Raw genomic sequence first — 144,179 nt, 5'->3', positions numbered from 1 at the left:
GGGGTGCTAACATGAAATCACTGAATTGCAGTTCATCAAGAGGTTTGGTACGATCACTTGTGGGCTTAATTGGCACAATGGATTTTTATTAAGCTACTTTTTCTTAATGGTCACACAGATGCTGGGACGTCAGTGCTGTCAACATAACTCTGCTTTGTGAAAGGCCACTCTTAGTAGCCTAATGCAACTATCATTATCTGAATTTCTTTTTCTTCTGACCTCACTGTTTGCAACTCCCCCGCCCCAAACTCTCTCTCTCTCTCTCTCTCTCTCTCTCTGTATGTGTGTGTGTGTGTAGAGAGAGCGTTTTTAAAATATTAAGTGGTTTTGAATAAAGCAACTACCTGCAACTCAGGATGACACACTGTGTGGCTGATGAAATAGACTGTAGTCCTCAAATGTTTATGGTATAATACATTTGTTACTCTTGAAGGCAGTGGCATACCATGGAGGGGGGCACACAGGGGCAGTTGCCCTGGGCACAAAATGGTTAGGGGTCCAAAATTTCAACACTTGGTTGGTGCTGCCTCAATACAGCTTCACGTTTCTGTCACTGGGCTCCACTGAAAACTGCTTCTTGGTGCAAACCTGGAATTGACCTTGCCAGACTTTGACTCTTCTTATCTCTGTGACTGTGATCTCCTAGGTGACACAGACACTGTTAGGCAGTTGAATTCACATGCTTACTTTGTCTGTTTCCCTCCCCCTCCTCCGTGCAGCCCCGGCCCCGGCCCCTGGCAACCCATGCTACACCACTGCTTTAAGGTGTTAAGACTCTTGCTGTGTTTGCTGCAAGAAACTAACATGGCACCCTGACCGGAAGTTGCTGGTTCTTCTGGATTTCTCAGCAGCTTTTGATACATCAACCATGGGCTCTTTCTGGACTGCTTGCATAAGGGCCAGACTATCTGTTAATATTATTAACACTTCTTAAAAATGATAGGTTAGCTGTCCACTTTTATTTTAGAGGAAAGGGAGATGTGCAAGACCCCACTCTGGAATGTGCTAACTGAATGAGCTCTTCATCCAGATCAGGAGTTGGGGAAATGGTTCCTCTTTTTTTTTTTGGCTGCAAATAGTACCCAGAGGAAGGTAGTTTGTGCCTGGAAAGTCCAGTATAAATTGGGAGTACATTCTGAATCAAGGTTGTGAACAGCTGCTTTTCCTTCAAAATAAAAGTGTTCAGTTAAGATACACATTTTAAAAATGTGTGAATTATGTAAGATGTCATTTTACTCCACCCAACCCCAGTCGCCACCAAGACAGGGATCGAAAACACTGCGGTTTGCTGCTTTTATTCCTGCATCAATGGTCAGGTCCAAATGGTGAGTGTTGCACTGCCCCAGAGCAGTTAAGCAGTGAGATTCAGCAGGGCTCCATTTTCTCTCTCCATCCAGTTCAGCATCCACATAAAACTACTGACGTGCATTGCAATAATGCAATATGCGGTTCGTATCAGATGTTCTATTGGAAAGCACTCCCCCCCCCCTGTTTCCGGTGTTAATGATCTGCAGGGTTTCAGTTCTCAGGTTGTGACATTTAAAAAGAGTCAGAAATGTAACTGTTTACCCGCTGACCCAGTCTTTGTAATCTTCTAGCTTTTATTGTGTTTCCTTCCTCAAATGCCTTTACCTGACAGAAGGTCCGCAGTTATTCGCCTGAGAGCTTTCGAAACAAGTGAAACCAAAGCATCGCTTTTATGACCTCTTCATTTTGATTGTGGCACATCAAAGCACAGGACATTTGCCAGTGTTCTTCTCAGAGAGCTACGGTACTTTTATTAATTGAGTCAGCACCAGGATCCGGAGGATCAAGCATTGGCTGAGTCCTGCATCTGTGAGCAAGTGACTAGCTTTCTGCCTGAGCTCCCCATCTGTAAAATGAGATCGCTAATAACTCGAGATGCTAACTTTTTTCTTTTCAACTGCCATCCTGCAGGCAGGGCCTGGTGACTAATGGTTGCCACCCAGCACCTAGTATCTTTATGCCCTTTAAATGCTAAAGTATTTAGATGTATTTAGATGCTAAAGTAGAGGTAGCCAATGACGGATCTTCCACATGTTGCTGAACTCCAATTTCCAGGAGCCCCAGCTAACATGACCACAAGGACCAGAGATGCTGGGAGTTGTAACCTGGCAACCTCTGGAGGGCATCACCTTATTTATTTTGTTCATTTATTTCTTAATAATTTATTGTATTTTATTTATTTCTTAAGGTTTAAATTGTAAAATTGTAAACAACAACAACAACAGCCTCAAAGCAGTTTACAAAGAGAATAAAACAATAAAGCCATCAGTAAAAACAATTCTTTTAAATGTTCAAAAGATGAGATCAGCAATAAACTAAAAACAGATTGAAACATACACCAACTTCCTACACAACTTCCTGCTCCACATTCCTCAACATCCAGCTGCCGAGCGTGCGTACAAGTGTGAGGAGCGAGGAGTGAGCCGTGTCAGAGACCCTTAAAAGTTCTCCTGGATTTGAAAGCGAGCTATCGTGCAGCGCAGTAGAAAAACACCAAGAGCTGGGCAGGCCGCAGACCTCAGGCCTGGTTAGCTGGGTCGTCCTCTTATATACCTGCTGGGATTGACAAGTCATCTGACCCTCACCTGAATCTCATAGCTCTCCGGTAGCTGCCTCTGATCAGTTATCATTTAACTCTTGGGGGGAATAATTAGCATCACACATCATGTGTGTGGAAGTTGCCAAACCAATTAATCAGCCAGAAGGATTACTGTCAATAGCACCAGTTTTCCTATAACTTGATATTGCTGGATAGTTTTGATCAACTGCAAAAGCATTTTTAGTTTGCTTTCTGTTGCCACACTGGAACGTTTCTTTATTAGTGCCACTTTGTTTTGTATGATTCCTTGCAAATGAAGGAAAACAACTATATGTCTATATGGCCTTTCCAAAGGCCAGGTTGTGCAGTCAGCTGGGGCCTGTAAAAAGCCAGGCCGGGAGCCAACTTAAGTTGAGGCTGCATAGGCCTTGTGGTGCATGTGATTCAGATTCTATTCAGTTGAACCTCTGGTTACAAAGTTGACATTTTTTTTAGCAATGTCACCCTAGTGAGCCTTCTTTTGTTCACTTCTTTTTATTTCAAGGCAGTGCACACCTATGTTTGTGGAACTGCAAACCTTTCCAATCATGTGTTACTCCAGTCAAATCCCACATATGAATGTGGGGAAAGATGATGGTGTGTAGCCTGGTGTAAATTAATTTGTAGCCTGGGGGGGGGGGGTTTACCACGACGTGGACTGTCCCTGAGAACCGTAGACTGTCCCCAGGACAGGTGAGGGTGCTGATCCCTTATTTTCAAATCCGAAACTTGACAGCTATGGGCTGGAATGGGGCACAAATATGGAGGCAAGCTACCAACTCTATCATGTGTTCAGATGAGCAGAGGGGTCCTTCTTGGTAGAGCCACTTCCCTCAGGAGATCTGGAGGAGGATGACCCAGGAGAGGGCCTTCTCTGTGGTAGCCCCCAGATGCAGAGGGGCATCTGGCACCTTCACTATCTAGTTTTTGGTGAATGCTGCACCACTTTACCCTGGTCTCCAACACCTTGGATCTGTGTTCTCTTTGGACAAGAAACCTATGAGAGCAGACTTCACAGAGCCCTGTTCGTGACATAAACGCATGTAGCATATATTCAGACCTCTGGATGAGCACATGGAGGCTGGAGGTAGACCCTGTGGCTGCAATCTCACTCTCCTCTCCTGCATATGTTCACATACCCTCCAAGTATTCTGATTTTCCAGGGACAGTCCTGGAATTACAGAATTTCTGATTTGATCCTGGACTGTCGCACTTTCACTTTGGATGTGCCGATTTTCGTTAAAGAAATGTTGGATGGGACGAAACAGGACGTTCCTGTTTTCACTGGAGAAATGTTGGAGGGGATGTGTTCCTATCAATGGTTATGACACACAAATAGAGCTTTTCACAGCCTACAATGCATATATAATTGTCTTATGGCAATTTTTTCTTCTTCTAGTACTACTAGCAGTATTTGATGGTGATGATGATAAAAATAACGCAATTAATGTGTGCAACATATTACAGAGTGCAACAGGACAGGCCCCCTGCTCTGAGGAGTTTACAATCTAAACATTGACACAGGGATGGCAACAGAGGAAGGGGGAGGAAGTGGAGAGAGGGTTAAGCAAAGGAACACATTGCCCACCATATGGGAAATAATGCAACCTGGGAGATTTAGACTGGAGGTTAGGAAACACAGTAAGAGTAGAGAAGAAGTGGGGCACGTTGCCAAGGGGTGTGGTGGAATATGAATTAAGGGCAAGCAGCTAGACAAGTGTTCAAGTGGATTTATTAAGGTAAATAATCTTCAGAATGGAAGATGATTGGAGGGCCTCTTTAAAGTCACTTTCCAAGGGTGTGTCAATAAAGGTGCACCATTCTTTGACAGAGAAAGTGCTAGGTAACACTTCTTTCTTCCAGTATAGAGTTAAAATGATGAGCCTTTTGATTTTATAAATATTATCCCGTTCTACCATTCCAACCCTATTAATATATTCCAGTTTGTGTCCTTTTAACTGGAAGGGCAAGCCACTGAACCTGGCAATTTCTGCATGTAACTTTGCTGCTGGGGTTTATGGTCCCTTCAAAAAAAGGGGGGTTGAATTTCGCCAGAAAGAGAGAGAAAGCGCTTTTAAAAACTTGCAAAATCATAAAGGTTCCGAGTTTGGTTTTGGACTGGTGCTGCTTTGGAGCTAGCTGAACTAATGTGTTTGCTACCTGCTCAACTTGCATATTGACAAACAAACAGGTATACAAAACACCGTAAATGTCTTGTGGGTTGTACTCCAAAGCAGGCCAGCCCTGTAACACAGTTTCTAGGTTTCCCTGTCCTCAGCGAAACAGGGAGCCCAAAAACAAACCTGGCCAATCCTGTGTTGAAAAACTGCATTCAGCACGTAGTAGGAGCCCTGTCAGACGAGGAGGTGAGGCCTCTTTACTCAACTGCTTAAGTATCCAGGCAGCACCAAATGATCTAGGCTGGTAGCTTTCGCCCACTGGCGACTTCTGGGCTGACTCATTTCCTTCTCCTGTTGTTCTCCTCGTGTCTCATGAAGCTGGTTTGGTGAGCTGTAATTTAGCCATATTTACTTTTCGCTCTTGGCCTCTAATTTCAACCTGAGTCTAGTTGGTGGTCAACGTGTGTCCCATGGGCGCCTGAACTCCCTTCTGGCAACAATAGCAAAGTCCTGTCAGTTCTAGCGACATGTTTTAAGGCACCCTTCTTCACGGCCTCACCAAGTTCAGTAACGTGAGATTAGCAGTTTCCTGCTGTTTTTATCTTTTAGTCACTGGGCAGACACAGACGTGTGGCCAGGAGTCAACATATGTGAAAGAATGTAGGGGTTAGGACTAGGACCTGGGAAGCCAGGGTTCAGCTCTCCACTTGGCCATGAAGCTCACTGGGTGACTTTGGGCCAGTCCCTGCCTCTCAGCCTAACCTACCTCAAAGGGATGCTGTTAGGATGAAACGGGGAGAACTTGGCACACCGCCTTCAGCTCCTTGGAGGTAAGGCAGGATATAAATGTAAATAGCAGCAACAGCAACGACATGGTTATTCATCACCCATACTGGGACACGTGCAATCTCTTGTAATCAGGCGTGGGGAATATTTTCCAGTCCAAGACCCACATTCCTTTCTGAGCAAACTTCTGAGTAGGTGGAGATGGAGGCAAAAAAGAGGGTGGAGCAAGGGATAGAATCGTAGAATGGTTGCAAAGAAGGAATGCAACTGTTCCTTTGGTAGAGTAGGCTATGCCCCAACTCTGCCCAAAGCAGAGGTTTCTACACATGCAGCTCCCCATACAGGCAAGCAAGAGGCATTATTATAGCTCAAGAACACATTCATCTAGGCAAAAGCACTTGAAGAGGGCATGGAGCAGGCAGGACTGGTGCTAGGGTTTCTTGCGCCCTAGGCAGACCACCTTCTGGCGCCCCCCGCCGCCTGCTCCCCGCCAAAGCCTGCTTTAGCGGGAGGTGGGGTGTGGTGGGGAGGCAAGCAGCAGTTTCTCCGCTACAGCAGAGAAGGTGCTGCTAGCCCGTCCTGCCCCCCGCCCAAGCCTGGCCAGCGCCCCCTCCATTTTGGCACCCTAGGCAATTGCCTAGTTCGCCTTAATGGACGCGCCGGTCCTGGGGGCAGGGATATTGACGAGTGAGACTTGGGGAGAATCCCAAGGTTCGTATAGAGAGGCTTGGAGGGTCACATTTGGCCCTTGGGTGTGAGATTCCACCCCCCCCCCCCGGCTCTTCTATCCAACACCCAGTGCATTTCTTGTGCTTACTTTTTAATAGCCATAATAATATGGTTCATAGTCATGTGTGATCTGGAACTTAAGGGTGGGGCGAATGCCCTTCCCTCCCTAAAGCGTGGCATAAGCTTTTGTGCACACATTGTCAGATGCATAGAATCATAGAGTTGGAATGGACCCTAAGGGTCATCTGGGCCAAGCTCCTGCAATGCAGGAATCTCAGCTAAAGCATCCATGACAGATGGCGATCCAACCTGTTTGAAAGCCTCCAGTAAAGGAGAATCCACGACCTTCCAAGGGAGTCTGCACGAAACGTTATTATCAAGTTTACATACACAGATGCACCCACCACCCACCCTGGTCTAGGCTCCGTACACACCCTAAGATTTATATACAATTCCGACAGCATTTCATGGGACAGTATACAGAATCGAATGTATTCAAGCAGGGGCGTAGGAAGGGGGTGTGGTGAGGATGGTCCGCCCTGGGTGTCACCACCGAGGGGGGTGACAAAATGCCAGGCGGCACTCACCGCAGGGCCTGCAGCACGCCTGAGCCATGCATCTCTCCTGGGAGAGACGCAGTGGCTTGGGTGCCTGCAGGCTCCGCGCTACCCCAAACAGTTCGCCTGCCGCCGCGTCCCCCTCAGCTGCAGGGCGGCTGGGTGGGAGGAGGCAGGCAGACTCCTTAGAGCCCCAGGCACCTGATCGACTTGCTCTGCCACTGTATTCAAGGAAGACGAAACGTCATCAACCAGCTTCTTTCCAATCCAGTGTTGTTCCATAGCCCATGTTGGTTCTGCTACTCATCTGATTACATGGTACAGTGGTACCTCAGGTTACAGATGCTTCAGGTTACAGACTCCGCTAACCCAGAAATAGTACCTTGGGTTAAGAACTTGGCTTCAGGGTGAGAACAGAAATCGCGCGGCGGCAGTGGGAGGCCCCATTAGTTAAAGTGGTACCTCAGGTTAAGAACGGTACGTTTCAGGTTAAGAACGGACCTCCGGAACAAATTAAGTTCTTAACCCGAGGTACCACTGTACTCTTCTTAAGAAATACAGGCTTCGAGGAATATGGGAACTGGGCAATCTGCCTTTGCGTTTTCTGCTTAAAAACTGATCCTGATTTCCTCTTTCTTATACCATTGTAAATGATAATTCAGTGGTGCAGTCACGATAGCTATAGGTCCTGCCTTTTTACTCTGTAGGTCTGTTTTGGGGATGCCTTGGTGTTTGTTTTATTCAGCACAGGGGAAGCCACCCTGATTAAATAACATATTATCTTCCCTTTGGGATGGGGAAGTGAGCTGGCAGGCAATGATGTCGATTCTAAGGACCCTTTCACATGTGACCAAAAGAATGCATTTCTCCTTCTCATTAATTTATGGAACTCGTGGAATAGGTTTAATGAGGCGCGCTGCTTAGAAATGGGATTTTTCAATTCAAAGCATAGTTCCCTAGAAAAGTAGCTATAGCTATTTAATTGGGATGGTCTGACGGTTGCTCATTTTCAGAGGGTGATCTTTACTGCGAGAGTCATTACAGAGGCCTTCAAACAGAGGATGAACAAAGGCCAGGATCTTTATCCTTGCTGGCATCTGTATTGAAACTAGTTTTTAAGCCACTCTTTTATATGGAATTGCTTTTAAATGTTTGTATTGCTTTCATATATGGAACGCTTTGGTTGTTTTCACACTTTTCTAGTTCCATGGTTGTAAATATTTCGCTTGCTCTATAATTGTATATTTTATCATCGTAACTTGCCCTGGGACCTTGTGTTGAAAGGCGGGTAAGAAATCTGAGAAATAAATAAACAGACAGCCATCTGTTAGAGATGCTCCAGTTCTGAATTTCCTGTCTCAAGCGGGGGCCTCTGAGGCTCCCTCCAGCTGTAAGATCTGCCTCATCCACCAAAGGGATATATCCATATGCAGAGCTGATGTGATTCAACATCACGATGCTCAACTACTTCCATTTCAACACGAGAACCATGTCGGATGGGAATGTACATTAAAAGAACTCTGCTGGCTGCCATTTGACCTGTGGGTCTTATCTGTGAAACCCTAAATAACCTCGGACTGGTGCCAACTTGAATAAAATATTGGGGGGGGCATGTAAACCCCACATAATTGCACATGCACAGCATTTGAATAGCAATGCCAATCAACTTGGGGGCGCCACCTCAAATATTTTTTGGGGGGGGGCAAAGGGACCTTGGCCCCTAGGAGTTGGCACCTATGCCACCACCCATATCCGTTAAGAAAGCATAGGAACATAAGAAGTACCTGCTGGATCAGGCCAGAGACCCCTCTAGCTTTCCCCACCTGCAGTTCTCAGCAATTCATACAGTACAAGTTAGAGCATAATTATCATGGCTAGTAGCTCTTGAGAGCGTCATCCCAATGGCTTGCAGCGTTGACTGTTCTGAGCTCTCTAGAACTGAACTCTGCCTTTTCCCAAACACTCCCCCAAACTGCCCTCATTTATTAAAATCACCAAATTGTGTCCATTTCCCTTCCCACTGCTTTTCTCAGCATCTGCTACACACACACACACACAGAGTTTGTCGGTGGCAAGTTGGGCCCATAAGGCTGATTTTTTAAATATATAGAATCACTTCTCTTTATTGTTGCCCCCAAATACTTCTCCTAACTACGACTGCGTACACATTACTGGCTTAAAACACAACTAGGTTGTTCTTTTGCTCAGTTGAGACTGAGGGAATTGGTTGGAAGGGGAATGCATCGAAATGCAGTATTTCATAAGAAACAACAGCATAGATATGGATTGTGGCTAATGTCGTATGTGCACCACTTCCAACACCAGAATTGGGAGTGTACTGGACACAGAGCAAATGGGAGTGTGAATATAGTCTTGATTTAAGTCTTCTAGCCACATCTTTTTAAAAAGTAAACTAATTTTCATGTGATGCAATGGCATTACTTTTCATTTATTTGTGTTGTCCTTATTAACCATAGCGGGTGCCATATTGTGGTGTGCATTCTGGTTTCAGTGTCAATAGATCCCAAAAGGGGTGTCAGGAGGTTCACATGTGGAAGTTGCAGGCTTCATAACTAGTCACTTCTCTGAGGAAAGAGGAAGGAAGCAGGGTCTGAGCCATTTCTCTCAGGTCAAAGTGCAGAGTCCCCCAGGAGCGCTTGAATTCTTTTGGCATCTGAGGTAGAAAATCCCACAAGCAAAAAATACAATAATATATTAAATATCTAACAGTTTGCTGCCCTTTCGCGGCACACCCACACCACACATTTGAAGCCCTCTTACACCACTTTAACAGCCATGGCTTCCCCCAAAGAATCCTGGGAACTGCAAAGGATGCTGGGAATGATGGCTCTGCAAAGAGTCTCCTAACAGATCTCAGCACCCTTACCAAGCTACAGTTCCCAAGATTCCTTGGGGGGAAGCCATGGCAGGCTTTAAATATACAATATGGATGTGACCCCAAGGTAAGTAAGCTGCCTGAGGCAGCTGCTTAACTCCACCTAATGGCTGGAACGGGTCAGAGTTATGTGTATCCTATGAGAGTCACCCTGGTATGTGGTGCTCTTCAGCGGATTGGAGACGTCTGTCCATCTTGACGCATTGCTGCTGTTTTTGGGTAGGATTCAGTCACATACCAGGCTGCACAATTGAAGTTGATTTGGAGTTCTTGTGTAGCAAATCCACTTTCCCTCAAAGGTCAGACTTTTTCAGACAAGGAAACTGATTGGGTAGGGAGAAGCACTGGAAAATGAGGAATAACACTTATTTTGATGCACTGTCGCCTAGCCTCCCCACAAAACAAATCAAAGTGAATGCTCATTAAAGAACCAGATGCAGCCTAATCCCTCTGCAAACAAAACAGGCTGAATTCTCATTAATCAGGTTGCCTGGAAGCGACCTTGCTCTCTGATGATTTTAAGGCGCATGGAAAAATGTACCGAATAACATTCTTTTTTATTTATTTTTTCATTTCATTCCATTCGTGGAGGGCTTGCTATCTCAAATTGATTTATTGATTTAAAAAAAAACCCTCAGCAATGATGTGTGTGTGTGTGTGTGAAACAATCCCATATATAAAAACAATTTCAGAAACAAACGGAGATAAAGATCTCTGCTTGAAAGCCTTGTTGAAAAAGAAAGGTCTTTTTCAACAGCAACCAATACAGCAATAGAGATGGGACCTGTCTCACGTATAACATGAGAGAGTTTCAAAGGCTGGGTGTTGATTTCTACATTGTGAAGAGTGGACCTCCTGATGAGTTGCCTATATGAAGGGTTAGTTGATCATACAGGGCTTTGTAGCAGCACCAACAACTTGAATTGAGCACGTCTGTTTCGAGAGACAATGGAGTGCGCCTCTGGGGGTGAAGTCAAACCACTGTGTAGGCAGCACCAAGGTGTCGTCCCCAGGGCAGAAGAAGAAGAAGAAGAAGAGTTTGGATTTGATATCCCGCTTTTCACTACCCGAAGGAGTCTCAAAGCGGCTAACATTCTCCTTTCCCTTCCTCCCCCACAACAAACACTCTGTGAGGTGAGTGGGGCTGAGAGACTTCAAAGAAGTGTGACTAGCCCAAGGTCACCCAGCAGCTGCATGTGGAGGAGTGGAGACACGAACCCGGTTCCCCAGATAACGAGTCTACCGCTCTTAACCACTACACCACACTGGCTCTCAGAAGCCTGGGCAGTGTGTATGGAGGTCCTGGGCTGCCCAAATGACAAGACCCACCCCGCTCAGCCTCACCAGTGTGGTCCAAAGGAAAGCAGAGCCATGCATTTGGCACCAACTTGGCTTCAGGAGTTTCCCAAAGGAGATGTACAAGGCACCGTCTTTGGGGCGCACTCCAGATTTGTGTAGGGTTTGCTCCTTAGCCTTTTCTTCTCCCAAAAAAGGCAGTGGAGATTTAGAACCAGAGTTTTCCTTCTCCTACATGGGCTACCTTCCCAGGCGTACACACTTAGAGTAGACACACTGAAATTAATGTAGGCCTACTGAAGGACAATCTCCAACTTAATGATTGTGCCTGCTCAGGGATTACTGCAAATGCAATGGGACTTACCCACCCTCTCCTTCCCCTCCACATACCCTCCACAGTCCCCAAATCTAGAGGGGTGGGGGTGGGGAGGGAAGAATAACATATTTAGGGGCACACAGTGGGGAAGGGGGGGAGAACTTCCCACTGTGCAAGGAGAAATCACCGTAGCACTTTATTGAATGCAACCCTAAATTCATTAATTTCAATGGGTTTACACTGAGTAGGATTAGCATTGGAACAACCTTCTGGGTATCACAACTGCTACAGCAGTTCTTCTTCTTTCACAGCTTATTTATGCTAGTGTTTATTTCATCGTTGCATTTGGTATTTTTGTCTGGAACATAGGGAGCTGCCTTATACCAAGCCAGTCCTTCTAGCTCCAGATTGTCCACTCTGACTGGCAGCTGCTCCCCTGGGTTGTCTCTCCGAGCCCTACCTGGAGATGCCAAGGATTGAACCTGCACACAAGGCAGATTCTCTATCACTGAGCCATGGCCCTTCCATATTTTTAAATGTTATATTTTTAAAAGCATTTAATCTCTCTCTCTCTCTCTCTCTCTCTCTCTCTCTCTCTCTCTCTCTCTCTCTCTCTCTCTCTCTCCATGTTTTAGAGGATTGCCAAGATGCAGGTTAAAGTACACAAATCAAATGCATTCCTATTCAGCTCCACTAGTCACACACAAAATGGAACATGACAAAGCTGGATTTGGGGCCATTGGAGTGTTGTTATTTCTTCCCAGTGAGCCCCCCCCCCCAAAATGAGTTACATTTGGGCATATGTTTTGTTCATGGTATACATTACAAATAATAAAAAAGAACTAGAGCCTTTTGTACAAGTGTTTTGAAGTTAGATACTTTGATTTCTACTTATCTTTCCTAAATTGATGAGCAACTGACATGGAAATAATAATAAAAAAAAACAAAAACAAAAACCTAGCTTCAGAAAGGACATAATGACAGCCTGAAGTAGAGACATTGACAACATAAAGAGAGACACTTCCTGGAATTTATATGCCTGTTTTAGTCCAGTAAAATCCATCAAGGCACTTATGGATCATCTGAATCAACAATTTTTGCTTGAGAAGTAGAAGCTCTCCTACCATAAAACATATGCATACATAAACACACGGAGGGTCATAAGAAGTTTCCAGAACATAAGAAGCTTCCAGACTTGGTCTACTAAGACCAGTATTGTCAGACTCAGCAGCAGTGCCTGGCAGTGGTCCTCCAGAGCCATAGGCAGGGGATTTTCCCAGTTGTACCTGGAGAAACCAGGGATTGAATCTGGGGTCATTTGTGTTGAGAGCCAATGTGGTACCGAGGTTATGTCATGGACTGGCTGGATGCAGAGGAATGGTAGGAGGAACCAGCTGGGGAACCATCAAGGGAACAAGGCTCAGAGCCTGGGGATTGGTGGTGGGACAACAATGAGTGGTCAGAGGGAGAAGAGGGAGAAGAATGGGAAGAGGAGGTGTCAGGAGCTGAAGGGGTAATGGGGTTAGTGAGCTGGTAGAGTCCAGGGCAGAGAGAAGTCCAGAATCAGAGGTAGAAGCCAAAGCTGGTGAGTGGGAAGAGGGGGGCCAAAGGGCAGAGATGAGTCCGGCTGGTGAAGAGTCACGGGTGTCTCCCCTTCCAGCTGCGACAAGCTACCTTCCCCACTGTCTCCTGGAACCAGAAGAGGGCTGAAATGGGCGGAGCAGTGACAGGCTGCATGCAGGCAAAGCCTCTAATTGCCTGGGGAAAGCCCTGGAGAGGAGGGGACCTAGAAGACTGTGGAGAGGCGATGACTTTCAGTATCAGCAACTGATTTCATGGAGCAAGACCCACAGGGAACGAGCTGTTGTGCTCATTAGGCCTGACACTCAGCCAAGTCTTTGGAGACTGTGTTTATGCTAATAAAATGTTAACGACTATTTTGAATGGTGTGATTTACTGTCGGCTCACTGTTTGGCAGGTTAAAGTGTTGAACTAGGAGAGACCAAGGTTCAAATCCCCACTCAGCCATGTAGCTCACAGGGTGACCTTGGGCCAGTCATGGTCTCTCAGGCTAACCTACTTCAGAGTTGCTGTGAGGGGAAAATGGGAAAGGGGGAAACTGTGTGTGTACCACCTTGAGCTCGTTGGAGGAAAGGCGGGATATAAATTAAATAATAAACAAAAGGAAATAAAATGCATGGAGCTAAAACATTCTCCAGGCACAACCAGACAGTCCAGATGGATGAACATTCCTCAGGACAACGTACCTATTGAGGCAAACCGAGAGAAATTAGATGAGCTTGCCCCAGTACCTCCATTTTCCTGCTCCTGTTAGATTGCAGCCGAGGGAAATTTGCTTTTCTCTGAATGCTGCAATGCAATGAGGAACATGTACAAAAATGCTTACATCAGGATAAAGCTATATGTGAAAATAGCATTCAGGATGCATTACATTCAGGAGAAATGTCATACAAAAATGTCTATACCTGGAGAAATTTGCATGAAATTGCAGATGGATTTGCAAACTGATGTAGAAATGCAGAGTCCTGAACTAGGGAGTGGAAAAATGTAAAACCAAAAGCAACCAGAACTGTCAAGATTCTTCTATCCCTGCAGTGCTGGATTACCAAATAGACAAGAGTAGGCACCACTCTATGGGCCCCATGCCTCTTAGTGACTGGGGCGGGTGCACATGCCATGCCATGGGGACATGGCACACCATGGGAGCGGGGGCCACTGCCGCAACTACTGCATCCCTCCTGGGGGCACCCTGCAAATGGAGGCCTCCAATTCAGTGTTTTTCCAATCTCCTCCTCGTTGCCTTTTGCGAGGACCTCGGTCTGTTTCAGAAATTAATCATCCAATTAACTCGTTCAGCATATTGCTTGAAACCAACAATGGCTTTGATCTAATTCGTGCATAAAACAGACAACATAATAAGGCAGGTGTGACAGGCTCAACTTCTTGTAACCGACAACAGTATATAAAACATTTCTTCTTCTGTCATAGTAGGTTGGTAGATATAGGGGGACTCAAGAAGGTTTCCCCACTGCTGGCTGGCCATTCCTTCCACATGAGGTTCAGCTGGCATTTACCAGAAACCGAGATTTCCATGTGGCAGACCCTGCCCTGTCAAACTCCTAGCATCCCTGCTCATTTCTAAGACGTCTTCTAACAACTGTATAATTTGGTCAGCCTTATAGCGTTCTGTCAGGGAGCCAACAAGGAGAGCAGGTCATTCGCAGATGAGAGGAAAAAGAGCGATACACCTGGCTAACTTGCAGTTAGTTTCTTTATTAAGGAAAGCAGGACAAAGAACACACGAAGACTTCTAAAGGTTGTTCCTGTCTTGGTGAAGCTGTTGACCAGATTGGGTTGTAGCTCCCCCTTCGCTCCCTATCCCTCTGTGTCTACTGAGAGCTCCAAGGGACCCTTTCTGTGTCTGCCTGGCTCTCTGCTTGCAACATGCAATTACTGCCTCTCATTCTTGGAGTGGAGGGGGCCTGCAAGCTTTAAGCAGAGAAGCTGTCAGAGTGGCTCTGTGGAAGAACTGCCAAGCCTAACTCCTTTCCATGCTCTTTGCTGGGGCACCTGTCTGATTCTGTCTCTTCACTATCCCTCAAGCTCCCGGCCTCCAGTATTTCCCCTACTCTGGGATGTGGTCGGTTTCCCACCACCAGGATCCAGGATCCAAATTCCCAGCAAACCTTAACAAGCTTACAGGGCCCATTTTTTGTGACGTGTTTGACATTTTTATTGCAAAGTGGTGTTTTTTTAGTCTTCATACTGCCTTGTGATATTTTATACGAAAGTGCGGTTTATGAATATTTAAATACAATATAACACGTTTTTAAGAGTCAGGAAAAAGAAGGAGGAAATGAACGAGAAGGAGCGAACTCTGATGGGATGGAGGAATGGTGGGTTCAGGAGGAGGCGGAAACCACATGGAGGGCTCCTGAGTCACAGGTTGCATAAGAACATTTCAGTAGCTTTCCCTCTTCCTCTGTTAAGTAGTTTCCATTATCAACAGCATTTTCAAAACAACAACAACAACCCCACACACTTTAAAAAGCTTGAAATTCAGAAAATCTAATCCATTGTCACTTTAGGTGGTACAAAAAGCATCTGCAAGAAAAGAAACCCCTTGTAATGAAATGTTGTTCTTGGCTACTTGAGACCTGAGAATTTGCAGCTTCGTCCAGGTAGGTTCAAAAGCCAGAAGGAAAGGAGGCCGTTGGGAGGAAGAAATAAGAGAGGGAGTCTTGTGTCGGGTCTTCCTGACTGCCTGGGGAATCAGATCCCACAGCTTTGCTAATACCAGTGAACAAGATGTTAGGATGGTGTGTGACCACAATGCTCCAATGTCTGACATCTTGCTGGACAATTTCTTTGTGCAGTATGATAGAGAAAAGCTAGCATTTTAAAAACTCCTTCTTGACAGGTCAAGCCATTTAGTCTCCATTGGTGCAGCGCATTGTTTTGCGTGTTTGTGCATTGTTCTGCGTGTTTGTTTGGAAGTAAGATCTAGGAAGCTCCACCAAGTTAAATGAGCATAGGAATGAAGTCCTACTGTGCTACCATGGTCTGAAAACCCTTGCTTGCCTAATCAACTTCAAATAAGGGCCTCAGTTTCTCAAGTTTCAAATACTGGAAGTTATCAGATTTGTTCAGATGAAATTTGGCTCATCCATTAGTAATCGCTCTGAGACTTCTGGAAGGGAACTTTGTTCACATTGCTAAAAACATTTTTTGTTTAAGCAAGCCTATGCAGATACTGAGAATGTTGGCATGAGTTTTAATCCGGTTTTCAGATTATTGTTGACTGTAATCATTTTTCTGAATGTTGTCAATGGTTGTTTTTAACTGGTTTTGGCTGATACCGGTAATTTCATTGTTTTATTCTTTTTGTAAATACTTTGAGGCAGGTGTGTGTGTGTGTGTGTGTGTGTGTGTGTGTGTGTGTGTGTGTTTTACAGTCAAGCGGTATATCCGTGGAAGTTTCGGATTAGAGTTTTCCTTCCTAGATGGGCTACCTTCCCAGGTTGACGAGCCTCACCTGTCCCTCAATATCCATCTAACAGTATTGTCTACACTGACTGGCAGCAGCTCTCTTGGATTTCAGAAAGGAGAGTTTCCCACGCTTACCTGGCAATGCCAAGATTTGAACCTGGGGCCTTCGGAATGCAAGGCATGTGTTCTGCCGCACTGAGCTATGCATAGCTTTTCCCTTCCCTCTCTTCCCTTACGGATATGATACAAGCTGTTATTGCACGCAATCTGCTTTCCTTGGAGTGCTTTGTTCAGAACGATGCCTTGTTGAACTTCTCACAGATTCACACTCAGCATGTGACAGAGATTGGAAAAGGTCATCCCCTGCGGGTTTCAGTCCAGGGATCTGGAATCAGCACATGGCTTTGGCTGTTTGGCACTCCCATTACAATTGCTTGAAAACTGGCAATTGCAACGGAAAGCCCCACATCCCAGCCCATGCTGATTTCAACACGTGGTCTTAGGCCTCATGTGACTGGCTTGTCCTGATTTAAATTTAGGTTTGGGGGGCGAAAGGAGAGTCAACGCAAAGCAGCTTTTGTTCCTGTGTAAAAACGTGTAAAATCACTGAGCTTCTTAAACAACTTTTTGCATACAGAGGCTATTTCTCTGCACAACTTGTCACTTAATGGCTTATAACGTTTACCCAACATGGGGAAGTTGCAGCATATTCTACAGAAAAGCGATTGTTGCTGACATGTCAGAAGTGGAACGAAGTTTGTGGGAGAAAGATTGTTACCGGTGCCTCTTAAAGAGGCAGTGAGCACTTCATTCTGCCAAACTTCTTCAGCATACAGCCTATCAGAGCTGACACCCCTTGCCTGCCCTGCTGTTAACTACTTCTGCTTGGTCCCCCAGTGGCTTAAGCTCCTGTGAGTGGCAGACAGGAGTAAGCCAGCAGTAAATCACACTGAGCAAGCTGGAGTTAACTCTTTATTTGCAAAACCGGATCTGCACAAGATTGCCAGGCCTAATGAGCACTGAGGTCTTGACCCCATGAGGCAGTTGCCGAGGCTAATGGTCCCCACTTCCTCACAGCCTTCTATGTCTCCCCCTCTCCAGGGTCCCCCTCCACCCCAAAAAAACAGAGACTGTGCCTGCATGCCTGCCTTTTCTCTTCCCATTTTATGCCTCTCCTAGTTCTGGGAGTCAGTGAGGAGGGGAGCTTATTGTAGCAGGAGGGGGAGACATCCTGGCTTCTTCACCAACCTGACTCATCTCTGCTTATTGGCCTCCCACCTCTCCTGCTTCAGTTTCCACCCTGGACTTTTCTGTGCCACAATTGCTGCTGAAGACCAGTAGCTGGAAACTGCTGGAAAGAACTGCTTGTGGGCTTCCCTCAGGCATCTGGCTGTCCACTGTGAGAACAGGGTGCTGGACCAGATGGGCCATTGGCCTGATCCAGCAGGCTCTTTTTAGGTTCTTAGGAAAGCCTGTGCACAGCCAAACCTTCCCACATAGGCTTTCATGTGACACACGGTCGGAAATGTATTTGGAATGACATCCCTGTGCGCATCATGCGGGGATGGCTTGCAGCGCTGTAGAGCATAACCAGTCAAGCCGTTCTGCTTCTAGATATCAGCATTTGATTCCTTCCCCTTCCGCCCACTGCTTTGACATAAGAGCTTCTGTGCTCATTTCAAGGGAGAGGAGAATATAAACAGCGGAGTGTGTATTTAATTAAACTTTCCGCACATAGAAGAGAAATAACCGGAGGCTTACAGCTCCCAGAATTGCAATAAGGATTTTACTTATCATTAGGCTATATTTAAAAGTGAACCATGCCTATTTCTGTAAAAAGAAAAGGGGGGGGGAGACGACTTTGAAAACAAGCCCTTGGCTTCCCCTACTCTGTGTTGTTTTCGCCAGCAGATGGCATCAGCACAAGCACATCTTAAAACACAGAAGCAGATGGAAAAAGCACAGGAAGGATTTTGTGTGTGTTTTGTCTCCCGTCTTCTGTGGCTTGGGACCGCTTATCACACCCCTTCTTAAATGCTCAGGTGAATTCTGAATTTCATTAACAGATGATGATGATGATGATGATGATGACGACAACAACAACAACAACAACAACAACAACAACAACAACAACCAATTTGTAAAAATGTTATATGGAAAAATATGAGAGAGACATTGCATTACCTTTGTAAATCAAGAGAATCTTTAATAAAAATATAATAATAATAATAATAATAATAATAATAATAATAATAATAGATGTTGACATTAATATACATACATGTTTGTGTGTGTGGATCCAAAGTCACATCTGCACAGTACATTTAAAGCACTCTTATACCACTTTCAGTGCCATGGTTTTCCCCAAAGAATCCTGGGATCTGTAGTGTGTTGAGGGGGCTGAGATTTATTAGGATACTTGTATTCCCCTCAGCTACAATTCCCAGAGTTCCCTGGGAAGAAGGATCGATTGTTAAAGCACTCTGGGAATTGTAACTCTGTGAGGGGAATAGGGGTCTCTCAGCTCCCTTAACAAAGTACAGCTCCCAGAATTGTTTGGGCGAAGCCATGGCTGTTTAAACTGGTGTATCACTGTGTTTCAAATTTATGGCGTGAACATGGCCTAATTCTAGGTTTTGGACCCTTCCTTATGTGGAGTTCTGCAAGGGCAACACTGAGGCTAAGGAGGAGGAAACTGACAGCCACCTTTGGGGACAGCCATGATAATGAAAGTGGTGCGATACTGCTTTAAATATTTGCCTGGTGCGGATGTGATCAACACAGAGTCTTCTGGAACCTTAAGAAAACAACACATTTATTGCCACATGAGCTTTCGTAGATTACTCTTCATCAGTAAAAAAAGAAGTGTAGCTCAAATCAGCAACCCAGTCAGATGGGCAGAGTATAAAACAACCACGATTGAATACGACATTCCTATTTTCATCAGAGAAATGTTGGAGGGTATGATACTCTGTGTTGAACAGGGAAGGCAGAGACTCATCAACGCAACACTAAGCACTTTGTGTTAGGTTCCTGAAACATTGCAAACAAATTATATGAGTCTTTCTACAGCAATTGTTGTGATACGTCCCTTGACAATTTATTCAGATGTAAATACTTCTGCTTTTTTGCAAACCCCCCCCCCCGCCATATTTTGGCATTGTGAGCATTTAATGCTCTTTCTAGTTGCTGATCAAAAGAAAGAAAGAAACATACATATACACAATGATTGATTGCAATTGTGCCTTGTATATGTTTAAGGGGCAACTCCGTTTACTTTTGAGCACCGCGTTCATGATTTATATTGGTCTAGGAACAGGTTTCTCTTCATTCAGAAAAATGAAGGAAGGAACATTCCTAAAGCAAATTAGAAGAGAGGTCCTTTACATATTTCCAGTATCAGCTCGGCTGCCCAACCAAGGCAGCAGCACAGACGGGATCGAGGCAGTTTTTGCTGGCTAACCTGGAAAACCCTCAGGGGAAAGACACAAATCACTACCAACACCATTCCAGTCCCATGGAACAACAAGCTCCAAGAGCCAAACTAGATGCAAAATCACATGCATTCAACAGATGAACAGAAGAAGAGCTCTGCTGGATCAGGCGAATGGCCCATCTAGTCCAGCATCCTGTTTTCACGGTGGCCACAAGAGTGCATTATGGCTGTGTGCATATTAGCAGCTTAAAACACAATGGGATTGTCCCGTGTGTCCCCCACCCCCCGCCATGGCATTTAAAAGTTGCATTTCCCTGTTGCTGAGCGCACCATAGATGGGGCAGGGATGCCTCCACCCAGTGCACATTACCTGTCTGGATTCCCTGCATTCTTATCCACGAAGTTGTTGTCTGCGCATGCGCAACGCATGTCTCAAATGTACACACCTCCGCTTAACTGCATAGGGAATGTGGCTCATGTTTTCAGATCAGCTGGAAAACACATCAAACAGCAGTTTCTTTTTTTCTCTCAAGGAACTACAGGATATATATAGACAGTGGCTAACACCAGTGTTGGCCGCACACTGGGTCCAGAATAAATGGCAATGTGCGCACAGTTTTATAAGCAAGCAGTGAGACAAGATCCATTTTCAAAATGCTTCTTTAAATCAAAGTTGCACAGTGCAGCCCCTCTTTCTTTTTTTTAATTAAATGGACAAGGATAATTAAAAAAACAAACAAACAAACAGATAACCAGGAGCTATACTCATGTTTCCAAAGAACAGGAAGCGTATTAGCTAGCCAGCATTAGAATCAGGCTGTGGGAGGTGGAAGGCTTTGCTGTACTTAATTTATGTTTGCTTTTAGACTGATACTACCATGCAGTGAAGCAGACAATGTCTAGTGTTCATTAATCAGGAACCCTTTTGTCTATTTAAGAGGCTTACACAGATGAGCTATATATGTAATTTCCAGAGATACAGTTGGCACACATTTTATCCGTCAAAAGCTTATTTTCTTCCCACAACAGCTGGGGGGAGGTGATCTAAAAGGGTTGCAAAATTGGAACATTTCCCCCCTTGATTCCTTGGGTAAAATACGTGATGCAGCTCACATCATTTGTTGTGTGTTTCAGGCTATCGGAAGAAGACTGTTCAGGAGGTAAAAGCCAGGTGCACGTTTCTAGCATTTGCAGAACTTGTGAGATGAGTCAAAACATACAAGTGCTCTACTTCTCATTTTTAAAAAGTGAGAAATTATCCTGCTGCCTCCTTTCAGTGTTTTACTTTTTCCTTCTCGAAACATCCAGAAAAATCCCTGTGGATGCTCATGACCAGGTGTGTGCTAGAGGTCTACCAGATGCTTGGCAGCAACCACAAGAAGCATAGCTCCTTTGAAATGCCATAGCCGCTGTAATCCTGGGTGCAGACAGACAAGTTTGCATAAAGTCGATGTTGACCGCCAGCATCATGTCACGTGACAAACTGAGTAAAGAGGGTGATGTGGTCTCCTTCTGTCCCCTTCCGGTGCATGAGACACCCACGCCTGAGAAGGTCTCTTGTTTACTAGCTGCAATACTGCAACCTATCTCTCACACACTGTAGAGTAAGAGCCAAGGGCATTTGCTCCCAATTAAACTGAAAATCTGCAATCCTGTGTGCACTAATCTGGGATGAAAACACGGTTAGTTATGCATGCAAGTGAGCATGCGCAGGATCTGGCAGCGCCCCCCCCCACCGAGCGCACTAACCTATGAATAAGCCCTCACTGAACACCCTGGGAAATACTTCTAGATAAATGTGCTTAAAATGGGCTGTTTTTCCTTTGAAAGATGCAAATGGCTAGATAGATGATAGATAGATGATAGATAGATAGATAGATAGATAGATAGATAGATAGATAGATATCTGAAAGCTAAGTGAGCAGGGGCCAATACAAATCTGTACCGTGTGCCATTCTACTATTTAACTCATTTTATTTTAAAACTCTGTCCATCCCAATCTCTAGGAGATGGGATGAGTCACGCCAGTTTAAAAAATGACACAATTAAAAGATGCTATAACTATATATTTTTTTAATGAAATGGTATATTTAAACAATTTCTGCCCGAGTCTAACTATTAATGTTAGCTGTTTGCAAGTCCAGAGACAAATACGACACCTTTCTTAAAATCTGGTTATGTTTTCTAAATAACAGACCTTCACCCTGCCCCAACTCATTATCCAAATCCCTGGATTACTCAAAGTCCTTTGTCATTGAAAATGCATGTCCACATGGCTGTTTGGAAGGAAGAGTGTGGATTCAGCACACATTTCAAACCTCTGCAGTCCATACCCACCTACATTGTTATCCTGTCTGCAGCTTGCAAGACAGCAGGCATCCTCTAAGCCAGTGGTGTCCAAACTTTTTTCAAAGAGGGCCAGATTTGATGAAGTGAAGGGCTGCGAGGGCTGACCACAGGGCCAACCAAAGTTGTTGACCTTTTTTAGGATTGAAGTTGAGCTTTTTATTATTTTACCCCAAAGTTGTTGAGCATTTCTTTGGGTTAAAGTTTTTTTTAGGATTTCACTTCAGGAAATAAACTGCCACAGGGGCTGGATTAAACTGACCAGCGGGCCAGATTAGGCCCCCAAAACGGACTTTGGGCATGCCTGCTCTAAGCCTACAGGAAGAGATGCCTGCTTTTGAGACACCCATTTTGTATCTTCCTGCATTTTTTGTTGTACACGCTGCTGGAATTTATTAACGCATCCTGATGAACTGTGCCAGAGACAGGGAACCCCTTTCAACCCAAGGACCACATTCACTTCTGCAAAACTTTGTGGGGCCAACATGCCACTGTCGAATAGCACCAGAGGCAGAAACCGGCAGAACAACAAATGTACATTTTACCTTTGTGCAATGGGCCAGTTTCTACACATAATCAACCCCATTCCTCTTTGTCCTCCATCCAGGAAAGAAAGATGCATGATCAGAGTTCAAATACACATTTGTGCCAGGCGAAAACACCTGGGATATGTGTGGGAAGAATTCTGAGGGCCTGATTGGGAGACCTGGCTGGTTGCATTCGTCCCCCAGGCCTGAGGTTCTCCACTCATGATCTTTAATGTATCTGTTCTATAGTTATATGCTTTCTTCTTCTTCTTCTTCTTCTTCTTCTTCTTCTTCTTCTTCTTCTTCTTCTTCTTCTTCTTCTTCTCCTTCTCCCTTTTCCTCCAGTCTCTCGCCTCATTGCACCTACTTGGCTAAATGAGCCCATCTTGAATCATTTCATTCATCCTGCCTTTCTGTAATGATGTACCAGTCAGGGTGAATCACTGCTACTTCAAATGAATTAAAACAAATTCATGGACCATTTCAGAGGCTTCAATGCTACTGGCTAGTTGACTTGATCCGTATCCACGCATTCTGCACACAACATGTTCCACTGTATGTCCTGAGCACACGCAGCCCAAGGAGGACAAATGGACAGTAGTTTAATTCTTTATGGATGAAGCACGAATTTACAGCAACTTCGGAGGTGCACTAAACACACACACACACTCTTCTGGCTGCTAGGTAGCAGGTGCCCCTCCCCAGGCATGCACTCCAAGCTGGACTGTTGGAGCAATGGTCCACACCCAACCTTAAGTAACTGTCAGGGCTGGAGTCAGACACAGGTCAGCAAGAAAGGAAGCGAATCTCTGATGCCAGTGAATTTAACTCTTCATTCAAGGAAAACAAATGCAACTCTGCCTAGTGGCCTCCGCAACCCTTCCCAGTAGGTCTTGCCCCTATGGAGCAGTTGCCAGGACTGAAGATCTCCATCTTCCACTCTTTCTATGGCTCCGTCTCTCCTGGATATTTCCCAAGCAGCCTCAAATGACATCTGTGCACCTCTGGTCTCTGTTCTGCCCTCCTTGTTATCCTGCATGTTCTTGGAAAGTAGTCTTCACTGTGGCCACCTCATGAGAAGAGAAGACTCACTGGAGAAGACCCTGATGTTGGGAAAGATTGAGGGCACAAGGAGAAGGGGACGACAGAGGACAAGGTGGTTGGACAGTGTTCTCGAAGCTACCAACATGAATCTGACCAAACTGTGGGAGGCAGTGCTGGAAGACAGGAGTGCCTGGCATGCTCCAGTCCATGGGGTCATGAAGAGTTGGACATGACTAAACCACTAAACAATAAACAACAACAGGGAAGAGGGGAGCTTGTCATAACAGAAGAGGGAGACTCCCAGGATTCTTCAGCAGCCTCTGGACCTCTGCTCCAGCTTCGGAGTCTGAAATGCTCCCTGTCACAGGCTCACTAAACACTGTTGCCCCTTCAGCTGCTGACATCTCCTCCCAATTTTCTCCCTCTTACCACTCCTCTGTGTCCCACCACCAATCCCCTGCCTCAGAGCCTTGGGAGTTTCCCTTGGGGTTTCCCTGGTTGGTGCCTGCCACCGCTCATCTTCATCCAACCAGGCCCAGCCACTCAGTCCCCTGGTCTGAGGCACCATTTCCCCCTCTGCTCCTTGCACATCCTGTCCTTCCTCCCACATTTCCGACTGCTCAGACCCCTCCCCATCCTCTAGCTCTGGCTTCTGCCTCACGGGAGGCACAAAACCTCATAAATCACTCCTGGATCAGTCCCTGGCCCGGTTACCTATTCCACCCACTCCTTGATGAGCCTGGCCAGTCCCCGACACTGCATAAGGCTGCAATACTATGTACAGTGGTACCTCGGGTTACAGATGCTTCAGGTTACAGACTCCGCTAACCCAGAAATAGTACCTCGGGTTAAGAACTTGGCTTCAGGGTGAGAACAGAAATCGCGTGGCGGCAGTGGGAAGCCCTATTAGCTAAAGTGGTATCTCAGGTTAAGAACAGTTTCAGGTTAAGAACGGACCTCCAGAACGAATTAAGTTCTTAACCTGAGGTACCACTGTACGCCTCCTTTCTATAAGACCCGCTGAATGCAACAGGACTAACCCCTGAGTGAATGTGGATATGGTTGCACTCTAAATATGGAGGTGTTTTCTCCAGGAAGCAATGCAACAACCCTGGAAGGCTCCTTGCGCAGAACCCGCAATTATCTCCCAGAGTCGTGGCATTGTGTGCAGAAGGTAGGTAGAAGTTGCTTGTGCGATGGTGGTCCTTTTGTGAAATGTGACAGCTAACTCCCTAATTAATCTTGGAAATGTCAGAGCCAGCTGGAAGTAATCAGGCCTGACAGTTCAAGGGCTAATTAACTCCAACCCCACATCTCTTGCATAGCTTTATCCGAACTTCCGAGGCCATGCGTTATTTTTCTCCGTTTTGCTACATGACTCCGCTTGCGTTTCAAGTTCACACGCAGACACAGATACACCGTGTCTGCTTGTATGGAAAGAGTGACAATGTTTATAGGAAGTGCTGTCGGGTTGAGTCATGGTGTGTTGCTGGTGGCAGTCATAAGAATTCCCTTGGCAGAGCCTGACTTGAAGGGAAAACAAAATAAGGTATGGTAAGCTCGGAGCGGGTCCAGAGGGAGCAGCTTGGAGCAGGCGGCTGTTGTTGATTATCTGATGGAGGCAGTTTGTTCTAGGCATCAATAGGTGGAACGCATCTTAGCCATATGAATGGCCTCGAAGTCTCCAACTTAGGCCATTCAGCATGAATTAGCACCAGAACATCTCATATAAGAGGGGTCCACCAGTAGAGTTGGGGTGGAGCTTCACACAGGTTTTTGCTCATTTACAGAAAGCAACTTCTGACTTAGCAGTTCAAAGCTTTTCAGGTCTCGCTTTTGAAAACTGAGTCAAGAGGGGTGCTTTTCAAAGTGACTCTCAGGACAGCCTGCCCAAACTCCCACCTGTCAGCCCATCTGTAGTTTTGCATGCACCTACAGGGCTCCTTGTGACAACCACACTCGGTAGAGCATAAGGCTCTTAATCGCAGGGTCGTTGGTTCGAGCCCCACTTGGGCAAAAGATTCCCGCATTGCAGGGGGTTGTACTCGATGACCCTTGTGGTCCCTTCCAACTCCACAATGCTATGATTCTAAGTGCCTTTGCTCTGTCATATTTTTAGGACCCACCCTATTTTTGTGGCTGTGAGCTGTTTTAAACTGTGTCCAATGTTGCATTTTTCATTTTTCATTATGCCCTGGGAACTTAGGGAGAAGGGTAGGTAATTCATCACATAAATAAAAATAATAATTTTGATGGTGGCATCAAAACCTTAAATCTTCAGTCTTGTTGATTAATGTTAAGTCAATAACGTTAAACACAGGCATGTTCAGTGTGTTTACATCTTTGTTGTCATAATTTTGACACATTTAATGAGCAGTGTTAATATTTGACAATGAGGAGGATGGGAAGAAAGGGGAATTAGAATAATAGAGATAGAAATCAAAATAGACATAGATTGCAAAACAAATTCAAGTTAGAAGCATTTCTTTAAAGACTCTCCCCCTCCCCCAACAAATGGATAGTTTCAGTTCTGTTTTAGATTTGACAGCTTTAGGGAACAGTCACAAAATAATAGTGTTTTTAGAAACCAGGAGTCCTGTTTTTATCCAAGGTTACTTTGACACAGAACTGGCTACACAAATAGTTTGGATAATAATTGGGAGTCAGGGATAATGGAAGATTTATTGCTTATGAATATGGCACATGTACGCTGGGAGAGGTACAGTGAATGATGTCACCAGTTTCCTTGGTGATCCTTTGTATTTTCCATTTCTTTTCACTTGCTGCTTTCCTTGACCTGACAATTCACACTTCGTTAATGAATGTTACTTACCTTGCACAGTCCCCTTAGCTATTTTGTGATTACAGAACCAAAATCTATTTACAGGAGCATCACAAATAATGCCTTTGGGTTTTCGTTTGAACCAAGAACTATCATGGATGGGCTAGCTCTGCAAAGACAAGATTCGCTTAATTAATGTTGCAGGATGTTCTGTGCATTCATAGCAAATAATGCACCACTGTCAAATGGTCTGCAACATCAGGCAGGTTGTTTAATATATTGGGCACAAATGTAAAAACATACTTGAGAAATGTTCGTATTTCAGTGGTTAAAATGATACTGAAATTCTTATCTGGGCTCAGATGTAATCAAGGGTGATTTCTTTTTTAAGCCCAAGGAGAAAAAGAAGTAATCCCAGGGTTTGTCTGCATTACTGCCTTCCTCCTGTGCATTAATGACCACTAATTTAATGAGCTTTTTCTTTACATCTGGCGTTTGCATGACACACTGATGGAAATAGATGGAGGCTTTCAGCTGCAATGCTAGAAGCTACTCTGGGTTGAGGAGAGGTTGTTGCCAGCATTTCATTCTTTGCTGTCAGGAACACGTCATTTCAGTATTGTGCAAGTGACAGCTGACCAATTTTATCCTGATATATTTTGAGGGCTGGGGAGACTTGACCTGGAAGCACAGACGGCCCATTTTGATAGCTGAGGATGAAGATTCAAATTGCACCTTCCAATTGATGGCAATTAAAAAAACACAATAAACTATATAACCAGGTAATTTAGTACCTTGGTGGTAAGACCCCTGAACCTTTTTCTTCCTTTCTCCCCGCTCCTTATTAAACAACAATTCATATCCCACCTTTCTGGGGCCAACAGGCTTTGTGAGGCAGCTATTCACCAATAATAAAGACCATCGTTAAAATATATTTTGGGGGGGGGAGAGAAAAGTGAGTCAACCAAAACTAGATTTGCATATAATCTCCCAGGTCCAGTTTGGGAGTGGAAAACCTGTAGAATGGGAAAGATTAAGATGCTCTCCAGTTTACACATTAGTCTCCAATTGAAAATCTCCACTTGGGTGGGTCTTTTAAGTAGAAAATAAAAAGGGGAGGGGCATATGATAAAGATCTCACATAGACCAGCCAGTCTATAAGGAACTGGTTTGTCCCTGCTTATTAGCTTTAAAAGAAAAAAAGGAAAAGAAAAAGAATCACAGTTTCCTCAATAGGACTATTCTAAGAGATGACTATTTTAATACACCATTAATTTCCTTTCTTTCCTGGAAGGTTGCAGATTTTGCACATCATGTGTGAAGTGAGGTAAGAAACACAGTGCTATATGTGTCTTTTTGTTGTTACTGATGAAAACTACTGATTACTCAGCCCAGAGAATAGTTTACTAGACAGTAGTACTTCATCTTTTGCTGGGAAGGATTCAAAAGTCATGGAAACACACCTTTGGAAGAACAGGCCCACTCTGCATAAGCATTCATAGAAACCAGCTCTAGCTTGATGTCTGCTCCCCCCAAGCCTTTTTGCCATTAAAACAGAGTGACGAAAAGAGATGATTTGTAAGCTTTATTTTCTAATTGTTCTGTCAAAGCGTTAGGCAGGGTTTCAAGTCCTTGACTGTGCTAGGAGCCTCCACAGCTTCTCTGAACAATAAAGGGCAGCATACCGGTTGTGGCCCAGAAACAGCAAACTTTGATCTGTGAAACCTGAGTGGATTTTTTAAAACATTCAATATCAATTAAAAATATTCATAAGTAGCAGTTGAATCTTCATTCGTTATGCGTTGAGCATGGAGTCTGGGAATTGGTGAGAGGGATTATCAGAGAGATTAGCATCTCATATTATGAGCAACATAAACTTCAAACGTTTAATAATGAAACAGTCTGAAATATAACTGCACAAGCAATTAGCAATTAATTGCATACGTAATTAGCTCTTTAAAAAAAAAGAAGCATACCTATTGCCAGAAAACAAATAAAAGGGTTTCTGCTTTGCCTGTTTTTCTTTGAAAGAAGAGGTGACCACACTACAGTTTCTCGGCATACAATTGGATGGGCAAATAAAACATTCCCTGATGCCTAAAATGAGTAGAATGGCTATTTATGCATCAGCCAAAAAAAGAAAAAGGGAAATGCGTCCCCAGAGGAGGACAAAGAAGGAAACAGATTAGAATAAAATTTATGTATGATAATTTACATGTGCAGATGCAAACTTAGGAAAATTACTGTAAAGAGAAATACATTGGCTCCGTGTTAGTCCAACTCAGAGCAGATCCACTGAAATTAATGGACATGATGGGTAATTGGATGCATTAATTTCAGTGGTTCTGAGTATAACTTCCTTGGATAAACCCAATACATCTCACCATAGGGTGGAGGTCTGAGACCAAGTCACGTGCTCCTATTCAGTCTGCGGTCCATATGCCGTCTGTTGATGGACAACTTCAAGGCTCTCCTGCTTTCCTCTCTTAAAGTTCTTTAAACCAGTTGAAGACCAGACCACCCTTCCAACAGAGAGATCTGAATGCTTAGAAATAATGTGTGCACATTATGAAGCTAACTGGAGTTCAGCTGCTTAATATGGGCTGTGAGAGCATTAATCTTCTGGAAAGGAGGAGGAAGTTCAAGCAGTAAAGCAGAGCTTGTTCAAATGGTCCCTTAAAATCCCAGATGAAGAGGTAAACATCTGCTAATGGATTTTTAAAAGAAGGGTAAGTCATTAATAATACTTGGAGACTGCCACCAATAAAATCCTAGCAGAACAAAAAAGGTTGGTGCCTATAAATTATTATTATTGTTTTGTTATCATCATCATCACACATTAAGAACGATGTTCTCAGACTCAACACAGCTTTAAGGAGAGTCAAAAATACAATACCTGCTGCAAAAGAGCTATTTTGAAACAGATGTAGGCTACAGATCATTCTAATTGAGGCAACAAAGTTTTCCCCACTCAGGCCAAACTCCGAGTAACTTACAATTAGGGAGAGGAGGGAAAAATTCAGTTCAGTTTCTATCGAATGGCAAACCTACCCAATTCACACTTCCAGAAACAATACAAGAATGAAACACAGTAATACTTATCATTATTTAATAAATCCAGATCTGTAGACCTGCTGTTTACATATGGCATTTCCACAAGAGACCATTTGTTTGTTTGTTTTGCCCCGGGCATTGAATTTTAGGTTAAACATTGGTTTGTCTTTTCATTATGACAGATTGGGCAACAGAACAATCTATGAAGTTGCTTTGCTGCTGAAATCAAAAGAGTGGAAAAGAGGTCTAATAATGACCATTTGTTGATGTATTTTACCAGTTCAGTTTCAGGGTATATTCAGACACAAATCTTTTTTTCCATTAGTTTCCCAGGTCTTCTTGTTAGTGGGATTCAGCAATACATCCATGCCACACAGACAGAACAAAGAAATGGGGTCGGTTGGGGAGTTATTAGATGGTAGCAAAAGGTTATTTATTTATTACTGCCAAGGAGGACGAGAAGGGGGAGAGGGATTTTTCAGCCTCAAGTGCCGCAAAAATTGATCACCCTTGGGAGCTATGCATTTTGCTGTGGGGGATTTGTGGGTGCTGGTTGCTGTTCTTGCCTCAAGCCGGAAAAAATGCCTAGGGTCCTATCCCCCCCCCCTTTCAATCAGGATGTTCTCCAGGTCAATAAATGGGCAGCTGCTCAACTTAGAGGAAGGGGCCAGCCCTACTGTTGGACAGCGTGAGGCGGAAACCTCAGGTGACCAATGTGACAGCCCCTTAAGTCCCTCTTGAGCTCCCCAAGTGAGTCATGAGTGCAAGGCACCATGGTTTGGCAGTGGGGAGCAGTGGAGAACACACCATTTGTTGCTTTGCCTCAGGTAGAAAAACGTCTTAGGATGGCGCTTGGGACCCTTCATGGGCCCGGCGGCATTAGCAGGACAGCATCTGTGTGCACCCCACACTGCCCTCAGGGTGGCTTAGATCCCCCTTTCCACCTTCACCTCGCTTTGTACTACTTACTGGTGGGTGGCAGAGCAGTTTCGATTTGTGCTGAGAAGGGGGCAGGGTGGAGGGAGTCCTTGGATTCTGCCCTACGCATGCAATGTATCTTCGGTGCCATGGCAGATGTACTGCCCATTTGCAGGAATGCCCGGTGTCTCCATAGCCCTCTCACACACCCAGTCTACTAGGGCAGGAGTCACCAACATGGTGCCCACAGGCCCATATGTGCCCACAGGGGACTTTGCTGACACCTACAGGGTCCCCTCCTCCTGAAACTAAGCCTGAAAGAAACATTTTGTTGTGACCAATAGAATATTCTGTAGTGCATGTGTGGCGCCCTTGAAATTTTCTCATATTTTGCACTTGTACCTACAGGCCTCCTGTGCAAGGGACTAGGCACTTGCTGCTTCTTCCTGTAGGTAGCAGCAGGGAAGGTCTTTTTTGTGTCGGTTAGGTGCTAGGACTTTCGCACCCCCAATCATGTCAGTTGCAAATAGTTGCAATTTACTATTTGCAGCATTTCCCTTGTCGGGATTTTTTGTTTGTGTGCCTTTTTGCAAGATAGCTGCAACGGTAGGGCAGAGTGGCTAACAAATAGGTTGTCAAACAGAGGAACTATACAAACACAGCAAAGTTAGCAAAACACAGGATTTGTGTTATCGCTGAAGAAAACATGTGCAGACTAATAATCAAAGGGAATCCAACCCAGGCATTTGGCACAGGAAAATATTTATGCTGGTTTGTGTGGGAGGATCCTCTGCGACATTCAGATATACTATCAGCGAGAAAAGAATGCTGACATAGGCGGGTGTGCACAGAATTGATCTTTTGTTTAATTTTGAATCAACACGGCTCATAATTAAGCATCATGAATAAATTTTAGAGATGGGTTGCTGCTAGTAAGAGCTATTAGAAACCCCAGCCAGCTCAAATATTGTTATTAAGAAACAGACAAGTAGATATTGCAGCAACCTCTATTAACTGCCTGTTGACTTCGAGGCAATCAGATGACGTTTTCCTCTTTTCTTTTTTTAACGCTTCCTGTGGGGCTTAGGGATGTGTTTATGTACACATAAAACTACTACGCCCATAAGCACAAACCAGAATTAAAATCTGATTTATGGGATTTTCCTATTGCATCAATGCCAGTATCTTCAGGGGGGGGGAATCTACCAGAATAATTAGAGCATGGTAGTTATGATTGTTTAGTTATAGATTCTTCCATCAAACAAATGTATGTTTGTGTGACTGCTCTCCACATCCCATGCTAATCTTCCCCTTTGCTGGATTTCTTGCCCTTTAACAATGCAAAATGAAAAGAAAGCAGGGTGTTCAGGAAAGCAAAAGGGTTTATTCAGTGTTTCTTATAGTAACACCATTCATCTTGGGAAAGTCTTTGTTGATTGTGCCAACCATCTATAGTAATAAATGTACAGGAATGAAAATGGTGGTGTTCCCATATCCCAGAGAACACTAAACTATTGTCCTGTTAACATGGAGGCCACGGCCTAATAGTTGCAAGGAGTTTTTCTGGACTATGGAAAATGGGTGTCCATGCGTCATATGACCTCTTTGACCAGTTAAACAGCAGAATTTGTAAATGATTTTCATTCAGCCAGGGTTGTAGGAAGGGTATGAAGGAATATGGAAATCGCTGCTCCAGTTCCAATATAATATATGTGTGATTCAATTTTTAGTGTGTGTCACTTTCTATCTCGCAAAGGATAAGGTAAGTCTACAGTGGACACTCCTCCAAAAGAAAACTGTCCAAGCCTGAGCAGAAAAAGCTATGCTGCACTTTCCACCACTGTTGAAGGGAAGAAAACTGTGTCTGTAAAACTTTAATTGAAGCAGAGGTGCCAACCTGAGAAGATTGGGAGGGGGGTGATGACACACACATTACGTGTGTGTGACACAGGGATGCCGGGAGGAGCCAGGGAGTGGAGCCAAACATGGCGGCAGTGTGGCTTCAGTGGCTGGTGGCTCCTCCTCTCTGGTACTCAGTCTCCACCTCCTCCTCTTTCTGCCGCCACCAGCCACTCCTTCCTCTCCGTGGCAAGGAGGAGGAGGAGGAGGAATCGTCAGCCACTGAAGCTGTGCCATGTTCAGCTTCACTCTCGGCCTCCTCTGCCCCAATTGTTCTCAATGTGGGGCGACTGCCCCTCAAATATTTTATTGGGATCTGAGCCCCTTAGAGTTGGTGCCTATGAAATGAGGCCAATAATAATGGCTTCAATAGGACTACTCTAATGCACGTTGGTTAAAAAAACTACATTGTGTGGTAAAAAGTCAGATGGGCAGATCATATAGTGCTGTTTTGCAAGTGCAGCTTTGGCAGGGCTAATGCTAGGATAGCATAGTCAAGATCCTATGCTCTCTGGGCAGCAGAATAAACAGTACCTGTTAAAACAAAAGCGAATGCAGCAATAATAGGAAGTGTTCATGCAGTGTCCCTGGAAACTCTGCAGCCTGTTGCTAAGGCCCCCAGATAGCTCAGTTGGTAGAGCATGAGATTCTTAATCTCAAGATCATGGGTTCGAGCCCCATGTTGGGTGAAAGATTCCTAAATTGCAGGATGTTGAATTAGATGATCCTCGTGGTCCCTTCCAATTCTACAGTCCTATGATTCTACTGTATATGATAGAGTTATACATGCATGGACAGCACCAACCAGCTTCCAACGGTGGCCAAATGGCCACCATGATTTCACCAAGTACAGTATGCTTGCAACAAACAACCACTGAGTAGAGAAGAGACTACAGCCAGCAGGGAGAATCCACGGCATCCCAAGAGAAGGTTCTGAGTCCTGCTATGGGAACGGTGCCTTTGTGCGGAGACGCTGTTTCTATAATGCTGCACACACCACACTCCTGCGTTGCTGTCTCTCTGGCAGTGGTGCAGTTGGGTTATTTGTGACTCTGGATTTAATGGAGCTTCCTCTTTAGACAGCAGTTCACTTGCTTAAAAATGTGATCAGCCAGCCCTGTGCTGAATTTGGAAGTCCTCCAGCTCGGCTGAACAGGGCCCTGGACCTCTGCCCCGATGTCCTGTCCTGACAGCGCCACTGCCCTCTGAGGAGGACCAATACTTCCAGAGGCAGAGAGGCACATGCATGAGGGACGGATGGAAAAGATAACAGCAAGCGCACAGCAGGTAACCGTGCACAAAGCTTTGTAGCTAATGGGGGGGGGGGTGTCAAAGCAACTAGGAACAGGAGGCGTAGATTCAAGTCTCATTTGAGCAGATTTTAATCCTGCTCCCTCAAGGCTCGAGGAGAGCAATAATTGAGGGTCCTGCGTGGAGCTGTAGCTCAGTCACAAAATGTATAGATCAGAAAGAGGCCTTTTGGAATAGAAAAAGGAGCTCAGAAGATTAGAATGATTGGAATAGTGTGTTTGGCACCATCATTATACAGCTTTTGGCGAATGCTGAAGATGCATTTCTTTACCGTGGCTTTTGAAACTTGAGGTGTATATTTCTAGGATCCACCTTAATTTTGCAATTTGAAGATGCTTTAAACTTTTTTTGTAATAATGTGCAATATCGTATTTTAATGTTGATGTTGTGTTTTAAATGTTGTAGCTTGCCCTCGCAGGCCAGTTGTCTAATTGAGACCAATCTAGTGTAACCCCAGGAATATTGTTTTCCTACTCAGTCCTGGCTCCAGGATTTTGGAGTCCTCCTTGGACAGATCACCCACAGTGGGGACATCCAACCTGAAAGACATGGGGCATGCAAACTGAGATTTCTCTTAGGCTACATATGACCTTCTCAGATACTTTGTTGAAATGGGAGCGCTGTTAGGACAGTGGGCCCTCTGCTGGTCTTGGGTTTGCCATGCCCAACCTTGTCACTGACTGAAGCTTGTTGTCCTGTAAGCAAAGGTAAATAATTATTTTTAAGGGAGAGGAAAGGGGCAAGAGAGCTAGGGTCTGGCTCTGAGCCATCCCTTAACACCACCCAAGGGAAGTCGCTGTCATTCAAGTCTTACCCCGCACCCTGCACTATGAGAAGAATAAAGCTCATCTACCTCACCTGTGAGGTACTTTGAGCACACAAAAGCACAATACAAAACTGCAAATCAGGTATGGGGAGCCTGTGTCCCTTCAGATGGGCTACAACTCTGGGCTTGTTCACAGCAGCATTTACTGTGTGTTTAATGCTCTTTGTCCCTGAAGTTTTTGACCATTGTCCGCACAACAGTCTCCACCACCACTCACTCCTTTTCAGAATTAAATTCAGATCTTCCCTATCGAGGGATAATCCAGGTATCGAAAAATACACCCAAAGCCAAGCCACTTTTCCCATGTCACCAGATGCACTGTTTTTCCCAACCGGGGTGTGCCTGGTTAAGGAGAAATCCACATCCCCTACTACTTCCTCTGCTGCTCATTTGCTTTTCAGTACCTATCACACTTAACATCCCTGACCATTGGCCATGCTGGCTGTGGCTGATCAAACTGGAGGCCACAAGATCTGGAAAGTCAAAGGTGCCTGATTCCTGTTGGAAATGGAAAGGACTATTACTAGGTCAAGAAAGGACACTTTGTTCTCCATATACCTTAGCCTGGGTGTGGGATCCAGCTCATTATATATGGCTCTCATGGCTATGAATACTCAACTGAAGGCCCTTTCTTTTGTTGACAGTTTCCTTGTTCAGCCAGTTTTTTCTTTTTTCTTTAAGTAGTCACAGCAAGCAGTCAAAACCTAGGAGTGCAGGACCTTCAAATCTATTAAATGAGGCGATAATTACTAATTTTTGAATAACAAGTATTTGCCCTACTTCCTGGATGATCTTGATTTTTAGATCCACACCCAAAAGTAGAACATACTATATTCAGGATGAAGAATTGTTGGCCTCGGACTTACCTGCACCTGAAACTTGAGCTGATTTTATGGCACAGGAAGAGATTGGATACAAATGGCGTTATGTCACTTACCAAAAATTAGGATTCATATAAAATATATCCTTGGCGCGCTTACAGCTGTGTAATAATATCCAGCAGCTTCAGGTGCCCTCCAAAAGGGCCATTTCTAAAAGCAAATACTGTACACGAAGATATGTCGGCGTGACGTTTCGTTCCTGCCACTGCTTTGTACTTACGGTGCGTGTGATGATGACCTTTGCTCCATTTCTTTTCAGTTTGGTTTCCGCAGTCGTCGATCTCCCCTCCTTTATAAATAACAGCCCAAGAACCAGTTCCATCTAGAGTCCGGCGACACATTTATTTAAACCTGGATTAAACTGAAGTACAGTATTGGGGGGGGGGGGCTGGCATACATATTGGGGGGGGGGACCACTTTGGGTGCGAGGAGAAAGGGAAAGCGCCAAGTCACGAGCCAGTCGTGCGAAACCCCCTCCTCCAGCAGCGCCATAGGCCAGCTTGCCTTTTCAGCAGCGGGTAGTTCCCCGTTCCCTTAGCAACAGTTGCTGGAGGCGGGGCTGCTATAACAACAAGCAGCTGCCAAAGCAAAAAAGCTCTGCGTCACACCGCCGCTTTTTGTGAGGGGAGGGGCGCGTGAGGGTGGTGGAGCAGGAGGAGACCCTTGCTGCGCCTTTTCGAACTACAGCCCCCATGATGTCTTGCGTGCGGCGCCTGCGCGGATCTGCGCCCTGACGCGGCTCCGCAAAAGAGCAAGGGGCGGAGCCGGAGTGTGTCTGTGTGTGCGGAGGGGGGGGGGACTGGGGGATGGGGGCGCTGCCAGGTCCGTCTTTCCCCTGCCGTGTCCCCTTTTCTCAGCTCGGCGCAGACGCCATGTTGGTTTGAAAGGAAGATGACAAGAGGCGGCTGCGGGAGCGGCGGCGGCGGCGGGCGGCGAAGGGTAGCCGAGAGCGGCTCTCTCTGAGGGGCGGGGAGGGGTGGAAAAGAGAAGCCGAACTATTTCGCTCTTCGCCCCTCTTTTCCTCAGAAGCGCCGGCTTCCGAGGGAGGAAAGAGAAGGGCGAGCAGCCCCGCCGCGTCAGCTGAGGGGGGTTTCCGTTAACCGCCTGCTGCCGAGGGAGCCCCTGGAGGACGGCGAGGAAGAGGCGGCGAAGGGTCTAGCGAGAGAGGAGCGGCGGCGGCGGCGATGAGGAGAACAGAGACCTGAGGAAGGAGAGGCGGAGGGGGCGGCGAGTGCCGCCGCTGCTGCTGCTGGAAGAGGCGACTGCAGTTTAAATCCCCCCTTGAGCTGCTGCCGCCGCCGCTGCAGTTTGAGGGGGGAGAGTGTCGTTTCTTTTGACGCCCCCCTCCTTTCTCCCCACCTTCGCCCTCCTTCCCCGTTCGTGTGTTTTGTTCTGGTTGTTTGTTTATTTTTTGCAAAAAAGAACAAACGTCTAAAGGGAACCGAGAGGACCGAGAAGAACCCGCCCCAGTCTCTCCCTCAGCCTTCCTTCACTTGGAGAGAATCGGTGGGTGGAAACGGAAAAAAAACCCCAGCAACACCCCCCAACAACTTCTGCTCCAGGGAAAGAGGAAGGTCGCCTTACTTCTCTCTCTGCTCGGAGTGCCTGCCTGCCTGCCTGCCTGCCTGTCGCTCGTTTTAATGAGGAGGTGACTCGGGCGCAGAACTATCCTCTGAATCATCCTCGTCATTCATTATTGGTCTAGGCTGGAGAGGAAGAGCGAGAGGGGGAAGAGAGAAAAAGCCTGTACACAATTCATGCCCTTGTGTATTTCTTTCTGGTCTACCTGGCACCGCTGGTGTTGGTGTTTGTGCTGCTGACGACAAGGATCTGCTGCCATCTCTGGTTTCCCTGGTGTTTCCGACCGAGCCTTTCAACACCAGTTCCTCTTTGGATTTTGATCCCCTCTATCCACAGTTTCCTTGCCGTAGTTTAGGCGAAAATAAATCTCAGAACTTAACAGACGCACACCAAAGATTGGTTACCTGGAAGATCGTCTTGGCTGGCTTTCTTTTTTCTAAAAAAAAGAAATATTATTCTGTACTTTCTGAAACCATCAGGGTAATATCAAGATGTCTAGCAGTGTTCCATCTGATATGGTAAGTTCACGTTGACTTTGCTTTCAGAATTATAGTGGGGAACTGAGGTGCCCTTTTGGAGCAAGATAGATGTGAGAGTGAGACCCATCTCTGTTGTACTAGAGTGAATTATCAGTTTCATTACTGTATTTGACTTTTTAAAATGTTTTAGATTCTAGCATGGGGGAAAATAGGATACAACATGAAATGAAACTACTTTTTTGTCTGCACTTAAAGCTAGTTTTAAATCCTGCCATTTTCTTTCAACTTCCCTTCATTCTTTTTTAGTACTTGGCTGAAATGGGTTAATACTGTATTCTTTAACAGTTCCAGAAGGCCATCATTAGACATTGTATCTTGGGGGCAAGAGTTCTTTACACTCCAGCACTTCTTATGCCAGGCCCATTTTTGAATTGATATTGGACACCCTATTTCAGTAAAGTGTCATGCCAGTAACCTATCTGGACTGTTTTGAAATGGGGACAAAAGCAGGGAAGAATATAGATTTGAGAGGGGACTACCTACATGTATACTAAGAACAAACAAGTCTGCATCTGTGAATTATTTTGAAATGGAGATAAAGTTAACTTGATTGTTCCTTTATGTTCTGCATATGTGTTTTTTCTTATGCATGAGTAAATTTTGTCATATGTCCTAACTATATATGTCATGCCATTTAAAGATAAACAGTTATTGTTTCTGAGCCCTAATCTGCCATTCATGCTCTGTATATGTGTCTAAACAAAATTCCTTCCAGTAGCACCTTAGAGACCAACTAAGTTAGTTCTTGGTATGAGCTTTCGTGAGCATGCACACTTCTTCAGATATATGTGTCTAATTAAGCTTTCAGGGCCACAGTCTATGCTTGGCATTAAGATGGTCGTTTTTGGCTCTGCATAACAGGAAAACAGTAATTTGTGACAAAGGCACTACTTTAATAACGTTCATCTGTAGCTTAATAAAGCATTTTGCTCCAAGTAACTATGGCAAAATATTGGGGAAGGGAAATCACAAACAATAGAAAGCATATTGTTGATTCTCATGTGCTAATCCTTTTATTTGATGCTTTTCTTTTGGGCTTGAAGCAGATTCTTGGCTCTGATTGATTTCCTTCTGATATCTGTTTCAAAGCATTTTTAAAAATGTCTTCGTAATAAAACAACAATAAAATAATCACTAAAAGCTGTAGCTATGATCCAGTCAAGAAAAAGAACCTTTTAGGCTGCAGTCTGGTACACTCTTACCTGGGAGTACGGTAATTCTCATTGACATAAATGGGATTTGTTTCATAGTGGACAAACACTGATAACGTTGGGAAAGTTTAAATTTAACTTCCATTGAAATCATTGGAACTTATATGTACTTAATGTGGACTGAATGCCATATGGGTTTGCTAATACATCATCATCAGTAAAATCTAGTTTTGGAACAAACATTAATTCTGTTTTGTTGACTTCAACTGTTTTGTTGACTTCTGCTGAAGGCTCTGAGCTTTCAGTATGGACTGTGTATCTTAATAAATAGGTTGGTGGTCAATTTGGTCAATGGTATGAGAACAACAAATTGCCTTTTTTTAAATCTGTTGCACTTCCTGGTTCTCAAACTTAAAAACGCTTTCTGGTTTTTGAAGCAGTTTTTTTGGGGGGGGTGGGTGGGTGGGTTTGCAGCTTTTGTAATTCTGCAGAGATGCACATCAAGTATACTTAATTGGATAGCCAGACTGTAAAATATAGGAATTTTTTTCAGAAAGGACATAGAAAGAACCTTTGAAACAGAATACTAATTCAAATATTACTCTCATTGCACAAGCTGATATTGAAATTAGAAGTTCAAATTCTACAATGAAGTGATTGCTTCTAGGCTTTCTCTTTGAAGCTTGGAACTTTAGTAGTTTACATTTCCATAGCTTCAGCCAATGAATGGTTGGAATGCAGGTGATAGTCTTTCTCTGTTAGTTGCAGTGGAAGGAAGTGTCATAACCAAGGTTACATCACACTCAGAGAGCTCCTGCCTTATAAAATCTCATTGCTTTTATCATATGAGGAAATGTAAAGCAATTGTTAAAACAGTTTTTGAAACCTACATATTTTCAGGCTTGGGTAAGAGTAATTTAGTACAGATATGTGAAATAAAACAGGGAAATTCATATCATGGTATACTAACAGGTTTTTTTTTCATATAAAAGGAGGGAAAGCAGCTTGAGATCATAAAGGTTATATGGATGACCCAATCAACACATGCACACACATAGACATAAATGACCATTACAGAACATAGGAAACTGCCTTACACTAAGTCAGACTTGGTCCATCTAGCTCAGTTTTGTCTACACTGATGGGCAGTAGATTTCAGACAGGATTCCATCTCAGCTGTACCTGGAGATGCTGGGGATTGAACCTGTGACCTTCTGCACATAAAGCAATTGTTTTACCATAGTGCTTATGTCACTTCCCCATGACGTGATGTCAGAGGTTGTTGTTGGGCACCAAATAAGTTCATCTAAACAAATTGTGGTGGATGGTGCTTCACACTTCTACTACTCTATCCCCTCATTTAATATGTAATTGTAGTGATGGACTCTTAATAATTTTGCTTAAAAATAAGTGGGCATGGCTTTGGTATGTTGAAATCTTTGATCTTTCTTTTCAGTCATGTTTGACTTCCTCCTTCAACTGCAGTCATTTATTTAGCTAAATATTTCAAAACATTAGTCCTACAGTGATTAACGTAATCCTCTATCATTTACATTTCATTTACATATCGTGATTGCTGTAAACTAAATTCCAGACATACCTAATATGTGGTGTATTGTTGATGTAGCAAGAGGATGTTGATAAAAGATAGGAGCCTAACAAAACTTGAATTGATTCCATTTAAAGTTCCCTGAACTTCATTATTGTGTCTGCACATTTATACTGAAAGACAGTTACATTTTCTCAATGGAGGCATGCTTCCAACGACTAAAAGGAAACTGCCAGCATCTTTACCCAAATACCATGCAAATTATAGTTTTATCTGCAGTACTGTGGTGTCTAGAGAAGTGTGTTGGGTGCTAATTTATTGGTGTCAAAGATAGGCAATAGGAAGAAATCTTTATTTCAGTGGTCTTGATGAATTAACTATTAATTCTTAAAATGTGAGTGGGGTGCTATAAACATAGGTATTATCTGTAGCCCCCTCCCCTTGTCAGTAATCTGTAAGCCTCACTCACCTTCAGAGCGAAATGAGCAGAACTATGACCAGCTGCTAAATTGATGAGGTAGCTGGATGTATGCTATGTAGTTCATATGTGGCAAGAAAATCCTTCATATCTGGGCTGTCATTTATAAAGGTTTGGGGGAAGATTTAGGGATAGAATGTATGGTTTAAGATTGTTCATATTGTCTATTAGTACTTAAAAGTGCTGCAATTATGAAATTTAAAGATTTCATACAAAAGCACCTAGAATACAAATGCTTGTATATGAAGATTGAAATTGCATCTTTGTCAACTTCAGTTATTTTACCCAGCACTAATTATTTTTGGCATAGTGTTATTTTTTGGACTCATTGAAGAGGAAGCATTAAAAGATGAATTGAAATAATAAATGTAATGGTTTTATAGCAAGTGACTAGTATATATTATTTATCACTTATTTGAAAATGGAACCAAAGTCCATCTAATCCAGCATCCTGTTTTTCACTATGACTTACAAAATGCTTATGGAAAACCAGGGCATGAAAGCAGTAGTCCTCCCCTGATGTCGCTGAAGAGAAATTTGTTCTTAATGGCATACTGTCCCATAACTTAGTTTCTGTTTAGACCTATCCTTCATGGGTTTCTTAGCCACTTTTAAACCCTTCTAAGCTAGTGGCACAACATCTAGGTAGTGAATTCCATAACTACAATAATTTGTGGTGGTGGTGGTGAATTTAATAACTACAGTAATGTTGTTGTTGTTGTTGTTGTTGTTGTTGTTGTTGTTGTTTGAAGTGCTTCCATTTGTAGTATCTTTCCTTTTGCCCATCAATTTGATTTGGTGACCCTGAGATTGGGAGAATTCTCTGTAAATTTATAAACTCATGTCATCCCTTGTATCTTTTTTGTTAAGCTAAAAAGCTTGAAGTGCTTGAGCTTTTTCTCATATGGAAGGTCCTCTGATTTCTTACTTGGCTAGTTACAAAACACTGCTCAGTGCTATAACAATGATTTCCTCTCAGTCATAATTTTCTCAAACATGATAAGAGAGGGATTTGTAATTTGCCACTACTTTGTTAGCTTAACATTATATGTTATAAATTTTACTTTCTTACCCCCACTTCTTTTGCTCTTATTCCCTAAATCTTTAAGCAAATTACTGTCAAACTGTGATAAAGCTACTAGAATTGCTGGTCTGCTGTAGTTTGCAAAATAGCCTAAATATCAAAGTTATAGTTAATTTGGATAAACTAGATGTGCTTATGTATGTGGTTAGCAACACTTTTGAAAGCCAGTGTGGTGTAATGGTTAATGTTTGGCTAGGGCAGGAGAGACCAGCTATTTCAGACCCATATTTCAGAAATTTACCAGGTGACTATGAGTCAGTCACTGGTTATTAAATCATACTTTAAAAAACAAACAAATCCACAATTAATTTTCAAGTTGCTTCACAGATAGATGATCAAGCAAAGTTTGTCTTATTTCTCACTGACTCCTCATAGCCTGACCAATATTCTGAACTCCTTGTGGCACCCTGTGACTGGCATTTCCTCACTGTGTTATTATTTCCCTTACCACTGGCCAGCTGTAAGAGTGAGGAAATCTCAGAGTTCTTCACCAACTCTTTGCAATAGCCCAGCATTTCCACATTGCCCCCTGTTTCTCTATCAAAGGCTCTCAAAATTCATTGTGGCCAAGAGTTTATTAACCTTTTCCTACCACTGTTCTGCTGTATCCATTATTGCCTTATCACATCTCCCACCACCCCCACCTCCATAACTTTGCTCTGTCTTGGAACTGTAACTGTTTTAAGGAGCAGTAACACATTTCTCAGCCATCCATTTTCCCATCCATACTTCACCCATTGGGCAAAACATCCCTACTTTACTAAACAGTTACAGTGCACAGCAGTTGAAGGAAGAGGTATCTTGTGTGTTTGATAATGCAATAAGAGGGGAGTTGTGGGTGGGGTTGTCAAGTGGATATGGTGTAATTCAGCAATGAGGGCGTCACTGGGTGATTCTAAATCAGTAGTGGTATCTGTGGAAAATGGAGGCAATGAGAGCATAGAGCCAGAATCTACAGCCATTCTTGACAAGGCTTGATTAAGTGAAACTCTGTAATTGGCCCCCTTCTGGCTGGGACGGAAGGAATATTCAAAGAAATGGCATATGTGTACTGTTCATTGGTTAAGCAGACTACTTTATATGGACTTTGGTTTGGGGTAGAGTGGAGCTAGGATGGAGCTATCCAGATGAAGCTGGCCAAAATTTAGAAATCTAGGCAATAGATACACTTTCATTACATTAAGTTATGTGTATGAGAAACTTTGCTTTTGACTAACCTCTAAGTTATCTTTTATTGAGGGATGTATATGAATTTTTCATTTTTAGATTTTCCTAGTAATCAAGGTGTCTTGGGTTATATAGGTATATCAGATTTGAGGGTTTTAGTTAATTGGGAGAACACAGACAAATTTTGGTAACAGAGGTCTAGGTTTTGTTTTTTATATCACAAATACTGATGAATATTCATGCAAAATAAAGCTCTGCATTAAACTTTTTAAAACAGTCCCCGTTCATTACCTATAATCAATTCAGATTAGAAATAATTAAAATCCAATTCAACTACTGTGAAATAAGCACTTTTCCATTTTAGTTTACTTCTTTTTAGGGTTGGATACTTCTGCTCTTTTTGCACAAGCAGAAGGCATTTCTACGCATACAAAAAATAACATTTTTTGCTGATCTTGCTTAATGGCTACAGTCCTTCTGTAGCAATTTTGTTTCAGTGAGTTTCCCAACCTTAGAGTATATATTTAGGTGCAAGGGATGCTGAAAAGACAAATTTGGTGAGCAGCATAGATGTTAGCATAGGAGCCAAATCCTAGGGGCCTAGGTCCCTTTGGCCCCCCAATAAAATATTTGAGGGGGCCTGGGCTCCCCAAAGTTTATGGGCATTGCCATTCAAATGGTGTGTGTGTGTTTGTGTGTGTGTGTGTGTGTGATGTCTTGTGATTGATTATATGGGGCAGGCCTTACCTGCCCCCCATATTTCATTCAAGTTTATACCCCTGAATGCTAGCATTCAAGCCTATTGTGTCTTAAAATTATTTCAACAACTTTTCTTACTGCATTCTGAAAGGCCAAATTTTAATGAACTTGTGAATCTCTCCAATAAAACATTGCTAACTTAAGATAATACTTTTTTTAAGCCACCAGACAAACTGTAGCACTCAGCTGATTTCTTTTGTTTCAGTGGGTGATTCTATGCCAGTTCCATCTCCATTTCTGTGTTTTGGGCCCATCTCCATTTCCACTTGATGACATCAGGCCCGATCTGACCCCAGTTGTTATACCAGCTTCAGGATGCTCTCCCCCTTTGCATTGTGCCCTGACTGGCATAAGGGACCGGGCTGCAGATGTGGCAGTGGATATGCTGCTGGGTCATTTCCCAATGCTGATCAGCTAGGGTTTGGATTGCTTTGCCAATCACTAGAATGTGTTAATTAACAGGGAAAATAGAGCATTCTTTGTCAACAGCTTAGAGGTTTTATTTACAATTGAGTGGTACATAAATTTTGTTCAGTAAATTTACAATATCTAGGCATCTATACTTTATATAAAATAGAATTTGTGTTTCCCTGATATATATATCATAGAATCATAGAATCATAGAGTTGGAAGAGACCACAAGGGCCATCCAGTCCAACCCCAGGGCCATCCAGTCCAACTAAGATATATAAGATATATATATATCTTAGTTAAAGGGTAACTTTGGTCATTGTATGAGTGAAGCAACAGTGCTTTTGGAATGTTAACTAGAAGAGACTTCAGTCTCTCACTATGTATATTCTTGTTAAACTGCTTAGATGTCACACATAACTTCTTATATTTATTACAGACTTCTGAGTTCCCTAGGCTGTTCTTAAAACCTAGTAAATCTCATCTTTCCTCTTCCTCTCTCCTTTCCTTTTATTAATAGTCTGGAACAGAAATACAAGTTTTCCTGTACAGAAACAACTAAGGGCACGTAACTTTCTAGAGGGAAGAACTACTAGTTATTTAACAGAGCTATTTATTTTTAGGAGGTGAATATGAAGCATACTGGGTTAGAACCAAAATGACAGCACAGGTGTATTCATGTTTACCCAGAAGTAAGTGCTACTTCAGTGGGGTTTACTTTGAGGTAAGTGAGTATAGGGTTGCAGCCACAATCATTCTTTAATTGACCCATGACTAAGCATGGATCCTCCAACTCATTGTCTGTAACTAAATATTCATAATTTGAAGATACAGTACAAAATACAGTACTCTGGCTGAGGGAACTGAGCAGACAATCTTGCCAATTGCAGAGCTTGCTGAACATGGCTGCCAGTCTGACTCTGACTTTGATTTGACTCCACTGGATCACCTGGCTGAAGGAGCAACTTGTGCAGAGTTTATTCTTGCAGAATGTTTTTTAAAATGTATGCAAGGGCAAGTATCAGTAATTTGTTTCATTCAAAGATGTTTTCAGGTAGACCTGGAAATATCTGAAAAGGTTCAAAATATAAAATCATATCTTGGTGTATTTTTGTTTTTCTAGAGGCCTTGTGCACCTTGGCCAATCTAGTTCAGTTTGTTGGGCCTACTTCCTGTCAGTCTAAGAGTCTCTAACCTTTAGCTACAGCTACTGTAAATTGAGAGAAACTGGGTTGGAGAAGGAAGGATGAGAACCCTGCAAGCACTGAAGAAAGAGTTGGGGCCAGGGGCCTATCCAGTTATATTTTTCTAAACTGAGAGAGAACTAACAGTGAAACATTACTGTATGAACCTAGCAGAACCAGGGCTGAAGGACTGAGCCAGAAGACACTTGGGGCAGAGAACTGTAAGTGCTGGAGACAGTTTTCAGAGTTCCTTGATAGCTAGGACAAGCACAAACCATGGTCTGTGTCTGGCACTCTACTGGGATGTTTTTAGCAGCAACAGAGGTGGCAGCAGCTACCCTGCTTTTCTTTTTCTTTTTTAACCCATATATATGCCCCACACCCCTGAGGCCACAAATAACCAAACACTTAATACCATATGGTGTCAGGAGTTGCCTTGTTTCCTCTGTGAGCTAACAGAAGGCAGTACTGAAAATCTGCCATACAGTCTCTATTGACTGCAGCGCAACCTGGACTACTTTAAGCCACCAGCTTAGTTCTGCTTAACCTCCAGTCTTGGTGAAAACTGACAGCTACCAGTTATAGCAGCATGAGTTTGATGAGGCAGCAGGAATAGATAATAACTTTCAGAATAATCCAGTGACCTTTGCACTGGTGTAATTGTCACTGAGTTAGGATTTATATTGTTGCAAGGACATTGGATTCACCTGTTAGTTACTGTATAGTAGATAATAACAGCTATGGAGAAATGACCACTAAAATAGGATGTAAGCAAGGAGAAAACACACTTTGTGTTCATTTGGCTTTTTAAAAAGTTTCTGTCAGGGAATTTGTGGGAAATCTGCTTTTTAAAAAAAACCCTGGGAGGAGAAAGGGAGAAATTCATGAGGTCTAAGACCTACGTAATTTTAGCTTCTCCAGGGACAGTCTTGGGAAGTCTATGCCTGAACTTGCCTAGACTGATATCTGGCTAGCCTTTGTCTCCTTCTAACTAACATAATGAACTGTGGCATGGATGGCCCTGTAGATCAGGGGTAGGCAACCTAAGGCCCGTGGGCCAGATGCAGCCCAATCGCCTTCTCAATCCGGCCTGCGGATGGTCCGGGAATCAGCATGTTTTTACATGAGTAGAATGTGTGCTTTTATTTGAAATGCACCTCTGGGTTATTTGTGGGGCATAGGAATTTGTTCATTTCCCCCCCCCCAAAAAATATAGTCTGTCCCCCCCCAAGGTCTGAGGGACAGTGGACTGGCCCCCTGCTGAAAAAGTTTGCTGACCCCTGGATTAACTGGCAAAGGACTTTTCTTCATGGCTCTGTTTTTACATGAGTAGAATGTGTGCTTTTATTTCAAATGCATCTCTGGGTTATTTGTGGGGCATAGGAATTTGTTCATTTCCCCTCCCCCAAAAAATAGTCTGGCCCACCACATGGTCTGAGGGACGGTGGACCAGCCCACGGCTGAAAAAGTTCGCTGACCCCTGCTGTAGATGCTATCAAACATAGAGTGGTGTCCTTTTTTTTTACAGGACTTAAACAAGTATTCGGTGTTTGAGAACTTGCATTTCCAGACCAAACATAGCTAGCAAAGTTGCCAAAAAGGAACATAGTACAGTAAGCCTGCAACTTATGCACATTTAACATTTGCACATTCAGCTGTACACATTTGGCCAAAAACTTAAAAAAGTGGGAGAAACGAGTTTGGCCATCCTACCCATCATTGTACCCAGTGTGTTTTGACTAAACACAATTTTGGCTTTATGTGCGATCCCTGGAACGTATCCCTGTGTATGTTGTATTATTGATTAATCTTCAATAAACCAGCATATTCCCTTGAAATGTTCTGTTGTTGTTCATTGTTTGATTACACTGTATCTCTGTAGTAGTCATAAAGTATGTTCTACAGTTCCATTTGTTTCTACAGATTTTACATGGAATATTTCTGTTGGCATTGTAACTTTTCATCTTTGCCTTTCATTAAGTGTGTTGGAACTTTTTAAAAGCTTCATATAAGCATTGAATACCTTTTTATTAGTGGAAAGGACTGCACTGGTAATTTTGCTTAAATCTGGCAATATGGTTTGTACTTTGAAACTTCAGCAAGTTACCTCCATTAGAGCTAGCTGCACTAACATTAATGAAAAGCCAACAAATAATTGTGAAAGGTCAGCGTCTTGCTAGGGACAAGAAATTTTCTTTCCAAATGAGTAAATAGTAGGATATTTCTCCAGCCGTTCCTTGACACTAGTATATGTGTGGGATGGTAAACCTAAAGCACAAATGTTGCAGTCTTAAAACATGTTTTGGAAGTAAGTTGCACTAACATCAGCGGTTTGTCTATTTAGAATCATGATCTCAGCCATTGAACCTATGAGAAATGAGTACAGCTCTGGAATCACAATTGTCCTATGGCTGTGACAAAGTAATAAATGAGATGCAGGAATATTGCTCTTATTTTTCAAGGCTTACTGTTTAAGAAGGCTGTGACTGGAACTGCTTTTTTGTAGCCTTCTTGAGACATCTAATTGTTCAAAACCATGTAGCTACTGCTATCTGTATTTTGACCTTCCTAATGCCATATAGAAGTGACATTGCCCTTTTCTGCTTACAGTTTTCCCCCTGTGGTGAGCGCGCTTTGGTAAGTGGGACGAAAGCATGCCCTGCCTGCAGGTTATTCCTTTTGTGCTTGGCCCTGAGAGAACAAAGTCTGTAAAATGTGTGAATAAAAAGTATATGATTGCTCAGTTGGTTTTAGAAGTAGATTTTTTAAAGAGAGAGAGGAGAGACAGACAGACCACATGTCATTCAGACCATATGTCATTAAATCCTCTGCCCTGAAGCAACATGAACTTTTATGGTTCATCTTGGTTGTCATAGATTCTTTTTAATCTGATGGTGATTTTTTTCTTGCATTTGTATTTTTCATCTTGTCTTTCCTGAAGAGCAAGCTGGGATAGCTCAATCGCTAGAGTATGAGACTCTTAATCCCGGGGTCATAGCTTCCATCTCTACCTTGGGTGAAAGATTCCTGCATTGCAGGGGGTTGGACTAGATGATCCTTGTGAGCCCTTCCAACTCTACAATTCTTTGAATTATTGTGCACTATAATACATAAGTATATGCATAATGAAATGTTCTAAAAACCCAGACCTTTATTTGTTGGACGGCAGCTATTGTAGTTGTATATGCAACTACATATACAACATAATTTTTCTCTTAAGGCTAGTGGAGCAGATAAGATTTGATGTGGATCAGAATTACACTTGTTTTTTATTTAAGACTTGTAGAAATCAAGCCACATGACTCTTGATTGCCTTGATTCATAATCAATGTATAACTACTGCTGCACTCTGTATGAAGTTGAGAGGACTTTCTGGCTCTCATGAGATCAGATATACACTCCAGGTAGCTGAATAAAGAGCTAAAGTGAATCGGATGTCATGTGGCTTAATTTACACAACATATTGCTTGCAGCAGTCTTCCCCACCACCCCAATGCTTTAGCATGTTGTCCAAACCCAGGCTTGTGGTTCACCTCTTTACTTACTAACCACAAGCCCTGGGTTCAGACAACCCACTAAGCCAAACTTTGGTACAGGAACTGGGAACTTCTCCAGGAGCCTGCACTTTCGCATTGTCATAATAAACCATATTTTGAATTAAGGTGTCATGTAAACCAGGGCAGCTTTTATTGGTTGGGTGTGTTCACGCACTAACACACTCAAGATTACTATATAGTTGTGTTGGCTGTATGTACTGACACATTTGCTAACCGGAAATGAAACAAGATGCAATCCAGCCAAAGCCCAATTGATTTAAGAGTTAAGCTTGTATGTCAGGCATGTCCAAAGTCCATATTGGGGGCCTAATCCGGCCCGCCAGACGGTTTAATCCAGCCCCTGTAGCATATTATTTCCTGAGGTGAAATCCTAAAAAAACCTCAACAACCTTAACCTAAAAATAAACGCCCAACAATTTGAACCCTAAAAAAAGCTCAGCAACTTTGGGGTAAAATCATAAAAAAGTTCAACAACTTCAATCCTAAAAAAGTCAACAACTTTTGGTTGGCCCTCACTGCCCTTCAGTTCATCAGATCTGGCCCTCTTTGAAAAAAGTTTGGACACCACTGTAATGTATGTTAACTCTTTTTGAAATAAATATAACTGAAATCATTGAGATATGAAACTCCTAATTTTGGCTGGATTGTGCTTATGTGTAAATTTTGATTAGTGTCAATGCCTTGCTCAAGTGCTTTTCTTTGCAGAATTCTTGAGAAATCTTAAATTCGTGTTTTAACTATTGTTGGAGTCATTGGGGCTTGAACTGAAAGAATCTGTTTTGCAAGGTAACCTGGAAATAGCTTCAATAACAGAGACCTTAAATTTTAATGCCACTAATGTCACTTTTTTAAAAAAAAGCCTCTCAAGTTTTACAGAACAGTACCTTAAAAGATTTCTAAAAGTTTTTGATCAAGTTATCTGTTGAGATCTCTGTTTGATCAAATCTTGGAAACATGGAAGTTGAGAGCATTTCTTTAACAGTAAACACTGAACTGTCAAAACTTTGGTCATACTAGACCTTATATTCTGGGCTTCTTTACTTCAGCTATAAACAATGATGTAAGAATAATCTGACTGGGAACTGAAATTGTTTGCCATGTAACCTGGCAGTGCTTGTTCTGTATTGTTGTCTAGAACCTTGTACTGTAGTTTGAATGATTAATCTAACAGAACAGGAAGCAGTCTTGAAATTGTGTTTTCAAACTTAGACTGGAAATTCAGATGGATTTTCGATTGCTTTTTGCATGATAGTGTGAGTGAAAAAACAAAACCTCAGAAATAGGGCAATGTAAAGTGCTTGGTTGATGCTGGTTAAAGATCATTTGGAACGTGGAAGTTGCCAAAGGCCGAATACCATATTTTGAATATATTGAGCTTTGAGAGGCATTTTCTTAAAAAAAAAAAAAAACTGAACAGGTAAAGAGGTACAAAGAAACCACTGGGTGCTTGATTCTGCTTAATAACTGTATTTGGAAATAAATGAACAATATTATGCAAGAAAGTTTGTAAATTAGTTGCTGGCTGTGAAATAACTTCATAATTGAATATGTCTAATTCAAATAATGGCTATATCTGGGGTGGAAAAACAATAATAATTAAAAAGCTAAAATATTTGATCCTCACATATAGGAAGCAATCCCACACCCAACTCTGAAAACTAATATAAAAAGAAGCATTAATATAGCATTTCCTCCTTCACATCCACTTATTTCCCCCTAAGCCTTCTTGTTATATTTTCACCACAATGTTTCATTTCCCATTTGTCTGTGATGCTTAAAGCCCCTCCGCTCAATCAACCTTGCAGGAAAATCCACAACACATTCAAAAAATGCAGCCAAATGGTTTGGAGAGAGTTTATCCAGTGAAGGCAGAACTGCCCAACTCCTATTTTGTCTTCTCTGATAAAGAGAACTATGTGCAGCCTTGCCTAAGTAGTTGATTGAGGGGTCAGGACTGCAGTTCAAGACTGAAATTCAATAATGGACATTTGGAGAAACTTCTTAATGGTGAGCAGTTAAATAATGGAACTAATTACATGAGATAGTAGTTGTTCTCCCTTGCAGTAGTTCTTCAAGCAGAGGCCGGGTAGCCATCTGTTGGGAATTCTCTAGCTTTGGATTTCCTGCAGAGGGCAAGGGGTTGCATTAGATGGCCTATAGCACTCCTTTTAATGCTTCTAAGGGTGGCCCTGAAGCAGTTGACAATTATGAAGCAGAAAGTTACTGTTTGGAATGGGGGAGGAGACATAATTAAGTTTGCCAGGCTTTGGAGTTATGCCTGCCTGGCTGTTTTGAGCTAATGATGCTCACCTTTCTTACTTCTTCAGACATCAGCTTGTAAAAGTCTTAAGCAGAAGCCTTTCCCAACACCTGCTATTTGAGTCTTTTTATTAAATAATGGAGGTGTCACTAATTGAATCTGGGACTTTACGCATGCAAACTGTATGCATGGAGAAGGTCCTGCAGTCCCATCAAAACAGTAGACTGGCCAAAAATGTAGCAGAGGAAACCACTAGCAAATTCTCATCAAAGTCATCTCACTACACTTTCTTTTGCCCGAGAGCCACATTCATCTTTGGCCAACCCTCTGGGGGCTGCACGCTGATCGTGTATGTGCCCTGAAATGGATGTGAACACTCCACACTCATGAGAACATGTGCATGCACACAAGCAGACATACATATAGGCAAAACCTAATAAAATAAAAATCCTTCCAGTAGCACCTTGGAGACCAACTAAGCTTGTTATTGGTATGAGCTTTCGTGTGCATGCATACTTCTTCAGATAAACTGAAACAGAAGTCACCAGACCCTTATATTGACTTGAATCGTGAAAGCATAAGAATACAATGGTACCTATGGTTACGAACTTAATTCGTTCCGGAGGTCCGTTCTTAACCTGAAACTCTTAACCTGAGGTACCACTTTAGCTAATGGGGCCTCCTGCTGCCGGCACACTATTTCTGTTCTCATCCTGAGATAAAGTTCTTAACCCAAGGTACTACTTCTGGGTTAGCAGAGTCTGTAACCCGAAGTGTTTGTAACCTGAGGTGTTTGTAACCCGAGTTACCATTGTACCTTGTCTTGTTCAACATCCTGTTTCCCAGAGTGGTCAACCAGATGTCTATTGGAAGCCCCACAGTTGTTCTGCAGGAACTTATATGCAGACACACTCGGCTCTGATCCTGGAGCTGACATATAGCCATCATATCTTGTAGCAATTGATAGTTCTGTAGCATATGAATTGATAGTTCTGTAGCATATGAATTGATAGTTCTATATCATATAGCATACTTTGGCCACCCCATGAGAAGAGAAGAGAAGAGAAGAGAAGAGAAGACTCCCTAGAAAAGACCCTGATGTTGGGAAAGATGGAGGGCACAAGGAGAAGGGGACAACAGAGGATGAGATGGTTGGACTGGCATGAGTTTGGCCAAACTGTGGGAGGCAGTGAAAGATAGGCGTGCCTGGCGTGCTATTGGCCCATGGGGTCACGAAGAGTCGGACACGACTGAATGATTGAACAACAACAACAACATATCATATGAAGGAAGAATGCAACCTCATGTGGTTTGAATGTGTAATAGCATATAGTTGAGAACCATGGTTCAACAGCCCTTCTCTCTCTCTCTTGAGCTATTTCAAGAACATAGTTACTGACTCTGTGGTAAGGAGGGAGGAATAACAGAATCATAAAATTGTAGAGTTGGAAAGGACCACGAGGGTCATCTAGTCCAAACCCCTGCAATGCGGGAATCTTTTGCCCAATGTAGGGCTGGAACCCACAACCCTGAGATTAAGAATCTCATGCTCTACTGACTGAGCTATCCCAGTGAGGACAGAAAAATCACTTGACATATATCCCCCCTCTAAAAACATAGCAGCAAGCTGTTTTTTTTCAGCAGAGTTGATGTGGGAATAGATCTTGTATGTGAGGAATGGATATAACGAGAGGTACAGAGAAAGTATTTAAAAAAACCCCAACACCTGTTAAACTGTTAACTTGTATGAACCTTCTGAGGAGACTATAACTTAACCTGTTGGAGTTCTAAGAATTTCTAACATGATTGACTGCAATTATTTAAAATGTTTTGATAAAGACCCTTTTGCAGCTTTTTTTGCTTGTAGCTGTTTGTTCTGTTGGAGTAGCTAGCTGTACACTTTGTGCTTTCTGACCCAGATTTCTTATGCCTGGGGTCTAGGAAACTGACTTCAAATGAATAAGCTAAGAAGACCAAACTGTGTTCCAACACTTAAAACATTCTGTTATACTCTGTCTGAATATTAATAACTACAATTTCACTGACACAGTTATACTGAAAAGCCTTCAATTTTTTTAGTAATCTTAAGATCAACACAATGGGGTCATGTGTGTATCATCCTCAGCAATTCATCATTCCTATTCTATGGGCCAATTTATGTGCTTCAAGAGTTTCTTGAGCCAAGGAATTTCCTTCTGAACTAGGCTGTTGTCCTGGTCTAACTTCCCTACACCACAGTGTAGCATAAATTCTTGTTCATGGTGTGCTCAAAAAGGTGCAATTTGGGCATTGTATTTTGTTGGGCATTACTGAGCAATGTGGGATGGTAAATGTTCTCAGGACTACAATCAGCATTATCTTATTGTGGATCATTGTCCCTAAGATTATCCTAATCAATGTCTTCAAGGGTTTTGCCATAGTTCTTCATGCTTTGGCTACTTGAATCTCCTTTCAATTTTTTCATGTCTCATGTAGTTAGATAGTATTTGATACTGCACCTTTGAAGTTAGCTTGGTACTTCCCAGTAAATCTCTCTACTCAACTGTAACACTTCCTCTGGTTAGCAAATGCAGGCAACTCCCTATTTACGCATTTTCCAAGGCACCATAGGTTTATATTTGAAATACCATTGGAAAAGCCTGCAAACACCCTCTAAACTTCTGGAAGCTCTTGAAAAACCCTTTAATAAACCAAAAGCACTTACCAGATGCCACACTCCACCACAATTGCTCCCTCCAAACCTTCTTGCTCAAACTCCAGCTCTCCACATGTTTCAACAGTCAGTGCAAGGGCTTCTGGGATTGCAGCTGCAAAGGCTTGTGTGTCCACACCTTTTTTACCGTTTCTGGGTTCTTTTAGGGCCATTTTAGCCATTTTAAAAGTCACTCCCAGGTTCTGTGCAATGCACACAGTTGCAGTCATACATCATTGGACTCACATAAATTGGTCTTTGCCTGTAATGCTAACCCATGGTTTGTTTAACAAAACTATCTGTTAATCGTAAGTTCTCCCACAGATGATCTAGCAAACTGTGACTTGTTTTTCCAAGCTTTTCTTTTGTTTTCCAGCTGCTGTTTGTAGTTAGGTGAGTGTCTGGGGTGGAGTGGTCAAATAAACCAGTGTTTTTCAACCTTTTTTGGACAAAGGCACACTTGTTTCATGAAAAAAAATCACGAGGCACACCACCATTAGAAAATGTTAGAAAATTTAACTCTGTGCCTATATTGACTATATATAAAGTAATTCTCTTGAATAGGAATCAAAGAAACACAATTTTTCCCACGGCACACCAGGCAACATCTCACGGCACACTAGTGTGCTGCGGAACAGTGGTTGAAAACACTGAAATAAACTATAGTTAATAAAGAGTACTGTGTTCACATGAAACAGCAGGCCATAGTTAAAACAAACCAAGGTTTGTAAGCAGACAACAAACCATGACTTCAGATCATGGTTTGTTGGCTATAAACAAGCTATAGGCTACAAATTGCTGGACAGGCTTCAGCCATAATGATAAACTATTGTGTAGCACTATGTGTGAACCAGACTAATAGTGGTTCAAATTGATTATCCAAACTTGGGTACTAGAGACATATGTTTGATCTCCATACTTTAGACTCAAGTGTTGTGCCTTACCATTTTTTAGCTGGATGTTCACTCTTAATTTGTGCCTATATTATGTAGTGGTTAAGAGCGGTAGACTCGTAATCTGGGGAACCAGTTTCGCGTCTCCGCTCCTCCACATGCAGCTGCTGGGTGATCTTGGGCTAGTCTCTCCGCCCCACTCACCTCACAGAGTGTTTTTGTCGGGGAGGAAGAGAAAGGAGAATGTTAGCCGCTTTGAGACTCCTTTGGGTAGTGATAAAGTGGGATATCAAATCCAAATTCTTCTTCTTCTTCTTCTTCTTCTTCTTCTTCTTCTTCTTCTTCTTTTTCTGATTAAGTTGTTTATAGTTTTATCATCATTTTTTTAATGTGCAAACTATATTTCCCCAATTATATAGGGTCAGTCAGTCATAAATTTGACAAGTTTGTGCTGGAAGAGATTCAGAAACTTAAATAAATTGAAATGCAGAAGATAGCTTGTGAATTCAGGGTCTTGTGACTTAATAAATGACTCTTAACAATGATGTGGCTGATATTTACCAGAAGTAGTTTTTTTCTCTCTGGAGAACAAGCCATACTGCTGTTACAATACCCCATTCAGTTTCCCTCATTGCACACAGTTGCATAGTGCTGCTGTTGCTGTACAAATCTCCATTTTATAAAAAGATTGGAGGCCTATGTTAGTGTGAAGCTTGTTCTGTTACACAACTTGAAAAATTAAAACAGGAAGCTATAGCATTATATACCAAATGCTTCTTTAATATGTTCAGCTATTTTCCCTTGCCTGCTTTGCCTGCTTTTTAAGTCTTCTGGACTGGAAAATGGGTATTAAAATTGCTAAAAGTATGTAGAAAACTTTCTAGTCAGTGGTAGAGATGTGCTTCCAATGTCATGGGAAGCGTTGAGGTGGTACAGAAGAGCCTGCTATTCTGGGATTAGATCAGTATGTTAGCTAAGCCACAGATTTGCAATCTGATGCTATGTGCTTCTCCTGTCCTGTTTAGGTATTCAGGGACCGATGAACCACATGCTATGACTCTGTAAGCACTGTATACAGCAGGGCTAGAGCCGCTCTATCTGTCTCAAGCCTAGAACTGGTGAGGTTGGTGGCATTAAAGGCTGGGCCAAACTACTTTTCCCTGCCCTCACACTTGCTACACAGCCATGGTGGCTGTTGTTGCTGAATGTCAAACAAGAAGAGCGGCATGTAGAGAAGGCCATATCTGCATACTCTCTTTTGCCTTCTTTCTTGCCCACATGCACACAAGTCTTAATTAAACCCTAGTCTAGACCATAGCAGTTTCAAAGTCAAGTACAGTGGTACCCTGTATTACGTATGCTATCCATTCCGGATTGCGCTATGTAACACGGGCGTACTTAACTCGAACGCCCCCCCCCCCAAAACCCCAAAAACCCGGAAGTAGCACGATTTGAGCGCTTCTGCGCATGCGTGAAGTACGCAGAAGTGTTCTGCACATGCAGGGGGTGCGTGCGCTCCGGAAACACTTCCGGGTTGCGGGCATTCTTAACTTGAACATCCGCAACCCGGGGTGTGTGCAACCCGGGGTATGACTGTAATGTAATGTGGAAAAGTTTCTGTTAGTGCATGTAACAAGTTGCAGCATATGTTTTTGTTGTAACATAATTGCTCCTAAGAGTGAGTACTGGCAGAATAGTAGCCATCCAGACACTACTGAGAACCAATAGGAAGGGTTTGTGAATACAGTGGTACCTCTGGATATGGCTGTGTATCCTTCAGGATGCGAAGGCGGCAAACCCATAAGTATTTTTCCGGGTTCCACCATGCGCACATGCACAGAAGCGCTCTACCACCCCGTGCGAATGCACAGAAGCGGTCCATCCGGTTGCAGAAACCTCAGGATCCGACCGGAGTTCTGGAACAAATCCCGTTCGCAACCGGAGGTACCACTGTACCTGGAGGAACGCCCTGGAGTTTTCTGAAATGCAGAAAAAAAATTTTTTGTGGTGAGGCAGATGGAATCCTAGAATCATAAAAGTTGGAAGGGACCCCCAAGGGCCATCTAGTCCAATCCCCTGCAATGCAGGATTCTCAACTAAAGCATCCATGACAGATGACCAACAAAAAACTCTGCTTAAAAACCTTCACAAAGTTCTTCCTCATGTAATGTTCTTCCTCATATAATAGGGACAGCATCCCTCAAACATCCCACTAAACACTGAGCATACTTAGTGGCTATAGACATTGAGTGTCTGATTGGGTGCGGGAGTTGAGGACTTGAGTACTCTGAAAGAGGGCACAGTTGGCTGGCTAGAACCCTGAACAGGCACAGCCCACACTGCAACATTTTGTTGCTAGTTCCATTTGTGTTTCTTGAATACATTCCATATGATTACTCACAATCTGAATTACATATGCACCCCTATCAGTTCCAGTTTTTACATATCACATGCTTAGGCAAGTCTGGGTTTGGTTAATTTTATATTCCATTTGAAAATTATTGGTATCTTCCTCCTCGAATCTGCCTGACAATATGGGCTTTTTGATAATATCCAGAGATACAGGAGTGTTTGTTTTGTGATTCAGTACTAGTAAGGGGCACATTCATTAGTCTTCACAATCTCACAGTACTTATTTTAATTGAGTTTCTCTCTCTCTCTCTCTCTCTCTCTCTCTCTCTCTCTCTCTCTCTCCCTGTCTGACCAATACACAAAAAATCTACACAACGGTCATCCTAGTGGAAAGTCCTGCACTTTGTAAATATGTCAATGATCACTTCAGTATTTTGACCATATAAAAAATAGGGTGATTGGAAACCAGTTGATACCTCACTTGATGTATAAATTCTAAGTGGAGGTTAACTAGGCTTAGCTGCAATCTCAGCATTGTGATAATGCATATGTATAAAAAGGTAAAGGGACCCCATACCATTTGGTCCAGTTGTGTCTGACTCTGGGGTTGCGGCGCTCATCTCGCGTTACTGGCCGAGGGAGCCGGCATACAGTTTCCGGGTCATGTGGCCAGCATGACTAAGCTGCTTCTGGTGAACCAGAGCAGCGCACGAAAACGCCGTTTACCCTCCCAATGGAGTGGTACCTATTTATCTATTTGCACTTTGACGTGCTTTCAAACTGCTAGGTAGGCAGGAGCTGGGACTGAGCAATGGGAGCTCACCCCGTTGCGGGGATTCAAACCGCCAACCTTCTGATCAGCAAGCCATAGTCTCTGTGGTTTAACCCACAGCGCCACCCGTGTCCAATGCATATGTATATGCATGCATATATATGTACCGGTATGTATATTGCATTACTCTGAGGCTTCTGTGGTCTAGACTGCAGTAGATAATCATAATCATTCTTTCCTCTGCAGTGTAAATAGCCCCTGAGTGATTTCTGTGACGCATTTAGGGAGGAAGGTGAAGACTCTTGGCTTAGTGCATGCATCAAAAACTAATTAAGTTGTGAACTGTTACTGCTGAGGCAGATATTACAAACATTCTTAGGTTTAGACAGAGGAAAACCTCTGTTCATTGTTATAATGTAGTTTGCATAGTCATGTATGTTACCATTATAAAATCTGAAATTATCAGAAGTCTTATGGGAAACTCTGTGTAATGTTCCTGCTTCAATAATCTTCAAATGAGCTAGCATTTGGGGAAGATAAATGGCATAGCATCATCGAAGGCCCTTGTGATCTTAGAGTGATTTTTGTATCTGCTCCCCTACCCACTTCAGCCCAAGCACTATGCCATGATATCACATTTCTTCTTGAGTGCCCTGGAGTCTTGAAAAATTGTTGTGCATCTTATTTTGTTCAGGGTTGTGAACAGCAGGTAAAGCTAGACTGTCTCGGTTCAGAATTTGTATGAAACAGCTTGAGGGCGACTAATTTGAATGCAGTTAAGAGATCCTAGAAAGCCTACTTACACCTCAAAACAAAATAAAATAAAAAATTCCTTCCAGTAGCACCTTAGAGACCAACTAAGTTTGTTCTTGGTATGAGCTTTCGTGTGCATGCACACTTCTTCAGATACCCTTCCAGTAGCACCCTAGAGACCAACTAAGTTTGTTCTTGGTATGAGCTTTCGTGTGCATGCACACTTCTTCAGATACCCTTCCAGTAGCACCCTAGAGACCAACTAAGTTTGTTCTTGGTATGAGCTTTCGTGTGCATGCACACTTCTTCAGATACCTCACCTCAGTTGGGAATCAGTTGTTGGGAGGTTAGTCCTTTAAAGATCTATGCCTAGAGTTTTGAGTCTTGTAATCTGCTGTCCAATAGCTCAGCACTTGTACAATCATGGGATAAATAATCCTATCTTGAATATTAAAAGTATTTTTGGCTCAAGTTCTTTCATTTTCTTCTAGTAAATGTCTTGTAATTTTTTTTTAAAGTCTGAGCTTTAAAAGTACATTGTTATTCCTTAATGCTTTACTGCTGTTCTAATAAAATCAATTTAATGGAACATTTGAAGCTGCATTATATGGAGTCAGCTCATTTGCCCACTTAACCCGGTGTTTCCTACTTTAGGAATGGCTTTCAAGGCTCCAAGCAGAGATCTATAGTGTGCCCACAACTTAATTGTGCAGGTACTCCCCCCGCCCTGCCCTGTCTCCCAAAAATGCTTCTGTAGTTAAAATATAGTACTATGCCATAGTATAGGGTGGGCTCGTCTTTCTTATGTGGATGATACCCACCTCTACTTCTCCATACCACCTGAAACAGATTGAAGCTGTCATGGTGCTGAGCTGTTGTCTGAAAGCAGTGATGGGGTAAATGAGGGCCAGCAAACTGAAATTGAATCCTCACAAGTTGAAGTTGTTAGTGGTAGATGATTCCTGTGTCTTAGGAATTGAGTAACTAGCCTGCTCTAGGCAGAATTTCCCTGGCTCTGGAGGAGCAGGTCTGTCTGTACCTTGGGAATGCTCCTGGATCCAGTATTGTCATTGGAGGCCCAAGTTGCTTCTAACTTGGATTAGTTTGCTAGCTACTGTTCCTAGGAAGAGATAGTCAGGCCACAGAGCTGTATGCTCTGGTAAACTTGTGTCTTAATTACTGCATTGCAGTCTGTGTGGGGTTGCCTTAGAAGATAGTCCTCGAAACTTTAGCTCAGGGGTCAGCAACCCTTTTCAGCCGTGGGCTGGTCCACTGTCCCTCAGACCATGTGGTAGGCTGGACTATATTTTGAAAAAAATAATGGAACAAATTCCTATGTCCCACAAATAACCCAGAGATGCATTTTAAATAAAAAGACACATTCTACTCATGTAAAAACACGCCAATTCTCGGACCGTCCATGGGCCGGATTGAGAAGGCAATTGGGCCACATCCGGCCCACGGGCCTTAGGTTGCCTACCCCTGCTTTAGCTAGTGTAGAACGCTGCTACTAGAAAACTTATTACCGTAGAACATTTTTGTGGGATCATATTACAGCTACTGTGCAAGATCTGCACTGGCTGCCCATACATTACCAGACCCAGACCCAATTTAAGATAATAAGGATGACGTGTAAGGCCCTAAATAGCTTGGGATCCAAGTATTTGGTGGACCATCTTTCCCTCTATTAGTCAACCCAGACTAGTGTAGTGCCTCCCCAACTATGGAATCCCTTCTGGAGGCATGGATGGCCTCTATGACTGTTGGGCTTCTGACACTAGGTTAAAACACATTTGTTGACCCAGGCCTTTATTGGTGTTGGTTTATTTTATTTAAGAGACTGCTGTGATGGGAGTCTGCTGTTGTACTTGTGTTAACTTGAGAAGTTTGATAATCTTATAATTTTAATTGTGTGTGTTTGTTAGTAAACTGCCTTGAGAACTTTGGATGGAGGGCAGCCTATAAGTTAAATAGTGATACTTTATAGAATCTTTGGTGCGTGTGCATGAGAATTTTTGATTCTACAATACTAATAAATAAATGAGACATTAATAATAAATTAGATATCCTAGCAATCTGTGGCACCACTGAGTGACAGCATCACTTGTCACAGGTTGATACAAATTGGCCATATTCTGTTAAATAGCTGCTGAAGCCTTGGAAAACTCAAGACAATAGGTTGGTTGATAGCAAATGCTTGTATAACAAATGTACCCTTCTTTCCTTTAAAAACACCAGATCTCCTTACAGCTTTGTGTAGTATGTGACAGACAATTTTGAAAATAATAGCCTATTTTCAGTTTCATGTGCATTTAGAGCAGCTATTTCTTGTATACTGAATACTTGTATCTGTTGCATTTGCTGCTGCAAAGGAGATGTGGGTGTAAAATTCTAAATGTCACTTGGTTTGGGTATGCCACAGTTTTCTGAGAAATGGCATATGTGTAATTTTGAATAAGACTGACATTATGTAAAGTGTGTAAAAAGTGGTGGGGTTATACTCCCGCGCGCCCGAAAAGAAAAGAAACAATATTTTTGGAACCTGTCAACTTTTAACATCCTGATATATGGATTTTGAGGTCAGTTTGAACCTCAAAATTTCAGAATTGAAATTTGGCAGAGATTAAAAAAAAGCTATATTGAATGAATCAGTGAAAATGTACAATATTTATGTCAGATTTTAAACTATGCTGGCTGATGTTGCATGCAGCTGTCAAATGGTCAATGCATGCTGTTGATAAAATATTTCTTGAATACAAACTATTTGCTGAATACTTAGAGGATGTTTCTGTCAAAATTCACAAAAGAGAATTTGGTGGGGAAATTTGGTTTTTGTTGTTGTTTTTCTAACCAGTACTATAGTAGTATATCTCTCCTTCCCCATTAATATTCAGGCAGCACCACTAATGTAATTCCTGAAGAATAAGAAGTGGAAACTTTTGTTAGGAGGACCTTTGTTGTAAGGTTTCATCCTTTTGGTTCTGGAGCCATTGTTTCAAATTATATGCAGAGCTGCTGCCAGTCAGTGTGAACAATATTGAGGTAGATGTGCTGAGTCTGTATAAGACAGCTAGTTCCTAAATGCTTACCTCTTTGTGCTGTTTCAAGCTGGATAATGTGTTGCAATACATGGAGCAATCTGCCTGGATATGGGCTGCCCCAGATTCAGGTTCCAGCTTGACACTGAAGTTCACAACAGTCTTGTAGCTATTGGCTAAATTTATGCTTGACCCAAGCTTTTGATTACATCATTTGAAATGCTGGTTAGTAAAACTCATGTATATGGCAAAACCAATGTGGGCATAGTACTCACGTAAGTCAACTTGGTGTTTACCAACCTTTTGTTCTGAGAGAAAGATGGATGTAATGCTCTATGAACAGCTGTGCAAAGCTACGTCAGAGTTCATTAACACAGAGCTTTGCTCCAGGGAAATGGGCAGCATTAGTACCCTTGATCCTCTATGCAACATGTGGCTGAATGTTTACTATGAGCTATATTTAACACAACAAACTAATTAAGAAAAAGAGAACCTTCTTGGTCTGTGTTTTATTCATGTCTGGGTTGCTTACTTCTGCTAGAGTAAACTGCCACTACAGACATTTCAGTTGGGCATGGAAAATGATTTTTGATACAAAAGATATTTTACTCTCAAGTCTAATCCTACCTCTGTTTTTGTTCAGTCGCTTAATGGTTTGAAATCCCCCAAATTATAACTAATAAATGATAAATCAGATAAATCATTTTGTTTTATTTTGATTCCCACTAAAGTGAATCCAATATTCCTCGACTTCAAGTGGAAAATTTGTTTTTGCATCTTTCACTATATGCAGTGTATATAACTTCCACAACACTTTTGTTATCCAGCCAATATCATTTAAGCTATGCTGATTCAAACAGCATATGAGACTTTGGGTACACCAGACCTTTGAAAAAGCAGATGTGGAATGTGAAGCTTTCTATGAAAAAGCATGATCTCCAGCTTGCCATCCCACAACCCACCCCATTTAAAATAAAATAAAATGACTGCATGACTATATATATTGGATTTGATCTAGTTTTCTACATGATTTTTGACAAGGAAATACTTAAATATTCATAGTCCCATTGCCTTGTCTGTCTCCAGCAGCATCTTGGCTATATTCACAATTTTAATGATAGGATTCTTCCTGGTCATTTCTTCTCCAGCAGAAAGGTTATGTATATCCCTATGTCTGGAGTTACGAAAAACTGGTTTACAAAGTGTCTTGGATTTTAAATGGCTAAAACTGGTTTTACAGAAGATAAATTGAGTGTAGTATGAAGCTGGACAGCCTGACCTAAAAATGATTGGCTGCTGCTATACCAATGCATTTTCACCAGGGTTAGTTAGTCATGTTTCTAGTCCTTGTTGGCAACATAAGCTCACATCACATGTAAATACCAGATATTGTAACTCTTCTTGACCTAGGGGACATTTCAGCTTGAAACCAGAACAGAAATAAGAAAGTTGTGTGGGGTAAGGAAGTGGGAGGAGGTGGAAAAACAGAGTAATAGTAAATAGGGGAGTTCTTGAATCTGCTAACTGACTTTGGATTGCTTCTTCTAGAAGGTGTTCACAGAGAATTTACAATACAGGCTAAATGAGATTCTTCCCCTCCTTATAAATGTTAATTGAACCTGTTGTCTCTTATTGTTGGTCATTTCCCTTCAAGAGTATTCCCCTTAGTTTCATTAAGTATTTGTGGTTTCCCAGCTTGCCACATTAGTACTAAAAGACGAAATACTTTTAAAGCCCAAGAGGTATGTCATGAAAATATTGTTTTGCTCTTGAGAACTTTAAGCAGAAACAAAAGAATAAATAAATAATAGCACAGTTCATTGTGATTCTGAAGAAATACAGAAATGGATTGTGAACCACATTAAAACTTACATTTTCTCATGTCCTCCTGGTGGTGAAAACACACAATTTGCAATTCATATATGTGGGTGTGTTCTAAACAGTGTGGTGTAGTGGTTAAGAGTGGTAGACTCGTAATCTGGGGAACCGGGTTCGCCTCTCCGCTCCTCCACATGCAGCTGCTGGGTGACCTTGGGCTAGTCACACTTCTTTGAAGTCTCTCAGCCCCACTCACCTCACAGAGTGTTTGTTGTGGGGGAGGAAGGGAAAGGAGAATGTTAGCCGCTTTGAGACTCCTTCGGGTATTGATAAAGCGGGATAGCAAATCCAAACTTCTTCTTCTTCTTCTTCTTCTTCTTCTTCTTCTTCTTCTTCTTCTTCTTCTTCTTCTGTAGTAGCAGGGGAAAATAATTCATGATGACCCATAATTCATGAAGCAGTCCACAGCATTGTTAATCTTGCGTGAACTTTACATTCCTTGAGATGTAAGTGTGTGATCACTAGAGTATTGTTTTGGTTACAACCAACATAAAAACAGATCTTTTCTTTGAAGAATGGAAGTCTCTGACAACCCTCTTTTGTACATCCTTCCAAATGTCTAGCACGGGCTGTTTCAAATTTCACAGTACAAGCAAATGTCCACCAGGTAATACATGCCCAACAAATGTAAAAGGCTTTTATTTTCTTTTTGAAGTTCACACGTTATATGGTGATAAGTGTCTACTTCTCACCATGTTTCCATGGAGAGCACTCCAGACTTTCTTATGTTTAGATACACCTGTCTACACCAGCTTTGCAAGTACCCCTCTCCCACGAAATTACTAGCCTGCCTTTCCCCCCATGTCAGCCTACTGTGAATTGGCAGAGGAGGGACAGAACTATGGCAGTTACATTCCTGTGCTGGGTGAGGCAAGAGGGGGCTTCCCTCTTCTGGCTGCCTGCCTGGTTTCCATGTTGGGCACATTCAACTGCTCACTCACCTGCTTGGCACCACTTGTCTCATATGGGTACTAGGCTATAGCTTACATACAAGGCTGGTGTACGCCACTAGTTTTCTGACTACATTTCTGCCAAAAAGCACTGTATTCCAGGTAATAGTGCACAAATGCTTTCCTCCCATAGGTTATCCATGTAGGGGGGGTGGAATGTGTTTCAGGCCTGAAAGTGCAGTATCTCTTTCTTTTACTTGTAACTATGACATCTAGGTATTCTTTACAGCAGGAGTGGCCAACTCCCAAGAGACTGCAATCTTTACAGAATTAAAATCTGGCAGTGATCTATCTGGGAGCTACTACAAGTCCATGTAGCCAATGCATTTGGGTAGAGGAATCAGTGGTTTGATTTTTGTTTAAGGCAGCTTCATATGGCTATCCAATCTCTTTTCTTCTTCCCTCTACTCTCCATCTCTGCTGCATAACCTGTCACACAAAGGTTCCAAGGAGGTTTAGTATCCCGAAGAGTCTTTATGCACATGTGTTTTTTTAAAAAAAATTATATTTAAAACAGTTACTGTGGGAATGGTAAATATGTTCGCTGGCATTATACTGAAATAATTGCATGATTAATAAACTGTTATTTTTTTTAATTTACAAATGTTAATGTAGTAATAATTAATGCAGTAACCAGTCTGAATGGCTCAATTTCAGAATTGTTTGTTCTTTCTGTGATAGCATTCCATTAGACCACAACATACAAAGTCATTACCTTACTTGTCCGTCTATTAGACGCCTCTGTGTATAAGGACCCCCCCCCCCATTTTGGGGGACTCAATTTTAAGAAAATGAGGGGAGATGGCCCAAGGTTGTTCAGCCTCTCTCTCCCCACCCTCCACAGCTGCAGGCAGGAAATACTCCCTAGATCATTTCCCGTGCGCAGGTAGGGAGTGTTTCCCTCATGCAGCAGCTGGTTGGCCGGAGGGCACCTTCCCCTGATGCCGCTATGCATGGGAAATGATCCAGGGAGTGCTTCCTGTGCGCAGCAGCATCAGGAGAAACTGCGTGCCACTAGCCAGCGCCCCCGGATCGCTTCCTGCGCACAGCGGCATCTCCCCCTCCGCATGTCACTATCCGTGTATTGGACGACCCCAGTTTTTGACATGATTTGTTGTGTCAAAAAACCTTGTGCAATACACAGAAAAATACGGTAACTTTTGTGTGAGTTACAGCAAGTTACTTGAAGCCACTTGCAGCCAGCATAGTGCTGTCAGGTGTTCCTTGTACCTTCCATGAAAACCAAAAGGGTCAGCGTGGCAGTGTTGATCTGCTCATTATGCATGGAAGCTGCAAGCACAAGATTTGTTTGCACTTCTGAATCACCACTTGTAATCACATATTTCAAAGTTAATTTTAAGGTGGGAATCTGGTTTCTAATGAAATCTGATAGTTCTTGAAAGTTACATGAACAAAGTCAAATAGTAGATTGATTCTTGGATCTGCAAACCCAGTTTGTAATCTAGTGTCTGAAATCGGACCTGAGTAAACAAGCACAAAGTCACTGAGAAATCAGGAGCATGTTTCAGGAAAATGAGAGTACAATATTTTTAAGTCAAACTGATATAATGAATTAGTTCAAAATACTATTCATATAAGCAACACTGCTGGATTCCAGACAAGCCACAATAAATCTAAGATAAAAAGTTATGAAAGTGAGATTCTCCTTAACCATAGTTTGATAATAACTAATAAACCATAGTTATTAACCATAGAATAATTTTTCAAGCTGCTCCAATGTCTTGAGAGGTTATGTGTGTTTGACTGAGAATGGCAGCATGTTAAATATATATAAATAAGATGGGGGAGGGCAAATAAATCTGGACCTCTTATTTTAGTTTTGAAATATGTCTAGGGCCATGATACTACATTCTCAACATGTTTAAACAGATGTTATTCCTATGCAGAGAAGCAGCTGTTCCTAATAAAGGACTAAATACTTTATTTATATCATATGTTAGGCATATATTTATTATACAGTATAACCAATAATAAAACCTCAATTTTAAAATCCTTTGAAGGAGCTTGTTTACTGCAAGGTATGATGTCTCAGGAAGATTAATATCAAATATCTTGTTTTTTAAAAGCTCTTGCTGTATGAAGCCTTCTAATGACATGCTGTGCCTATGTTGCTAACTCTGCAAAAATGTTTGTAATTGTGATTTTTAAAAAATGTACTGGTGCAAATATCAAAATGCTCTCAAAAAATAACACTTTGTTGTCTGCAAGAAAGAAGACACTAACACAGTGAGATGGTTAGAGTACAAAATAACAAATTATTTTTAAAGTATTGATTGGCTGTTGCCTCAAATCGGGTTCATTTCCCCTTTACATTATATTTATTAATATTCTTGGAGCCAAAACCAGAAGGGAGTGCTTGCTAAGCCCTATTTGCTGGTTTGGTGGTAAAGCAGGGGTGGGGTGAGGCTTTTCTTATCTCTAAAAAGAGCATGTGCAGAATGGGAATGGAAGTTCCCTCCCATCCCCCATAAAAAATAGTGTTTTTTAAATCACTCGTCTATATGTAATCCAAGTAGTTTTTACTTGATGTCTTTGCTGTTTTTTTCGTACCACAGCCAAAAAGTGACTGGGTTTATGTTTTCTGTGTGACATTTGTTTTTCTCTTATTTGGCAACTGGCCTAAAATAATGACAGTTTTATCCACATTAATCATAAAAATTCAGTTCTGTAATTTTGACATTCCTTCCTAATTATTTACTTTTCTCTTGCAGATAAATTTGCGCCTCATTTTGGTAAGCGGAAAAACGAAAGAATTCTTGTTTTCACCCAATGACTCAGCAGCAGACATTGCAAAGCATGTATATGATAACTGGCCAATGGGTAAGTATTACAGATGAGTTTCCCCCACACCTTGTATTCAGATGGGATCAGCCCCGTACAGAGCTTGTCTGAGGCCCAGGGCGGGAGTCTTGTTAGAATAAAGTTATAAACTCAAACAGTGTAAGTCCAGCAGGCCCCTGACAGAGCCCCCTGCCGGCTTAGCCCTCTTGATTCCTGGGGCTAGTGAACCCGGCTTCCCCCCTCTACATGGGCCTGGGTGGGACTCTTCATGGGATGGTGGTGGTAAAGATTAGCTTTATTTTCTAAGGCAGAATATCACTGAATATTACTGGGCTGGTAATAGCTCAAAGGGCGAAACTGAAAGTGCCACACTCTTGTATTTGATGTGCTTACAGACTTCTACGCTAACTTTTATATGTATATTTGTATATTACTTAGACCAGTGGTTTCTAACACACACACACCCTGGAACACTTGAATATTGCTGAGAGTCTTGGTGGGCCTTTTAATTTTTTTCTGCCCGTTGTAGCAATTGTAATGAGCTGTGCTATATTCTATATGATTTTAATTGCATTTTTTGTTGCTTCTTATAATTTTTTATATTGTACTTTACAATATTACAATTTGAATTCTATGGAAGCGTTCACAGGCATGCCACGGACCAGTATGAGAACGCCCCCCCCCCCCAGCTTAGACATTTTCTGATATGAAGCAGTCTACATTACTCCCCCACAACCCCTCCCAATATCTTTTTTTAAAGCTTCAGTTTTATAATGGAGCTAAATGTTTGGCAATTGTGCATTTTGAAATCTCAGCTTGAAGTGAAAATGTTACTTGCAAACTGCAAATTTGATCCTTCAAGGGGAGTGCAGCCCCTTTCAGAACAGGCTGAACTGCTGCCACCCTTGTCAGATGAATAGCCTACCAAAAGCTCCTTTGTCTTATCTGGACTGAGTTTCAGTTTATTAGATGTCATTCTTTCCATGGCTGACCTTGAGCCCTTTCTTGTTCAGCAAGTCTGCCTCACATGACTTTGATAAAAGGGAGATAGAACTGGTGTCACTCTGTTTATTTATTTTTATTTTTTCATTATTCAATTAAAAATATATATATTTTTGCTTGGGCAAGATTTTTGAATAGAAGCATCAGGTCAGGGTACAAATGTCTAGCATACAGATAGAAATGCAGAACTTATCAAGGTGTTCTTGTCTGGAGCAGCAAGGCAAGAAACTTGATGAGAGGTTATCACCGACAAGAAAACAAAAGATCTAGGGAGCCGGTCAGAAAGGGTTGCCCCAGTTTAAATGGAGATAAAAAAAATGATAAAAAGATAGGAGGAACTGGAGGATAAAGAAGCAACTGAGAAATGAGAGAGAGAAAGAGAAGGTGGGAAGACCTGGGATGGAGGAACAGGAATGACTAAGCAAGTGCAGGAAGGAAAGGGGCAGGAGGAACAACTGGACCCCATCCTCAATTTTTTGATAACAAGTGAAATACTACAAGCCTGGGGGCAGGCAAATGTCTATGTCTTCAAAAAGAATGTCTAGGCAACTGGTTATTGGTCAGCTTGACATCAGTACCCGGAAAGGTTCTAGAACAGATTATTAAGCTGTCAATCAGTGTGCATTTGGGGGTGGGTGGAAGCTGTGATTGCAAAAAGTCCTTACAAAAAGTCCTGCCAGGCTAACCTTACCTCCATCTTTGATAGAGAGTTAACTGGCTTGGTTGATCATGGACATGCTGTGGATGTAGTATATCTGGATTTCAGCAAGCCTTTTGATAAAGTCCCCCATGATATTCTTGTTGGTGAGCTAGACAGTGCTGCTGTTTGAAAAAAATGTAGCTGCTAGTTGGGTCATACCCACCCAGAAAGTGCTCCTCAACACTTCCTTGTCAACCTGGAGCAAAGTGACAAGTGGGGTGCTGCACGATTAGGCCTGATGGTTTCTAACACCTTTGTAAATAAAAGTGCAGAGGAGATGTTAACCAAATGTGCAGAACGACACCAAACTGGGTGGGTAGCTAACACCTTAGACAGAAGCAAGGTGAATGTGATGTATCTACAGATGCTTAGGTATGTGGTTTCAACATACTTGACGTGGTTCCCATTTTTGTAAATTCAGTGTTATTTTGGGAGTTTATATGTGGATTATACAGCTGAATATTTGTGTAATAAATCTCACACTGTCTAATAAAACAAGTAGGACTGGGTTACGTTACTGAGCTATTGATTAATAGTTCTCAATAAGCTTTGGGTAGCAACTAGGTTTTATATTTTTTTAAAACTCAGGACTCAACCATGGTACATTTCTTTATGCCAGAGAGGTCCTGGGTGCAGCCTGAAATCTGCATGGTACCCACTAGAGCAGCCTTTTTCCAACCTGGTGCCCTCCAGATAATTGAAACTTTCAACTCTCATCAGCTTTCACCAGCATGACCAATAGATGGAAGTGATTAGAGTTGTAGTCGTCCAAATCTTCTGGAGGGCACCACTCTCAAAAGATTCCATCAATTGTGTCTCCAAAAAAATTTACGCATCACTTGGGAAGACAGGTGAACTAATGCTAGTGTGCTGGAAGAAGCAAAGATCACCAGTGTCAAAGCAATGATTCCACTGGGGAACAAATTTTTTGTTGCATTGACACCTGCAGTTGTTCTAACCTAATTTCAACGTTCTGATTTCAAATCTGAAGTTAGTTTTGTTCTGTAAGCTCTAGTTTTTTTGCAATTCATGTTTTTCACTTTTCACCATAATCTATGTTTTTCACAATGCAAGAATTCAATATTTTATTAAACACATAGCCAAAGTAGTACAATATGAGTATAAATGTAAGTGACTTATATAGCATTGAACATGACATGTATAGCATTGGAAATGACATGTATATCTATGTACAGTTGGAGGTATGCAAAAAAAATGTATTCCCTTGGGATACACAGTATCTACAAGCTTCTTGTTATTCAGGTAAGAATTTGTGCTTGTAGCTCTTGCCATTTATGGACTTGCACAGGGGATTCTCGTTCGATGATCCAACAGTAGTCTGACATCATTGTTTTGTGCCATCGCAAAGTTTTGTCCCATATTTTCTGATATGAAGCAGTCCCAAGCCATATTTTGTCCCAAGCCATATTTTTCCATGTCTCCTATGTCGCTTTTCAAACTCCAAATTAATTCTTTTAAATCCACCTCAGAATCAAATTCAGAATTCCTCCTTCCATGTTGATTGTGACATGGAAGGAGGAATACTGGATTTGATTCTGAGATGGATTTAAAAGAATTAATTTGAAGTTTGAAAAGCGACGTAGGAGACATGGAAAAAGATGGTTTGATGAAACAGTTCATGAAGGCATTAAATACTGAAGGTAAATGTTTTCTACATATAGTTGCAGCTTTTCCCGCTTTGTCTTTTAAGAAGATCAAAGCAGGTGTGTTTGATGGACCTCAAATTCGTGCCCTTGGTTGAGATGAGGAATTTGTCAGGAAGATGAATGGCAATGAGAAGAAAGCGTGGCAGTCTTTCGTGGCAGTTATCAAAAACTTCCTTGGCAACAAAAAAGCAGACAACTATGAGGTTGTGGTTGAAAAAATGTTGTTCGCTTTCCACAATCTTGGGTGCAATATGAGTGTGAAGCTCCATTTCCTGAACAGTCACCTAGATCAATTCCCTGAAAACCTTGGGGCAGCCAGTGATGTACAGGGAGAGTGCTTCCATCAAGACCTGGAGGCAATGGAAGAGCGTTATCAAGGGCGATGGGACAAAACTATGATGTCAGACTACTGTTGGACCATCAAACATACCTCCAACTGTACATAGATATACATGTCATTTTCAATGCTATGTAGTTCATGTTCAATGCTATATAAGTCACTTACATTTATACTCACATTGTACTACTTTGGCTATGTGTTTAATAAAATATTGAATTCTTGCATTGTGAAAAACGAAGATTATGGTGAAAAGTGAAAAACATGAATTGCAAAAAAACCTAGAGCTTACAGAGCAAAACCAACTTCAGATTTGAATTCAGCATTGAAAACATATAAGAACAGTTGAAAAATCTCATGCAATAGAAAATGAAAAAAAAAATGTTCCCCAGTGTTCTTCAACATCAATTTCATTTGGATTGGTCATGTTGTTTCGATGCCTGATTGTTGTCTTCCGAAGCAACTACTCTATTCCGAACTTAAAAATGGAAAACATAATGCTGGTGGTAAACAAAAGAGGTTTAAAGACTCTCAAGGCAAATCTTTAAAAAGTAGTATAAACACTGGCAATTGGGAAACACTGGCCTATGAGCGCTCCAATTGGAGAACAGTTTTTACCAAAGATGTCATGAACTTTGAAGACACTCGAACTCAGGATGAAAGGGAGAAACGTGCTAAGAGGAAGACACATTTGGCAAACCCTCACCATGACCAACTCCCACCCGGAAACCTATGTCCCCACTGTGGAAGGACATGTGGATCCATAATTGGCCTTCACAGTCACTTACGGGCATACTGTTAAGACTGTGTTCATGGAAGACAATATTACTGAGCTATGAGTGATCGCCAAAGAAGAAGAAGAAAGAAGAATGTGGGAAGCAGCACTTGTGGTTTGTTTCTTCCCTGATGTCCCGAAGGAAAGAGCAAAGCACTTAACTTAAAACAATTGCTTGCTTTACCTATGGTTTAAAGTGACGTATGACCTGGTGACTAAATACAGGCTCCATGGCTCCATCAACCAGCTTTTCCCCCTCTCCCACCCAAGTTTTGTTTAACATGCAACATGATGAAGCATACTGGAGAACTTGAGAGCTTACTCACTGTTTTGTGACAGTTTGGTTAACCTAATAAAGGTATTGCCTTGCTGTGGTTCTGGATTTTTTCTGTAATAATGGTTTGTTACGATCACAGTAATTAAATATGTAAATCGAATTGCTGTTGTTAGCTGATATTGGCTGAAGTGCCTGCCATTTTTGTTGTTGTTTAGTTGTTTAGTTATGTCCAACTCTTCGTGACCCCATGGACCTGAGCACGCCAGGCACTCCTGTCTTCCACTGCCTCCAGCAGTTTGGTCAAACTCATGCCAGTCGCTTCGAGAACACTGTCCAACCATCTCATCCTCTGTCATCCCCTTCTCCTTGTGCCCTCAATCTTTCCCAACATCAGGGTCTTTTCCAGGGAGTCTTCTCTTCTCATGAGGTGGCCAAAGTATTGGAGCCTCAGCTTCAGGATCTGTCCTTCCAGTGAGCACTCAGGGCCGATTTCCTTAAGAATGGATAGGTTTGATCTTCTTGCCTTATCTATTCCTTTTCCAACTGGTCCCACTGCCCTGTTTTAGAATTCGAGGGAAACCTTGCCTGCTTTATAGCAAGGAATAAAAGCTCTCATATCTGTAATTATGTTTATGCAGTGTGTTGCCAGGAGGGTCTAATAAGGCAGGGCATAAATGGAGACTTAAAAAATAAACAAGACAGTGAATGCACTTGACAAATCTTTTTCTGCTTTTTTCAGACTGGGAAGAAGAGCAAGTAAGCAGTCCAAATATTCTGCGACTTATTTATCAAGGACGGTTTCTTCATGGCAACGTGACATTAGGAGGTAATGAAATAAAGTCAGTTGGAGACGGTGGTTCTGTGGATGATCTTTGTCTGATTTATAAAATGCAAGAAATTGACTTCCTAGCATAGTTAGTGAAGCAAGGAAGCCTATGACAGGAACATATATACCTGAGGGGACACATGGGTCAGCCTTTCTCCGCCTTAAGAAAGACCAATGTGCCCCAGGCAAGGCAGAAGCAAAGAGGTCCAGTCTTAGGAACTTGTGGCATCAGATGGCCCAAGAGGAGGACCCTTAACACTCTACATTTCATACCATATATTAGGTCAATTGTTTTAAAATGGCATTGGGTTTCTTGGCAGAAAGGTAATGTATAAATACAATACAAAAATAAAAGTTTGTTCTTAGCAAACAGACGGCATGATCCCCAGTTAGAGCACTTTGGGTGTTGTTGGTTTTTACTTGGGGAATTCAGTAAAGGCTCTTATTAAAATCAGTGGCACTTAATAAGTTCTCAGCCCACCAATGTTTTAAATTAAAGTTGCAATTATGTATACTATTACACATGCAATTGAGTACTAGGCTGTAACTCTTAAAAATTCAAAGGTTCAATATATTTAAAGGGGTTATCATTCAGTGGTCTGTGATATATCACATTTTTAATTTCTCTTCAGGTATTAATGCAGTAAATATCATCTTGGAAATGATGGTACTAATTACCAGTAGTTAATAGCAATCCTCTCTTAATTGGAAAAGTGATTTGATTTCAGTCTTCATATGCCTCCTGTACAGTCCTTAGAATCTGTATTCTAAATATTATGCGAATTGCATAACAGTGACCTAAATCTTAGCACTGTGGCTGGGCAGATTGAGAACTGGAATAAGGGGAAGCTTTCTTGCTGTGTCTAGCATAGCCATGAGGTTCAAAATGATTAGTTATAAAAGACTGGAATGGCATCACTTGGAGTAGAAAAGCAGTTCAATTGTGCCCCCTTGTGGCATGCACCTCTAGCTGGTTTTTACTGTATTATGAACTACACTCATAGTTATTGTCAACTTTTTGACTACTGAGTTTCACTGCAGTATTCATATTCATGATAAAATTTCAGATGGAATATAAATTGAACTTGGGTGTGAGTGTGCATACTTGGAAGTTTGCATGCATGTACATTAGAAACAATTGTTCTAGCTTGATGAGATTAGCTTTCCTAACAGGTCAAATCTCCCACTAACCAGTTTGACTGTGTTCCAATTTGCATTATTGGTTAATTTCAAATGCGTGACTACAAGTATCCCAAAATAGTAAGCACAAAGTGGTTGGCCAGTATTATTCAGCACTGAAGAATAAAGACTTGTCAGAGGGTTTTTCTTATCCTTAAAAGGGGTCTGGCAAATCATAAAGATTTATTTACACCGCTCACATTCCTTCAGATGAACTTCCTCATTGTCTGTCTTTGCATCTAGCTCAGACAGTAGAACATGAGACCCTTAGTCTCAGGGTCATGGGTTCAAGCCCAAATGTTGAACAAAAAGACCCCTGCATTATAGGGGGTTGGAATAGATGACCCTCTGGGATCCCTTCCAACTTTGTGATTTTATGATTCTATATCAAGTGAGCATGAAGAATTTCTACTGGAGCAGGGAACTTCAGAGGAAGTGTGCTGAAGTTGTACTGAAATCTGTGATGGTATATACAAATCTGCTAGATTTTACTTGAGCATTTTCATGCTTTCTCTGAATTTTAGCCAGTATTTTTATATACATTTCTACGGCGTTGCAGCCTTAAACTAAACATGCATTTTAGTACATATAAATATGTTGATGGTGTTATGGTATGGAAAATGCTGATAAGTCAAGGAGAATTTAAAACCAGCTGTGTTATCCCAGTTCCATCCCATCCTGCTTCCAAGGAGCTTGAGGTTGCATGTAAGGTTCTCTCCCCTGTGTCCAATCCTCACAACAACTCTGTGAGGTAGGCTAGGCTGAGTGGAGTCACTCAGTTAGCTTCATGACTGAGTGGAGTTTTAAACCCAAGTTTCCCTGTTCCTAGGCTGACAAATAATTGGTTTAAGAAACCTGGCTTTCTTTATTATCAGAAACAAGCCAAACAAATACTTAAATTTAGGTTTGTATAGACTGTTTCAAATATTGGGGCAACAGAGGACTGGGAACAATATTTTATTCTCCCTTTCTGCAATTTCCATTTGTAAGCTGCTGTTCTGAGAGCTCCAGCTGAAGAGTCACTAATTAAAGGGACAAGAAATAAATAAAATGTTGAAAGCTTGCACTTTTGGAAAATAGGCAGTTTGGATATTGGATATTGCTGTATTTATAGGGATGAAGAACAGTATTAACAAGTAATTCTTTTTCCCCACACACAGCATTAAAACTTCCTTTTGGCAAGACGACAGTGATGCATTTGGTGGCTAGAGAGACGTTGCCAGAGCCAAACTCTCAAGGTAAGCTGATGCTTCTGACTTGGACTCAATGGACATGTATTCAAAGTATCTGCACTTCAGTGACAGTCTCTTCATGACTTATTAAAACGTTGTGCTGAGGAGAAATCTAAAGGTTTTCGTGTGGTTCTTAGAACACGAGAATTTATATTTACACTTGAAAATGTAACTTCCCTTTTAAGGGCATGTGACCAAAGCTCGTAATGTTCATTCAGAATTATTCTGCTCCTTCTGAGTAATATTTTGCGTTAATTATCTTGAAAACATTTTCTCGGTTCTGCAGGTCAGAGGAATCGTGAAAAAACTGGAGAGAGCAATTGCTGTGTGATCCTGTAAAAGCTCTGCTGTATCTACTACTTGTGATGTATAATAGTTTTCGTCTTTCATGCCGCTGGACTAGAGGAGACCAACATCGCTTCAAACACCCTTAGGACAAGCCTGTCTGAATCCATTGAACTGAAATATTACATGAACGCTGTCACTTTTTTTTTTCTAGAACAATGAACACTTTTTTATTTCTACGTTTTAGGTTGTTGAACAAGCTTATTAATACATCACTTCTCCACTTCTCCAATGCATTCTCTTTCCAAGAAAAGGTTAACTATTCTCAACAGGAATCATATTGCTGCCATAAGATCATCCTTAACCTGAACTTTAACCAATCAAGATTTCTAGATGCAATTTGCACTAAAAATGGTTGACGATATATAGACCTCATCATCAAAAGCTCTTAAGTATTTCAAACACAGAGAAATGAATCAGCACTGGAAAATACTATCAGCAGTCTTATACTTTAAATTCAGTAACGGCCAACTGAAAGGGGGGGGGGATAACTACTAAGTAAGTAAATTCTACCTAAGTCAACCTTGGTGGCCAAACTGGCACAAAATACTAACTAAAATTGTCTGATTATAGACATATATATATTTTCACTGCAACAAACTATGTGCCTGCAATTTTAAAGCACTCTGTAGAGGGCTGTTGAAACTGATTTTTTTCATTGTTATGCACTCTTCTCGTACATTAGTTGAGTGCTTGTTCAGACAGCACAAATAAGTGCAGAGAGTGCATTTCCTAGCCTTAATATGGGAGGGGCAATTTCCTGTAGTTCATAGGCTTTTATTAATGTGCATAAATATTAGAAGACCTCATTTACTAATCAATTTTATGTCTTTGAATATCAGCAATTGATGTTTTTCAATCATTCTTAGTCATCCGTACCTTAGTGTCCAGTGTCATGCTTACTCATTAGTGACTTCAAACAAATAATTAAAAGGAAAAATGAAAAAAATAATAGAAAAACCTCTGCCATATGATGAGATTTTGTTTGTTTATTTTATGTGCATTTGGTGTTAGTGCTTGCAATTGTATTGGAAATCAAAAACTGGTTTTTAAGGCATACATATTTAGAAAGGATGCCATTTGTTTTCTTCATATAATTTAAAAATTGATATGCTAAAAAAAATTGCACAGCACTAAAGCATGAGTTAGTTTCATCTAAACCTGTAAAAAAAATAAAAAAAGATTTTATATTTTTCCACTAGGGAGAAATTCTTCCTAGTTGAAATTACAAATGTGTAGAATATATTTAATAAAAATCTTATAAAAACATAACTATAGAACTTAAATATAGATTGGAGTGTAGAATAATACAACAATAATCCATATAAATAGCTCTAGGCTTTTAAGAAAAAATTGCAGGTTGACATTTGTGTTCTGTACTTGAGTCCATGGCCCTTACAAATGTTCTGTGTTTTCTGAATGATCAACTTCATTTAAATGTAATCAGGTTATTTTATTCAATGTTATTGCTTTGACAAAATGCTTTATATGCAGTAGGCCTACAAAGATATTGTTCATAATGATCAAAATTAAATTTGTATAGAGCAGAGTTTTAAAACAAATGTAAATAGCACTAAACATTTTCTTTCTGCAACCTGTACTGATAGATTCTTCTCTAAACTAAATAAAAGAAGAATATTGTAGTGCATTTGGTTGTGATTTGAAAGCTATGACCTGATCTGTATTGGGCATCAGTGTTTTTAAGTCATGAAGAACATGTACAATGGAAATATCCCTTCCTGGTTTTCTTTTTAAATTAATACTTGGGTTGAAATCCGAGGAAGATTGTAAACTTGCTTCGGAACAGGGATGGAGGCATTTTGGATATACTCGGCCTCGGCTGTGAAGGACTTTATAAATCCACAAACTCGAGTTTACCCCCCACCCCTGGAGTCAATGAATTGATTGGGTAACCAATGCTAATATTTAAAACACCATTAGAACTTAACTTATGAAACTGCATGAGCATGAGAAATCTTAGTATTTTAGCATTCAAAAACTTAACACTTAATTTAAAAAAATGTGTACATTCAGCTATTGGCAACACTGATCGCTAAAAGCTTCTTTAGAGACCCCCTTGCCATTTCTGTTTCAGAACAGCGGCAGTTTACTCCCGAAGCTTTTATTTTGAAGAGACTGTTAGCAATGCAACCTCATCTTATCCAATGCCTTTAGTTTGGTCCCAGCATCATTAGCAGCAGCAGCTCAGTTGGGTGATGTCTACACTTGCTCAGTTTCACATTAATTGTACCTGAAAACTCTGGGAGTACACTTCATTTTTAGAATGACTTCAGATTGAGTTCTGGGGATTTATTTGAAGCTGTCGGGAAGGAAGGCCACATAGGAGTAATAGAGATCCAAACATGTAAAATAAATGCACATAATCCAACAAGTTGGTGAGAAAATTTTGCAGCAACTATTGGATATAATACTGGTCTTTACAAGTTTACAAAATGATGTGTTAAACTGGAAATGAGGCCTGTTTTCCCTCTAGGATTACTGACTGATTAAAGAACATTTAGCTGATTCATTATCTGTCTTTAATTGGGTCTTTACACTTGCATGCTGCATTTTTGAGAAACTGAACTGAGAGAGAATTGAATAAACAAGCTATCAACTGTTGGGGGTGGGGGGAATAAACATCTTACCATTTCCTACTCTACTACCACCAAGGCCAAAATAGTCTCAAAAATATACAGCAGACCTTCCTCTAACGTCTATCAATTAGTTTTGCTTGCCTTGCTTAATCAACCTTTGGTTGATAAACAGCAAGGGCAAACTTCAGTTGGTAGGACAGAAAGAAGGGCATATTGTATATTTTTTGAGGGTGTGACCTCCTGCCAATTAAAGTTTGCAGCCCTTCTTTTCCCTCCCATCCCTAATAGACACAATAAAAACCTCGAACAAAGGGATATCTGCATGTCAAGTTACACCTTTTCAATTAAAGCTATAGCAGTGGATGGGAATTTTTTGGAAGCAATGAACTGTGGGAGGGGGACAACTCTGGCCTGGTTGTGGAATCCTGAAATCTGGTACAGGTGGGGGAAGGAGCCCAGCTGCCTTTGACAAAGAGCTGTGCTTTGGCTCTACTCTTTCTCTATGACAGGCATGGACAAACTTGGCCCTCCAGCTGTTTTGGGACTACAACTCCCATCACCCCTAGCTAACAGGACCAGTGGTCCGGGATGATGGGAACTGTAGTCCCAAAACAGCTGGAGGGCCAAATTTGGCCATGTCTGCTCTATGATCAGTACATCAGTACTCCAAAAAGTTGAGTGGGGTCATAGGAATGCTGCAAACGTGGTTTGTTACTAGGCTGTAGCTTCAGCTGCTTGGAGGTGAGTAGGTAGAATGGTCTCCTATTTCCAGTATTTTCTTTCCAGCAAGCAACCAACCTCACTAGTTGTTGGAAACTGAAGACCACTAAATTACCATCGCCTTCCCTTCCCCTATTGATCCTCCTCCCCCCCCCCCAGGTTTGCCACATGTGCCTTATAAGGACTACGGCTTCTGACATGGTCCATGGCACATGAGCTGGGGCTAACCTCATACTTACTTAGTCTGCTATGTTTGTTTGATGGGAGAGTTTGCCAAGCCCATGCTCCAAGTAAGTTTCTTTTTGAGTAAGGCAATGGTTATGAAACGGTCTCATATGAAACCAAACCAAGCTCTCCAGGCTTTTAACCAGAGTTTTTCTCAGCCCTACCTGGAGATGTCAGAGACTGAGGACTTCCTGTATGCAAAGCAGGACACTGAGTCACACTGACACCATCCTAATCTATAGGGGTCATTGAAAGAATATTGCTGATGCTTAAGGTGCTGGATGGAGAAATGTTCAAACTGTTGATGAATTGATAAGTACCCTCAAACCTCAGAATAATGAGATGGTAATATGTACCCAGACAAGCTGGAACCAGGGGAGGGATGGGCAGTCATTCACTTGGCAATAAGTATCGGCAGTAGCTAATCTTGGACAAGCTGAATTGCACCATGAAGTGTCAATTGGGGATGTACCAACTCTCCATTTGTAGCATTTGGCTGACAAACAGGAAATGGGATTGAGGCAAAGCAGAGAGCAAAGCCAACATAAAGCAATAAAAGGCATGTGCATTGTGCTTGCTTATTTTTTCTGAAGCAGGGATGTTAGGAATGCTATCCAATGCCGCTAGCTAATTGGCTCGAGGAGGCCCGTTGAGAGCCTCTTACAAATAATCCGTGTGATGCTTTGGATTCTGCGATTTACATTCCTCATCTCTTCTGTAGGATAGGCCTTGTATGATCATCTTTTTGCAAATAGGGAACTGAGGCCGGCAGATGGTGACTTATCTAGTTGAAGGTAATGCAAATGTTCTGGTTCCAAGATTTTTAATCAAGGCCAGCTCAAGCCATTTTGCTGCCTGAAACAAGCCAGGACTCCTGCCACTGCAGCACTGGTGGTTGCAACTTGCTCTGTCTCAGAGAAGTCATCACAAGTTGAGCAACATTTCACCAAAGTGCCTAGCTAGGCAGCTCAAGTGCTATGGCAGTGGCTGGCAAGGGGGCACATTTGTTTGAGCACACTTGTCGTTCTGCTGCGCCTTTCAATCTGCCGCTTGAGACATGGCTTATGGTAGGACCGGCCTTGCTCTTTATAAGCACAAAAGAACCCTCCAGATCCGACCAAGGACTTGTGTAGTTCAGTACCCTGCTTCCAATAATGGCCAACCTGATGCCTCTGGGAAGTCCACAAGGAGGGCATAAAAACAACAGCCCTCTCCTCCCCCTGCTGTTTCCTAGAGGTAGCATGTGGCCATTATGACTTGAAGTCTTTGATAATCCTATCTTTCATTAATTTGTCTAATCCAGTTTAAAAACTATCTGAGTTAATAGCCAACACCACATCTTGTAGCAGGGCACCCCACAGGTTCACTATGCAAGTGGTACCACACACAAGAAAACAAAGTCCAAATGAGATAGATCATTAAATGTGTGTATGCATGCACACAACGAAAAATCTGGTGATGTGTATGTGAGAGAGAGGTCAGGATCCATCAGCTGTGTGTACCCTGAACACCGAGGAGATTTCAGTCATGATCTCACAGTTCCAAAACAAATCATGCCATGAAAAAAACATCTCAAGGCAGATCAGAAGACCCACCCCCCCCACTTCCAAGTCACTCTATGGCCCCCTTTTCCAAAAAGTAAAAAACACAACTGTTTTTCTTTCTTTTATGAGAAATGATTTTTATTTCATTTGTATCATCATGAACACTGACCCCCGTCCCATGGGGCTCCTGAGAATCAATGGGGCTCCGGGAATGAGTCCATAATGTATGTCTAATGAGGCCATTCTCTATAAGACTTGCTGGTTTAATGCAATCAAGTTCCACAGTTGCTGCTGTATTACATAGGGAGAGAACCGGCTTTTATCTGCCAAAGTAGTTTAGGCACACCATGAACTATCCAGCATGAAACCTAATATACACATTACTAAAAATAAAAGAAAACTGTTGTATTGTAATCAGGCAAAGAACAGCATGGCCATTCAACATATTTTGAATGTAATGAGAAGAAACTGAGCCCTGGAAATGTTAAGTCAACAAAAAGTCTTCGTGGTCTTCTCAATCACTTGGTGTACGAAATGCAAATCTGGAGTAAGAACGATCCAAAACCAGCAGGATTTTGTTCTTTTGGAAACTAAAAGTTTGCAAAACTCCATGTTGTGAAGCCATTCTTATTGCAAGAGATGGAATATTCCAGCTGAAGACATTTTCCTGGCCGTCATCAATCACACTTTTGTAAACTTAAGGACTGGCTGGTATAAAATTCCCTACGTGGGGCCTGGCTTTGAAGATGGCTTTCGAAAGTTCAGCAATGCAGAATGCCATTCCCTGCCTTCTGGTTGGAATAAAGAGGTGGGAACGTGTCCAAGGTATTTGGAGGCAGCTGCTTCCTTTGTATTTGGAAACTACCTGGAGGGTGGAATATGCTCTCCAAAATCCCCCCTGTGGAAGATGATTAATTTTCGTGGCAGACAATTACATTGACTCCTTCCAATTACACAAAAGTAGCATTGCCTGTTTCACGAGTGCTGCAATAAATCTCCCTAACGGATTCCCCTTCAGGCTCAGGATATACCTGTCATAACTTAAATTCCGTTCCTCTTGAGCTTTAGAAAAATAGTTGTGCTGGGATTCACCTAGTTTAGGGAGAGGAAAGTCTCTTACATTTTTGTTTGGTGTAATCCTTCGCCTGTTAAGTCCCACTGCATCCATGGGGCTTCTTCCCTACCTAGGAGGGCTAACTTAAGCCCCTAGTGAATATGATTTGGACTGCAGACTTGTGGAGGCAGTGCTTGAATGTATCAGGAGGCCAGAAGGGGAAATTTAGGGGACATTATTTTACTATCATTTTTGGGGAGTTGGGGATAGCGCTTGTGAATTTAATACCCCTCCTTTTCCCTAGAATTCGAAAACTGGTTTCAAGTTGCAATTTGCCAGTGTTTAGGGACAAGAGCAGATCCAGTCCAGGACAAGGGGAATCTCCATGTCATGATATGAAAAACTTAAGCTGTTGATTTCAGCATGTCAGGCTGCTGTTCAAGGCATGAAGGCCAGGCTCCCATCACCACCCCTGGCCTGTTGGTAGCCCTGAAGATCCCATTCCCAGAGTAAAGCGGGGTAGGATTACACAAAGACAACATATGGGATGGGCCTATGAATATAACTGTGGAAAGGTATCCTAAGAGTCAGAGGAAGCAGAAGTACATTACGGGTTTAAAACACAGCAAGGTTGGGTGTGCCCCCCTCCCGGCATTTCAAGTCACATTTGCACATTGCTGTACACACACCAGGGAGAGGGCAGGGATGTCTTCACCCAATGCACATTACCTGTTTGGTTTCCTAGCACCTGGACACTAACCCCCTCCCCCTGGAAACTCCTATTCATGAGTCTGTTACCTTGTATGCACATGTGCAACAGCTGTCTCAAATGCACACACCTCAGCTTTTTTATATAAATATTTTTATTGGTTTTTCCATGTATACAACCTCTAACAATATTTCTCTAACAATTTTCCATATTTCCTCCTCTCCTCCTCCCCTGGACTTCCCTCATACTCCCATTAATTTTGTTTTATTTCCATATTACTCACCCTACGTGTTGTTTCCCAAAATTTTCCCAATACATATAGTCTTACACCTCGGGTTACAAACACTCGGGTTACAGATTCCGCTAACCCGGGTTAAGAACTTTACCTCAGGATGAGAACAGAAATTGTGTGGCGGCAGCAGGTGGCCCCATTAGCTAAAGTGGTACCTCAGGTTAAGAACAGTTTCAGGTTAAGAATGGACCTCTGGAACGAATGAAGTTCGTAACCAGAGGTACCACTGTATACAATTGTGTTTGTTTATTCAAACCCTGCCAGTGAGTCCAGTTCTTTAGGTTGCCTCTTCATATATGTTGCCTCTTCATATATGTTGTAAATTGTTCCCATTCTCTTTTAAATGTATTTTAATATTTGTTGGAAGCTGCCCAGAGTGGCTGGGGAGACCCAGCTGCATGGGCGGCGTACAAATTAATTATTATTATTATTATTATTATTATTATTATTATTATTATTATTATTATTATTATTAGTTATCCTTTTCATGTAATTTATCTGTTAATTTTGCCAGTTCTGCATATTCCATAAGTTTTCCTTACCATTGTTCTTTCGTTGGTGCACACATCTCAGCTTAACCGCGAAGCGCATGTGGCCTGCATTTCCAAATCGGATGTAAGCCGGTTTGAGGGAACATGCCTCAATGGAGGCGCTTTGTCAAGGTCAGATACGGATTGTGCCAAACATGTGTCCACGACTTCAAACATCCTGGGGAACCATGAATGCTGTTTGAGCCATCTGATAAGGAGAAGGGAGATGGGGGAGGTCTGCAAATCCATCTGTGTGTCTCTCTACCTGGCAACCCAACTGACCTTGAGGCCTGTGAATTTCCTTAGGGTTGGGATGGTGAGAAACAGCAGCTGTGACTTTTTGCCACCCCCTTTCCCTTTGTGGGTTTTGTTATTTATTTATTTTTATTTCACTCTGTTGCTGTTGCGGATAAGGGATGGGAGATTTATTTTTTTATTATTGGCGTGGATGCTTGTGGGCAACAACTAAGGTTGAGAGCCTGGGTGGTTTGGACAGTGGGGGTGTGAAAGATGTTGAGTTCCTCAAAAGCCACAGCGCGAGAGTCTGCTGGCATGAAGTGGGGCCCTTTTCATGTGAGAGACACAATGGGAGTGAGTGGGAACTGTTGCTATGATCATCGGTTGTTTAGTCTGTTTCAATCTCATACCCTCCAACATTTCTCCGATGAAAATAGGGACGTCCCAATCCCATTCCATAATGATAATTTTACTATTTACATCCCGCACATCTTATTGGGTTGCCCAAGCACTCTGGGCAGCTTCCAATGTATATAAAAACATAATAAAACATTAAACATTAGGAAAACTTCCCTATACAGGATTGCCTTCAGACGGCTCGGGGGTTGGATAACTCCATAATCTCCAACATGTCTCCAATGAAAATAGGGACATTTTTGTTTTTCTCTGTTTATTTTTTTACCTTGTTCCCTGCTCTGGAAATGAAAACATTTGATGAAGAACGGGATATAAATTCTGTATAAGAAGAAGAAGAGTTTGGATTTGATATCCCGCTTTTCACTACCCGAAGGAGTCTCAAAGCAGCTAACATTCTCCTTTCCCTTCCTCCCCCACAACAAACACTCTGTGAGGTGAGTGGGGCTGAGAGACTTCAGAGAAGTGTGACTAGCCCAAGGTCACCCAGCAGCTGCATGTGGAGGAGGGGAGACACGAACCCGGTTCACCAGATTACGAGTCTACCGCTCTTAACCACTACACCACACTGGCTCCCCCCCCCCAAAAAAACCCTGCCAGCACGAGCAGTGGAGTCATAGTAAATGGTAACGTGTAGACAGACTAAGGGTTATTTAGTGCTGTCACTCACCCCAAGCCCTGCCCCCAGCCCAGCATAAATCTTGGCAGGCCAGCCTAGCGGAGAATGTCAGGAACATACGAAGATGCCTTAGACAGAGCCATGTGGTTCTTGTAATTTGAATCCATTAGTTCAGGTCCTAGCCTCCAGAGCAAGAGAGAGCAAGTAGGTTCCCTCTTCCATGTGAAGGTCCCTGAGATATTTGAAGATGGCTACCATATCCTCTCTCAGCCTCCTCTTTACCAGGCTAAACATACCCAGTCGTCTGCCGTGCACACTTTAGCTGAGATTCCTGCCTTGTAGGGGGTTGGACTAGATGACCCTTGGGGTACCTTCCAACTCTGTGATACAAAATGGGTGCCCTAGTTTAGTGCCCCTTCATTTTAAACCCACGGAGCCACTGCACTCCTGAAAACCAAAAACACAAACAATCTCACCAGAGATTACTGTGACTCAGACTGGAGTCAGACAATGGTTTTCAATAGACTTGAGAGTCATACGGCAGAGCCATCATTCATTGCCATGGCAGACACATTTATTTCTTTTGTTCCACTTTCATTTCTGGTCAAACAAAATCTGCAGCTGTTATTTTTTCCCAAGCACTCCAAAACCTTGCAAAACATGTGAGCACAGGCAACAGTGAGATGAGTGTACAAGCACTGATTCATCTGCCATGCTACCTTCCAGCCTTTGATGGGACGGGGGGGGGGGGGGAAGGAATCACTATTGTCTGCCTCCAGTGTCAGGTTTAAAGGTACAGAATGAGTAAGGCTGGAGTCAGGCTCCCCACACATGTCATGCAAAATTTTATACACCTCTATCCTTTTGCATCTTACTTTGCTTTTTGCTAAACAAAAAAGAAAGCTCCAAACACTGTAACCTTTCCCACCCCCCTTGATTATTTTAGTCGCTGAACCTTTTGAGTTTTTTGGCACGTGCATGCACACACACACACACACACACACACATACCCTGATGGGGGCGGGAATCACTTTACTGCAATGGCCACATTACAATTGACTATATTTTACATGACCCAAGTACTCGAAACATCCAGAATGTGAGGCGAGGAGGAAGGGCAAAAAAATCTGCACACCTTTGTGCCACAGGCAGGGGCGTAGCAAGGGGGGGGCGGTGGGGGTGGTCCGACCCGGATATCCCCACTGAGGGGGGTGACAAAATGGTGGGCGGCACTCACTGCAGGGCCAGCCACATGTCTCTCCTGGGAGTGACACGGTGGCTTGAGCACCCGCAGGCTCGGCGCTGCCCCAAACAGTCTGCCCGTTGCTTCCCCCTCAGCTGTAGGGTGGCTGAGTGGGAGGAGGCAGGCGGACTCCTTGGAGGCCCCGCGGTGCCCCTGTGGGCGGCTGGCCCCACCCCCAGCACAGGGCATGCACACTGCCCCAGGCGCCCAATCGGCTTGCTCTGCCACTGGCCGTGGGGGCAGAAGGATGGGAAGCTTCTCTTGCATTTGATATCACTGCAATAGCAATGGGGCATTGTTACATGTATATATGCCATGCACTCCATAGGTGATTTTTGTGAACACACACCCTGGACCTGCTCCCCGGCCTCTGTCTATAATATCCATTTGCAGTGAGGTGACCTGAACTGTATACAGTATTCCAAATGCAGTCACGTCATTGATTCGTGTAACTGCATTATGATATTGGCAGTTTTATTTTCAATTCCTCTCCTGATGATCCCGAGCATGGAATTTGCCTTTCTCGCAGCTGCTGCACCCTCTGCTTAGAGGCCACTGCAGAGAATGCCCTCTCCCAGACCTCCACACACACACCCCTGAAGGACGGCACGCAGAACTACCAAGAAGACCCATCTGCCAGCACAGGAAACAACAATAGGAGATTGACTTGAGAAGCAACAGAGTCCTGATGGAACAGAGGCAACTATCTCAGACCGCATGGCTCTTACAAGCCACTCTTGAGTCCTTATACCAATGATTTAGGAACTTACAGCTGTAGCAACCAGCTGAGACCTCCTCACACTTTGAGTTTCTCTGGTAAACAGGTGGAGCTACAGACAACAGGTCCGATTGTCTATTTCCCCCCAAGGTGAGCTAAGCCTAGAAGGACAGCAAATCCTGTGGTTTTAACCCCTTCATGCATCAGTTAGACTTAAGCATATTTGTTATATGAGGCTGGTTATACCACACGCTATACAGTTTCCAGTAAATGGAAACTTGAGAGTCATACGGCAGAGCCATCATTCATTGCCATACACACCTGTTTAACCGGGCTTTTGACACTTGAGGTGTATATATTTCAGATCCCCTTATTTTTGCGATTGTAAGTTGTTTTAAACTGTTTTAAATATTGTGGTTTAATGTTGTAACCCACCCTGGGACCATAGGGGGAAGGGTGGGCAAACAACAACAACAACAACAACGCAATAATAATATATCGGAAAAGTGGTGGTGGAGAGCATTGCCTGCCCTGGCATTCTTGCCCAACTGCTGAACTTGCATAGCTGCCTAATTTGCTTGTTACCTTAAAGCTAGAACTGAGATCTTGAAATCTGATGTGGGACCAATGGACTTTGGCTATAAGTTGAAGTGCATTTAAACTGTGCCTCAACTAACTTCAATTTGTAAATAAACTCAAAATATCACAAAATGCTGGAGGAACCTAGTGATTTCCTTCCAAAGGAAACCAGGCCTTTGTCCCTGGAACTTCTTACTTCTCAAAGTGAGGTGAATGTACCAATTGAGTGGTATTAAACAATGCTTCGCTCGCCCATTGAAATTAACAGATATGACTAAATTAGGTCTATAAATTTCAATGCCTTTACTCTGAGCAAAGCTTAGTTAAACACTACCCAATATTTTCTTAATTCATTGGCTTAGTAGGACAGGAGTATCTGTCGCCAATAGTCTGTTTCATCAGACTGGGAAACGGGCATATATGTTCCTGCAGGCATATTTTTAAAGCAGATGAATAAAACGTACAACAAACACATTTTCTGGGTTTTCAGGCATTGATGCTAATGACGAACAAACAGCGGATGCGGCTAGGGCACCCTAGTCATGCCACACGGCATCTGCTGCCAGGATATCTTTTGCTTTACCGAACCAAATGCTCAACATGAGCCCAGAATCACAGGAGAGTTGTAGAAAAAGGACAGCAGCTGTTAAAACCAACCAGAGAAGGAGATTGTGTGGCGAATGCCTCTCTACTGAAAATTGGCTGTCTCAAAACCTTTGTAATAAATGTTCACCCTAGAACAGAATAAACCACTGGGAGAAAAAAGCAGGGCTCCCGAGTCTGTCCTCTGGCCTACACCTCCTCCCCAGGGCTTGGCTACCTTAACAGGGTGGATATTACCACAGCACAGTGACAGGTGAAGCTTCCACCATCTCCTGAGGGAACGGTGATTTACAAGGAGCGAAGAATGATTTGCGGAAAGTTGCAGACTGAAACAGAGGGGGGAAGTCTGTTCTCACACGTTTCCTCAGAAAAAGCCTTGCAAGTATTAAAGGAGATGTTCTTTGCTGATGATTAACGGCTCCTTTTCACTTTCTCCTTCAGGCAGCGTAACAATATGGGGTAGTCTACTTTAGAGAGGGTAGTCCTCTGTTTGAAGAACTACCTGGCCCAAGTCTGGTTTAAAGATGAATACCCTAAGAAGTGGTGAAGACGGTCTAGAATTATTATGCTACTAGTAGTAAAAGCCTGAAACTCACAAATTATATCAGTGAGAAGTAGGGAGTTCAGAGGTGGAAGGGGGTAAATGTGGCTGAGTACTCCATGACAGTGATTATGAGGACCAGCTGCAACAAAAGGTTGCTGCATGGAGTTCTTCTGCTCAGGCTTCCAGCCACTATTCTCTTTGGGCTGTTTTGAAGTTTGTTTGGTTTTCCCTTTTGGGACTTAAAAAAAAGTTTGCACTTCTGCAAACTTTGGAGTTCCCTTAAGCCTGCTAATACCTCCCTCTTTTTCGTGGCTAGTGTCGTTTTGGCTGCATAAGGACCAGTACTCAGATTGCAGCTGTGTAAACGGCAGTTTCCAGAAACTGATATTCAAATGCACAACTGCCTCTTGCTTTGGACCTCTTCAGATAGAAGAGGGTCTTCCGACAACCCTTTGAAATAGTGGTGGCTACTGCCCCTTGGGAGAGGTGCGGCAGAAGGTGGAGAAGCCAATAGCTGGAGGAGCCAATGGCAGGTGCAGCCAGCAACAGACAGAGACAAGTAATTCTAGCTTGGCCTCTGTCCTCCTTCCTGTTGAGTCCTAGAAGGGCAACACTAAATCTAAGGGGGAGGAAGGTGGCCAGTAGCGCCACCCTCTGGACTAGATGTTGGCAGAATGTGGTAGGTGGAGCAGCATCCCATTTACTCCAATGGACCATCTTCTGACATTTCAAAACAAAGCACTGTCCTCTGTGAAGTAACACCCTGCTTTATAGCCCACACCTTAGTGATGACCCTCATTTCTGAAGTGCCTGCACATCCTATTTATCCCAGGACAGGAACATAGGAAGCGGCCTAGACTGCTGGTCTACGATGCTCAATATTGTCTGCGCTGACTGGCAGCAGCTCTTCAGGATTACAGACTGGACCCCTCTCTCCCAGCCCAACCTGGAGATGCCAGGGGTTGAACCTGGGGCCTTCTGCTTTATTTACTTATCTTTTTTTTTTTTACCATCTTTCTCTTCCAAGGAGCTCAAGATGACGTAACATGATTCTCTTCCTCCCCATTTCAGCCTCACAAAAAACCCTGTGATGGTAGGTTAGGCCAAGAGATGGTGACTGGCCCAAGGTCGCCCAGAGAGTTTCATGGCTGAGTGGGGATTTGAACCCTGGTCGCATGAGCCATAATCCAACCCTCTAGCCAATACGCCACACATGCAAGGCCGATGCCCTGTCATTGAGCAAAGACCCTCCCCCGGTATCTCTCACTCCAGCCAAGTGTCTCTATTTTACCCACACACGAAATAGGACACGCAATAGGTTGTCCTTCTGTTTCCCGTTGTTATCGCAGAGTGGAGCTTAGTCCTCCTCTTCCCCACACCCAGTTGACAATCTGTAACATCAACATGCATTACAGATTGCTCTCAGATGCAGAACACGAAGCTACTCCAATCACTAGGGGAAAAAATGATTTTTTTAAAATACTGAAAAAGAAGGTGTGGGGAGAAAAATCAAGTAGGCACACACATTCACTTGATGGGAGGGGGAGGCGGTGGGTGGGTGGGGGCTGGGGACAGAAGGGAGAGAGTCTGTATTGGTGAAATGCAGAGAAAAATGTGGCTTGGCTCCTCATTGCGTCTCCCATGATTCACAGGCTGACTCACTTAAGAACATCGCCAGTTACATAACGGATAGATTTCTTAGAGATGTAGCACCCTAATAGGTTCGTAATGAATAGAGCACAGATTGAGGGATTTTATTATTACACCGCCGATTCTCATCGGAGACAGCACGTTCTGGAACAAAAGAAGCAGCCGGGAGACACAGAGGAATCAGATGGGATGAGCACGAGCCCTGCCAGCAAAAGATGTGAGGTTCCTTCAGGATTGGTGCTAAATGTCCACATTGGGAAGATCAGGGCCCCGGTTTATTGAAACTTGCACCAAACTTTCCTTGGCATAAATGCTTCAGACTTTGGAACACAATCCATCTCTCTCGGATAAATGTGTGCATCAGCTACCAACCAGCTTTAGGAGCAGAGGAAGCTGCCGTACTGAGTCAACCAACAGTATACCACGGTTACGTAAATACATAAGCAAACACACACCAAACGTAACCAGCTGAATGCATTTACAGATAAATATTGACCACTACAAAATGTGTAGCCAAAAATATATCATATAATAATGAGTAAATAACAAATAAAGAGCGACCAAGTGGATGAAAACCCCCAATGGACTAATTCAAAAGTCATAGCAGCCTTAGTGTTTCCTGTATATATAGAGAGCCAACAGGTGCAAAGGAAGGTTTGATAAAGTTTTTCAGGTTCGACATGAATCTTCAAAAGGTCAACAGGTGTGCACAAGTTGTTGTAATGCCACAAGTTTCAAACAAGGATTCCCGGAATAGTCATCCTGTTTCGCCCATATGGGCTTCTTCAGTGGTACAGACTTCATATATTGTTCAACAAGATCATAATTATAATTACCAAAGGTTGCTAGCATTCTTTTAATCATCTATTCTCATATATCTCATTCACACACACACACACACACACACACACACACACACACACACAGAGTCGTACCTTGCTTCTCGAACTTAATCCGTTCTGGAAGTCCATTCGACTTCTGATAACGTTCAAAAACCAAGGCGCGGCTTCCAATTGGCTGCAAGAGCTTCCTGCACTCAGGTGGAAGCCATGTTGGACGTTCGGCTTCCAAAAAATGTTCGAAAACCGGAATACTTACTTCCGGTTTTCCGGTGTTTGGGAGCCAAAATGTACGAGTATCAAGGTGTTCGAGAAGGTATGAGTGTATTTAAAATGGCAGGTTTTTACAGTAATCCTGTCAGTGTCTTGATTTGTTTACAGCTTGTTTGTAAATACTCAATATACCACTTCCATTGCTTTCTAAAAAGTTGGTTGCCTTGATTTCTTATTATTCCGGTAAGTTCCGTCATTTCTGCATACTCCATTAGTTTCTGTATCGAATATGCTTTACGGAACTGGCATGTGCTGGTTTAAGATCCAAGCTCCCCGAAAGGCCTTGGCATACTCCCCCACTCCTAAGCATGTCCTTCTGTATAGTAGTTCTTACCTGTGCTGACATCACGCTGCAGGTCAGAGCAACTGTGGAACGTGATGAGTAACATGTCTGGAGGGAAGCTGTGTCAGTTGTGAAGCCTGAAGTGCACCTGTGGTGCCAAGTTGCAGAGTGTGCGCTTCTGCATTTCTCTCGCCCTTGGCAATCTGAAAGCTCCCAGGAAAGAGACACAATTAAGAGGCAGGTGCTATGAGCAGCTGCAAAAGGAGATTTCTGAGGTTGCCACAACCTATTTCTTGAGCGTGCATCCTGATCTGTCTGCACAAAGTTTTCAGGGCGGTTAGAGGAACGGCTATGTATTGATTGGTTTGTGGGAAGGTCAGACGTTGTTGTGTCAAGCAAATGTTATCCCATACTTTCCGGTGGATTTTCTCATTGCTTTCCTGCCGTAAAAAAAAAAACAGTCTGGTTTTGCAGGGGAAACAAGTCTGATGTGCAATAGCTCCAAATCAAATACTTTAATTGTGGAAACTGAATTTGCCAGTATGTGATTCAATCCCTCCCCAATATAAGGAAGGTATGGAAGTAACCTGAGTTATGTTTTACTGTCCTGGTCAAATTATTTGTTTATAGCCATCTCCAACAGTGGGGCAGCCATTGTTGTGATAGTTGCTGTTGTTGTCACTGATTTTCTTCTTACTGGCCCAAACGTCCTTGAGAGGTGAGAAGTTTCAGGAGCAGAAGAGATTTTTGGACTGGGGTTATAATACTGGGGTTTATTTACAAAAATATGCATTGAGCAAAGGTGGAAGTGAACAGATTAAGACAGGTGTTCTTTTTGAACCCGGGGACATATTTGGGGAAGCATCCATTAAAGTTCTTTTGTTAGCACAAGGACTTTTGGCTAGACAACAGAATTTCTCCACCCTCTCCTCTCAGGGTCAAATTCCAGTCCAATCACATTTATATTAAGTGGCCTCAGGCATACTGATAAAGCTGACCCTCGACTGTTCATCTTTGAAATGGGGACAATGACAATATTTGCAGGAGGAAGATACTGACTACGCATTAAAATCTTGTACATGTAACTGTGCTTGTAACCTGAATGGGTATGATGCTGAATTAATAAACAAGTAATACATTTTCTCTTAAACGGACAAGTGCATGAGGGCATTTTTATCTTTATCTTTGAGACTTTTTTAAAATCAATATGCCAAACAGCTACTTTGCCATTTGAATAACTATTTAAGTGTTAATATCATAAGTACATCACCCTGATTTAGATTGACTATCAGAAAATAAAGTCTAATAACTATTCATAACTGCGGAGAATTGCAGAAGGAAGGGAACAATTAAGGCAAGAGATTGCAAAGGACCAAAGAAAGGCAGGATGTGCATGGGAGATGTGAGGGTATGACTAATAAGCAAGACCTTATTTATTAACATAAGAGAGGAATGATCTTCGGATCCAATCTAATTGTCCTATGTTGCCACAAATGCATGGTATGCATTATTGTCTCCCGCCAGGCTGTTTCTGTTAGCAGTGGGATCCGTTCCCTTGCTCAATCTGATCTCCACAGCGCCTTAACTGCCTGCCAGCTGAGCCAAGATATTGGAATGTTTCTTTTGGAATCACCTGCTTTATGCAGAATTTATTCTTTCCCTGTGGGTTTCAGTTCCTGCAGGAGACCCAGATGCCTTTGGCACCAGAGAGAGTCCCGAAGGCGGCGAGTGCATATTGCTAGAGCTGCCCTCCCATGTTACATGGAGGCAAACATGCCTGCTCAGTATACACCTGCGGTGGAGGGCTACAGCCATGCGACTGTGCTTACTCGGGACTTGTGTGTCTCTCAGAGGGGGTGGATAGAAGAGAGGGACCTGTGTGAGAGTCAGGCCAGAGTGGGTTTTCCTCAGGGTGTGAGGCTGAGGAAGGGAGCTGCTTTCCTGGGTGAGAGCTGGGAAAACTCACTTCTTTGTATGCAGACAGAAGATTCAGGCATAGTTATGATAGAATATACAATTTTGTGTTTTATCATGATTGTTACTATCATTTAGGGAAGCTTTTAATGTTTGATGGATTATTGTATTTTAATATTTTGTTGGAAGCCGCCCAGATGGGCGGGGTATAAATTATTATTATTATTATTATTATTATTATTATTATTATTATTATTATTATTATTATTATCTTTAATGGAGTGGGCTGGGGAAACCCAGCCAGATGGGTGGGGTATAAATAATAATTTTTTATTATAATATTATGTTCTGTTCTTTTTTCCTCTTTTTTCCTTTTTCTCTTCTTGTTTCGCTCTCTCTCTCTCCTCTCTTTCTTGTCTTTTTGATTCTATTTCTTCTTGATGCTATTTTATTGTATTGTGAAAATTGTAATAAAAATCTGGGAGGAGGGGAGGACTTCTCTCTCTCTCTCTCTCTCTGTCTCTCTCTTGAAACCTACATTTCAATGCTCAGCATTGAAACTTGAATGACAAAGGTGTGTGTCCTCAAGTACAGGAATAGCCAATGTGGTACACTTTGTAGGCTTTTGGACTCCCAGCATTCCTGAGTATTGGCCATGCCAGCTGCAACTGACATTCTGGGAAGGGCCCACAATATTGGCTACCTATGCTCCAGGGCTAGGGACCTTCTTTCCTCTACAGCCCTAGCTTTACTGCGTCGGAGGGCAGGCTGCTGTCAATCCAGTAGAGCTGCCCCCTCCCCCCAATAGCACATTTTACAAAAGGTAGAGGAGCACAACTTGAATGATGTTCGCGATTTTGGTGTAGGGAGCAGAGTGCCCTTGTAAGGTACCCAAGAGGGTGTAACGGAGGTCAGTGCCAGAGCTTTTCCAGAAGAAAGAGTTTTTACGAACAAAGGAAAATAAAAGGAAGATTGCAAGGCAAATTACTGAAGGCTTCTCCCACAAGGGAAGGGTGGAGAGAGATATTGAAAGAGAAGAGGCAGCGAGCCAAGGGCAGCTACACACAGTGATGTTTCAGCATTCTTGGGAAAGGTGGGGGAATTGAGGGAAGCTGGCAAGAGACCCAGAGAAAAAGAGAATGTGATGAGATATCTCTATTTCATCTAATGATCTTTCAGCAGCGTGCTGGGAGTGGAGCTCCTCAGCATCAAGGTAAATCCAAATAAAACAAGCGCCCCAAGCCACAGCAAGCCTTCACCAGGGCGGTCACAAGGTGCAATTATGCAAAAGCCAAGGCTCCCAAGAACTGCTCGCTGGACCGCTCTCAAGAAGAGAGCAAAATTCAAGAGCACAGTGGGTGCCTAGCCAAGATCTTTTGAGAAGGACAAAAGGGCTACGGGCAATGCCAGGGGTCTGCAGGACCTTTCTGTCACATCAAAATAAAAAATTTAAAAAAATCCTTCCAGTAGCACCTTAAGAGACCAACTAAGTTTGTTCTTGGTATGAGCTTTCGTGTGCATGCACACTTCTTCAGATACACACTGAAACAAAAGTCCCCAGACCCTTATATATAGTGAGAGGGTGGGGAGGGGTATGACTTAGAAGGGTGGTGGGAATGGGTGATAGGCTGATAGCTGTGGTAAACCTGTTGATGACTGTTAACAACTGCAATTGGTCTTACAGGAAAATGCATGGGGCGAGAAGGTTTAAAAATAGCTTTGTCATGTATAATGAGATAATGTATAATGTCACGTGTCACATGTTAGCAAAGGGACACGACAAAGATCACATGGAGAGCACTGAGCTCAGGGGTCTAATAACTGCTATTTACAAAATCAGCTCTGTATTACTCTGTTTGTGGGTAGATTTTTTTAAAATGAAAATTTGTACTTTTAAAATACACCTAGGGGTGGTTGTGGTTGTTGTTTTGTAACATATTTATTGAAAGTTCGAAAATACATAACTATACGTGCACCAAACATGGTGAGGCACAAACAAAAAAGAGAAAAATAAAAAGAGAAACAGAACCCATGCAGAAGGGAAAACAAAGAGGTTGGGGGGGGGTTACCCAAAACTGTCTATTTTATAAGGCTGTTATTGTACTTCACCAGATCTTAACCTATTACAGTATTTGTAAGAACTGATTCCAAATATCACTTGAATTTGTCCATGGCAAGTCTGCGTTTATATGCAAGTTGTTCATATGTTGCGAGTTTGTATAAGTCTTCAATCCAATTATAGAAAGGAGCCACATTTTTATTTTTCCAATTCATCAGTATCAGTCTTTTTGCTGTGATAAGGGCACGGAGAGTCCACTCATATTGTCCTTTCGTAAGGTTCCATGTGCTGGGTATATAATTCAAGAGGATATTTTGCTCTGTAAATGCAAGGTTGTTCCGTACAGTTCTGTTGATGGTTTCGGTTACCTTATTCATGCCAATAATCTTTCCAAATAGGACAATGGAAAAAAAAAACCTATGTTTTAGAAAAGCATTATACACGTAGCTTTACCCCAAAACCAAGTAGGTAGAAAGTTTTAAAACGAGCCCAGGAAGTGATGTATGACGCAGTACCTTCCTGTGGAATTGTCCTGGCGAAAAGATGGTTCTCCCCGCCCTGTTCAAGATCTGGTAAGGATGGGCAGGAGACCTGCCTGCTCCCGAGAACAGCATGTGTGGGAGGAAGGTCATTGCATCTGGCAATCGCAAATGCTTGTGCTGACATAATGATTGCCCTGGCCTAGAGCAATGTTAAATCCCACACCCCCAAGTATGGCATGCACAGAAATGTTAGTTCAGGGGTCGGCAAACTAAGGCCCGTGGGCCGGATCAGGCCCAACTGCCTTCAGGATCCGGCTCGCGGACTGTCCGTGGATTGGCGTGGGGATTCTGTTTGTTCGGGCTGCACCATTTTTTTCTGTGCCATTCCATTTCCCCCCCCCTCTCCCTCACACATACTGCAGTGGCGCCTCCTCCCTCCCTCCTCCCCCTGGCTTCTCCCTGCCCTACCTAGAGGAGGAAGGGCGCTGGGCTGAACAGCCTCTCTCCAGAGCCAGCCCTTTCGCGTCACTCATCTTCCCCCCGCAGCCGCCGCCCTGGTGCTCCTGTGGGCCAGAGAGTGGAGCGGACGAGCTCCCTCTGCCTACCCATGAGAAGCAGTAGCGGCAGCGGTGGCAGCCCCAGGGAAGGCAAGGACAGAGGCTGGGGCTGGAGCTGGGGCTGGGGCGGAGGACTACTTGCCCCACTCACCTCTTCTTCCAACTCCTCTGGTGCCGCTTCTCCAGCCCGCCACAAGGTCTGAGGGACAGTGGACCGCAGGGCCGTCTTTAGCAGATGTGGCACTGGGGTGCAAATAGCCGCCCCCAAATTACCACGGATAGTGTTGGGATGGCCATAGCTGCGCACTGCCAGCCTCCCAGAGGGGGGCAACTCTCCGCCATGCCACAGCGGAAGGGCAAACCCCGCAGAGGCTTGGGAGGGAAGCTGCACGCCCGCCAGCCATATAGTTGGCGGGGCGCAGCTGGCGGGCATGCAGGGAAAGGGGAGGCCACCAGCAAAGCTGCGCAGCTCCCCCACTTGCTGGGGCGCCCCTGAGAGGCCAGTGCCCTGGCGCAACGTACCACTAAGCCCTATGGGAAAGACGGCTCTGGTGGACCGGCCCGCGGCTAATTTTTTTTGCCAAGCCCTGTTTTAATTAATCGTTAAATTAACCCTGTCATATGACTTAGCACTACTCTCTCTTTTCTCTATTTTGCCAGCTAGGATATTCCTTTACTGGTGCCACCGCTACCCACAAGAGGACACTTCAGTGCCCTGACAGGTATAACTTTTTCTCCTCACAGTTCCCTGGGAAGGAACCACAACAGAAGTAGAGCATCCAGATCAAGGGAAATAATAGTACCACTCTATTCTGCCTTAGGGACACTGGTGGCGCTGTGGGTTAAACAACAGAGCCTAGGGCTTGCTGATCAGAAGGTCAGCGGTTCACATCCCCACAACGGGGTGAGCTCCCGTTGCTCGGTCCCAGCTCCTGCCCACTTAGCAGTTCGAAAACACGTCAAAGTTGTTGTTGTTCAGTCGTTCAGTCGTGTCCGACTCTTCGTGACCCCATGGACCAGAGCACGCCAGGCACGCCTATCCTTCACTGCCTCTCGCAGTTTGGCCAAACTCATGTTAGTAGCTTCGAGAACACTGTCCAACCATCTCATCCTCTGTCGTCCCCTTCTCCTTGTGCCCTCCATCTTTCCCAGCATCAGGGTCTTTTCTAGGGAGTCTTCTCTTCTCATGAGGTGGCCAAAGTACTGGAGCCTCAACTTCAGGATCTGTCCTTCTAGTGAGCACTCAGGGCTGATTTCTTTGAGAATGGATATGTTTGATCTTCTTGCAGTCCATGGGACTCTCAAGAGTCTCCTCCAGCACCATAATTCAAAAGCATCAATTCTTCGGCGATCAGCCTTCTTTATGGTCCAGCTCTCACTTCCGTACATTACTACTGGGAAAACCATAGCTTTAACTATATGGACCTTTGTCGGCAAGGTGATGTCTTTGCTTTTTAAGATGCTATCTAGGTTTGTCATTGCTTTTCTCCCAAGAAGCAGGCGTCTTCTAATTTCGTGACTGCTGTCACCATCTGCAGTGATCATGGAACCCAAGAAAGTGAAATCTCTCACTGCCTCCATTTCTTCCCCTTCTATTTGCCAGGATGTGATGGGACCAGTGGCCATGATCTTAGCTTTTTTGATGTTGAGCTTCAGACCATATTTTGCGCTCTCCTCTTTCACCCTCATTAAAAGGTTCTTTAATTCCTCCTCACTTTCTGCCATCAAGGTAGTATGATCAGCATATCTGAGGTTGTTGATATTTTTTCCGGCAATCTTAATTCCGGTTGGGGATTCATCCAGTCCAGCCTTTCGCATGATGAATTCTGCATATAAGTTAAATAAGCAGGGAGACAATATACAGCCTTGTCGTACTCCTTTCCCAATTTTGAACCAATCAGTTGTTCCATATCCAGTTCTAACTGTAGCTTCTTGTCCCACATAGAGATTTCTCAGGAGACAAATGAGGTGATCCGGCACTCCCATTTCTTTAAGAACTTGCCATAGTTTGCTGTGGTCGACACAGTCAAATGCTTTTGCGTAGTCAATGAAGCAGAAGTAGATGTTTTTCTGGAACTCTCTAGCTTTCTCCATAATCCAGCGCATGTTTGCAATTTGGTCTCTGGTTCCTCTGCCCCTTCGAAATCCAGCTTGTACTTCTGGGAGTTCTCGGTCCACATACTGCTTAAGCCTGCCTTGTAGAATTTTGAGCATAACCTTGCTAGCGTGTGAAATGAGTGCAATTGTGCGGTAGTTGGAGCATTCTTTGGCACTGCCCTTCTTTGGGATTGGGATGTAGACTGATCTTCTCCAATCCTCTGGCCACTGCTGAGTTTTCCAAACTTGCTGGCATATTGAGTGTAGCACCTTAACAGCATCATCTTTTAAAATTTTAAATAGTTCAGCTGGAATATCATCACTTCCACTGGCCTTGTTGTTAGCAAGGGTTTCTAAGGCCCATTTGACTTCACTCTCCAGGATGTCAAAGTGCAAGTAGATAAATAGGTATCGCTCCGGTGGGAAGGCGAACGGCGTTTCCGTGCGCTGCCCTGGTTCACCAGAAGCGGCTTAGTAATGCTGGCCACATGACCCGGAAGCTGTACGCCGGCTCCCTCGGCAAGTAAGGCGAGATGAGCGGCACAACCCCAGAGTCAGACACGACTGGACCTAATGGTCAGGGGTCCCTTTACCTTTACTATTCTGCCTTAGTCAGACCACACCTGGAATACTGTGCCCAATTCTGGGCACCACAATTTAAGAAGGATGTTGACAAGCTGGAACATGTGCAGAGGAGGGCAACTAAGATAATCAAGGGTCTGAAAACTTAAATAAATAAATAAATATTTTACCCCGCCCATCTGGCTGGGTTTCCCCAGCCACTCGGGGCAGCTTCCAACAAAATACAAAAAATACATCAAAACATCAGTCATTAAAAGCTTCCCTAAACAGGGCTGCCTTGAGATGTCTTCTGAAAGTCAGATAGCTGTTTATTTCCTTGACATCTGATGGGAGGGTGTTCCACAGGGTGGGCACCACTACCGAGAAGGCCCTCTGCCTGGTTCCCTGTAACGTCGCTTCTCACAGTGAGGGAAGCACCATAAGGCCCTCGGCGCTGGGCCTCAGTGTCCGGGCTGAACGATGGGGGTGGAGACGCTCCTTCAGGTATATTGGGCCGAGGCATAACTAAGCCTTATGAGGAGCACTTGAAGGAGCTGGGTATGTTTAGCCTGGAAAAGAGGAGACTGAGAGGAGATGTGATAGCCACCTTCAAATATCTTAAGGGCTGACACATGGAAGAGGGAGCATGATTTGTTTTCTCCTGCTCTGGAGGGTAGGACTCAAACCAAATACTTCAAGTTACAAGAAAGGAGATTCTGACTCAGCATTTGGAAAAAACTTTCTGACAGTAAGAGGTGTTCGGCAGAGGAACAGACTCCCACGAGAGGTGGTGGACTCTTCTTCCTTGGAGGGTTTTAAGCAGAGGTTGGATGGCCACCCTGCCATGGATGCTTTAGCTGAGATTCCTGCATTGCAAGGGGTTGGGCTACATGACCCTTGGGTCCCTTCCAACTCTTAAGATTCTATGATTCTATGTTGCGTCACTTCCTGGGGGCATTTAAAAACAATTTGTTTATTTATTATTTGCAAAATCTGGTTGGCTTTTAAAAAATGATTATTAGCATTTCCCCAGTTAAATAGACAAATCTATCCACCCACCAACAGAACGACATGGAGCTGATTTTGTCAACACATGAAACCAGTATGGGAAGGAATCGGGTTGATCATCCATCCGTTCTTCCTTGCCGTCAGTGAGCCATGGAGGGCTCATCTTGCTGCAGTGATAGTGCTTGAGAAACTCTTTAGACACCCTTTTGATGCTCCAAAACAATGTTAGGTCAAGAAGGCACCATAAAAGTGAGGCAAGAGGAAGCTCTTGGAGCTGTTCAGAATGCCAGGGCAGACTGTTTTCTCTCCCCCCACCCCCACCCTTTGAAGGGAGGCCCCAAGGCTGACATCAGCAGTGGACCTTGCCAGGTGCCAATGCTGACCTTGATGTTTTTCCAAGCCAACAATGGACATACTAACTTCCCCCCTTCCACTCTCTTCAGTATTTTGTTCTTAGAGCACTTTCCAATTGGTTGATTGTGCCAAACATTCCGCACAGTGGCCGGGCTGGCCACACACTCAGACTTGTAGCAAGACAGGGTCAAGGTCACTACTGACGCACACAAGTGTACAGTGGAGAAGGGGGAACATAAAATGTTAGATTGTACATTGCATACTTGTGGGGCAGCTGAATCAGGTTAGAAACGGGCCCCGCATGCGACGAGGAGGCTCTCTCTTACAGAAGCGAAGTTAAAGAGAGCTCGATAAATACCGGATTGGCTTCTATTTGCTATGGAGGATCTAGAAGTGAGAGCATTTGGGTGAAGGTAGGGGTGTTACACAGAAACAGCTAAGAGAGATGTTAAAAAGCGATAATGAAGACAACAAAAACGGGGGGGGGGGGGGCAGACCCACACCATACATTTAAAGCACACGGCCTCCTCTAAAGAATCCTGGGAACTATAGTTTCTTTCTTTCTTTCTTTTTTACAGAAAAATTTATTGGTTTTCCGCATTAAACAGAACAAATACAACTAAAAACAACATATAATAACAATCATTCAAAAAGAAAAAACAAATACACCAACAACATCAATAAAAGAAAAAGAAAAACAAATACAAACCTTACAATCCGGAACACACCAACCATTGATTATAATCTTGTTCCAAACTTGTTTGGGGGACATCCCCCGTTCTCTCTCCTACGTTCAGTTCTAATTTACTTTAGTAACTTTTCTAGTTATTCTAACAATACATTCACCATCATTATTATTCTTTATCTTAACCTCATATCTCATTTAAATTCTAAATCACAATAAAAATACCACCTCATATTACAAATCTTAATTTCTTATGATCTTTTCTTTTCTTAGTTCCATAAAACTGCTGCTCTTATTGCTTGTAATTCATACCTTATAAAATCTTAAACCAGTCCTATATCATCAAAAACCTAAGTATTTCTTAACAATTCCAAATCCATTTTTACTCTCTGACGTCGGGGTACTGTGGCAAGCCTTATTAGGAAGGCTTCTTTCCGCCCCCAGAGCTACAATTATCGGCACCTTTGACAAACTACAGTTCCCTGGGTTCATTTGGAGGAAGTGATGTGCTTTAAATGTGTGTTGAATATGTTTGTTGGGCACGTGCAAAGGAGTGTGTTGTGCAAGTTCCACTTTACTTGAGGGGGGGGGGGGAAAAGCAAGCTATTAAACTGAGAGCTGACAGCTTTCCATCTCCTACCTTTCTGTAATGCTTTACTTCTAAAAGATAATGACTGTAATGATAGTTCTATTTCTGTGGAGAAGGAAGGCTTTTTGATGTGGGAGCGTGGGCGCAACTCCACTCCCCCCCCCACCCTTTCCACATATACATTTGATGTATACATGATTCATTTGAAGTTGTATAATGTAATCCCTCAGAAACTGACAAAAGTCAATCATTCCAAACCTTGCAGAATCAGGCATGCTTTTATTATTAGCTTGATAATTATGGAGAGAATTGGTTTAACTTCAGCAGTCTCCGCAACATGTAACGATAATAGTTCAAGGCCATCCATGGAAAACACGACTTTCTCTAAACGGCGCTCTATCAGCAAACAGCAAGGCCTTCCTAATGTTTCAGGATAAAAGAAAAATTAACTGTAATCCTGAAACCAGGTGGAAACCACATGCAATTAAATGTAAGAAGTCTGATAGCCAGGGTGCTGTGATCCAACAGTTTGCATTCAGATAAAGTTTCTGATGCACACCTGAAACTCTCCTTTGAGTTTAACGGTCGAATACGGTATAGAAGAGCCCCAGCTGTGTATCAGTGCACACCTGAGGCTCTGGAGCTTCAAGCATTTCTGAATCTGAATTAGCTATTTCACAGTGGGCAGATCAGCTGGGCAGCTTTTCAAAACCACTATTTTTAAAGGGGGCTGGGGAAGAGGATCAAAAGGTCATTTTCATTTGTAACAGTGTTTAAAAGGATAAAAAACATGCATAACTCCACTAGTATTTTCCAGCAAAACTGTAATGAGTTTCTAAAATGCAGATAGGCGTTTCAATCAAAAGTTAGTACATTCTAAGTGGAAGAAACATCTTTCTGTTACTTATGTCTTAATCTCTTCTCACTGTAACTGAAAAAGGGCTATGGGAAAAGTGATATAATAAATAAGAAGGGCAAGTGAGAAAGAAATGACTCGTAAAAGAATTAAATTGCAGCAGGTTGTTCCCTTTTTTGTCTCTGAGCTGGTCCGATGAGATTGCAGATTAAGAAAAGGGTATGCTATGTGGTGTATTCAAAATAAATTAAAGTTCTACATTAATCTAAGCATATTATATTTTTTTCTCTTAGCCTGCCTTAGGCGATTAAGAATATATTAACTTTTGGATTAACAACAACAATAAGAGTTTTTAAGGGCACAGGCAAAAATGTATAAAGTGCAGTCCATATTTACAGTGCTGGAAATGGAAGCAGGCTTTGTTATTCACTAACAGGGTTCGGCGACAGTATCTCCAACGGCAGACGATGATGATGGGAGCTGTAATCCCAACAGCACCAGGAAAGCCATGGTTAGCATTGCTCTAGGTAACTTGCAACCCCTAGTTACTGTTGGACTCCAAGTCCCATCTTCCAGTGGGGCCCATGGGCAGAGATAATGGGAGCTGTAGTCCAACAACATCTGGAAGGCCACAGCTTCCCTACTCCTGGCTTATGTTGATGTTGAGAAATGTGGTTATAAATTCAATGTGTAGCCACCCTGGGAAGATATGGAAGCTCCCTGGGCTTATGGACAGTGCAAATTTAAACTGATTAAGGCATTCCATCTTCTCAGGGAACCCTGAGAATCCTAGTTCTTTGAGAAGGGACCAAGGATCTCAAACAGAAAGTTTTCTGCAACTCACCAACTGCAATTCTCTTCTTCTTCTTCTTCTTCTTCTTGGCGGGAGAAAAAACCATGACAGTTAAAGTGGTATAAGGTTGATGGACATTTGTGGTGTACAGTTCAGGCTGTTTGTCCCTTGTTTTTTTTCATTACAATTTGTGGAAATGCATGCCACTATTTCATAGATTGGTAGTTGTATGTTTACATTTTTGAAAAGAACAACAACAGGAACCATTTATTTTTAATCCCACTTTAGCCACAAAGCAGGTTTTACATGAGTAGCAACCTTATAAAAACAAATACTCAAAAAAGGAGAAACTTATTTTACAATATTTTGTAAAAACGGCAAAAAAGTGGTATATTGAAGATATATGACTTACACATGGAAACCAAGCCCATTGAAATTGGTGGGATTTACTGTTGAGAAACATGCACTGGACTGGACAGTACTGCATGATGTTTACAATGGTAAACATGCTTACTTGGAAGTAGAGCTTACTGAACTTCATAAGACTTTCAAGTAAGTAATTTGTGAAACGGATGCCTGCTTTTTAAAAGACTCACGCAACTTGGGCCCCCCAGATTTTTCTGAACTGCAGGTCCCATCACCACCAACAATTGGCCATGATGGCTGGGGATAATATAATAATAATTTATTATTTATACCCCACCCTTCTGGCTGGGTTTCCCCAGGGTTGTGATAACACTTGAGGACCCAAGGTTGGGGAAAGCTACGCTAAAGGGTGCAATTACCCTTGCAGCACACAGTAATCTTGAAGGTCAGCTGAAGAATAGCTATTCTAATATATTCATTTAAAGCATTTCATCCTCCATAAAAGGCGTCCCAGAGCAGCTTGCGTAAGATCAATAAAGACAGACTCTTCCTGCAGGCTGTTTCAGGGAGATTCCATAAAACCACAATGACTCATGACTTAGGTAGCAGTCCCAACCCCCTAACCAGGAGTAAGCCCTATTGAATTCAACAGGACTTACTTATGAATAGACATGGATTGTACTGTTAATTCTGGTGGAGACCAATTTTAGTGACAAGTTACATATTTTAATTAGACCCTCAGTGTTACATTTGAATTGTTAGGTGGCTCCATCTGTCAATTTTTGATTTCTAATAATAAAAACAATTTATTAAATGTCTATACTCTTAAGATTTAGTGTCAGGAGTATAACGTATTCCTGGACACCACAGAGTTAGACGCAGACTTTTCTGGAAGCTTCTGGCTGTTGTGTAATTGACTGGACAGCACAACGCAGGAACTCAGCAACTCACTGGATAACTATATACAGTATTTATTGAAGCAACTAGCATCCATAAGTTACTATTTACAGTTACAGGTGGGTAGCCGTGTTGGTCTGCCATAGTCGAAACAAAATAGGAAATTCTTTCCAGTAGCACCTTAGAGACCAACTGAGTTTGTTCTTGGTATGAGCTTTCGTGTGCATGCACACTTCTTCAGATATTTACAGACTTTACAAATAAAAGAAACAAAACATAAAATCTTTTCCTCTCTCTCTCTCTCTACTGACCACTTTCTCCACACCAACACCTGCACCACACACTAACCACAGAGCTCTCACACAGAGCTCAGTCTTTAGGAACTCATTGACCAATCACAAGTCGTTGCTAAGGGTCTGAGAGAGAGCAGATCTGGGCTTTCTGCCAACTGCTAATTGCTTGAAGATAAAGAGATGAATTTCTGCACATAGGCAACTCTGAAATCTCTAACATATACCACACTCCATCCAAGGATCACAGTGTGGTTTACAATAGAAAAACACAAAATTATATGCCGTAATAACAAACATAAACAATGCTCCTCCTCTACACTTTAAAAGGCCTTATGTTATTTAATTAGCCAAAGGCCTGGGAGAAGAGGAAGGTTTTTGCCTAGAGATATGCCTAGTGAGCCTCCTTGAGGAGAGCATCCCAAAAGTGAGGCGTCACTGCAGAAAAGGGTCCAGTTGGCTCATATGGGGAGAAGTGGTCCTTAGACTGCAGACTCTTCAAGTGTCCCTATTTTTCCAGGGAAAGTCAGGGATTTACAGAAGCTGCCAGTTTCTGATTTGATCCCAGAATGTCCCACTTTTCCTTAGGACGTCCCTATTTTCATCAAAGAAATGTTGGAGAGTATGAGACTGTAGATCGCTTTATCAGATGCATGAAGTGTTATTCTGAAGCTGTACGCCAGCAGGCTCCCTCGGCCAGTAACACCAGATGAGCGCCGCAACCCCAGAGTCGGACACGACTGGACCTAATGGTCAGGGCCGGGGTCCCTTTACCTTTTACATATATGTGCACGTGTTTGTCTGTTTTGATATATCTACGTGGTTGCGGTTGGGCAAAGAATTGTAAACGAGCAAGAAGAAAACGAAGTACCAAAAACCACATTGTTAGCAGCGGCTATTCACAAAGCAAACAAAAACAGTGTTAGAAGACACAGACCCGTTCAGGCTGAACACCCCAAATAAGCAAGCCTAGGGTGGCATGCCATTGCCCATTGCTCTCTCCTGCCTTGACGAGCGCAAAGCAGGGGCGTCTTGGGCCAGGGTCCGTCCCCAGGGACGTCCCATTCTCTCCCCCCCCCCGCCCTCTCGCGCTCTTTCTCGACTACAGCTGCTCCCTCCCTCCCTCCCCCCCCCCCTTATCTCTCAGAGCCTTTCCAGTGACGCGGGAGATAATGACACACACGCGGTGACGCTTTGAACTTGCCGCCGCCTCCTCCTCCTCCGAGCCCGGGGCGTGGGAGGAGAAAGGTAAGCTGCGTGCGTGTGGCGGGGGAGTGGAGGGTACAGCGTGACCAAGAGGAAGGAAGCCGAGGCGCAGCTGGCGCGCTTCACAGCCCTGCCCTCGGAACACACCCTTTGGGCGGGAATGTGGAGAGTGGAGGGGGAGAGGCGCGCGCGCGCTCAGCCTCATTGGACGCGCCTAGCGGTGCCCCGGGCGCCTTCCAAACGTGCCAACACTGGAACGGGCAGAGGCGGCGGCCCTGGGCTACTGCGCCTGCCTGGCTTGACCGCCTCAGCCCGCGGAAGCTCCTGTCGTCCCCCGCCTCCATGCCCTTCTCTTCAGACGGCAGCGGCGCACCCGCTTCCCGCTCGGCGAAGTCCTCCGTGCCTCCCTCCCTTGCTATAATAAAACCGCCGGAGGGGGTGGAGAAAGGGGGAAGGCGACGCCGGCTGTGAGCCGCTCCGGAGTCCCTCCCCTCCGTGCCTTATTCCCCGCCCTCGTCGCCTGCGGCTTTCTCCATTCACTACCGAGAAGGAAGGAGGAGGAGCCCCCTCGACGCGTAGAAACGAGACCGCCTTGCTATGCAGCCAGCCCTGCCAGTTCCAGCCGCCGCCACCGGCAGCACCTTTTCGGCCCGCTCCTGAGATCGCGACAGCCGGCAAGGGCGCAACTCGGGCTCACTCGCCATTCCTTGGCCGCCACCGCCGCAAGCTCCTTTCGCTTCCTTCTCTGTCCCTTTTCCACCACCACCAGCTGCTGCTGCTGCTGTCAGCGTTTCACCAGGAACTTGACCGGGCACAGGCGGGGTGAGTAACCGGGGTGACCCCCAGGCAGCGGTTTCTCCCCCAGCCTCTCTGCCCTTTCTTTCTCCTCCATACAGAGTTGGGTAGATCGCCTTGCTAGGATGCCCCATTGAGCGGGAGAGTTGGAAGGCTCACCCGGAGAGCGTGAGGTGGGGAATCGGGGGGGGGGGGGGGAGCACCGGTAACACGCGGGTCCGGTTCGCCTACATCTATCTCCTTCTCTGAGCGAGATCGCGCTGGCTGGCTGGCTTTTCCGCCCTGCCCGGCCGCCTTCTCACTGGGCGAACATGTGCTCCGGACCTCAGCCACATGCTACGCGAGGAATCCATTTTGCGAGCAGCGTGGTGCATGATGCAATATTTATAGTGTAAGTCGCGGCATAGTAGGAAGTCGGAAGGGACGCCCTGCTTAGGTAGGTCGAATCGGGGATCATGCGGCTGGGCTGGGGGTGTTCAGATCGCCTTTTCGTGTCTCTCTCTCTCTCTCCCTCCCCTCCCCCCATTCCACCATCCCCTTTCCACATTGCGATTTCCAGCGGGTGGGCAAACTCCCCTTCCCCAACTGCGCACCGCAGGCGTATGATGGGCTGGTCTAATTTGGCGTTGGGAATGAAAGGCGTCGTGCCTTAAATGGCGCTTTTTTTGTTCACGTGTGTGTGTGTGTGTGTGTGTGTGTGTGTGTGTGTTGTATTACTACAGTGCATTCCCGTCGTTGGTCTTAAGTGTTTATGGAGGGGACTGCCCCAGGACTACAGTATTAGCATCCCTCATACTTTGGCTCGAGATATCCTTCTGATGCAATTCACCTACGGATTACATTAGAAATAGTGAGCCAGTTATTTACGGTAAAGAACCTTCTTGGCCTTCCTTGCCAATAATAGCAACGGAGCAGAGAGGCAGGGCTAAATAAATCCAAGGCACGAAGATATGTAGGAACTGGCTGCTCAGACTCTGTGCTGAATTCTCTGTTTTTAGGTATCTGTTCTTCCCTTTTTTGGGGTGTGTAATCAAATATTCCTCCTAGGTACTACATTCCTTGCTGCTTAAAGAAACCTGAAAACTAGAAGACAAGCAGTTGTAATGAAGCCCAGATAAGGCAAGGCAAGGGTGCTTGTGTTTGCCCAGCATTTAAAGCCATAAAGTTGGTTTCAATGACTTTCTCTTGCCTACTGCCTCTAAACTGCAGTGGAAATTTTGAATGTGATTTGGAATGCACGAGTCCAGTTTGTTTGCTTAAGTTTCTAAGGGAAATTGCTGCTGTTAGGGGCAGGAAATCACATTAGGATGGTATCAAGGGATTGTTAATCACCCTTGGATGTTTGATGGCTTTTTAAGCTAGCTGTTGTTGCCAGTTACTATAGTGGAAATATGTCACATTATCTATTTTTAAGAGTGAAGGTACTGTACTTTCAAGAATCACAGTTGCTCCAACATAAAAGGAGCAAGCCCTCATCAAATCCCTTCTAAACTCTTTGGCAGGTTTGCACTAATAGGGTGTCATTTGAAAGCCAATACTTTTGCAACTTTCATTTTTGCAAAGTTACTTAAGGTGGTTGGATTCAAATTCTGAAGTCTTACAAGTAACCCCTAGCACTCTACTGCCAGACCAAAAGCTGCCTAGATGATAGAATAGAATAGAATAGATTTAAAATAGAATAAATCTTTATTGTCATTGTCCCCTTGCGGGAAACAATGAAATTCCTCAGTTGCTAAATCTGATACCCGAGCTGCAACACTGGTAAAAAGTGGAAGCCAGAGGAGAACTTTGCCTCAGTTACTTCTAAGCAGCTGGATGACACTCTTGGCTTGTGGGCATTGGGTCATAAGGATATAAGCAGCCACGTCATCAGAATATTGCCCTTTCTAAGCCAGGATTGCGTATCAGAAACCCAGTGTGACTCTTCAGGTCTTCAGCAAGGGTATGTTATATTCTGCAATTTCCTTTAAACTGAAAATTCTGGGGAATGACGGTACCGTGTCCGCTATGAAAAGCACATGCTCCTTTTCTGTTTGTATCTTGATATCATTGTGTATATTTTAAGTTGTCCAGTTTTTAAAACAGACTTGTTTTCATTTACAGGTGTTCTAGTTGTTTTGTTTGTTTTTAATTATTGTCACAACATTAACTTGCATTGAGTCTGCTTTGCAATAAAAGCTCTCTGAACCAATGTTTAAAGTTGTTCCTCTTCTTGGTTTGCTGCTAAACTTTGCATACTTTGTTAAAGCCAGAGTCACTGGATACAAATAACAAAACAGTGCTAGCGTTTGGAATGTTTTAGTAACAGGTATCCAAAGTTTCACATATGCTTGGCCTGGTCAACATTCCTTTTCCTTTGGCCACAGTGAACTGGTTGGGTTGCCATAGCCTTGTTTTGCGAGAAGGAGCCTTATGTTTATGTTCTTCCTCCTTCCTCCAGTGTGGTCACGAGGAAGAGATCAGAAGCTTTTGATTCTGTTTAGATGCAATTTAGCATTGTGTCTGAACCTGACAAGCTTCACAATGGTTGGACACAATTACAGATTACAGTTTCTAGTTAATCAGGAACGGAAATCTTAAATCTCCTTTCTTCATCTGTGTGTGATGGTGAGGGGGGGGGTTCATACAAGCCCAAGGCATGTAACAACAAACCATAGTTTGTTAAATCTGAACCATGCCCACAATATTGGCTGGTACCAAAATTTTGCAACTCCTGGAATGATCTCACCTGATGCTGAGATAATAAATAAAAGCAGTGTTAAGTGTGTGAACTGCTTCAAATTAATGAAAGCTTCCCTCCTTTTTATTGCTTCTGCAATTATGATTCTTTTTATAATGATTATAAAATAATTATGGTGTAATTATATGAGAACAGCTTTGTTTCCACTTGCCTTTTGAGACATTTTGCCTGCAGATGCTTTCTTAGGAACCACTTCATACAATGTTTTCTCACTCATTAGAATAATCTGTTCAGATGAGCAACATAGCACATGAGCTACTAGGTTGTGGGGCTCACAGGAGTATCTGAAATATCCAGTATTCGTTTCAGAATGTAAGGTGATTCATGCATTACGATGGTCACACACAAATGGGGCTGTTCACCATGCTGTCAGCTGTGTGTTTGCATGAGGAGCGACTGGCCTCAGGAGTGTTTCACTTCTTCGATGTTGGCATGGGTCTTCTAAAACTGCTCCAAGGAAGAAGGTGTGGGGGAACTAAAACAAGATGTGATAAAATAGGAAATCTTGATGAGGCATTCTGGCAGGAAATGCACATCAACCTGTACAGTGTTGGGACATGCAATAACCCTTTCAATCTAGCCATGTCTTTGTTTGCTGAGAATTAACAGTGACCAGGTATACTGAGAATGTAGTTTTGGCTGTCTTCCTAATTAGATGATTAGCCTTCTGTGAAAGTGACTCTTTCCCTACTCGGCTTACCTGTCTCATTAACTCTTCCTGCGTCAGTGCAGCCTGTTGGAATTCGGGGTCCTGTCCTGCCTTTACAGTGAGTTCCCAATTCAACCTTTAATTTTCTTTTCTTTCATGCTTTTGTTTTGGTTTGTTTTCCTTCCCATTAAAGCGTTTCAGCTGTTGGAAACAAATCTTATGACAACTTGGTGATAGGTAAAGGATTAAAACAGAGAGTCTGCATCTTACTGCCACTTAATATTATGCCAGCATGCATAAGGATGTAGGAAGCTGATGGACACTGAGGCAGATTGTGGGTCTAGCTAGCCTGGGATTGTCTACACTAGCCTTCCCCAAACTGGTGCCCTACAACTCCCATCAGCCTCAGCCAGCAGGCTAGTCTATACTGATGGGCAGCTGGGTTCCAGGCAGGTGTCTTTCCTAGCCCCATGTAGATGAACCTAGGACATTCTGCATGCAACTCATGTGCTCTAGAGTTGAACTGTGGGCCTCCCTATAAATATCTACGTGTTGATGCAGAGCCACCCAGGATGCTTTGCCGCTTGAGGCAACCCCCGCTGCTGGTGCCTGGTGCCTAACAGTGCCTCCTCCACCACGGATGTGCCCCGCTGCTCTTGTGCAGTGTTAGAAACTCAGATATATGAGCTAGGTGCCAATTGGCTCCTTAAACCAGGGTTACAGTTGCCAGAATTGAATGCCTTGTTTTTGAGCCAGAGGGCTTGAGAGTCGTGTTTTTTTTAATACAGTACAACTTTTGAGTTCCTGAAATTCATTCTGATTGTGCAGATAAAATATAATGGATAGCATTCTAAAGGATGTCTTATTAGTGTGTGAAAATAGCCAAGATCCAAGGATTCCTAGGCATGCTCCACCAGATGGGGGAGATGTCAGGCACCATCTTGTCGCCCGGGCATTTTCACTTGGTCACAAGTGGCCAACAGTCAGGTGCAAAATGCACCTGATGAATTTTGCACACTGTTCCTGCCGCTCCCGTTCCCCCTTCTCCTTCTCCTTGTGTGCACCCCACTGCTACCATGCGTGTGAGGGGGCGGCGGCAAAGTTGAGTGGCGCCTTCCTTGGGTCCAGATCTGCCACGAGAGCCAACTATATTGCCTCGCTTCATGGCCCTGTGTTAATACCTGGTTTCAAACTGGAGACCTTTTGTGTGTTAGAAAACACACCGGGGTCAACAGATGCAAATACATATTTCTGTAGAACCTTGTTTTCTCTGTAACTAGTAAACAGGGAACCTCATTAGTGGGGAGGGGGGATTCTTGCAGGAAAACAGCCACATTTGGAATGACTTAAGGAGGGTTCCATACGGCGCTGCGGTGCTTAGGTAAGAGTTTGTATTTTATGCAGAGATTTGGTTTGCTTTGTGCTGGGGGTGACTTACTTGAAACAGCTTGCTTCAGTCTAGGCACTTGTCTTCACCGGGAAGCATTTTGCCGCAAGCCAAAGTTTGTTCGGTGGGATCACTGCATTTGTACAGATAAACAGAGTCTTCTCCTTCCTCAAACAGTTGAACTTGCAACTGGTGACCTTTTAGGTAAAGATCCTCTCATTTTCTGCTGGGAGAAGAGCAGCATTCTTGAGAATCCTCAGTCCTTGATACCTGAGTTGTGAAAGTCCTTGCTTGAGCAATACGTGCTCCCTGCCCCTTGAGTAAGTGCTGTAAAACTTGCTTTAAGAATACGGAAAAGGCAGATCTCACATAATTTTTACAATGGATCTAGGGAAGGGGTGGAGAACATTTTCTGGCTGGTGGGCCAGGTACTTTTCTCCACTCCCTGGTGGAGCCACCCACCTTTCAATCAACTGACATCACGCTTTGATGTCCTGATTGTCGGCAGTCTCCACACTCCTATTTTGAGCCTAGCCTTGTGCCATGAGATCAGCAGGGAATGCCCTGCTCACAGCCTCTCCCTACCCCACACTCCCAATCTTTTTCTTTGTACTTTGGGGAGTTGGAGATTATCTGTAGATCACCAGTCAATAACCTGACTCTTTTTTTTTTTTTGGCAAAATGTACTAATTGCATTATTTGTAATAGCATCAACCAATGAAATCAATACAACATAATATTAATTGCATATTGGATTAATAATAAGATAATACTGTCTCCAAAGCTAATCTGTTAAAACAATTCTACAGCCCAGATAAAACACATTTTTTATTTGTAGGAGCAGCTGCAGGCTAACAGTACAGTGCAACCTAACAGCTCAGTTGCCCAGAAATACCTTTATTATTTTGTTTAAAGAAGGGTTTTTGCAGCTTCTGTAGTCTTGCTCTGTATTTAGCATTGGGTTCCTGAGACTTCAGGGGCATTTCTCGTTTTCTGTTCTGAGAATAACCAGGAGTGGTTGTCATGGTGGAATGGTAGGAGCCTGCTACCCTCCTGACAGCATAATCGCTGTTGCTTACCAGGACATAGTGGTGCCTGATTGGCTCCACTGGTGCACTTGCACAGCTCCGAACTCGCCACACCCCACCCATTTAGCTGTACTACCCCAGCCTCCTCACTGCCTGGTCCTTTTGAGCAGTAGTGATACTGCAGTTGCGAGGGTGACACTGCAGCATTTTGCCGGTTGCTCCAGATGATAACAGGGCAGTAGCCTTTCTAATGCTAGCAGATGGAGAGGGCTAGCAGATGGAGAGGGCACTGCCAAAGTGACTGCATGTAGCACTATCTTCTGCAGTTAAAGGAGTGGCACTTTTAGGCATTGGAAGTGAAAGGGAGACAAGCAGTTGTTGCCTATATACTATGTCTCTGAGCAAAACACAGCTCTGAGTTACAGATGGTGCACATGTCCCACACCTCGGCAGGAAGAGTGTTTTCTCCCTGGATCAGTACAAAAGTTGCATTTCTAGATCTCTAAACTGTTTCAAAGGGCCTGTGGCTCTCCGAATTTCTTCCAGTGGCTTTCAAAGTCTTTCAGAGCAGATGCTTGGCTAGCTGCTGCTGCTGCCAACTTCCAGCAGCCCTATTGAAGCAGTACTTGGTTGATTTTCAATAGAGAGTAAGCTTGCTCAAGCTGGTTTTCCTATACTGCATTGGCAAAAACATAATAAAGGAAATAATGGACAGGAAGATTTCTCAGAGAGAAATGCATCACTTAAAGCAGTAGTGCAGCTTTTACATATGTGGAAGGGTTGTAGCTCAGTAACTGAACATCTGCATTGCATGCAAAATCCCCTAGGCTTAATCCTGGACATCTGAAAACCCTGAAGAGCTGCTGTCTGTTAGTGCAGGCAATATTAAGCTAGTGCTCTGACTGTATAAGGAGGCAGCCTCCTATGTCTGTATGACTTCATACAAGATTTCAGTCTGACATGTGTCATCACCTGGTTCTTAGTACTACTCCTATTGTTTGATATCAAAAGTTATTGATACACATGAAAACAATGCTATCGTCTCCATTGCAGGAGGAGCTTTAACAAAAACTGGTTGTTCCTTAGGTAGTACTGTCAAACAAACACGGTGTCCTGGGTAAAGTAATTTCATTTGGATAATGCACGAGGTCCAAGGAATACGATGTTTCAAAGCAAATGCGAAACAGTGTGATGCATGACTTAACAAACCGTCTTTGATTACTGTATAGACATGTGTTCATACAAGTGACTTGTAACGCAGGCAGGCGTGAACGCATGTGGTTATAGGACTAAAAGACTTAAAGTCATAGCAAGAGCAAGCCAATTTATAATCTTCCAAGATGGAATAAATAAATAATTTTTTTTGGAATTCATTGTTTTGAATTTGAAGATGTTAAAATGGAAGTAGGACATTTAGTAGAACTAATTTAAGGCTGCAGCCCTAAGAATGTAAAAAGAGACCTCCTGGACCAGAGCAAAGGCATCTGTAATAGAGCATCCTAAGTGGCTGATCTATGGGAAGCCTGCATGCAGGACATGAACACAGTAGCATTCTCATCTTTCCCAGCATCTGGTGTTCATCCTGTGCTGCATGAATGTGTCTACCCCTCCTTAAAACTTTCATAAGTTGGTGCTGTCACTACATCTTGTGGTAGCAAATACCACTGTTTCAGTATGCATTACTATTACAGTACTATTTTTCATGTTCTGAATCTTCTGACATTCAGCTTTATTGCATGAGACAGAGAGAAAAACCTTCTTTTTCTACTTTTTCCACACGATGCGTGATTTGTGTGTGACCGCCCCACCCATCTTGATTTTAAACCAGGGAAAGGAAGTGGATATGGTCAGCAGGTTAAATCTAAAACTACTCCATCCCCACAGATCACTTTGAGCTGTCTTACCTGTCAGTCAATTTATTGTCAATAATATTAGCTAAAAACAACACGATACGTAAAGAACCTTCCAAAGGTTTAAGTTGATCACTGTGGAATTATACCCTGTGGCACTAATTCTTAAACAGCTTAGCCGTTTGTCTGTTGACTTCTGAGCCCAGTTCTAGGTTGGCATCTAAAGCCCTGAAGAACCTGGGGGCCCAAATGAGAGAGCACCTTTTCTTGTATCAACCTGCCTCTACATTACAACCAGTCAGTGAGGCTTTCTTTATAGTCCCTGTCCTGAATAAGATGTCCGGTGTGAGATCCTGTGGAAGAGGCTTTTCAGTGGCCGCACCACGGCTGTAGAACCTTCTCCTCACTGAGCTGATTAATGTGGATGTTTTCTTTTTGAAATATTGCCTATATAAGGTATGCGGTCCGCTGGATATGATAGTCCAATGGGTGCCCATTTGTGCAAAAATTAGGAACATTTCCTCATTACTAGGAAACATAACACAATTAGCTAAGAGAGGGGTGCTGCTGGTCTGAGTATAAATCCCTCCTGTTGGCTTGGTAGTATTGGTTGTGTGGCCTGTCCATTCCAGTACCTTTTAAAGAGCGCTTGCAAGTTCCTTTAAAAACATCCCTGTGGAATTAACCTCTTTTCCTGATGATTATTAGCCAGCCTAAGTTCTTCCAATAAAGCCCCTAGTCTATTAAGCGCAGCACATTCTTTATAATCGTATTGTCCAGTAGAGCCCTGCCGGTTAAGTCAGCTTGCAAGAGATGCTTGTGGGCCTTGCATTCTTGGTTTCCATGGTGATATTGCAGCATGACCTGATACTTTTATGCTGCCATGTCTCTCCCCCCCACCCCACCTCAAAATTCGGGCTTAGTTCTCTCTGAGGTAGTAAACCTTCATCTGGGCAGTAACATTTCAGATGGCAGGGAGCCTTCATAAATGAATGCTAACCTACGCAATACTTTTCCTTTCCCCTGTTTCTTTGGACATGCTACCTTTCTATGTAGCCATAAAAAAACACCCAACAATTCTGGAAGAACGGTCAAATGTTTGGACCCCACCAGCGTGTCTGAAGTGATACAGACCAGGTTTAACACCTCAGTGGGAAGTAGGCCTCATTCTCTGCACCTTTGGAGTTTTGCCACAGTAAATATTTGTTGCGTCGCCTTTTCTAAGTTTGCATTAAACTTCCCATCTGTTAAGTGATGAGGTTCTGCAGTTTCCATGGCAAGTGTGCCGTTTTCTTCTGGCGAGCATAATGAATCCCAGTTTCCCTCTTAACCTGGTGGCGGCGGCAGGAATCTTTGCCACAGTTATGTGGCACAGAGAGGGCCTAGGAACTCTAGAGGAACTCTGCAGGTAAGCTGTGCCCCTAACTAGCAGGGAGGAAATCTGAAGTGCTTGGAGGGTACAGAGACAAAACTGCTGGGTTGGGAGACTGTAAACTGTAAATCTTCCCTCCTCCTTCCAGAAGAAGTACCGGTATTAGGAAACTGGCATGCTCTATGTACATTGATCATGCTCTAGAAATATAATTTTATGTATTTAAAGAAGAGCAGGGGGAGGCAGACAGAGAGAAACCTTGCATTTTCAAGGTTTTAAGAAGGAAAGTGAAAATTGCCAGGTTGTGGATACTTGTGTTTTATGTCCCTCTCTTGCACACTCACAAATATATACACTCATTATATCTAGAAAGCAGGATGCATGGGACCTTTGTTGCCAGAAGGTCTGAACATTCCATTTTGACTGAGAATTCTTTCCACTTTTACTGAGCCTTCTGAATCAACCCCACAGAGTGTGCCTGCCTTTTCTTTCTTTCTTTTTTAGAAAATTGCATCCCACAAGGAAAATGAAACCGCCTCCTATGCATTAAAGACAACAGCCTTATTCAGATGTACAATCTTTGGCTTATTTAGCTAAGAACGATATGAATTATGTATCAAACGTGGCAGGGATTTTATTGAAACTACACTTCCTTGTGATGGTGTAGATCAGGCATCCCCAAACTGCGGCCCTCCAGATGTTTTGGTCTACAACTCCCATGATCCCTAGCTAACAGGACCCAGTGGTCAGGGATGATGGGAATTGTAGTCCAAAACATCTGGAGGGCCGAAGTTTGGGGATGCCTGGTGTAGATTAAAGACCACTTCCTATAAAAGGGTAACCTGGGAGTTACACAGCCAGTTTTAACTCTGTGCTCTTGTTTGGGGTCTCCACCTTTTAGCTTTTCCTTATAACCCACAGAAGTTGTACAAATTAAGAGCCTCAGATTAAATTCCGAAACCATCTGCTTCAGAACGTTCCCCCAGATTTCACTATAGTTTTAGAATGTGTAGCCTGAAGACACTCAGAGAATCATAGAAACAGAGTTGGAAGAGACCACAAGGGCCATCCAGTCCAACCCCCTGCCAAGCAGGAAACACCATCAAAGCATTCCTGACAGATGGCTGTCAAGCCTCCGCTTAAAGACCTCCAAAGAAGGAGACTCCACCACACTCCTTGGCAGCAAATTCCACTGTCGAACAGCTCTTACTGTCAGGAAGTTCTTCCTAATGTTTAGGTGGAATCTTCTTTCTTGTAGTTTGAATCCATTGCTCCGTGTCCGCTTCACCCTCCTCTATATGACATCCTTTTACGGTATATATTTGAACATGGCTATCATATCACCCCTTAACCTTCTCTTCTGCCTTAGCTATTTCGCTTTCCCCCGGTGCTGCAAACATGTTGATGGGAGTATAATGTTGGTTACAGAATTGGAGGCAAGTAGCAGAACGGAGTACAACATTCTGTTCAATAGATTCTGGAGCAGAGGATAGAGAATTGAATTATGTCAATGGGGGCTAAGCATATGTAACACATCTGCTAGAAGTCTTTGAAAGGATTTGCCGATAAATCAGTGACTATATATTGCTCCGTGTCTGCTTCTCTGGAGCAGCAGAAAACAACCTTTCTCCCTCCTCAATATGACATCCTTTTATATATTTGAACATGGCTATCATATCACCCCTTAACCTTCTCTTCTCCAGGCTAAACATACCCAGCTCCCTATCATCAGTGATGATTCACTCGTCACTGAATATCAGAGATCTGAATCGGTATTCTCAGTACTTGTTTTTCTGAGGGCGTCTTTATATGGTGCATTTTTACACATGAAACGTGAATGCGACAAACAGGTGTTTGAGAAAGTGTGTCCTCTGGGAATGTATCTTAGAGCTGGTATTGGCCACAGCTCCCTGCTGAGTCTGTTAACCTTAAACTTGGTTTTTCTTCATACAGAATAATTGGTAACTATCTGAAAGATGATAGTTAAGTTGGTTAGAGTGTGGTGCTGATAACGCTCAATCCCTGTGTGGGACAGCTGCATATTGCAGGGGGTTGGACTACATGATCCTCAGGGTCCCTTCCAACTCTTTGGTTCTGTGAATATACATTCCTAATTTTCTACTATAACGATTAGCTACCAGTGCACATTCAATTATGTATGAGTGAGGCAGCAGTTATGAGTCACTTTTTCAATAGATGATAATAATTCCTTTCTGAGTCCAGCATTTTTAAAGCTTCAGTTCTTTTTTGTATAGGATTTGGAAATGTGATTTTAATTAAGGAATATACTGCATATGATCATCTCCTTTCTGCAGGGCCTTTTGAAGCCAGGATCTTGAGCATCTTCAGCAGATTAAAGCCACAAATCTGGTGTGGGATACTTTTGGCCTGCCAGATCTTATGGGACTCCCAACTCCCATCAGCCCCAGCCAGTATTACCAGTAGTCAGGGAAGATGGGATTTGTAGTCTAGCAACACAGGTAGCTCAATAGCCACATCAACCCTAATGTATGTATTGTGAATGTAGCTGTTAGATCCTGACCATTGTGATCCTTTGCAGAACAGCATGGTGAATGTGCTTTCGCTATTGTGAAAATTATGAAAGTTTGATTATAAGCAGTATTTCTCACTTGGTTATTGAAGAGTTCCCTCCCCCCTGTTCAATAATTTTAGCTATTAGGCAAACGACATAAGTTGTATTTCCTTTTCATCAGTAGGTGTACATATATTACAAGAGTCAGTACCCACTCTGGGCTCAATACCCACCCACTTTTTAAAAAAATAAAACGACTGACATTAGTGACTGAAGGCGAATAAGTGTGTGGGTGATGCTGCCATGGCAATGCTTTCTATTGACAAGCTGTTCAGTTCTGATATTGTCACTTACTGAAATACCATTAAAATGTAAGGTGTGTGGGTACATGTGCACGACACACACACACACACACACAGTCTGTCACTTAAGCCTATTTGCCAGCACTGCAGGAAAGAGGCATTCGGTGATGATGCAATTTGAGCAGTTTGTTGCAATCGCTGCAGAGTTGCTGGGGAGGTCCTGTTCAAAGACGAATGTGGTCAGAATAGTTATAAATGGTTGGCTTAAATCTGAAGGGAGGGAGGGATGAATGCTGAGCATTCTAACCGGAGAGAGGGAGAGGCAAAAGATGCCCATAGGTATCAAAGAAAACAGTTGTCTCTATTGTATGTACAGTGTCGTTCAGCATAGTGCAAGTACCTCAGGAAATGGGAAATACATATAAACAGAATGTTGTTCCCACAGGAAATTTACATGCTAGTGCATTTAATCCAACAGGACGTTGCAGAGATAATGTTCCTTGCTTCTGTTGGTTTCATGTAGATGTAAAAAAGGTTAAAGGTAAAGGACTCCTGGACAGTGAAGGCGACTATGGGGTTGTGGCGCCCACCTCGCTTTCAGGCCGAGGGAAGTGGCGTTTGTCCACAGACAGCTTTCCAGGCCATGTGACCAGCATGACTAAACTGCTTCTGGTGCAACGGAACACCATGACGAAGCCAGAGCGCACGGAAACACCGTTTACCTTCCCATCGCAGCAGTACCTTTTATCTAGTTGCACTGGCATGCTTTCGAACTGCTAGGTTGGCAGGAGCTGGGACAGAGCAATGGGAGCTCACCTCGTTATGCGGATTTGAGCTGCCAACCTTCCGATTGGCAAGCCCAAGAGACTCAGTGGTTTAGACCACAGCGCCACCCGCATCCCCTGATGTGTACATATGTATATGTATATGTATATGTATATGTATGGACTGGCTGAAGCTATTCAACCCATACAGCTACATTCTGGTGATGAATATATTGGGCTAGGCAGAACAGGCTGAGCTTGTAGCCATGGGGGCATGTAAATGAGCCAATCGAATGTGCTTTCTGGATTCAATAAGTGGATATGCTATATCTAATCTATATCTATCTACTCTATCTATCTATCTGGTCCACATGGTTGGAATATCTGACCCCTGCATATGCAGGAACAGCTTATTTTAAATAAGCAGCATTTCAAAGTAACCCACTTCTTGGAAAAATAATCTGCTTCCTGCATTCTTGATTGTAAGAGGGGAGCATGCAGGGGGGAAATTGCTAACGAGGAAAAAAATTAGTCACCTCTTCACTGAGGAATCTACATTAAACAAAGAAAAAGCATTTATCTTTGTTGAAGGTCAGATTCCCTCCCCCTGCAAAAAAAAATCTGCTGTTGCTAGAAAAGAAGATGAAAAGTTAGGATTTGTGCTTGTTTTGAATGAAGGAATAATCAACAGGCCTCTAGATCCTATGATGTCACTGGGACTCAGAACTCGCAGTCTAGCCTCACCCTTCCTGATCTCACTATTTGATGTCTGCATTTTTTAAAGGCACTAACATAACCCAAATTCTGCAAGAAGAAAAGCTTAATTAAATCAGAGAAGCGGACACGGGGCAATGGATTCAAACTACAAGAAAGAAGATTCCACCTAAACATTAGGAAGAACTTCCTGACAGTAAGAGCTGTTCGACAGTGGAATTTGCTGCCAAGGAGTGTGGTGGAGTCTCCTTCTTTGGAGGTCTTTAAGCAGAGGCTTGACAGCCATCTGTCAGGCATGCTTTGATGGTGTTTCCTGCTTGGCAGGGGGTTGGACTGGATGGCCCTTGTGGTCTCTTCCAACTCTATGATTCTATGATTCTATGAAATCCACATAGTTCCATATTAGCATTCTTCTGCTAGACATGGGGAAGGCCAAAAGGCTATGCAAAGCACAGAAAAATCACTCTAATCCTCTCTAGATCTTGCTCCTACTCTTCCTCTGCTTCTGAAAATTTCTAGGCATTCAATCTTTTAGGTTGGAAGAGCAATTTAGACACCAGTGGGAAACCAGCAAGTAGGACCTGAGCTCCTGAGCTCCAGAACACTCTTCCCCTCCTGCAGTTTCTAGTGACTGGTATTCAGAAGCATACTGTCTCCCAATGTAATCCTTTGTCCAGGTAGCAGCTTTCTGCAGCTGGTTTGTGTGTGCATTTATGTGTGTGCACATAAGTTACAGAGCATTGCCTGACCCTAACTAAGCCAAGATCATTTGTTTGAAGACAAGGACCACAGTTCAGCACAGAGCTAGATGTGTTGGGTTGTGGGCTAAGTGCCCAGAACTTCCCAGAAGTGAGACTGGTTACTATTTGGCAAAAAAGCATGCTTCTCAATGTGATGGAAAGCAAAACATAAAACGCAGTTTTGTTTGATAGCCATAAAGTTTTCTCTTTCGTCACTGAGGCTGAATCCTGACAAGGCCTTGGTGGTACTTGGGCCTGGGAATTGAATAGGCAACTTGTTCTGGATGGGGATACATCCCCCCTGAAAGACCAGGTAGCTTAGTCAGGGGATACTCCTTGATTCAGCTTTGTCCCTGGAGGCCCAGGTGACCTCAAGTGGCATGGAGTAGCTACGGGTGTTGCTGGACAGAGATAGCCTAGCCATAGTGACTTATGCTCTGGTAACATAATGTTTGGGTGATTGTGATGCACTTTCTGCCTGTGAAAGTAATCTGGAAATTGGAGTTTGTGCAGAATGCGGCCTGGTTCAGTCCCTGGCATCTCCAGATGGGACTGGGAGCCCCGGAGAGCTACTGCCAGTCAGTGTAGGCAGTACTGAGCTAAATGGACCAATGGACTGACTTCTGTGGTTGTGCATATCCTGTTTTATGCATGATGGCGTATGGACTGCTGCTGTTTGGGAGGCCTTGCTTTAAACGACTTGTGGAGCTTGAGAAAGAAAACCACAGCCAAAACAAAGCTATTTCTGCATAATACCACTTGGAAGGTTCAAATACTGATAACTGATTTATTGCACGTTCTCTCTCCTTCCCTCTCCCCACCCTTCCAGGTTTCATCAAAGAGATGGGCTGCAAGGGACTTGTTAGTTTTGGACAGCAGTTGGTTCGTCGGAAAGTGGTGGACTGCACAAGTGAGGCCAGCCGGCTGTCGCGATGCCTCAACACCTTCGACTTGGTTGCCCTTGGCGTAGGCAGTACGCTTGGGGCAGGAGTCTACGTCCTTGCCGGGGCAGTGGCTCGAGAAAACGCAGGACCTGCCATTGTCATCTCTTTCCTGATTGCTGCTCTGGCTTCTGTGCTGGCTGGACTTTGTTATGGGGAATTTGGTGCCAGAGTCCCAAAGACTGGATCTGCTTATCTCTATAGCTATGTGACAGTCGGCGAGCTGCTGGCCTTCATCACGGGATGGAACCTCATTCTCTCCTATGTCATCGGTGGGTAATTTTTTTGTGCCGTTGCTCAAGTTATACTGTGCAAAATGCACAGCAGGATCTGTGAAAAACTGTATTTCATACCCTGTTTATAGCTGCAGTTTCCTTTTTGAGAGTTCAAAGCACTTTGTGCAAGTTACTGTGTTGTAATAGGAAATGCGCAATATATTTGGATAAGGAGGACTCTGTAACAGACTCCGGCTCGGATAGTGAGTGAACGAGCGCTCTCACTAGGAAAACAACAAGGCTGTAATCTAAACCCATTTAAGTAGGCTTACAGGTGTTTAGATTGGGCCACAGTTTCTTGTTGCTCCAATCTTTCTGTGGAAATCCCCCTGTTAGCTTTAGTTACTGTTCCAGCTAAAAGGAGATTTCTGTTTGGGTTTCTCTGCTGGATTGATTTCACATAAGCAAGCACTCATGCATCACCATGCATACATCTAATTGATTGATTGATTGCTTAAAATGTCGCCATGCTGCTTTTCTGAAACTCGAAAACTTATAAAAGAAGAAGAAGAAAAGTAGGGTAGTAGTTAAAATCAAGCCAGAAAACACTGAAGTAAATTGCCAGTTTTTCGTTTTCTGCAACGTAGTTAAAGCCGGGGGTGCCTTTCAGCTCTATGTAAAAGCATGTAGAGATTTTGAACCCGTTTATTTATTGCACTTGTATCCCACCTTCCCTTCCATCATCAGACTGGAGGGCAAGTGCTGTGAAGGCCTTGCTTCTGGCAGCTGCAGGTTCTTGCCTCATCCACTTTCAGAACGCAGAGCCAGGGCCCTGATAGGAAGACTGCAGGGAGGGCATTGTCCCTGTGTGCTTTATTATGGAGGAAATAACTTGTGAAAGAAGATAAAATATAACCTTGGTAGAAGAGTGAGTGGAATGATAAGAGCAGGGAAGTGTTGGGTGGAGTTAGCTGTGTGTGTGTCAGATTGGTAGCAAAATGGGGAGTGAGGGGCTGTGAGGCAGGCAGAGAGGAAGCGAGATGAAAGGCATAATGAAAACATATGTAAAAGGAGATCACACAAGGCCAGGAAGCGAGAACTATAAGAATGTTGTCTCTAACAACTTCCTGTTCAGGAGCAATTAAACATACTTTTATGTTTTAAGTGCCCACGTTCTGGTCTGGGTGGGTTCCAAGGTAAATACATCTCACCCCACCTGACTTGTGTGGATGCAGTTGAGACTTCTCTGGAAGTCAGTAGGTGCTGTTTTTAAGGGAAGCCAGGACTCAGCGGAGTAGTGCAGAAACTGACTTGAGTGATCACCTATCGACCGCCTCTGGCGAGGAACCTATGGAACACTGCAGCGACGTGATGCACACCAGCCTTCCCCAACTTGTTGCCCTCCAGGTGATGTTGGACTAACATGTCCCATCGTCCCCAGCTATTCTAGCCAGTGGTTGGGAATGATAGGAGTTGGGAGTCCCAGCGTCACATCTGGAAGGCACTATGGTCGAGGAAAGTTGATGTACATAAACAATGTAAAATCGAAAATTCTTTCTAGTAGCACCTTAGAGACCAACTGAGTTTGTTCCTGGTATGAGCTTTCGTGTGCATGCACACTTCTTCAGATACACAATGTAGGTTGATGAGTCCTAGAAGCCTTATTTGGGCATTATGCTCTTCAGTAGGACTTGCATGGGGGGAGAGATGGCGGACGAGCATCCTCGCCATCAGGTGGAGGACGACTACTCTTGTAGTCATGGAGACTGCCTGGAGAATGCTGTGCTACTTGGAGCCTACACCTCCCTGCTGGAGATGGTTTCCCTCCAACTTGTGTAGGACGACGGGGTGCAGGTGCTAGCAGACGCGTCTCATACGTTCTGTTCACTTGTGAGTATAATGTCTGGGTACGGCTCAAGTTTAAGGGGGTTGAGCGCAAAGTTCTATAGGAAGTTAATTAGACGTAAGCTCTATTCATGTGCTCCTTTGAATGCATGAGGCCTTAAACTAGGTAGAAGGGAGCAGGTGTATGTCTGCTCCACCACCCCTGATGCTGAAGGGGGTTGTGTGTGCATGCTTGCAAGCCCCTTCAGAACTTGACACAGGAAGGGTTTGGGGAGGAGAGGGTGTGTGCCTGGTATGTACTGGAGCATTGGGGAGTGGCTGCCAGCACATGCATGCCCTGCACATCCTTTTGAATGAATTAATAGGGCTTTAGAATGAATAGGGTGAGTGAAAATTAAGGCCCGGTTAGTAGGAGGACATTGCATGCTTAAATGCATTTTTATATAAAAATTTTGGTGCGTAGGAAACTGGCGCATTCAGAAGGGAGTTAGGCCTTTTCCATTGATGTACTAGGGGTTTTGTGTATGTGTGTTTTAGAAGCTTGCATAAAATTTTTAACATGGAGGCAGCAAACAAGAATGTGATTCCACCCCCGCCCGCCCCAATCTACAGGCCGAAATGGCACAGTCCCTATAAGGCAGTATTCCCTAATTATTCTGGAAGTGTAGATTGTCTCTTAATACATCAGTGAAGCTCTGTTGATTTTTATTAGACCAAATATTTGTACAGTTCAATTTAATAAATTTATTTTGTTGAACCTTGAGGAATTGGCTTTCCTTGTAGTAGTGTCCCTAGGGAAATGGGTGTTTATTGCCTCATATTCATTTAGAACTACTTCTTTTTTATGCCCAGACAGCAAGATTAATTTAACATGTTGACATTGCATCACTTACCCAGGAGCACCTTCAGGGACTTCTGCATCATTATAGCGACTGTGGTTTGAAATCCGCTCAAAGCAGGTTTTTGCTTGGCGGTTCCTGGAATGTAGCTGAACAATGTTCGTCTTTGATGATATCCAAGCTATTTAGTACAGTCTTCCAGTGGGCAGTTTTTGTTGCAAGGAGAAGGCATTTAGCTGTGTGTGTGTGTGTTAAGGTGGGAGGATAGATATTAATGTTTTGCTTGTATTTCTTTAAATACTTGCTGAAGCACAGCATGTATTCATTCTAAGGATATAATTTGTTTAAGGAGAGAAATAGGAGTGGTGTTGTAGGGAAGGGTGTGGAGGGAATGTATCTTGAACTTCAAAAGCTCCCTATTTATTTACATCTCCTTGGTTTTCATGCACATCATTTAAAGGAATTTCCTTGCTTTTGTAGGTGTTTATAAATGTTGCAAAACACAACTCTTGTTGATCAGAGAATGGGCCCTCTCCATAACTTCCTCCTTTTAGGCAGTTCCTCAAAGCTTTGTTTAGTAGCTTAAGAACTGGATATAAATGCATTCTATGAGTGATCAGGGAATATTCACAAACAGTATACTGAACGGTGAAATGTGTTCATTTTTAGCACCGTGCATAATCTATATTAGTCCCATCCCATAGCGTTCATGTGGTCATCTGGGTTATAGAACTGAGCAAACTGACAGCTTCTTGAATCACTTCCTCCAAAATGGTGCCACCTAGATATTGTAAACTGCTTTGAGGTCCACCCCCCCGGTCAAGCAGTATAAAATTTTTATGAAATCATAGAATTGTACACATGGAAGGGATACCAAGGGTCATCTAGCCCAACCCCCTGCAATGCAGGAATAAAATAAAATAAAATAAAGAAATGTTGGACAACCCCATTTCCATCAGCTCTAGCAAGCATTACCAATGGTCAGGGATGATGGGAATAGAAGCCCACAGGTGGACCTGAGTGCATTAGCCCAGTGGGAGTAACTGATGCTCACATGGCTATAGCAGTTGCCTGAAATCAGTAATTTGGGCCACAGTAAAGGTGGGACGTGGGTGGCGCTGTGGGTTAAACCACTGAGCCTAGGGCTTGCCAATCAGAAGGTCGGGGTTTGAATCCCCACAATGGGGTGAGCTCCCGTTGCTCGGTCCTTGCTCCTGCCAACCTAGCAGTTCGAAAGCATGTCAAAGTGCAAGTAGATAAAAGCTCCGGCAGGAAGGTAAATGGCATTTCTGTGCGCTGCTCTGGTTTGCCAGAAGCGGCTTAGTCATGCTGGCCACATGACCCGGAAGCTGTATGCCGGCTCCCTCGGCCAGTAACGCGAGATGAGCGCCGCAACCCCAGAATCGGACACGACTGGACCTAATGGTCATTGGTCCCTTTACCTTTACCTTAAAGGTGGGACAGCACTGGTTTGAGAAGAAGTGGTCAGTCTTGCCTTGCTTCCTTGTGCAACCAGCTTTTCTTGCTTTCCTCTCTCCGGCACTAAAATCCTGGATCCTGAGACTGCTTTCTAATGCCTATGCAAAACTATCCGTGCAGTTGTGTTGTGATGAAAGGCAAACTTTTCCCCATGGGCTTTGCAGCATGGCTGTTGTTTCTGTGTGGTCTGCTCACACTCGTCCCTGTTAACTTTTGAAATGGGGAGACCATATTGGAGAGATGAATTCGTGATGTGGAATCTGTTGCCCCTACTACCCTATCTCACCACACTTCTGTGGACCACACCTCTTGAGTTCTCTTGAGTAGCCCCTGGCCCTGTATACTGTGCTGCTCTTGAGAAGAATATTTCTTGGGCAAGGTTAGATGGGCTCGTGGTAAGAATCATAGAATCATCGGGTTGGAAGAGACCACAAGGGCTATCCAGTCCAACCCCCTGCCAAGCAGGAAACACCATCAAAGCATTCCTGACAGATGGATGTCAAGCCTCTGCTTAAAGACCTCCAAAGAAGGAGACTCCACCACACTCCTTGGTAGCAAATTCCACTGCCGAACAGCTCTCACTGTCAGGAAGTTCTTCCTAATGTTTAGGTGGGATCTTCTTTCTTGTAGTTTGAATCCATTGCCCCGTGTCCGCTTCTCTGGAGCAGCAGAAAACAAACTTTCACCCTCCTCTATATGACATCCTTTGATATATTTGAACATGGCTATCATATCACCCCTTAACCTTCTCTTCTGCCTTAGCTATTTCACTTTCCCCCGGTGCTGCAAACATGTTGATGGGAGTATAATGTTGGTTACAGAATTGGAGGCAAGTAGCAGAACGGAGTACAACGTTCTGTTCAATAGATTCCGGAGCAGAGGATAGAGAATTGAATTATGTCAATTGGGGCTAAGCATATGGAACACATCTGCTAGAAGTCTTTGAAAGGCTTTGCCGATAAATCAGTTACTATATATGAGTATTTGCATAGCAAGCAAAGGCAATTTTGATGGAAAGAGCTCCCCCACCATTGCTTATTGTATATTCATGGAAGCAAGTGTACGTGGCAGCCTTGAGGAATGGGCATAGGAATGGTTGCCAACGATCTCCAATCCCTGACCCTAATGCCTTGGATTACCATCTTGAAGAATCCATTTGAGGATTGACAACAGTCCCTGTGTAGTTTCGGAATATAAATCACAGCGCTAGAAGTCCCTGCCCTAAATCTTCCACTGTTAATTTCTTTGATTTACGATTGCACCACATAGCCAATTGTGGTTTTCTATGTTTACAAATTACCCTGAAATCAATGGATATAGTGTGGTATTGAATAAACAACTAAGCAGTTCCCAATTTTTATTCTCTGACAGGGACATCAAGTGTGGCCCGAGCATGGAGCGCAACGTTTGACGAACTCATAGGCAAGCACATTGGGATGTTCTTCCAACAATACATGTCCATGAATGCTCCTGGTATTCTAGCAAAATACCCAGACGTCTTTTCTGTTTTCATTATCCTAATCTTAACAGGTAAGACAGAGGAAGAAAGCTGGTTTGGGAAGTTTTTCTGGACTAAAAATTTGTTACCCTTCTGCATTCTCTTTGTTGGCGATCCCAGGAAGAGCAAACACCCTAACTATATTTTTCAAAGCTGCTTTGTTTGCCTCAAGTGTCAGGTTGACCTATTGGAAAGCTGGCAGAGTTAAGACCTCAGCGGCCACCTTCGCTTTGAAATTGCTTTGATAAAAGAAGGGCGCTGTAGGTGCTTAAGTGGAAATGGGTGTCAGGCAGCAACAATGCTTATTAGCATAGAGGAGGAGGCATGCTGGAAGTCTTCAAATGCTGCAGAAGGACTTGGACTTGTTAACTTCAACAGTCTGCCAATTCCTATAGAGCTCCAGCCAGGAAGATGTGGGGAAAGAAGACAGGGCTGCCATCATGCTGGTGGATGGATGTTTATCTTGCAAGAGTCAAAACATTGAAACACTGTATGGACTTTATTTATTTAGTGAGCGCAGAATTTATTCTTTTAAAAAAGGAGAAACCACCCAGCCTTGAAGACGCATGTAAAATGTGCTGGATATGAAACTGCATAAACTAATTTTCTCCCTGGTATATTTTGGCATTTGTGGAACAGTGGCCTGGTTGAACTTGTGAGTGGATTGCTATTGTAGAAAATAAAAGCCTCCAAAGTCTGTTTTTAATGTCGGGGGCTTCTTGTGCAGGCCCTCTAGTTTGTGGCCGTACGCAGCATTCCCCAACCTAGTGCCCTCCGGGTGTTGTTTGACTGCAGTTATAACCATCCCTGACCACTAGTTATGCTTGCTGAGGCTGATGGGATTTTATTTTTAAAAATCTGGAGGGCGGGAAATGCCTCTGTGGAGCAGTTACAGCAGTAGCTTCTAGACAGTAGTGTTGCTGCCATTTTCCAGGAGGGACATGGCCAGGGCTGAAGAGATGCCCTGGAGGAGACAATTTGATGCTCCCGCTGGTGCACCCAAGCAGCCCCTGTCTGGCCACTGCCTTGCCCCCACCCTCCCTTGTTAAGTGGCAAAAGCACCACTGGCTGGGAGACACTTGCTGTGGCTCCATCCACTGGTTGAGCCACTCCTGTACCAGGTTAGAGAAAGCTGCCTTGGAGTTGCAATGCTGCCTTCAGTGTGGGAGTATTCATAGCATACCACAATGAGTGAAGAAGTCAACTGATTTGTCCATTCAGAGTACATTCTAATACTCTGAATGGGGAAACTGGTTGACTTCTTCACTTCAATTGAATTGGCCCTAAAAGGAAGACCAAACTAACTCAACATTTCTCTAAAGTCCCATACTTAATTGTTGAAAACACTGTAGATTGTTTCTGTTTCTTGAAGCTCTCGGGAGATTTTATTGATTTGTTTGTAAGCATTTATAAACCGCTTAATATTTTCACAGTATTTAAGTGGTGTACAGTTCTTTTAAATAGCATTAATAACGCAGCCTAAAACCAATAAAACGGGGATTAGGGGATGGATTCAGACATACAGATCCGGTTCTGATTGTGCAGGTCACGAAAAGAGCCTGGGAAAAAAAAACCAAGGGTGGAATTCGTATGCCCCTCTCCTCCGTAATTTCTGTGGGGAAGGATGGTTATTGCAAAGGAGGAGGAAGAGATGAGAAGAACCAAAGCAAACAGGAGTAAGAGGGAGCATGTGAGCTCAGCATGTTTATGACTGCAAGACTGTATTTGCTTGTAATGTCTGAATCGAGCCTTGGGACAACTCACTGTGCTAAAAATAATGTAACGGGTTAGCAGCATGGCAAATTGTGCACCAGTGAAAGCGTTGATCTTTCTAGAGACAAAATACCTTTGCTGTTGATAGAGCTTCTCTAATTGCCCACCCGTACATTTTCTAGGACTTCTAACTTTTGGTGTGAAAGAATCTGCAATGGTTAACAAAGTGTTCACCTGTATCAACGTCCTTGTCTTGGGCTTCGTGATAGTGTCGGGGTTTGTGAAGGGATCGATTAAACACTGGCAGATCCCAGAAAACATCTCGGATCCTTCACACAAGTAGGTTCAATTTTATTTTCACCTGCAGTAACATGTGTTTGTAGGTTTTGTAGGCTTATTTGTGTAGGTATGCAGCAAGTATATATTTAGTGTGGGCCCCTGTCTCATGCATTCATTTGGTTCTCTTTAGTGAAGTAGAATAAATATGTGCTGGCTCACATATGAGGTGCCCCTCCTGAAATGATTTCCGGGTTGGTGTCAGGCTTGAGAGAGGACATGACTTGTACATGTCAGTGGCACTGCCTCTGTTTGCTGGCATGTGTGCAGGACACCTTAGTTTATCAACCGTAACTGAGCCTCCACCAACTTGGGCATTGAGAGGTGATGCATATATATCATACCTGCTCAGCTGGGAACCCAGAAGCATTTCTCCAGGGAGTTTTTTTGTGGCGCTCGCCTCATAAGCGGAGAAGCCAGGAATAGGACCCGGTTTTGTAGGCCCCTTTCAGTGCTCGTTCAGTTTCCTCTCAAAATTAAGCAAGATGCAGCAACTAGGGGTGCAAATTTAGACTGCAAAATGATCCCATTAACAGCAGCTGTGAAGTTAGACTTGGGAAAGTTTTCAAAAGCTACCACCTCCCTTCTGGAAGGTTGCTTCTGCGCTGTGGGGAGGGAGCTAGAATCCTTCAGAAATTCAATCTATGAGTCTGCCTCGATATTTCCAGTAGCAGAGGACCTCCTCCTTTTACCATCTCCTATGAAACACTGTGAGAATTCTTCTCAGCTGTGCTAGGGCACACAGAGTGCCTTTTGTCTGTCCCGGCTCAGGATACCAGCCACTGCCCTGTTTCCTAGGATCAGAGCTTCTCTGCAGAGTTTGACTGCCAGGAGCAGGGCCTGATCTATGATGCTGCTTTTGTATAGCACTGCTCTTCATGTGTGTTAACTGGCCCATGTTTTAAATGATATTTTGCTACAATGGTTGTTTTTACTTCTACTGTATATCTTCTGACGATCTTCTGAGGCCCTTCTTCATGCACGTCCTCCTTGAGAGGTCCGGAGGGTGGCAACACGAGAACGGGCCTTCTCTGCAGTGGCTCCCCCCGTCTGTGGAATGCTCTCCCTAGGGAAGTTCGACTGGCGCCTTCATTATACGCCTTTAGGCGCCAGGCAAAAATGTTCCTTTTTAACCAGGTCTTTGGTTGATTTGACTGACATCCTATGCTCTTTAAAAATTTTTTTTTGGGGGGGGGGGAGTTATTGGGTGGTTGTTTTTATTTTGGTCATGGATTTTGTGGTTTTATATTTTGATTTTATTTTGTAAACCACCCTGAGATAGGGGTGGTATATAAATTCTATTATTATTATTATTATTATTATTATTATTATTATTATTATTATTATTATTATTATATTTCTGGAGGCAGTGCACAAATTCTACTATAAATAAATATCTTGAGAGGTTGGTGGTGTAATGCCGCCTTCCTTTCACACCTGCTACTTGCACTTTCCTCCACTTTTGTCTTTTAGGGAAACATTTCCTTTGCTTAGGGATAGTGGTGACAGCAGTATAGAGATGCTTTGCAATTTCATTCTGGGCTGTGCAGTAGAGTCCTTCCAAGTACATCTGCTGGGCATTCGTCACCCAGCCTTGCATAACTGGATTTAGGAGTTGTTGCTAGATTTACGTAACAATTCCTCTTGGCTATGCTTGAGTTAATTAAGCATGTCGGTGACGTTTGGAAACAAAATATAGGCCTTTTAAATTGGATGAGGCATTGAGCTTTTGAAAAGAGATGGGTCCATCCAGGAGATAGAACATTTCTCCGTATGGATTTTGCGCAAGGGCTGGCCTCTGTAAATGATTAGTTCAGAACCATGGTTGAACCAGAATGGGATGGAAGAGAGAAAAGGTGTTGCTCCACTCACCACTGACTTTTGGCCCTGCCCACAGCTAGGATGTGGCTATGACAAGTCATTGCTGGAGGAGTTATGGGGGAACGTTTCTCTGTCCCTGTCAAGTGACTGAGGATGGAATACAAATAAGTGGCCACTGCTTAATTGGAGTTGGCACTTTCAACCAACTTGCTAGTCTTTAAGGAGCCGCAATTCCGTTTTTGCAGGGCAGAATTGTTCAACACGAACAGTCTGCGTATAGATTGTTCTATGCAGCACAGAGCCAAAGCACTCTGCTATTGAACACACAAAGAAAAATAGTAAAACACTGAGCCTACTTGGAACAAAATGAACTAGGAACAAACGCTCTGGCAACTGCATATGATTATTTTGGGCCTCGTAGTGAACGGCTTGCCAGGCTAAAATTATTGAGGACACATTCAGTACAGAATTAGGGTCCAAGCTAGCTTTCCCCAGCCTGGTGCCCTTCAACTCACTTCAGTCCCAGCTGTGCTGGCTGGGGCTGTTCCAGTCCAAAACATTTGGAGGGCACCAGGTTGGGGGAAAGCTGGTCCAAGTGAAGGGCTTCTGAGATGTCCTTTTGATTTTCTTGCACTGCTCTTTGTGAATTTAAGCTCTGCATCCTTTGGCCAAAACCTCTGAAGAAGCAATCAGATGTTTCAGGGGTTTTTTCTGTGACTTACAAAGTTTTGCCAGATTTAACAATAGGAAATCAAAAATTCTTTTTGAAAAAAGCTGAATGGTTTCAAAAACATTTTGCAAATAATACTAACTGTTTTGTAGTTGTTAATAATAATAATAATAATAATAGATAATAAATTTCCAGATAATAGCAAAATGTGTTACTCAACCCTATCTGTGCCTACTTGGAAGTAAGTCCCACTGATTTTAATATAATTTCCTGTGTCCACTGGGAGTATTATAGCCTTTGTGTGCTGTGGTTTGTGATGATCTCAAATCTACAGGTTTTGTGCTTTTAGCAGGGTACAGAACCCCCAAAGTTTGCTAAATGGCCTAAACATTAATAGTGCCTTGCCCCAAGGAATTCTCGGAACTGTGCTTTGGACAGGGGTTGGAGTGGATCTAAGTGTCTCTACCAATCTACGGTTCTCAAGCTGTGCTGATCTACTATCCTGTTTCCTCTAATGGCCAGTCAGACACCTGTGGGAAGCCCAGATCAGGACATGAGGGCAATAGTCCTCACCTGCAACTAAAACTGGTATAAAACCAGCATACACCTCTGCTATAGATGGACCATTGATGTGTCAACTGCATGTCTTGTTGGAGGCAATTCTTCCTCTTGAAATCATCAATGTGTTGCAAACTGTCCTTTGGATCTGCTAGTCTTGTTGAGAGGAATAACCTACATCTCTTGTTGCCTGTTTTTAGTGAAACCATTCCAGAACATGGTGTTGGTGGGTTTATGCCCTATGGATTATCTGGAGTTCTTTCGGGGGCAGCAACATGCTTTTATGCATTTGTGGGATTTGACTGCATTGCCACCACAGGTAAGGACCCAGGACTCACAGTGAATAAACATTGCTCTTCATTATGAATTTTGCCCACAGTTCGGCCTTCTTTGTATGTTGCTGATCATGAGAGCACAAAGATTGCGGAATTTGGGGGGGGGCAAAGGAAAACGTGGCAGTTCTTCCCTCATTAGCAATGTTGTGTGTGGACATCTATAAGCCGCAGCAGTCCTGCAAAAAGGAATGAAAGTAATAGCTGAAGAACTTCTAGTTGATAGATTGTCTATTAAGTAATTGCTTTTGTTTGCTAAATGTGCTTTCTGTACAAGGGAGCCCTTTTAAGGATCAGAACAAAGAACAGTCACTTCTTGTTCACCCACCCAGTGTTAAAAAAAATGTTTACATTAAATTTGTGAAACAAAGCAAACCGTTTTTTTGATTCTGTTCTCCAAATCGGCTGCCTTTCTGTGGTCGTGGCTTTAAATACTCCAGCCATGCTTGCATACAACAATAAGCAAGGGTTTCTTGCTTACCACGGTTTACTGTGGAACAAGCACTGTGCTAGTTCTTTCTGCCTGATCCTGCCTTCCCTGGTGCAAGTGGGATAAATATATCAGGAAGTTCTGACTTCCTGCTGCACCCAAAACAGGGATTATGGTTTGGGAGCAGATGGCAGCATAGTGCTCTTCCATGGCAAACCTAAGCCAGAAATCATTACCTGTGAACATCACCATTGTCTTGCCAGTCAGAAGATGTGCACCCTTTCTTCAGAGCACCTACAGTGCTGAAGCCTCTTCTGCAAGGCATGGATGTGGCCAGGATACACCAAAGTTTGTCTAGGATATATATTCTTTTGTTCAAGAAAATATACTTTTTGGTACACACATGGAATCTCTTTCCATAAAGCTAGCAACCTGCCTGGTTTTCTTGGCTAAGTATCTCTGAGTACAATTCAGTTAATTTAATCGTACTGAGCTGTAGCCAATTTCAGAGTAGACCATTTAAACGGATGGATATGTCTAATATTGGTCCATTGATTTCAGCGGGTCTTCTGCGTCAAACTACTGGGTAAAGTTCACTGATTATATCATGCAGCTGCCATGGAGAGTTGATAAGTTAAGGGCTAAATGACAAAAAATGCCTAAAATGTTATAAGTTTGACCTTTTCTTACACCCCAAGGCTCTAGTCTGTCTTCCTGCCACCCTTCCTCTTCCTTCCTTCTGGTCAAGGTTGACTTTTGTTTCAGTTCTGCTCAACTTCCTTGTGCCGTTTAGGTCACTGTGACTTGGTTCACACATCACATTAAACTATAGTTGAAATAAATTGTGGCTTAATGTGAATGAGCAGAGCTGTTGGATACCATTTGTGGTTTTATGGGAGAGAAGCAAACCACAAGTCCAGGTTTGGACAACATGACAAGCCAGGCTATGGCTTGTTTCTCAGCAGCAAGGCAGGAACAGAAGAAGAGTGAAGCGTCGGGTGATTTTGACAGCATACACCAGTTCAATGTTTCCACTGTGTTCTTTCTTTCTTTCTTTCTTTCTTTCTTTCTTTCTTTCTTTCAAGAATGCAGTAAAAGTGAGCTACTCACCCACTGCAAGATTCAACAGGCGCTCAATACAGACTCCTTTTCTGGGTGGAGATTTAGCCTTACAAGTCTATAATGTTAGGTGGATTTAAAACTAGCAAAGTCCTGTAGATCCACATCAGATGTTAAGGGTTAGTCTGTGGGTTCAGCAGAATCAAATGGTAATGTGTGACCTTCATGCTGTATGTGATCTCATGTTTGCATGAATGCCTCCTTGTGACACAAACTTCCTGCATGCCCTGTGTCTGGTCTTTTGTAATGGAGATGATCAGGATTTACTAAGTTGTGCATGATAACATGACCTCTGATGAGTTTATCTCCAGGTGCAGAATTATAGCCAATTATGCTTTCTTGAGCCGTATTCTAGATGCCTTTGAAGCGTTAATCTCTTAATCTGATCATAACCCCTCTTCTGCAATATGTAGAAACCCACTTGCTTTTATATTTAGATATCATGCAAAATGGTTGTCATTTTAAAAAAAGGCAATTCCATCAACTGAATTAAATGCACATATTGCAAAATGTCAGTACGATTACACTATTTTAGGTACTGAAGGAAATAAGGTTTCTATTTAATTGCTTAATAGGTTACATGCATATCCGAAGAAGAGTTCATTAAATTTCTTTCTCATCAAATTAGTTTGGGGAAGAAAGGATTCAGTACATCTGTGTGACACGCGCAATAGCAACTCCTCAAGGAGTTCCAAATTGCAGTCAGCCTCGCTTGATTATCATTGTGCAGTGCCATCCTGTACACGTCTACTCAGGAGTAATCCCCATAGAATTCAGTAGGACAGTCCCAGGTACATGTGCATAGCACTGCATTCATAGTAGACCATGCCAACTAATCAGTTGAATTTTGCACAGTCTGAGACAAGGGTTAAGAGCTTCCTTTGAGAGAGGACTCTGCATTTTATTCTCACTTTCTTTCTCTGGTTTTGTTTTTGTTTAGATTAGTTTCCTTTATCTTATTGTATTATGAAAAAAGCTTTAATAAAACCTTATTTTTTAATAAAATGCACAGTAGATTGTGCTGTTGACCATCGTATGACCCGCAGATGAATGAGTTCACTGAAATGCTTTTTTAAATGATTGTGTTCCCTTAGAACGGGGGTGGGGGTGGGCAAAAGGTAAATTTGAATTTACCGATATATCTCTTTGGCAATTGACTGAAGATTGCCACGGATTTCCAGATCTCTGTTGTTTCACAATAGCAAGTGAAAATTGATGGGGATGGTGTGGAAAGCTGGTCTTCAGAATCTGGCCCTGTATCATTTCTCCCTCGGCTTCCATGAACCCCACTTGCAAAATAGGAGCATAAATTGGTTGCCATTGGCCATGTCTTCATGCTGATCTACTGCACGTCAGTAGATTTGTATTGCCTAAGTTAATTGCCTTAATCCTTCACAAGAGGAAATGGCACTTCAAAAACTCCCTGCAATTGAAGCTTCTTGGCAACCCTTGAATTGAGGGAGAATACAGGTTCAGCTCCCCCCCACCCCATTATTTCATTGGGTTGCAAGGGGGAGATAACAGCTAAAAGAAAGGATTTATCCCATTCATTGTTTCTGTAATAACATTTTCAGTCTTTGTGGCTGTTTGTTTGTTTTCGTAGGTGAGGAAGTGAAAAATCCCCAGAAAGCAATTCCAATAGGAATCGTTGCATCGCTTCTGATTTGCTTTGTTGCATACTTCGGTGTGTCGGCTGCTCTTACCCTCATGATGCCTTACTACTTGTTAGATAAAAACAGCCCCCTGCCTGTTGCTTTTAAGTATGTGGGATGGGATGGTGCAAACTATGCAGTGGCTGTTGGTTCACTCTGTGCCTTATCCACAAGGTAAGATGCTGCGGCTTCCTTTGCTACTTGCTCAGCGGGGTTTGTGCTCACCTGCCTGTTCTAAGACGTAAATGCCCAGAATACAAAGACCCTTTGAGATTGCATGTGTTCGCCTTGGCCTCATTTCACAATATGATAGATGCAGATTGTGGGGAGGGGGAGAGAGAGAGAGGCTTTAAAAAATCCCTTCCATGATAGGTGAAGGGTTGTAGCTCAGGAGTGCTTCCTTTGCCTGCAAGATACTCTGTCCCTGTTATCTCCCAGCAGTGCTGGGGAAGAACCCCATCTGAATTTTTTTTGAGATCTTCTGGTGGCCAGCATGGATGAATGTTCTTCCACCTGGACTCCCCAGATGTTGCTGAACTACAGGTCTCATCATCCCTGGCCATTGGCTAAGATTAAATATATGGTGACCCAAGGCTGAGGAACACTGGCATAGACAGTTCTGAGCAAGAGGGTCACTGGTGTGACTCAGACCTAAGGGCAGTGACCTAACACCAGCCTTGCTATGCAGTCAGAAATGAACCATTTCTATGTAGGAGCTTAAAGGCTCAGCTTATATGGCTGGCTAACTGGGTTTAGAATAAGTTGGGATACCTGATGTTTCTAAAGTGTTTTGTGCATCCTGTGGCCCTTGGGAATGGGAAGGAAGGAGAAACATCTAGACCTTGCAACTGCAAAATGGCAAAACTTTTCCTTTGTCTTTCATTGCTTGATAAATTACAAATCCCGTCTTTAGGTGCTGGTGTCGGTTTCCTAAAGAAAGTAATTTTTCTTAAAGTAGAGATGAAGATTCTATTGCTGGATTGTTTTTGCAGCAACAGTTTGCCTCGTAAATGCAAGATGAGCTTAGGTTATGCCCGTGTCTCTTTCTAGTCTCCTTGGATCCATGTTTCCAATGCCAAGAGTTATTTACGCTATGGCAGAAGATGGACTACTGTTCAAGTTCTTGGCTCGTGTTAATGAGAGGACAAAGACTCCGATGGTGGCTACAATAACATCGGGAGCTATTGCAGGTGAGACCCCGAGATCCCCGAAGAAAGGACCGAGTAGATAATCCTGTTTTAAAATGAGCAAATTGAGCTAACACCCCAGTCCTCAGCACATTCTCATTAGTTCCTCAAATAAAGCACTTAAGTGTTATGCAAGGAGAATGCCTTGTACTTTCTAGAGTGTTGCGATTGCATCTCATCTTGGAACTGCTTCAGGCAGTTCCTTTGTCTGTTGCATCATACAAAGAATTGGACCAGCATTAAAACATACCCACATGTACTCAGAGCTTCTCTTACTGTTTTTTTGCTGTTTTCTCTGCCAAGCAGAGTCTCTGTTTAATGAGCAGCCTTCAACAGACTGCTGCTGTTTGTGAAAACAGGACGAACAAATATCTTCCGGGGTTTAAATGCTCTTTTTTTTTGAATGCTGGCCTTGGTATTCATATTTGTTTGTGTGGAAAATCAGGCTTCTAAAAGTCACGGGGTGCTTCCACAGATACAAAATGCCCCCTGCTTTAGGAGCAGGGTTTTAGGGCAGGGAGAAGAACTGTTGTGGTCGTCTCCACTGCCTCGTCTTAAGCCTTTATTTAACACTTCTTTAAATGCAGTGCAAGGCACGGGACTCCTGTCTTTCTCTTGGGTTGCTTGGAATGAAAGTGTGAATAAGGAGTGAACTGTCATGGCTAACTAGTCTTATATATGAAATGGATTTACCCCACTGCATTATCTGTGTCTTCTTTGTCTCCCACCAGCTGTCATGGCCTTTCTATTGGACCTAAAGGATCTTGTAGACCTTATGTCCATTGGGACACTTCTTGCTTACTCCTTGGTGGCTGCCTGCGTGTTGGTACTAAGGTGCGTCACAACGTTTCTGTGTTACGGTGCGGAGAAGATGGTTCTCAAGTGTTCCAGATGTTATTTATTTAAAAATTCCAAAATTGGAACAATGGTATGTGTTTTTTAGGCCAACCGAAACATCATAATATAGTGTGCAAGCTTCAGAGCTCTCCTGAACTCTTCATCAGACTAGGTCAGGGATGTGTCACCTTTTTTGTCCTTGTCCCCAAGTGCCACATTCACCCTTGGCCCAATCCTAAAGCTTGTAGGTGTGAACAGTGAGCTGTGCTCTTCCCTGCTGGGGATATTGAGCAATATTCTAGACAGCCACTGGCTTAGAAGATTTAAGTGGCATTTAGCAACCCTCTCCTTTGGAGTCATTGTTTCCAGTGCCCGGGAATCAGTTTGGGAAGAAAACATATTAGGTGAGACTCTCTTATAGTTACAGCGGATAGGATGGTGCTTAATGTGGTCCAATTCTTATTTTCTCTTAGGTACCAACCAGAGCAGCCGAACTTGGCCTACCAGATGGCTAGTACAAATGATGAGGCAGACAACAATGAGTCCGTGAGCACCAGTGAATCTCAGACTGCGTTTCTGCCTGAAAAGGGAGAGAAGTTCTCCTTAAAAGCTGTTTTCCGCCCCCCAAATACTGATCCTTCCAAACTCTCTGGGTCTGTAGTAAATGTCTCCTCCTGCATCATAGGTAAGAGTTGGCTGCATGTGCACAATTGTTAATTTCTTCTGCTCCAACCTTTCTCTGGACATGTAACATTGATAACGTGGTTAGTTCTCTATAACGCATGCAGCTGCAGCTTCATTTTGTAAGATTGACTTGCAAAATTCCCATAAAATGTAGCATATGGGTTTGTTTAAATATCGGGAGCCGCCACTTTTTAGTTCCTTTGCCAATACCTAATTCTTGGTTAGAATTTTCTGGTACCCTCCAGATCTTTATTGTACAACAACTGACTGTGCTGGCTGATGGGAGTTGAGGCTGGTGAAGTATTCTGGTCCAACAGGACACCAGCTTTGGGGGTGGTTAAGAGAGTCTGCACACTTATGGCCTGTGAACTCTAGTTGCAGCAATCAAATTTTGTGCACGCCAGACTGTATCAGCAGATTAATCCCCTGGTCTTGGAAGAGCATCAGATTATGGTTTTGAATGAGCAGCCAGAAGTGAACTGGCATCCGTGTTGGCTGCGCATATAGGAGCCTGTAGGGTATATAGTGCTGTGATAGAGCATCTGATTTACATGCAGAAGGTCCCGGGTTCAATCCCCTGCATCTCCACATAGAGCTGCCTGGAGAGCTGCTGCCAGTCTGGGCAGAGAACCCTGAGCTAGGTGGACTATTGATCTGACTTGGAATGAGTCAGCTCCCTGTGTTCCTTTTGTCGGATTGGGACATAAGATTGTACTGGTGGAGAGCCGAGTCGGAAATGGATTTGACCCTTCCGCTAACTTGCAGCATCTATTGATGAAATATATAGGAACAGGGGCAGACTTGCCCCTGAATTTTTGTGCATGCACAGATTTAGGATCAAAACTACAGAACTGTGCAACGCACTGCTGCATTTGCTATGGATTTTACCGTTCTTGGCTTGATTTTAAAATTACCTTTGCTTTTGCATTCAGTCTTTCCTTCCCTCCACCAAATCAGTGTGACAAACATTTGTTCCATGTGTCTTGTTGCCAGGTGTTCTTATCGTCACCTTCTGTAGCTGGAGTGTCCTTGGCAAAGGTGCTCTGAAGAACGGGACCCCGTGGGCTATTGCTTTGCTTGTGGTCGTTTTCCTCCTCTGCTTCTTCTTCACAGTGGTTATCTGGAGACAACCTGAAAGCAAAACCAAGCTCTCGTTTAAGGCAAGTGGTCTGCAAGGAATGGGCTGGGGTGATTGTGGGTGGGGGAAGCAGTCGGATTCTTTGTTGGCTCCATGCACGGAAAGAGAGATTAATGGAGGTTAACCTGCTTTTTCTAGAAGGGCAGGAATTAGCAAGGCATGGGCAGGGGGAGAGGAGGCGCAGAGCAAACTTTCCCACACAGATTGGATATGTGCACCTCCAGCTTGACCTTCAGCACTCCTGATATTCCTTTCTTTTGCTTCTCATCTGGCAGTCTGTCTGTTTAGGTTTAATAGCGGCCAGGCAGAAGGTATGCAAGGCTGCATTTTGGTTTTGGCAATCTCAGCGTAATCTCCAAAAGCACCAGCTCCACACTTTGAGATGCAGCCCCTGGAAATGAGCTCTTGTTCTCTTTTCTCACTGAGCCGCAAAAAAGAAAAGAAAAAAGCCACACCAAACTTGTATTTCAGCCTTCTTACCTTCTACAGACTTTTAACCCTGAAAGGGGGTGGTGGTGGAGATTTTTAGTACCCCTTGCTCTTTGTTTTGTCTAAAAAAAGAGAGTACCCCAAATACCGCTCCCCCAACTAAGTACTAGTTTTAAAATTTATGCATGGCTTTTCCATTTATATTTTTTAAAGCAAAGGTCCCAAGTGATGTGAAATAAAATGGTAAAGCCAAATGTTTCAACAGCATCTGGGAAGGCCACCAACAGTGACAAAATTAAACTAACAGCAGAGATGAATTCCATTTCCAGAGGAACTTTCTGGATGATGTTATTGCTCTTGTAAATGGCTAATGAATTCTTCACAGGGCCAATTTTAGGTACCAGCTGAAAGCAAATGATATTCTCATATGCCCCCTTCATTGGCAACGTGATATAGGAGGCTCAGTTGTCACAAATGGATTGTGCGACCACACATCGATTACATGGTGTTGGGAACTTGCTTGTCCCAAAATAACACCCAGAGGCACAACAACCCATTTTTTTTGTTCTTTTTCCAGGTCCCCTTTCTTCCCGTCCTTCCGATCTTGAGCATATTTGTGAATGTTTATCTCATGATGCAGCTGGATGTTGGCACATGGATACGATTTGCTATCTGGATGGTGATAGGTGAGTTTGCAACTGGGTTTCTGACCATGCAGAATGATGAGATTCTCTCTCTCTCTCTCTCATCTATCTATCTATCTATCTATCTATCTATCTATCTAAAACAGAAGGAAGTTGTGAACAGTGCTGCAACAATATTTTATTGGTTCCTGCACCAGAGTCCAAATGCCCCCTCCCCACTGCTATAGGGCCAGTCCTTCCAGAAGTCTTGTAGCACCATTCAGACACAAGTTTCTGCCTTCATCTATCTCCCACCCTCCGTGGTTCTGCCTACCGCAAGTCATCCTGCCGGGTGACAGGGCTGGGCTTGGTTCTGACCTTATATGTGGCATAACCAGATGGTGGTATTGCTGATTGGAAGACATCAGGCATTTTCAGTGGGAGAGATTAAGCAGGCGTAATGCTTTGGCTTGTGTGCTGCCGGATGACTTCATGCTCTCTCCAACGCTGTGCCCCTTTACCTCCCTCCCTCCAGGTCTGGTTATTTATTTTGCCTACGGCATGTGGCACAGTGTGGAGGCGTCCTACTCGGCACCGATGGATGCAGAACGAAGTACGGACAACAACGTGGACAGTTGCAAATGATTGGCAGCCTGGTTGTGCTAAAGGACACCTGAGAGCATCCTCTGCAGGGAAGGGTGCTTTCCTCTCTGGGACCCTGAAGTATTTTGTTCTGTGGAGTATCAGGTGGGCTTCCGTGTCCCACTGCTGCCCCTTGCAGCTTGCTTTTACCTTGGTAGTACAGTTATAAGGGATCACAAGGAAAAAGCCAGGCCTCTGGCACACTTCCAACAACACTGTTATCTGATGCTGGCAGCTCCCCCTCCCTTGTCATAAGTACCAGTATATTGAAAGAGAACAGCTTATCAGCGTGCCAGTTCACTTCCAATGCTGCTATGAGACCAAGCCTTACAGAGGCCCTGCAAAGTAATTCCCCAGGTACGGTCCTTGGATTCAAGTGAAGCAGACTCCGTACTGTCTCCAAAGTCACCTGTGTTGGACCACCAAAACCAAGGGACCTTGCCTGAAATGAAAACAACGCCCCAACCGTCTCTGTGTTAGCAAAACACCCTACCCCTTGCAGGACTGATCTGATTGAGAAAAGGACTTGGTGGTGTTATTTAATCATCGTACTTGACTTATTTTGTGCAGGCAACTCCTGCGCTTTGAAATGCAACGTTGCAACAGTCTTCTGTAGGGTAGTGGCTTGCAGGCTGAATTCTATCTGTTGTGACACAAAATACTTCGTTTAGGCAACTAACAGATCCTGCTGCTTTTTACAAGAAAAGCTTCTAGCTCATGGTATAATTCTGGTTGCTTGTTTGTCCCCAAGGTATAAATATCTTGCAAAATTAGGAGTAAGTCAGTTCCCCGCATGGTTTAGGATGTTGGTCCCATCCTGAATGGAGTAATACTGGCCAGAGTGTACTGCTTTCCCTTTCTAATCTTGCTCCTCTTCATTGCAAGTTTGTGAGGTGGGCCTCCAGTGTTCCTTGAAGCTGAGAGAAAGCAACGTATGCAACCTTGAATTAATCCATTTTGGAGATGGGATTTGAACCCTGGTCTGTTGGGTCCAGCTCCCAACACTGTTACATTTTTAAATAACTTATTTTTGTGGGGAGGGAGCTTGTGCCAAACGTGGTTCTTCTGGCGCAGGGTTAAGAAACAGCATCAGTTCATGGAAGATTTGGGACAAATGTGTGGTCTTTGAAGTCAAAACTATTGTGGCTTTTTACCTGTCCTGCGATGGCTAGCTTTTCTCTATAGAAGAGGGAGAAGCATGCAACACTCGGAAGCAAAAGGGAGTGTGCAGTGATAATTTACTGTGCTCAATAGACAAGTTCTTGCTCATGCAGCTGTATGGCAGTTTACCTGCTGAGTGCTGCTCTTGTGCAATGAACTCTTTGAGATGTCACCTTAGCCATGCTGAACTCTAAATAGGATTTTGTGCTGTTTCCAAAGAGTGTTGGCGCAGGCATGCAGTTCGAGCGATGCGTCCTAAGAATTAGCAGAAGCTTGAAAAGGGAGCTTCTTGTGCTTTTAAGCCATCTGTCAGCCTTCCTGTTGAGTGCGGGTGTGGAACTGAAGAAGGTTGGCTCTTTTTTTGTACCTATGCATAGACTACCCCTTGGTAACCTGGGGCCAGCTGGCTGGGACGGAAGGGAGTTGTTGTCCAAAACCTCTGGAAGGCCAGAGGGTTGCCAAAGGATGGCATAGACAGAGAGCCACCTCTTTATAAAAAGAAAAGGAAGAAAAAGTGGGTTTCCAAAAGAAACATCAAGTTCATGCAGATCCTTGCTGTAGAAAAAAATCCATTGTAAATATTGTAGCTTATTATTATTATTATTATTATTATTATTTTATATTTTTTCATTGCCGTTCTCTTGGAAACCTGATTTTATTTTTTATTTGATATTTATGTCTAGCCGCTTGATATCTTGCCGTTGAGGCAAATTGTGTGAACTTAGAAGAAGGGGAAATCTTTATTTTTCGGGAGGGTTGATCCTATTTTTAATGTGAGGGATTTTCCAAGGGGGGAAATGTTCCTTTGGGGGTGCCCCCCAGGTTCTGCTGTTTTGGTTTGGCACTTCTTCACTGCTATCGCCTGGCCCTGCAACAGCCCTTGAGGTCATAGGTACAGAAGGCCTGTGCCGTTGGGAGTTGCAGTATCTGGAGGGCGCCAGCTTGGGGAAGGCTGGGGGGGCAGTATGAGGGTGACCTGTATTACGGCACATGGAAGACTTGATTAGCTGGTAAACAAAATGCCACAAGTGGCCCTTGAGGTGAGCACGACTGATTCCTGGGCAGTATAGAAAAGATTCCTCTCCTGTGAAAGGTTTTCTCCTTCTCTCATTATACTAGAATTCACGGACATGCGATCAAGCGGGATGTTGTAAGATCTAGGACAGACCAAAGATGGTACTTCTTCACACAGAATGTCTTTGAAACCATGAATTTCATTCTCATAAGATTAGAGATGGGA

The 144,179-nt window shown here is 43.2% G+C and overlaps 2 protein-coding genes and 1 non-coding gene across 4 annotated transcripts; all 3 read left to right on the top strand.

Annotated features, from left to right (window-relative positions):
- Window positions 1–32,937: 32,937 nt before the first annotated feature.
- TRNAK-CUU lies at window positions 32,938–33,010 on the top strand. The gene has a single exon. It is a non-coding gene; the product is annotated as a tRNA-Lys (tRNA).
- A 3,126-nt stretch (window positions 33,011–36,136) lies between these two features.
- On the top strand, window positions 36,137–78,055 carry UBL3 (ubiquitin like 3). 2 transcript variants are annotated; one of them, XM_033146431.1, is made up of 6 exons: window positions 36,137–37,438; window positions 47,853–47,879; window positions 67,120–67,228; window positions 72,687–72,773; window positions 75,113–75,190; window positions 75,471–78,055. In XM_033146431.1, the coding sequence occupies exons 1-6, from the start codon at window positions 37,412–37,414 to the stop codon at window positions 75,521–75,523; spliced, it is 381 nt and encodes a 126-aa protein (XP_033002322.1). In that variant the 5' UTR covers window positions 36,137–37,411; the 3' UTR covers window positions 75,524–78,055. The 2 variants fall into 2 exon arrangements, with proteins under 2 accessions (XP_033002322.1, XP_033002323.1); XM_033146432.1 differs by lacking the exon at window positions 47,853–47,879 and having other exon boundaries at window positions 36,139–37,438.
- A 28,623-nt stretch (window positions 78,056–106,678) lies between these two features.
- On the top strand, window positions 106,679–142,030 carry SLC7A1 (solute carrier family 7 member 1). The gene is made up of 12 exons (XM_033146430.1): window positions 106,679–106,738; window positions 121,620–122,003; window positions 127,481–127,639; window positions 129,503–129,659; window positions 132,906–133,024; window positions 136,190–136,412; window positions 137,289–137,428; window positions 138,157–138,259; window positions 138,736–138,947; window positions 139,940–140,106; window positions 141,091–141,199; window positions 141,672–142,030. The coding sequence occupies exons 2-12, from the start codon at window positions 121,634–121,636 to the stop codon at window positions 141,779–141,781; spliced, it is 1,869 nt and encodes a 622-aa protein (XP_033002321.1). The 5' UTR covers window positions 106,679–106,738; window positions 121,620–121,633; the 3' UTR covers window positions 141,782–142,030.
- The last annotated feature ends 2,149 nt before the right edge of the window (window positions 142,031–144,179 follow it).

This window comes from Lacerta agilis, chromosome 4 (genome assembly GCF_009819535.1).
Source record: "Lacerta agilis isolate rLacAgi1 chromosome 4, rLacAgi1.pri, whole genome shotgun sequence".
NCBI classification, from domain to species: Eukaryota; Metazoa; Chordata; class Lepidosauria; order Squamata; family Lacertidae; genus Lacerta; species Lacerta agilis.
The sequence above is the reverse complement of the archived record's forward strand: the minus strand, read 5'-3'. Positions and strand labels throughout refer to the sequence as shown.

Coding starts and splice junctions, on each gene's coding strand:
- SLC7A1 (XM_033146430.1), top strand. CDS start 121,634: ATGGGCTGCAAGGGACTTGTTAGTTTTGGACAGCAGTTGGTTCGTCGG. Junction 133,025..136,189: donor TGACTGCATTGCCACCACAG/GTAAGGACCCAG, acceptor TTGTTTTCGTAG/GTGAGGAAGTGAAAAATCCC. Junction 138,948..139,939: donor TGTCTCCTCCTGCATCATAG/GTAAGAGTTGGC, acceptor TCTTGTTGCCAG/GTGTTCTTATCGTCACCTTC.
- UBL3 (XM_033146431.1), top strand. CDS start 37,412: ATGTCTAGCAGTGTTCCATCTGATATG. Junction 47,880..67,119: donor CCTGTGGTGAGCGCGCTTTG/GTAAGTGGGACG, acceptor TTTCTCTTGCAG/ATAAATTTGCGCCTCATTTT. Junction 67,229..72,686: donor ATATGATAACTGGCCAATGG/GTAAGTATTACA, acceptor TGCTTTTTTCAG/ACTGGGAAGAAGAGCAAGTA.